At 43.6% G+C, this 144,179-nt stretch overlaps 4 protein-coding genes across 10 annotated transcripts in view; 2 read left to right on the top strand and 2 right to left on the bottom strand.

Annotated features, from left to right (window-relative positions):
• Positions 1 to 12,825, bottom strand: part of LOC115104872 (piezo-type mechanosensitive ion channel component 2-like) — a gene marked incomplete at its 3' end in the record, with an annotated part of 132,502 nt that extends 119,677 nt beyond the window's left edge. The window contains exon 1 of the mRNA XM_065006788.1: positions 11,954 to 12,825. Within this exon, the coding sequence (XP_064862860.1) occupies positions 11,954 to 12,017 (64 nt within the window). The remainder of the gene's footprint in view (positions 1 to 11,953) is intronic.
• Positions 12,826 to 40,456: 27,631 nt separating this feature from the next.
• Positions 40,457 to 53,361, top strand: mppe1 (metallophosphoesterase 1). 2 transcript variants are annotated; one of them, XM_029626229.2, is made up of 9 exons: positions 40,457 to 41,338; positions 42,091 to 42,199; positions 42,637 to 42,740; positions 43,339 to 43,419; positions 43,586 to 43,694; positions 44,066 to 44,146; positions 49,781 to 49,939; positions 51,362 to 51,502; positions 52,476 to 53,361. In XM_029626229.2, the coding sequence occupies exons 1-9, from the start codon at positions 41,103 to 41,105 to the stop codon at positions 52,656 to 52,658; spliced, it is 1,203 nt and encodes a 400-aa protein (XP_029482089.1). In that variant the 5' UTR covers positions 40,457 to 41,102; the 3' UTR covers positions 52,659 to 53,361. The 2 variants fall into 2 exon arrangements, with proteins under 2 accessions (XP_029482089.1, XP_029482090.1); XM_029626230.2 differs by having other exon boundaries at positions 40,461 to 41,338; positions 49,817 to 49,939.
• A 474-nt stretch (positions 53,362 to 53,835) lies between these two features.
• Positions 53,836 to 118,757, bottom strand: LOC115104869 (guanine nucleotide-binding protein G(olf) subunit alpha-like). 6 transcript variants are annotated; one of them, XM_029626228.2, is made up of 13 exons: positions 118,024 to 118,755; positions 108,107 to 108,179; positions 107,004 to 107,058; positions 106,701 to 106,820; positions 96,272 to 96,369; positions 63,510 to 63,564; positions 62,086 to 62,159; positions 61,403 to 61,461; positions 59,529 to 59,649; positions 56,036 to 56,166; positions 55,828 to 55,911; positions 55,442 to 55,509; positions 53,836 to 55,287 (listed from the first exon to the last, which is right to left on the bottom strand). In XM_029626228.2, the coding sequence occupies exons 1-13, from the start codon at positions 118,451 to 118,453 to the stop codon at positions 55,141 to 55,143; spliced, it is 1,515 nt and encodes a 504-aa protein (XP_029482088.2). In that variant the 5' UTR covers positions 118,454 to 118,755; the 3' UTR covers positions 53,836 to 55,140. The 6 variants fall into 6 exon arrangements, with proteins under 6 accessions (XP_029482088.2, XP_064863023.1, XP_029482085.1 ...); XM_065006951.1 differs by having other exon boundaries at positions 55,828 to 55,896; XM_029626225.2 differs by lacking the exon at positions 118,024 to 118,755 and adding an exon at positions 108,416 to 110,101.
• Positions 118,758 to 140,405: 21,648 nt separating this feature from the next.
• The window catches only part of elovl2 (ELOVL fatty acid elongase 2), a 30,651-nt gene continuing 26,877 nt past the window's right edge, over positions 140,406 to 144,179 (top strand). Inside the window, exon 1 of the mRNA XM_029626224.2 lies at positions 140,406 to 140,625. Coding sequence (XP_029482084.1) covers positions 140,623 to 140,625 — 3 coding nt within the window. The 5' untranslated portion in view covers positions 140,406 to 140,622. The remainder of the gene's footprint in view (positions 140,626 to 144,179) is intronic.

Raw genomic sequence — 144,179 nt, 5'->3', positions numbered from 1 at the left:
ACAGAGTCAATGTGGAGGCTATATACAGGGGGTACCGGTACAGAGTCAATGTGGAGGCTATATACAGGGGGTACCGGTACAGAGTCAATGTGGAGGCTATATACAGGGGGTACCGGTACAGAGTCAATGTGGAGGCTATATACAGGGGGTACCGGTACAGAGTCAATGTGGAGGCTATATACAGGGGGTACCGGTACAGAGTCAATGTGGAGGCTATATACAGGGGGTACCGGTACAGAGTCAATGTGGAGGCTATATACAGGGGGTACCGGTACAGAGTCAATGTGTGGGGGGCACCGGTTAGTCAAGGCAATTTAGGTTATATAATAGATAATAAATAGAGAGTAGCAGCTGCTAATTCGTTGATAGGTGAGGAATTTAGACTTTCACAGTAAATCGTGCATTGATGCCATTCCACTTTCTGTGTTTTTCAGGATTAATAATCAGATCTGGCCAAAAGATTTATGAATAGTTGTTGTTTTAATATTGACTGTTCATTTCTGCCGGTTTTGTTTATTCAGTGTGAGTATTTTGTGTTCGAGTGTTTTGGCTAAGAACAATCTCCAGGTCCCTGGCACAGTCATTGTCTACACTGAATAATATTGATGTTGACATAAAAAATAATAGCAAGTGTTGACGAATATATATCCAAAACATATTTAAAAAATACCCCCAAAATTTCCTTTTTTTATATATCAGAGCTAAATATGAATATTAAGCGTAAATATGTCAGTTCATTGATGCTGCTGGAATTGATGGGAGGAGGAGAAGACAGAGACCGTAGGCGGGAAGAGTGTGCACAGACACCCAAGATCCATTCTGCCACCGGCCCCATCCCAAATATTTCCGTTTTCACAGGTAACTCAATATGTTATTTTACTGAGTTCTGTTTACACTAGAACTTCCAAACCTGAAGATGCCTGAACCTCATGAATGAGCCTGAACTAACTCTGGTGTGCCTTGTTGCTCAAAAAACGACTAAAACTAGCTACACCCTGCTTGTAACTTCACATACCCCATCCTGCACCACTGCTGCCATACCACCACACTGCAGGTTCCACCACCGCTTGTCCTCAGGAATGTACCGGTATGTAACTACTGACAGGTAATCAGATGGTACAACTGCACATGACAGTTTTCAGTACAGATGAGACATTAATATGCATTTTGCACTCTTTTTCAAAGCAAGCTCGCACGTAAAATGCACATATACAATGTACGTTGAGAATACTTGTTCATAACCCAAAGGTGGGTCAATTCACAAACTACCAGCCCAAATCAACCCTCCACCAGCAAGTTAATCTCTAAGAACCATATAGGGGGACAGATGCCTTGCAAGAATCAACATGAGAGGTTTACTATATTAGATGGTCCCTTACAACAACACAAAAAAAACATACAAAAATAATGCTTTTCAGACACAATGTATGGTATGAACAGGGAGATTTAAAAATAAATAATTAAATGATTGATTTTCACAAGTCAGAAACACGTTTGTTGTACACGTGTGAAGTTTCACATGGATTTTTCATATGTACATTTTTCACATTGTGTCACATTGTGTTTTTACATCGGCTGTCTCCTAGTTGAAGCTATTTAAACAGAAATAACTCAACATTGTAATGATGAGAGACCAGAATGAGAGAGATGGGAGGCTAATTTTGAGGTTATTAGTGGGAAAATCCAGTCATTGTTGCATTAAGGTTAAATCTCATGAGTACATCACCAATGCAACAGTTCAAAAATAATTAAATCCCCCTCTACTACAGAGACATCAGATACTTTGACGACAACAAGTTGTGTTACTAGAATATTAAATTGTGTTCATTTCTATCATAGGCAGAACTGAGGTAAAAGATAGAAAGCACACACAAATGTCTGTCTGCAAGGAGGAGCTTTTGGACTAAAGGACTAGGACATCGTTCAGTGCTACCATGGCTATTTTTTTTACCCTCTTTTCCTCTCCAATTTCATCATATCCAATTGGTAGTTACAGTCTTGTCCCATCGCTGCAACTCCCGTACAAGCTCGAGAGAGACGAAAGTTGAGAGCCGTGCATCCTCCAAAACACAACCCTGCCAAGTCGCACTGCTTCTTTACACAATGCACGCTTAACCCGGAAGCCAGGTGCACCAATGTGTCGGAGGAAACACTGTACACCTGGTGACAGTGTCAGCGTGCATGTTCCTGGCCCGCCACAGGAGTCACTAGAGCGCAATGGGACAAGGACATACCGGCCAGCCAAACCCTACCCTAACGGTGCTGGGCCAATTGTGCGTCGCCTCATGGGTCTCCCGGTCACGGCTGGCTGTGACACCGCCCGGTATCGAACCAGGATCTGTAGTAACGCAGCTAGCACTGCGGTGCAGTGCCTTAGACCGCTGCGCCACTCAGGAGACCCCACAGGTCTGTATTGTCAAGCACATCTTTCAGTGTGACCGTTGCTAACACAGGTCTGTATTGTCAAGCGTCGGTGTCTGCTTGCTCATCAATTTGCAAGTTGGTCGGACAAACAAAACAAGCTGCCTGTATTTCAGTAACTTTAATCAATGATTGGTTTACACCAAAGGCTATCTAATTCAACTATCACTGTAAGATTACCAAACCTTCTAAACTGGGCAGTGGACACCTATGAATGTGTCTATTTTACTTTTAGCCAATTATTTTACACATGTTCTCAAAACCAGACACTTTGAGTTGTGATATACAACTGTCTTGTTTCTAGTAGTCTCCCTGAGCTCTGAGTTCTGTGTGGTTGGGAGAGTCCGCACAAAAGGTCCTTTCAGGTGGCTCAGTATAGTTCAGTGGCACTGTTGTCAGATTATAGAAAGGAAACCGTTCAGATAAAACTGTATGAATAGTCTGACTATAAAGCCAAAGGGGGAGAGAGAGAGAGAGAGAGAGAGAGAGAGATTGAGACTGAAGAGAGAGAGAGAGAGAGTGAGCGATAGAGAGAAGATAAAGAGAAAGAGCGAGAGAGAGAGAGAGAGAGAGAGAGAGAGAGAGAGACTGAAAGAAAGAGAGAGAGAGAGAGAGAGACTGAAAGAAAGAGAGAGAGAGAGAGACCGAAAAAGAAGAGAGAGAGAGAGAGAGAGAGAGAGAGAGAGAGAGAGAGAGACTGAAAGAAAGAGAGAGAGAGAGAAAGGTAGAGAGAGATTGAGACAGAGAGAGAGAGAGATAAAGAGAAAGAATTGAAGAGAGAGAGAGGGGGGGAGACTGAAAGAGAAAGAGAGAGAGAGAAAGAGAGAGAGAGAGAGAGAGAGAGAGAGAGAGAAAGAGTGAGAGAGACAGGGAGAGTGAGAGAAAGAGAGAGAGAGTGAGAGAGAGAGAGAGAGTGAGAGAGAGAGAGAGAGAGAGCGAGAGAGAGAGAGAAAGAGTGAGAGAGACAGGGAGAGTGAGAGAAAGAGAGAGAGATACTGAGGGAGAGTACTCATCCAGTGGGGCAAAGGCTGTTTTACTGATAACTGCTTTTGAGACATGTTGACTTTTAGTCAAATGAAACCAACTGACTAGTGATGGAAAAATAATCACACATTTATACAAATATATGTTTTGGTGATATATTTCTCACCAGGTATTTCAAACCATGTCTATACTGCTAATACTGTTGTTTCCATACAGCACAAGTTGGACTCCTAAACTATAGGCTACAGATACATTTTTGTTTCTTATTGGGCCATGATGTAGTTGCACTGTGGAATTGATAATTGCTTTAGATAAGGGAAAACTGGCATCCGAGAGAAAGAGAGAGAACGACAAAGGTGCCTATGAGCACTAAGTCTTGAAGTGGAAAGGCCACCACTTAAACTGCCTATGAGCACTGAGCAGTTTAAGTGATGGCCTTTCCACTTCAAGACTCAGTGCTCATAGGCAGTTTAAGTGATGGCCTTTCCACTTCAAGACTCAGTGATCATAGGCAGTTTAAGTGGTGGCCTTTCCACTTCAAGCCTCAGAGCTCATAGACAGTTTAAGTGATGGCCTTTCCATTTCAAGACTCAGTGCTCATTGGTAGTTTAAGTGATGGCCTTTCCACTTCAAGACTCCACCGATAAATCCACGATTATCGAAAGCTTCAATAAGCACTTCTCAACGGCTGGCCATGCCTTCCGCCTGGCTACTCCAACCTCGGCCAACAGCTCCGCCCCCCCCGCAGCTCCTCGCCCAAGCCTCTCCAGGTTCTCCTTTACCCAAATCCAGATAGCAGATGTTCTGAAAGAGCTGCAAAACCTAGACCCGTACAAATCAGCTGGGCTTGACAATCTGGACCCTCTATTTCTGAAACTATCTGCCGCCATTGTCGCAACCCCTATTACCAGCCTGTTCAACCTCTCTTTCATATCGTCTGAGATCCCCAAGGATTGGAAAGCTGCCGCAGTCATCCCCCTCTTCAAAGGGGGAGACACCCTGGACCCAAACTGCTATAGACCTATATCCATCCTGCCCTGCCTATCTAAGGTCTTCGAAAGCCAAGTCAACAAACAGGTCACTGACCATCTCGAATCCCACCGTACCTTCTCCGCTGTGAAATCTGGTTTCCGAGCCGGTCACGGGTGCACCTCAGCCACGCTCAAGGTACTAAACGATATCATAACCGCCATCGATAAAAGACAGTACTGTGCAACCGTCTTCATCGACCTCGCCAAGGCTTTCGACTCTGTCAATAATCATATTCTTATCGGCAGACTCAATAGCCTCGGTTTCTCGGATGACTGCCTTGCCTGGTTCACCAATTACTTTGCAGACAGAGTTCAGTGTGTCAAATCGGAGGGCATGCTGTCCGGTCCTCTGGCAGTCTCTATGGGGGTGCCACAGGGTTCAATTCTCGGGCCGACTCTTTTCTCTGTATATATCAATGATGTTGCTCTTGCTGCGGGCGATTCCCTGATCCACCTCTACGCAGACGACACCATTCTATATACTTTCGGCCCGTCATTGGACACTGTGCTATCTAACCTCCAAACGAGCTTCAATGCCATACAGCACTCCTTCCGTGGCCTCCAACTGCTCTTAAACGCGAGTAAAACCAAATGCATGCTTTTCAACCGATCGCTGCCTGCACCCGCATGCCCGACTAGCATCACCACCCTGGATGGTTCCGACCTTGAATATGTGGACATCTATAAGTACCTAGGTGTCTGGCTAGACTGCAAACTCTCCTTCCAGACTCACATCAAACATCTCCAATCGAAAATCAAATCAAGAGTCGGCTTTCTATTCCGCAACAAAGCCTCCTTCACTCACGCCGCCAAGCTTACCCTAGTAAAACTGACTATCCTACCGATCCTCGATTTCGGCGATGTCATCTACAAAATGGCTTCCAACACTCTACTCAGCAAACTGGATGCAGTCTATCATAGTGCCATCCGTTTTGTCACCAAAGCACCTTATACCACCCACCACTGCGACTTGTATGCTCTAGTCGGCTGGCCTCGCTACATATTCGTCGCCAGACCCACTGGCTCCAGGTCATCTACAAGTCCATGCTAGGTAAAGCTCCGCCTTATCTCAGTTCACTGGTCACGATGGCAACACCCATCCGTAGCACACGCTCCAGCAGGTGTATCTCACTGATCATCCCTAAAGCCAACACCTCATTTGGCCGCCTTTCGTTCCAGTACTCTGCTGCCTGTGACTGGAACGAACTGCAAAAATCGCTGAAGTTGAGACTTTTATCTCCTCACCAACTTCAAACATCAGCTATCCGAGCAGCTAACCGATCGCTGCAGCTGTACATAGTCTATTGGTAAATAGCCCACCCATTTTCACCTACCTCATTCCCATACTGTTTTTTAAAATTTATTTATTTACTTTTCTGCTCTTTTGCACACCAATATCTCTACCTGTACATGACCATCTGATCATTTATCACCCCAGTGTTAATCTGCAAAATTGTATTATTCGCCTACCTCCTCATGCCTTTTGCACACATTGTATATAGACTGCCCATTTTTTTTTTCTACTGTGTTATTGACTTGTTAATTGTTTACTCCATGTGTAACTCTGTGTTGTCTGTTCACACTGCTATGCTTTATCTTGGCCAGGTCGCAGTTGCAAATGAGAACTTGTTCTCAACTAGCCTACCTGGTTAAATAAAGGTGAAATAAAAAAAATAAAAATAAAACTCAGTGCTCATAGGCAGTTTAAGTGGTGGCCTTTCCACTTCAAGACTCAGTGCTCATAGGCAGTTTAAGTGGTGGCCTTTCCACTTCAAGACTCAGTGCTCATAGGCAGTTTAAGTGGTGGCCTGTCCACTTGAAGACTCCCAGTTGAAAGCTTTGAGGCACCACATGTAGGGCTCTCGAGTGGAGCAGCTCTCTAAGACACTGCATCTCAGTGCTAGAGGCCACAGACCCTGTTATGATTCCAGGCTGTATTACAACCAGCTGTGATTGGCAGTCCCATAAGGCGGCGCACAATTGGCCCAACGTGGACCGGGTTAGGTTTTGGCCTGGGTAGGCCTTCATTGTAAATAAGAATTTGTTCTTAACTGACTTGCCTAGTTAAATAAAGGTTAAATAGATAATAAAAACATTTACAAACACTGGTCCCCTTCTTTCCAGCCATGCACGGCTTCATTTAGCCCATTTACTGGCCCGGCTCTGTAGAAACTCTACTGTCTCTGTATACATCCTGGGGACCCATACAAACAAAACGTGTTTCTCCGAAAATAAAACAGAAATAAAGTAACGCCTAGGTAAAAGCTCAACATAAACGGTTGTGGGTCACCAGTGCACTGTGAGGGGACACTGAGGGGGCAGTAGGCTGTGACATCAAATAGCCATCAGGTAGAATGGCTTCTTTTGTTCCAAATACTGTAACTCTCCCTGGTTGAGATTCATAGTTAGAAACAGTCATCACTCTAGTTGGTCTGAATGTTAACAGGTTTAATATCTTATCATTTGTTAAGAGGCAGATACAGTCGCTCTCATTTCAAGTGAGACAGATATGATCCAAACTACCCTTCAAGAAGCTATTTCATCAGAAGACAGAGACTGCGGCTCTCTCCATCTCCCTCTCTCCCTCTCCCTCCCCCTGCCCCTCCAGCTCTCTTCCTCTCCCTCCAGCTCTCTCCTTCTCCCTCCCACTCTCTCCGCTCCCATCCATTTCTCTCTCCCTCCTGCTATCTCTTGCTCTCTCTCTCTGTTTCTCTCCCCCTCGCCCTCCTGCTATCTCCTGCTCTCTCTCTCTGTTTCTCTCCCCCTAGCCCTCCTGCTATCTCCTACTCTCTCTCTCTGTTTCTCTCCCCCTCACCCTCCTGCTATCTCCTGCTCTCTCTCTCTGTTTCTCTCCCCCTCGCCCTCCTGCTATCTCCTGCTCTCTCTCTCTGTTTCTCTCCCCCTCGCCCTCCTGCTATCTCTTGCTCTCTCTCTCTGTTTCTCTCCCCCTCGCCCTCCTGCTATCTCCTGCTCTCTCTCTGTTTCTCTCCCCTAGCCCTCCTGCTATCTCCTGCTCTCTCTCTCTGTTTCTCTCCCCCTCACCCTCCTGCTATCTCCTGCTCTCTCTCTCTGTTTCTCTCCCCGCCCCTCCTGCTATCTCCTGCTCTCTCTCTCTGTTTCTCTCCCCCTCGCCCTCCTGCTATCTCCTGCTCTCTCTTTCTGTTTCTCTCCCCCTCGCCCTCCTGCTATCTCCTGCTCTCTCTCTCTGTTTCTATCCCCCTCGCCCTCCTGCTATCTCCTGCTCTCTCTCTCTGTTTCTCTCCCCCTCGCCCTCCTGCTATCTCCTGCTCTCTCTCTCTGTTTCTCTCCCCCTCGCCCTCCTGCTATCTCTTGCTCTCTCTCTCTGTTTCTCTCCCCTCGCCCTCCTGCTATCTCCTGCTCTCTCTCTCTGTTTCTCTCCCCTCGCCCTCCTGCTATCTCCTGCTCTCTCTCTCTGTTTCTCTCCCCCTCGCCCTCCTGCTATCTCCTGCTCTCTCTCTCTGTTTCTCTCCCCTCGCCCTCCCTATCTCTCTCTCTCTCTGTTCTCTCCCCCTCGCCCTCCTGCTATCTCCTGCTCTCTCTCTGTTTCTCTCCCCCTCGCCCTCCTGCTATCTCCTGCTCTCTCTCTCTGTTTCTCTCCCCCTCGCCCTCCTGCTATCTCCTGCTCTCTCTTTCTGTTTATCTCTCCCTCTTCCTCAAACTGCACTTTGAAAAACACCCTTCAAAATGAGTAATCCAATGTAATCATACTCTACATCAACAGAATTAACTAAATAGTTTGGTTAACCTCTTGTAGGTTTCCGACCCAATTTCCTCTTTCAGTGAATGCCAATGCAGCTGAATTTCTCTCACCATGCCAAATTGGGCTCTTGTGTGTGATTTAGTTAAGAGGATTTAATTTACCATGGAAGTCTCACAACTTCACAAAAGCCCATCTAGAGAATAACTGATACAACATAATTTGTGACAGAAAACTTAAAGCACACATGGTGACACTTGCAGAAATATAGACATCTGCATGTTCATCATCTGGCCAATGGAGAGTAATGGGCATGGGGAGTTTCAAAACGACTGAACTCCTCCAAAACAAGAGATCTCAATCAGCATCGCCCAAATTTGATAGGTCTGTATAAACAAGTGAGATAAACCACAAATCATGGAATAGACATGTCGCTGGACAATCACATTACCAGGGGACACTGAAACTCTATATGCCTGCTCGTCTTGTGGGCGTCTCATGAAACTGATGTGCACAGAGTCAAATAAAAGGCCACTGTATCTCAGGACTGAAAAAGGAGGGGAAACAAGCATGAAGAGGGAGGACTAGTGATATATAATCTTTCATGAAGAGGGAGGACTAGTGATATATAATCTTTCAGGAAGAGGGAGGACTAGTTATATATAATCTTTCAGGAAGAGGGAGGACTAGTGATATAACATCTTTCAGGAAGAGGGAGAACTAGTGATATATAATCTTTCAGGAAGAGGGAGGACTAGTGATATAACATCTTTCATCTGGTTTGGGAGATGCTGAAACATGACTGCCACTGCTAAACTGACTACACCACTGCTAAACTGACTACACCACTGCCAAACTGACTACACCACTGCCAAACTGACTACACCACTGCTAAACTGACTACACCACTGCCACACTAACCACAGTTTAAGGAATGAGTTGGTGGCATAGCATAAACCAATACACTCATTCTCCTTTGAGGTGAAGCCATTTAGCCATTCAATAAACAGTAGAACGTATACACTCATTGGATAAAACATTAAGAACACCCTCCTAATATTGAGTTGCACCCCCTTTTGCCCTCAAAACAGCCTCAATTCGTCGGGGCATGGACTCTGGCCCAGGGATGCTGGCCCATGTTGACTCCAATGCTTCCCACAGTTGTGTCAAGCTGGCTGGAAGTCCTTTGAGTGGTGGACCATTCTTGGTACACACGGAAAACCGTTGAGTGTGAAAAACCCAGCAGAGTTGCAGTTCTTGACTCAAACTGGTGCGCCTGGCACCTACTTCCTTACCCCGTTCAACGGCACTTCCATATTTTGCCATTCACCCTCTGAATGGCACAGCTACACAATCCATGTCTCTATTGTCTCAAGGCTTAAAAATCCTTTGTTAGCCTGTCTCCTCCCCTTCATCTACACTGATTGAAGTGGATTTAACAGACGACATCAATAAGGGATCATATCTTTCACCTGGATTCACCTGGTCAGTCTGTCATGGAAAGGAGGAATACCAACCAACCATATAGTCTTTATAAAGGAGGAATACCAACCAACCATATAGTCTTTATAAAGGAGGAATACCAACCAACCATATAGTCTTTATAAAGGAGGAATACCAACCAACCATATAGTCTTTATAAAGGAGGAATACCAACCAACCATATAGTCTTTATAAAGGAGGAATACCAACCAACCATATAGTCTTTATAAAGGAGGAATACCAACCAACCATATAGTCTTTATAAAGGAGGAATACCAACCAACCATATAGTCTTTATAAAGGAGGAATACCAACCATATAGTCTTTATAAAGGAGGAATACCAACCAACCATATAGTCTTTATAAAGGAGGAATACCAACCAACCATATAGTCTTTATAAAGGAGGAATACCAACCAACCATATAGTCTTTATAAAGGAGGAATACCAACCAACCATACAGTCTTTATTTTTTTTACACTTTCATTTAACTAGGCAAGTCAGTTAAGAACAAATTCTTATTTACAATGACGGCCTACACCAGCCAAACCCGGACAATGCTGGGCCAATTGTGCACCACCCTATGGGATTCCCAATCACTGCTGTTTGTGACACAGCCTGGATTCGAAGCAGGGTGTCTGTAGTGACACCTCTAGCACTGAAATGCAGTGTCTTAGACCGCTGCACCACTCAGGACCCTTATATAAAGAAGGAATACCATTACAGGCTTTAGTACATAAATAGAAGATGTTGATGCTGAATAAATATGTTGAATGATATCAAACACAACTCTGAGACTGATTCCCTAGGCAGTGTGCGGTAAGGTTGATCCAATCATTTACAGTAAAGGGTGTATGGTCCAATATCTCACCAATCTGATCCTTAGAAATTGATTTATTTTGTATATATGAATTTTCACCACACATCCTTAACATCACATTGTGTTATAAAACATACATAGAATTTGACTAGTGATTTGAGGCATGAAAACAGACATTTGCTTGCTCCCTGTGGTTTGTTTGTAAAGCCAGATGATTCCTCATACTTCAAGAACAGGAGTAATTTTTGTGTTGTGTAATTGGGGAGTTTCTGATTCTGATATCGACAGTGGCGACCGTAGGAAGTGGAACACAGACCAGGACAACGGTATCCTGCTACTACTGGACACACCATTCAAAGTAACATCGAACCCTAAACCCAACCCATCCACAGCTGCCAAGAGAACCTTCCAAGTTTGAATCAGTCAAAGGGGTGGCCTAGTGGTTACAGCATTGGATCAGTAACCGAAAAGTTGCTAGATCGACTCCCTGAGCTGACAAGGTAAAAATCTGTTGTTCTTCCCCTAAACAAGGCAGTTGCTCATTGCTCCTAGGCTGTCATTGTAAATAAGAATTGGTTCTTAACTGACTTAGTCAAATAAAATAACAGTTAGGAGCTATTTTGAAAAAATGACTTATTTTTTTACCTTAATTTAACTAGGCAAGTCAGTTAAGAACAAATTATTATACCAAACTAACTTTGTCAGTCAACATCCATTAAAAATATATATATTTAAATTTTTTAACACAATTCTTTCATTGTCTGAGCATAAAACCTGTTCTAATAAACTGCAAATAAAACCTGTTCTAATAAACTGCAAAAAACTGTTTAACGCTCAGGTGTTCAGAAATGACATATTATATACATATTATATACGACAATAAGAGCTTTTCTATCTCTGAAGTGATTAGAACATCTCTGTTACAATGGCTTTTTAGCTCTTCGTTTGGCTTCTTAACACCCTATTAGGCTTCCAACATGTTATTTCAGAATGCAAAAAAAGTATATTTAATCCATTTGAATGATGACGTTAATCTTAACAATTACACAGGTTTATCCGCATCAATGTATGTACTTTTATTACTTCAAATCGGTTTGGTATTGGCACATTTTATTGGTCAGAGTAATCCAAAGTTACGATTTTGTTTTATGACTTGAATAAATTGTAGGTTATTATTCTGTAAGTGGTTTGTTAGTTTTAGCAACATTGCATAACAGTATCTGATGAAGGACAAAGTGTTAAATCAATAATAATAATAACAATAATAATTATCATAGCTATTATATTATTTTGTAAGTGGTTATGCTATTATCAAACATAGCCTACTATGTCTGTACTGAAGTTTGCAATTCAATAGGCCTAGTCAATTCCAAATAAACAAACCAAAAACGTTTTGATATTTAGTATTTTTTGTTGTTATTGAATATCAATGCAGCTGCAATTTTTAGCAACAGTTTACAGGCTATAAAATGTGCATTGCGCAACCCCTTGAACTTACCTGCAGCGAGACAAACTGGCAGCAGCAGCCTGAAGACCAGTCCGCACACCACCTGGGAAGCCATTCCTTAGGATTTATGAAATATAAACAGAAAAGCTTTTTAATGATGATACGCTGCTATCTGGCACAAGGGAATCTCAATGCACCCGTCCAGCTCTCTCCAACGTCCAGGTGAGAAGGCATTGTCCCGTTGGTGTCTCCGACATTATTTTTAGAAGTCCAAGTCCAAAACAGCGCTTTTGATAAACCATAGCCAACAGCCGAGTAAAGTTTAGGCACGGCAGCGTCCTCTATCCTAGTTTCAACACCCCACATCCAATATCCCAAACATCTGGACCAGTAGGATAACACTCGTCACGCGGAGCAGCCTACAATTTCTTGCAGAAAAAAAGTGTGGTTGTAACAGCAAATCAACAACATTGCAATTTATCCACATTAGACTACCTGCTGATAACGGTTGTCTTGATTATGGATCGCGCATAGGCCTAATAGTAAATAAATAACTCCAGCACCGCGCTTAAAATAGAAAACAATTATGAAAAACAATCAACAAGTTGCAAATTCATAATCCCGGCCTTGGATAGTGAGCACAGTTTGTCAAGCGTCAGGTTTCTTTATTCACTTTTAGTTTGGTAAGAGAAGACACCTGGAAGTGCGTAAAAGCGTGACTATGCTTTCCTATGGAGAAGCCTATATAACAGTCTTCGCTCACGCCCCAGCTCCCGTACAGCATGAATGTTTTACCATCTCGTATGATTACACTTTTCTCATCCTTCAATGAAAACTTCACAAGACCACCCTGTAACTGATAACTGACTCCACCATTGAGAAGTCAGGAAAGAATTAGGGAACGATGCCTGGTCCCGAATGAGAAGCGGGAGGTAAGGCGCAGGGCAGGGCTGTGAGCGTGTAGCCCAGTCTAATGTTGCTCCTCCCCTGAGAGCTGTGAGAGCCGCAGGCGTGGCGGCCGCATTCCAATCCCTCCTCTGGGTCAGGTAACTCCAACCCTCGCAGATTCCAAGCTGGGACGATTTTACGCGACTAACGGGAAACGGGGAATAAGGTTTGGGCCTTGCACAGGGACAGGTTATGGACGAGTAGGCTAGTTCGCTATTGTTCTATTATTTGTTTATGAGCTACATCATCTCATATAATAGTTAAAACCATAGAGATAGACCATGTTATATTATATATGGTTGTAACATAGTAATTGTATTTTCTCATGAATTAACTGTTAAGCCTACACTAATTGCGTAAAAATAGTTGAGGATTATATTATGAATAACTGAATATGAATATGGTTATGATTTTGTAGGCTCCTTGATTTATTGTACACAAATAAATAAAACATGTAGGCCGTGTGTAGGCTACACCTACAAGCAATACATCATCATAACGTAATGCTGCTTAGCATCAGAAACCTGTGCCATATTCATAGGCTACAAAACAGTTCGTGCAACGATTTGTTTGAGGGAGAGTGTGGATATAGGTTGTTATAACGCATTAGCTTTGTTGTTACACAAACTAAAACAACTAGTGCAGCAGCAGGCCCGAGTTGCTTTTATAGAAGAATAGGATACAATGAAGATCATGTATACAACAGCGACATCTGTCGGCCTTTGAGTGGGGCAACATGAAAGGCTTGGTTGAATAGGGTTGAAAAAGAGAAGGTATATACTGGAAAAGTTTACCAGTAAACTACCAGAATTTGTGTAATCTATCACAAGACATATAGTCCCTCTGTGTGGCCTTATCACATAAAAAAATATATGAAATAATTAAACAAGATGATTTTTAAATTAATAGAATGCCAAAGCTAAAAACTTTAACCGAAATATAAACCATCAACTTATTGAATACCATCTTTTCAGCAGGCCAATATAGGATAATCCAGTTGTACGTAGTGTGTATTGGTTCCTGACTTCAGGAAAAGTTGCATATCGCAGGGTCTAGTCGACGCTAATGCTGAATGCCACAGGATGTTTTTGTGCTGGTCAAGGGCAGTGTAACGGGTTTCTTCCGCTGAAGGAGAGGGGGACCAAAATGCAGCGTGGTTAGAGTTCAACATGTTTAATCAAGACCATACATGAGAACACTAAGACAGAAGACAATCACCGACAAAATACCCACAGAATATGGCTGCCTAAATATGGTTCCCAATCAGAGACAACGATAGACAGCTGCCTCTAATTGAGAACCAATCTAGGCAACCATAGACCTACAAACTACCTAGAAAGGACACAGCCCCATAAACGTACAAAAACCCCTAGACCAGACAAACACATAAATCCCCCATGTCACACCCTGACCTAACCAAAATAATAAAGAAAACAAAGATAACTAAGACCAGGGCGTGACAGGCAGTTTGGCATCTTGACCTCATCCCGTCAGTATAGGTACTGACGGGATGAGGTCAATATCCTTCCAAGATACCGGGGCCAGGTCGATTAGAAAGGCCTGCTCAATGAAGTGTTTTAGAGAGCGTTTGACAGTGACGTGGGGTGGTCTTTTGACCGCTGACCCATTACGGACACAGGCAATGAGGGAGTGATCGCTGAGATCCTGGTTGAAGACAGCAGAGGTGTATTTAGAGGGCAAGTTGGTCAGGATGATATCTAAGAGGGTGCCCATGGTTACAGATTTATGGTTGTACCTGGTAGGTCCCTCCAATAGAGTTTCAGATACTTGTAGAATCTGGCCCAACGCCCTATTAACACACTTTATAGTTCTGGTTCCTTTATTTTGGCTGTTACTTGTATAGCCATAAAATACTTCTGGAAAAACCACTAACAAATGAAAAGGTGTAGTCCAACAACAACAGGGGGATACAGCTGGCAAGAACAAAAAGAAAATAAGATTTTACTGGGATTGTTTTATTTCTTTCATATAATATAGTGAATAACGGTGTTGAAAATAATTTTGGCAGTGATTTAAGTCTTAGCATCCACAACCATCACTACAAACCAAACTTCTAGCTCCATACAAACCTAGTCCAACTATTTTCATTACGTCATTGAAAACACATCTACATTCAATTTTCCTTTGTTGGTATGAGGATCCATTATTTAGAAAAGTTTTTTCAAAAACAAGTTAAAGGTGACAAACTTCAGTCAGTGTTTCAACTGTAAGTGATAAGGAGTGTCTATGTGATTACTACTGTCAATGTAGTCACAAATGATTATCTGGCCATGTATATTATTGCATAATTACAATAAACTGTAAAAATATTTCCATATTACAGTTTTTTTCCAACTGCTTACACACAAAATCTTTACATGTCAAATGATTTTTGAAACCTCTCACTCAAAGTGCAAAACTACACACCAAATATCCAAAACCATAAGCTATTTCTCAGCCTTTGACTCAGTTGTCAATTGCATAAAACACTTTTTTTCAAAACACTACACACAATTCTCTACCTAAAACAAAAAAATCTAACAGGAAGTGACTTGCTTTCCTTTTCCAAACACAACCAATCAAAATGCTACACTTATTCACCAGGTCACACACACTCCTCACGTGCGCAAACACAAATAGCTTAACTGATCACTAACCAATCACTGCTTTACTGTAGTATAGGCCTATAAATAGGTCAAATGTCACATGACCTGTTTTGAACAATGGATTCCAACAATGGACAGAGAGCAAGAGGAGTAGGAGGGAGAGGAAGAAGAGGATGAGGGCAAAGAAGAGAAGGAAGGAGAGCCATCTCTGATGAGATTAGGGCAACACTTGTTGATCATGTGATCAACCACGGTTTGACCATGAGAGAGGCTGGACTGAGTCCAGCCCAACTTGAGTCGATTTACAGTGGCATCCATAATTCGAACCTTCAGACATGAACAGGTATGCAAATATCTAATGACAATTTTAGCATTACAGTAATGTACTGTAAAATACGTATGACTGCATAATATTGCATAAACATTTAACTCTAAGCCATCCATTTACTGCACTGCATTGAAGGAATGAGGTTGGTTATCATGCTGTGCTACATTTTTTTGTACATTGTTTACAGTTCCTATGCTGAACACATACTGTGTTTGAATTCTGTGGAAAGGCAAAGACATCATGGAGGACGAGGACGCTTGTTTACAGATGTACAAGAGATTGCAATTATCAATATGGTTTTGGCCAACAATGCAATAAGGATTCGAGAGATAAGAGAGCATATCTTGAATAATGACACCATATTTAACAACATCAATGCTGTCAGCCTGTCGACCATACAACGCATCCTCCAACGGCACCGAGTGACGATGAAACAACTTTACAAGGTGCCATTTGAGAGAAACTCTGACAGTCAAGAATATGCGACATGACTTTGTAGAGGTATGTATGCAACACTACTTCCAGTACTTCAGACATACAATATTTACTCATCTGTATATCCTTTTGTCTGCTACAGAGAGTATTGGAGCTGGATGCCCATGTAATTCGCCATTAATTTATTTATGTGGATGAGGTTGGCTTCAACCTCTGGATGAGGTTGGCTTCAACCTCACCAAAACCAGGCGCCGCGGAAGAAATGTAATAGAGGGCAATTACCAATGTCCCTGGACAGCGTGGGGGTAATATAACTATGTGTGCTGCCATCACTCAAAACGGGGTCCTCCATCACAATGCCACACTGGGTCCGTACAACACCGGCCATATGCTCACTTTTCTGGATGCAATTTACACAATGCTTGTCTCTGATCCAGATCAGGAGCCTGCTAGATTTGTGGTTTTATGGGACGTTAGTTTTCACCGGCTGTTCTGGTCCAAAACTAGTTTGCCAACCATCCACAATGTGTAGTTTTGTACCTACCCCCATTTTCACCTTTTCTAAATCCCATAAAGGAATTGTTCTCAGCCTGGCGCTGGAAAGTGTATGATCACCAACCCTATGCCCGCATGCCGCTTCTCCAGGCAATGGAGGACGCATGTGGGGACATAGAGGTTGCCTCTGTCCAAGGTTGGATACGCCATGCTAGGAGATACTTCCCTCGATGTTTGGCAAGAGAAAACGTGATGTGATGTGGACGAAGTATTGTGGCCAGACCCAGGCCGGAGAAGAGATGAAGCGTAGCTTAGCACTGGTGATCCCCCGCCCCCCCCTACCAATTCCTGGACTGCCCCCCCGGGAACCCACACACACAATTGTGTTCTTTACTCTATTCTAAAGAATATACTTTTGGTTTACGGTTTTGTTGTATGCTACTGTATACAACAGTAATGTTTGGCCTAATAAATATGTTCTGTTTCTACATTGCATTGGTGTTTACAGTGTACTTGTTACCCCTCTCAGCAGATTACTTTCACTGTAGAACATTATATTGAAATGTAGATTTTAGCCTATGAAAGACCAAAGAGCTTTAGATTTACAACAACAGGGTTTATATGGTATATCTAAAAATATACTATTATGAAAGCAGTGTTTGCCATTTGATGCAAATGCTTCAAATGCTAACATGTGTTTATGGCACTTTGAAGGAGATGTGAGGCATTTTACATTTTATGTGTGCAGTGTTTTGAAAACGTGTGTAAGCAGTTGGAAAAAAACTGTAAAAGGAGGAACATTACGTTTTAGCTAAATCTCCTTTTAAAAAAAGAGCAGGCTTGCATACTCTGCAGCAGTATTTCATGATTTGAGGTGAAAGGCGGAGGAGAATCCACTGGATAGATGGAGGTCGACTTTTACTTTTGCAAACCAGGGTCACTGTCATCCCACTCGTAGCCGATTGGCTGCAGTTGCTGGACGATGTAACTGGCCATGTTGTGGGTTCCTACAGCAACCACTTCAGGACATGAGGTCGAGAGGACCCCCTGGAACATAAACACACATTTTATGTAACTCCCACATCCATCAAAACACACTTATAACCACATATTCTATAAAGAAACTATAAATAAACACATGAATCAGTTCTAAACCTCACCACCAAAAGCCTCCCTACTAACAAAACAAATCTAAATCTAATTTCCATTCAGGCACCACTGCGGCCCACTACCAGAGACTTTTGGAACTGGTTGAAAGGTTGAATAGAGTCTTCTCCTACATTTCAGGGAAGGAGCTGATAACTGAGCTTCTGCCCTGCCAGAGACTGAACGGCAGCTGACCACATGATCCCGACCTCACGCCCAGTCCCTCCGTCTCTCAACAGTGGTCCTTTTGTGCAACACCCCAGGCCTGGAGAAGAAGAGATGAACAACGCGGGCAGCCAGCCACTTCTTCAGACAGATATCAAGCTCAGCCTCACAAAGGCTTCGGAAGGGCACAGTCCACACGTCATCCCTCAAGAGATAGCAACTATACTATGAAATAACAAATTGTACATTCTCTTTTTAAAAGTTACCATGTCTATCACAAAAAAAGTGAAAGCCAATAAGAACTGATTTAATGAAACCCTAGGGACTTTTCCATAATAACAGCATGAGTTCTTTGCATTCTGTGGGACCTCATTAGTTATTTGCTCAAGTGAAAGCTCTAGCTAATATACCCATCTCATTGCTGCCTCCTCCAGGACAACCGCTCAGATGAGAGCTCAGTTTGAGACCAGAATACAGGGGGACATACAAGTACAAATTAGAAGCCTGATGGAAATAAACATGAACTGTTTGTAAAAACCAATCCCTATCACCCATCATTGACAGGGAGTCAAATAATCTATTGTATTCTATTCTAGAACCCCCACCTGTGGTGCCTATGATGACAACAGTAGCAGCGGCGATGTCCTAGCAGTGCAGCCCATACTGGTAGTAGGCCTCAGCCGCCCCCGTGGCTATCAGTCACAGGGCCAGGGTTGAGCTGCCGATTATCCTCACCCTGGAACACAAGGAGTAGCCTAGAGCCGTGTGTATCAAGCGTTGTCTCAGAGTAAGTGCTGATCTAGGGTCAGGTCCCCCCTGTCCATGTTTTTTATTTTATTACCCCTTTTTCTCCCCAATTTCATGGTATCCAATTGTTTAGTAGCTACCATCTTGTCTCATCGCTACAACTCCCGTACGGGCTCGGGAGAGACGAAGGTTGAAAGTCATGCGTCCTCCGATACACAACCCAACCAAGCCGCATTGCTTCTTAACACAGCGCCATCCAACCCGGAAGCCAGCCGCCCCAATGTGTCGGAGGAAACACAGTGCACCTGGCACCCTTGGTTAGCGCGCACTGCGCCTGGCCCGCCACAGGAGTCGCTGGTGCGCGATGAGACAAGGATTTCCCTACCGGCCAAACCCTCCCTAACCCGGACGACGCTAGGACAATTGTGCGTCGCCCCACGGACCTCCCGGTCGCGGCCGGTTACGACAGAGCCTGGGCGCGAACCCAGAGTCTTTGGTGGCACAGCAGTACAGCGCCCTTAACCACTGTGCCACCCGGGAGGCCCTGCCACCCCCATGTCCATGTAATTGGTTTAACATATGGCATTCCAATAACAGGCTTGCCAACCCCTGGTTTAACATATGGCATTACAATAACAGGCTTGCCAACCCCTGGTTTAACATATGGCATTACAATAACAGGCTTGCCAACCCCTGGTTTAACATATGGCATTACAATTACAGGCTTGCCAACCCCTGGTTTAACATATGGCATTACAATAACAGGCTTGCCAACCCCTGGTTTAACATATGGCATTACAATAACAGGCTTGCCAACCCCTGGTTTAACATATGGCATTACAATAACAGGCTTGCCAACCCCTGGTTTAACATATGGCATTACAATTACAGGCTTGCCAACCCCTGGTTTAACATATGGCATTACAATAACAGGCTTGCCAACCCCTGGTTTAACATATGGCATTACAATTACAGGCTTGCCAACCCCTGGTTTAACATATGGCATTACAATTACAGGCTTGCCAACCCCCTGGTTTAACATATGGCATTACAATAACAGGTTTGCCAACCCCCTGGTTTAACATATGGCATTACAATTACAGGCTTGCCAACCCCTGGTTTAACATATGGCATTACAATTACAGGCTTGCCAACCCCTGGTTTAACATATGGCATTCCAATAACAGGCTTGCCAACCCCTGGTTTAACATATGGCATTCCAATTACAGGCTTGCCAACCCCTGGTTTAACATATGGCATTACAATTACAGGCTTGCCAACCCCCTGGTTTAACATATGGCATTACAATAACAGGTTTGCCAACCCCCTGGTTTAACATATGGCATTACAATTACAGGCTTGCCAACCCCTGGTTTAACATATGGCATTACAATTACAGGCTTGCCAACCCCTGGTTTAACATATGGCATTCCAATAACAGGCTTGCCAACCCCTGGTTTAACATATGGCATTCCAATTACAGGCTTGCCAACCCCTGGTTTAACATATGGCATTCCAATAACAGGCTTGCCAACCCCTGGTTTAACATATGGCATTACAATTACAGGCTTGCCAACCCCCTGGTTTAACATATGGCATTACAATTACAGGCTTGCCAACCCCTGGTTTAACATATGGCATTACAATTACAGGCTTGCCAACCCCCTGGTTTAACATATGGCATTACAATTACAGTCTTGCCAACCCCCTGGTTTAACATATGGCATTACAATAACAGGTTTGCCAACCCCCTGGTTTAACATATGGCATTCCAATTACAGGCTTGCCAACCCCTGGTTTAACATATGGCATTACAATTACAGGCTTGCCAACCCCTGGTTTAACATATGGCATTCCAATAACAGGCTTGCCAACCCCTGGTTTAACATATGGCATTCCAATTACAGGCTTGCCAACCCCTGGTTTAACATATGGCATTCCAATAACAGGCTTGCCAACCCCTGGTTTAACATATGGCATTCCAATAACAGGCTTGCCAACCCCTGGTTTAACATATGGCATTACAATTACAGGCTTGCCAACCCCCTGGTTTAACATATGGCATTACAATTACAGGCTTGCCAACCCCTGGTTTAACATATGGCATTCCAATTACAGGCTTGCCAACCCCTGGTTTAACATATGGCATTACAATTACAGGCTTGCCAACCCCTGGTTTAACATATGGCATTACAATAACATGCTTGCCAACCCCTGGTTTAACATATGGCATTACAATAACATGCTTGCCAACCCCTGGTTTAACATATGGCAATTAGGCATTACAATTAAGGCTTGCCAACCCCTGGTTTAACATATGGCATTACAATTACAGGCTTGCCAACCCCTGGTTTAACATATGGCATTACAATTACAGGCTTGCCAACCCCTGGTTTAACATATGGCATTCCAATAACAGGCTTGCCAACCCCTGGTTTAACATATGGCATTCCAATTACAGGCTTGCCAACCCCTGGTTTAACATATGGCATTCCAATAACAGGCTTGCCAACCCTGGTTTAACATATGGCATTACAATTACAGGCTTGCCAACCCCTGGTTTAACATATGGCATTACAATTACAGGCTTGCCAACCCCTGGTTTAACATATGGCATTACAATTACAGGCTTGCCAACCCCTGGTTTAACATATGGCATTACAATTACAGGCTTGCCAACCCCTGGTTTAACATATGGCATTACAATAACAGGCTTGCCAACCCCTGGTTTAACATATGGCATTACAATTACAGGCTTGCCAACCCCCTGGTTTAACATATGGCATTACAATTACAGGCTTGCCAACCCCTGGTTTAACATATGGCATTACAATAACAGGCTTGCCAACCCCTGGTTTAACATATGGCATTCCAATTACAGGCTTGCCAACCCCTGGTTTAACATATGGCATTCCAATTAACAGGCTTGCCAACCCCTGGTTTAACATATGGCATTCCAATAACAGGCTTGCCAACCCCTGGTTTAACATATGGCATTACAATTACAGGCTTGCCAACCCCTGGTTTAACATGGCATTACAATTACAGGCTTGCCAACCCTGGTTTAACATATGGCATTCCAATTACAGGCTTGCCAACCCCTGGTTTAACATATGGCATTACAATTACAGGCTTGCCAACCCTGGTTTAACATATGGCATTACAATAACAGGCTTGCCATCCCCTGGTTTAACATATGGCATTACAATTACAGGCTTGCCAACCCCTGGTTTAACATATGGCATTACAATTACAGGCTTGCCAACCCCTGGTTTAACATATGGCATTACAATTACAGGCTTGCCAACCCCTGGTGGCATTTAAACAACCCCTGGTTTAACATATGGCATTCCAATTACAGGCTTGCCAACCCCTGGTTTAACATATGGCATTCCAATACAGGCTTGCCAACCCCTGGTTTAAACATTACAATTGGCATTACAATAACAGGCTTGCCAACCCCTGGTTTAACATATGGCATTACAATTACAGGCTTGCCAACCCCTGGTTTAACATATGGCATTACAATACAGGCTTGCCAACCCCTGGTTTAACATATGGCATTACAATAACAGGCTTGCCAACCCCTGGTTTAACATATGGCATTCCAATACACACCCCTGGTTTAACATATGGCATTACAACAGGCCCTGGTTTAACATATGGCATTACAATTACAGGCTTGCCAACCCCTGGTTTAACATATGGCATTACAATTACAGGCTTGCCAACCCCCTGGTTTAACATATGGCATTACAATAAAACATGCTTGCCAACCCCTGGTTTAACATATGGCATTACAATTACAGGCTTGCCAACCCCTGGTTTAACATATGGCACAATAACAGGCTTGCCAACCCCTGGTTTAACATATGGCATTCCAATTACAGGCTTGCCAACCCCTGGTTTAACATATGGCATTCCAATAACAGGCTTGCCAACCCCTGGTTTAACATATGGCATTCCAATAACAGGCTTAACATATGGCATTCCAACCCCTGGTTTAACATATGGCATTACAATAACAGGCTTGCCAACCCCTGGTTTAACATATGGCATTACAATTACAGGCTTGCCAACCCCTGGTTTAACATATGGCATTCCAATTACAGGCTTGCCAACCCCTGGTTTAACATATGGCATTACAATTACAGGCTTGCCAACCCCTGGTTTAACATATGGCATTACAATTACAGGCTTGCCAACCCCTGGTTTAACATATGGCATTACTAACATGCTTGCCATCCCCTGGTTTAACATATGGCATTACAATAACATGCTTGCCAACCCCTGGTTTAACATATGGCATTACAATTACAGGCTTGCCAACCCCTGGTTTAACATATGGCATTCCAATAACAGGCTTGCCAACCCCTGGCTTGCCAAGCCCCTGGTTTAACATATGGCATTCCAATTACAGGCTTGCCAACCCCTGGTTTAACATATGGCATTCCAATAACAGGCTTGCCAACCCCTGGTTTAACATATGGCATTACAATTACAGGCTTGCCAACCCTGGTTTAACATATGGCATTACAATTACAGGCTTGCCAACCCCTGGTTTAACATATGGCATTACAATTACAGGCTTGCCAACCCCTGGTTTAACATATGGCATTGGCATTCCAATTACAGGCTTGCCAACCCCTGGTTTAACATATGGCATTCCAATTACAGGCTTGCCAACCCCTGGTTTAACATATGGCATTTAACAGGCAACCCCTGGTTTAACATGGCATTACAATAACAGGCTTGCCAACCCCTGGTTTAACATATGGCATTACAATTACAGGCTTGCCAACCCCTGGTTTAACATATGGCATTACAATTACAGGCTTGCCAACCCTGGTTTAACATATGGCATTTTACAGGCTTGCCAGCCCCTGGTTTAACATATGGCATTACAATAACAGGTCTGCCAACCCCCTGGTTTAACATATGGCATTCCAATTACAGGCTTGCCAACCCCTGGTTTAACATATGGCATTACAATTACAGGCTTGCCAACCCCTGGTTTAACATATGGCATTCCAATAACAGGCTTGCCAACCCCTGGTTTAACATATGGCATTCCAATTACAGGCTTGCCAACCCCTGGTTTAACATATGGCATTCCAATAACAGGCTTGCCAACCCCTGGTTTAACATATGGCATTCCAATAACAGGCTTGCCAACCCCTGGTTTAACATATGGCATTACAATTACAGGCTTGCCAACCCCCTGGTTTAACATATGGCATTCCAATTACAGGCTTGCCAACCCCTGGTTTAACATATGGCATTCCAATTACAGGCTTGCCAACCCCTGGTTTAACATATGGCATTACAATTACAGGCTTGCCAACCCCTGGTTTAACATATGGCATTACAATAACATGCTTGCCATCCCCTGGTTTAAGATATGGCATTACAATTACAGGCTTGCCAACCCCCTGGTTTAACATATGGCATTACAATTACAGGCTTGCCAACCCCTGGTTTAACATATGGCATTACAATTACAGGCTTGCCAACCCCTGGTTTAACATATGGCATTCCAATAACAGGCTTGCCAACCCCTGGTTTAACATATGGCATTCCAATTACAGGCTTGCCAACCCTGGTTTAACATATGGCATTCCAATAACAGGCGCCAACCCCTGGTTTAACATATGGCATTACAATTACAGGCTTGCCAACCCCTGGTTTAACATATGGCATTACAATTACAGGCTTGCCAACCCCTGGTTTAACATATGGCATTCCAATTACAGGCTTGCCAACCCCTGGTTTAACATATGGCATTCCAATTACAGGCTTGCCAACCCCTGGTTTAACATATGGCATTCCAATAACAGGCTTGCCAACCCCTGGTTTAACATATGGCATTACAATAACAGGCTTGCCAACCCCTGGTTTAACATATGGCATTACAATTACAGGCTTGCCAACCCCCTGGTTTAACATATGGCATTACAATTACAGGCTTGCCAACCCCTGGTTTAACATATGGCATTACAATTACAGGCTTGCCAACCCCCTGGTTTAACATATGGCATTACAATTACAGGCTTGCCAACCCCTGGTTTAACATATGGCATTACAATAACATGCTTGCCAACCCCTGGTTTAACATATGGCATTACAATAACATGCTTGCCAACCCCTGGTTTAACATATGGCATTACAATTACAGGCTTGCCAACCCCTGGTTTAACATATGGCATTCCAATAACAGGCTTGCCAACCCCTGGTTTAACATATGGCATTCCAATTACAGGCTTGCCAACCCCTGGTTTAACATATGGCATTCCAATAACAGGCTTGCCAACCCCTGGTTTAACATATGGCATTCCAATAACAGGCTTGCCAACCCTGGTTTTGGCATTACAATTACAGGCTTGCCAACCCCCTGGTTTAACATATGGCATTACAATTACAGGCTTGCCAACCCCTGGTTTAACATATGGCATTCCAATTACAGGCTTGCCAACCCCTGGTTTAACATATGGCATTACAATTACAGGCTTGCCAACCCCTGGTTTAACATATGGCATTACAATAACATGCTTGCCATCCCCTGGTTTAAGATATGGCATTACAATTACAGGCTTGCCAACCCCCTGGTTTAACATATGGCATTACAATTACAGGCTTGCCAACCCCTGGTTTAACATATGGCATTACAATTACAGGCTTGCCAACCCCTGGTTTAACATATGGCATTCCAATAACAGGCTTGCCAACCCCTGGTTTAACATATGGCATTCCAATTACAGGCTTGCCAACCCCTGGTTTAACATATGGCATTCCAATAACAGGCTTGCCAACCCCTGGTTTAACATATGGCATTACAATTACAGGCTTGCCAACCCCCTGGTTTAACATATGGCATTACAATTACAGGCTTGCCAACCCCTGGTTTAACATATGGCATTCCAATTACAGGCTTGCCAACCCCTGGTTTAACATATGGCATTCCAATTACAGGCTTGCCAACCCCTGGTTTAACATATGGCATTCCAATAACAGGCTTGCCAACCCCTGGTTTAACATATGGCATTACAATAACAGGCTTGCCAACCCCTGGTTTAACATATGGCATTACAATTACAGGCTTGCCAACCCCCTGGTTTAACATATGGCATTACAATTACAGGCTTGCCAACCCCTGGTTTAACATATGGCATTACAATTACAGGCTTGCCAACCCCCTGGTTTAACATATGGCATTACAATTACAGGCTTGCCAACCCCTGGTTTAACATATGGCATTACAATAACATGCTTGCCAACCCCTGGTTTAACATATGGCATTACAATAACATGCTTGCCAACCCCTGGTTTAACATATGGCATTACAATTACAGGCTTGCCAACCCCTGGTTTAACATATGGCATTCCAATAACAGGCTTGCCAACCCCTGGTTTAACATATGGCATTCCAATTACAGGCTTGCCAACCCCTGGTTTAACATATGGCATTCCAATAACAGGCTTGCCAACCCCTGGTTTAACATATGGCATTACAATGGCCCCCAAACCAACCTCTCCACTCCCTGGACCCTTTTGATCACTCGACTAAGGATGCCTCTCCTTAATGTCAATATGTCTTGTCCATTGCTGTTCTGGTTAGTGTTTATTGGCTTATTTCACTGTAGAGCCTCTAGTCCTGCTCACTATACCTTATCCAACTTATTAGTTCCACCACCCACACATGCAATGACATCTCCTGGTTTCAATGATGTTTCTAGAGACAATATCTCTCTCTTCATACTCAATACCTAGGTTTTCCACTGTATTCACATCCTACCATACCTTTGTCTGTACATTATACCTTGATGCTATTTTATCGCCCCCAGAAACCTCCTTTTACTCTCTGTTCCAGACGTTCTAGACGACCAATTCTTATTGCTTTTAGCCGTACCCTTATTCTTCTCCTCCTATGTTCCTCTGGCGATGTAGAGGTGAATCCAGGCCCTGCAGTGCCTAGCTCCACTCCTATTCCCCAGGCGCTCTCTTTTGATGACTTCTGTAACCGTAATAGCCTTGGTTTCATGCATGTTAACATTAGAAGCCTCCTCCTAAGTTTGTTCTTTTCACTGCTTTAGCACACTCTGCCAACCCGGATGTTCTATCTGTGTCTGAATCCTGGCTTAGGAAGACCACCAAAAATTCAGAAATTTTAATTCCAAACTACAACATTTTCAGACAAGATAGAACTGCCAAAGGGGCGGTGTTGCAATCTACTGCAAAGATAGCCTGCAGAGTTCTGTCCTACTATCCAGGTCTGTACCCAAACAATTTGAACTTCTACTTTTAAAAATCCACCTCTCTAAAAACAAGTCTCTCACCGTTGCCGCCTGCTATAGACCACCCTCTGCCCCCAGCTGTGCTCTGGACACCATATGTGAACTGATTGCCCCCATCTATCTTCAGAGCTCGTGCTGCTAGGCGACCTAAACTGGAACATGCTTAACACCCCAGCCATCCTACAATCTAAACTTGATGCCCTCAATCTCACACAAATGATCAATGAACCTACCAGGTACCCCCCCAAAGCCTTAAACACGGGCACCCTCATAGATATCATCCTAACCAACTTCCCCTCTAAATACACCTCTGCTGTCTTCAACCAAGATCTCAGCGATCACTGCCTCATTGCCTGCATCCGTAATGGGTCAGCGGTCAAACGACCTCCACTCATCACTGTAAAACGCTCCCTGAAACACTTCAGCGAGCAGGCCTTTCTAATCGACCTGGCCGGGGTGTCCTGGAAGGATATTGATCTCATCCCGTCAGTAGAGGATGCCTGGATATTTTTTTAAAATGCCTTCCTAACAATCTTAAATAAACATGCCCCATTCAAGAAAATTAGAACCAGGAACAGATATAGCCCTTGGTTCTCCCCAGACCTGACTGCCCTTAACCAACACAAAAACATCCTATGGCGTTCTGCATTAGCATCGAACAGCCCCGTGATATGCAGCTGTTCAGGGAAGCTAGAAACCGTTATACACAGGCAGTTAGAAAAGCCAAGGCTAGCTTTTTCAAGCAGAAATTTGCTTCCTGCAACACTAACTCTAAAAAGTTCTGGGACACTGTAAAGTCCATGGAGAATAAGAACACCTCCTCCCAGCTGCCCACTGCACTGAAGATAGGAAACACTGTCACCACTGATAAATCCACCATAATTGAGAATTTCAATAAGCATTTTTCTACGGCTGGCCATGCTTTCCACCTGGCAACTCCTACCCCGGTCAACAGCACTGCACCCCCAACAGCAACTCGCCCAAGCCTTCCCCATTTCTCCTTCTCCCAAATCCATTCAGCTGAAGTTCTGAAAGAGCTGAAAATCTGGACCCCTACAAATCAGCCGGGCTAGACAATCTGGACCCTTTCTTTCTAAAATTATCTGCCGAAATTGTTGCCACCCCTATTACTAGCCTGTTCAACCTCTCTTTCGTGTCATCTGAGATTCCCAAAGATTGGAAAGCAGCTGCGGTCATCCCCCTCTTCAAAGGGGGACACTCTTGACCCAAACTGCTACAGACCTATATCTATCCTACCATGCCTTTCTAAGGTCTTGAAAGCCAAGTCAACAAACAGATTACCGACCATTTCGAATCTCACCATACCTTCTCTGCTATGCAATCTGGTTTCAGAGCTGGTCATGGGTGCACCTCAGCCACGCTCAAGGTCCTAAACGATATCTTAACCGCCATCGATAAGAAACATTACTGTGCAGCCGTATTCATTGATCTGGCCAAGGCTTTCGACTCTGTCAACCACCACATCCTCATCGGCAGACTCGACAGCCTTGGTTTCTCAAATGATTGCCTCGCCTGGTTCACCAACTACTTCTCTGATAGAGTTCAGTGTGTCAAATCGGAGGGTCTGCTGTCCGGACCTCTGGCAGTCTCTATGGGGGTGCCACAGGGTTCAATTCTTGGACCGACTCTCTTCTCTGTATACATCAATGAGGTCGCTCTTGCTGCTGGTGAGTCTCTGATCCACCTCTACGCAGACGACACCATTCTGTATACTTCCGGCCCTTCTTTGGACACTGTGTTAACAACCCTCCAGGCATGCTTCAATGCCATACAACTCTCCTTCCGTGGCCTCCAATTGCTCTTAAATACAAGTAAAACTAAATGCATGCTCTTCAACCGATCGCTACCTGCACCTACCCGCCTGTCCAACATCACTACTCTGGACGGCTCTGACTTAGAATACGTGGACAACTACAAATACTTAGGTGTCTGGTTAGACTGTAAACTCTCCTTCCAGACCCATATCAAACATCTCCAATCCAAAGTTAAATCTAGAATTGGCTTCCTATTTCGCAACAAAGCATCCTTCACTCATGCTGCCAAACATACCCTTGTAAAATTGACCATCCTACCAATCCTCGACTTTGGCGATGTCATTTACAAAATAGCCTCCAATACCCTACTCAACAAATTGGATGCAGTCTATCACAGTGCAATCCGTTTTGTCACCAAAGCCCCATATACTACCCACCATTGCGACCTGTACGCTCTCGTTGGCTGGCCCTCGCTTCATACTCGTCGCCAAACCCACTGGCTCCATGTCATCTACAAGACCCTGCTAGGTAAAGTCCCCCTTATCTCAGCTCGCTGGTCACCATAGCATCTCCCACCTGTAGCACACGCTCCAGCAGGTATATCTCTCTAGTCACCCCCAAAACCAATTCTTTCTTTGGCCGCCTCTCCTTCCAGTTCTCTGCTGCCAATGACTGGAACGAACTACAAAAATCTCTTAAATTGGAAACACTTATCTCCCTCACTATCTTTAAGCACCAACTGTCAGAGCATCTTACAGATTACTGCACCTGTACATAGCCCACCTATAATTTAGCCCAAACAACTACCTCTTTCCCAACTGTATTTAATTTATTTATTTATTTTGCTCCTTTGCACCCCATTATTTTTATTTCTACTTTGCACATTCTTCCATTGCAAAACTACCATTCCAGTGTTTTACTTGCTATATTGTATTTACTTTGCCACCATGGCCTTTTTTGCCTTTACCTCCCTTCTCACCTAATTTGCTCACATTGTATATAGACTTGTTTTTTTTACTGTATTATTGACTGTATGTTTGTTTTACTCCATGTGTAATTCTGTGTCGTTGTATGTGTCGAACTGCTTTGCTTTATCTTGGCCAGGTCGCAATTGTAAATGAGAACTTGTTCTCAACTTGCTTACCTGGTTAAATAAAGGTGAAATAAAAATAAATAAATAAATATGGCATTCCAATAACAGGCTTGCCAACCCCTGGTTTAACATATGGCATTACAATTACAGGCTTGCCAACCCCTGGTTTAACATATGGCATTACAATTACAGGCTTGCCAACCCCTGGTTTAACATATGGCATTACAATTACAGGCTTGCCAACCCCTGGTTTAACATATGGCATTACAATTACAGGCTTGCCAACCCCTGGTTTAACATATGGCATTACAATTACAGGCTTGCCAACCCCTGGTTTAACATATGGCATTACAATAACATGCTTGCCAACCCCTGGTTTAACATATGGCATTACAATTACAGGCTTGCCAACCCCCTGGTTTAACATATGGCATTACAATCCACTATGAAAATGTGGGTGCATCACACAAAGCGATAAGAAGTGGACTGACCTTTTTTCCTTTGAAACGTTGATCCTTACACCAATGCAAAATGCCCTTTTGGCCTTTTCTTGCTGTGTATAACATTCCATCGAAGCAATGGTAGATCACTCCAAACTCAAACTACATTAGAATACAAATGAATAACCTTTTAATTATGTTTTTTTAACTTGGTAAATTCTGTTCCCCCATTACTTCTCATGCTTAAGTCTTTCTTCACAGCGAAACCAATGCTAACTGCAACCATGTAGAAACTGAGAAAATCAGGTACATCATCAATAGCCTAAATATTTGGTGATACTATTCCATCAATGACAGAGTATAACTACTTGCTTTATTAGATGTGTTGTAGTATCATCTTTATTTCAACATGTATGGTTCCAAATCCCTAATCTGAGGAAATGGCTGTTGTAGATATTGCTGTCGGAAACTGTCATTGTACCTGTGAACAAAGTTACAGGTGCCATCGATAGGGTCTATGTTCCAGGAGGGGCTGTCTGTGAGGATGCATTTCTCCCTGGCTGTAGACGACTCCTCTCCAATGAACCTGTCACAAGTTCACAACATACAGTGTGTGAGTGCCTTGCGTGCACCATTCCCTAACACTCAGCAGTGTCATGATGAGATCCCTAAAGAGCTCTTTTAGATATGTAAACACAGAGGGCCTAGCGCTGAGGGGTCAACCTCATTACATGGAAGGCCTAGTGCAGGGTTTCCCATGCTCTGTCCATGGGACCCCAGCTGGTGCACGTTTTGGTTTTTGCCCTAACCAAAACATGAACCCCTTGGGGTACACAGACCAGAGTTGGGAAACGCTGGCATAATGTCTGCAGGTTTTTGTTTTTTCCTTTCAATTAAGCCCTAGACAACCAAGTGAGAGGAGTTCCTTACTAATTAGTGACCTTAATTCATCAGGCAAGTACAAGGGAGGAGTGAAAACCTGCAGACAGTTGGCCCTCCGTGGAATGAGTTTGACACCTGTGGCATAGGGCAGGGGATAGCTGGGGGCCAAAATGTAACCACTCCTAGCACGCACTCCAGCAGGTATATTTCACTGGTCACCCCCAAAGCCAACTCTTCCTTTGGCTGCCTTTCCTTCCAGTTCTCTGCTGCCAATGACTGGAACGACTTGCAAACATCACTGAAGCTGGAGACTCATAACTCCCTCACTAACTTTAAGCATCAGCTGTCAGAGCAGTTTACAGATCATTGCACCTGTACATAGCCCATCTGTAAATACCCCACCCACCTACCTCATCCCCATATTGTTATTTTATTTTTTTGCTCCTTTTCACCCCAGTATCTCTACTTGCACATTCCTCTTCTGCACATCTATCACCCCAGTGTTTAATTGCTATATTTGAATTATTTTGCCACTATGGCCTATTTATTGCTTCATTAGGCCACAATGGCCTAATCTTACTTAATTTGCACCCATTGTATATAGACTGTTCTATTGTATTATTGACTGTATGTTTATTCCATGTGTAACTCTGTGTTGTTGTTTGTGTCACACTGCTTTGCTTTATCTTGGCCAGGTCACAGTTGTAAATGAGAACTTGTTTTCAACTGGCTTACAAGGTTAAATAATGGTGAAATATATAAATAAAAATATATGGCTGGCTAGTAATAAAGATTTAAGAAAGGACTGGATGATTACAATGTGTGGTAAAGAGAGAGATTTAGAGAGTGATATCAGACATGATAGGCTAGATATTCCCCCTAGGGTTAGAATTAGGTGAAAACACATGTAGCTGGGTTAACTCTATTGAAATGCATTCTACCAGATACTTTTGAGGTGGTGAGCCTCAATCGACTGATCCTCCCATTGTGCACCCAGTGCATAACTGGTTTCACTGGATCTGAGACGATACAGATGGGTTTGTGCTGGAGATTACATAATACGACACATGGTCTTGGCATTTCCAAAATGAAATGACATTAAATAACATACAAATAATTGGCCTACACAATCTCTAACAACTTGGATTTCCGAAAACATAAATAATGAGAAATCTTGCTACGTCACTAAGTGTGTCAGAAATGTATATATATATATATTTTAAGGGTATGTTAAAAAGCAGTGTTGGAATGCTGTGGTCTTACACCTGTCATAAAAATATTCACACAAGTAGACTGTTGATTGGCCAGCACATCCTCCTTAGGAGGATGACATCATCCTCTATGAGGAAATAAAAAGCATTTTTGAAACTAAAATACAAGTTTGAGGTGGTGTTTTTTAAGTGTTTTTCAGTTGTTTTTTTGTCATGGGTAACTGCATGCATACAATGGAGTGTGTCTGAAAGTAGCCGTGCCAAAAAAGGTGTGAGGATCAACAGAAGTGGGTGTATGGAAAGCCAATCAGCTAAGTGAGAGAGCCATAAGTCCTCCGAAACACGACCCTGCCAAGCCGCACTGCTTCTTGATACACTGCTCGCTTAACCTGGAAGCCAGCCGCACCAATGTGTAGGAGGAAGCACTGTCCAGCTGGCGACCGAGGTCAGCTTGCAGGCGCCTGGCCTGCCACAAGGAGTCGCTAGAGTGCGATGGGACAAGGAAATCCTGGCCGGCCAAACCCTCCCCTAACACGGACAACGCTGGGCCAATTGTGTGCCGCCTCATGGATGTCACGGCTAGCTGTGACACAGCCTGGGATCGAACCCGGGTGTGTAGTGACGCCTCAAGCACTGCGATGCAGTGCCCGAGTGACACAGCAGGCCTATTGGGCAGATTTGTATCCACTCAAGACCGTTTTGTGTGGCTGATTGGGCTGGGCTACTCGAAGAGTCGATTGTTGACAACTGTAGCATTTTAGCTAAGCCACCTAATCCTAACCCCTTTCCTAACCTTAACCCCATTCTCCTAACCTGCCACGTTAATTATCCAAACCTGCTACGTTAGTTATCTTAACCTGCTATGTAAACATTAAGCTGACCCACCGTAGACCTGGCTATGGACAGTCTAACCAATAATGGAGCACTGATGTTGCAGCCATCGCTGTGGATCCACCCACTGATGTTACACCTATCGCTGTTGATCCACCCACTGATGTTACACCTATCGCTGTTGATCCACCCACTGATGTTACACCTATCGCTGTTGATCCACCCACTGATGTTACACCCATCGCTGTGGATCCACCCACTGATGTTACACCTATCGCTGTTGATCCACCCACTGATGTTACACCTATCGCTGTGGATCCACCCACTGATGTTACACCCATCGCTGTGGATCCACCCACTGATGTTACACCTATCGCTGTGGATCCACCCACTGATGTTACACCCATCGCTGTGGATCCACCCACTGATGTTACACCTATCGCTGTGGATCCACCCACTGATGTTACACCTATCGCTGTGGATCCACCCACTGATGTTACACCTATCGCTGTGGATCCACCCACTGATGTTACACCTATCGCTGTGGATCCACCCACTGATGTTACACCTATCGCTGTGGATCCACCCACTGATGTTACACCTATCGCTGTGGATCCACCCATCGCTGTGGATCCACCCACTGATGTTACACCTATCGCTGTGGATCCACCCACTGATGTTACACCTATCGCTGTGGATCCACCCACTGATGTTACACCTATCGCTGTGGATCCACCCACTGATGTTACACCTATCGCTGTGGATCCACCCACTGATGTTACACCTATCGCTGTGGATCCACCCACTGATGTTACACCTATCGCTGTGGATCCACCCACTGATGTTACACCTATCGCTGTGGATCCACCCACTGATGTTACACCTATCGCTGTGGATCCACCCACTGATGTTACACCAATCGCTGTTGATCCACCCACTGATGTTACACCCATCGCTGTGGATCCACCCACTGATGTTACACCCATCGCTGTGGATCCACCCACTGATGTTACACCCATCGCTGTGGATCCACCCACTGATGTTACACCCATCGCTGTGGATCCACCCACTGATGTTACACCCATCGCTGTGGATCCACCCACTGATGTTACACCTATCGCTGTGGATCCACCCACTGATGTTACACCTATCGCTGTTGATCCACCCACTGATGTTACACCCACTGATGTTACACCTATCGCTGTGGATCCACCCACTGATGTTACACCTATCGCTGTGGATCCACCCACTGATGTTACACCTATCGCTGTGGATCCACCCACTGATGTTACACCTATCGCTGTGGATCCACCCACTGATGTTACACCTATCGCTGTGGATCCACCCACTGATGTTACACCTATCGCTGTTGATCCACCCACTGATGTTACACCCATCGCTGTGGATCCACCCACTGATGTTACACCCATCGCTGTGGATCCACCCACTGATGTTACACCCATCGCTGTGGATCCACCCACTGATGTTACACCCATCGCTGTGGATCCACCCACTGATGTTACACCTGATGTTATCGCTGTGGATCCACCCACTGATGTTACACCTATCGCTGTGGATCCACCCACTGATGTTACACCTATCGCTGTGGATCCACCCACTGATGTTACACCTATCGCTGTGGATCCACCCACTGATGTTACACCTATCGCTGTGGATCCACCCACTGATGTTACACCTATCGCTGTGGATCCACCCACTGATGTTACACCTATCGCTGTGGATCCACCCACTGATGTTACACCTATCGCTGTGGATCCACCCACTGATGTTACACCCATCGCTGTGGATCCACCCACTGATGTTACACCCATCGCTGTGGATCCACCCACTGATGTTACACCCATCGCTGTGGATCCACCCACTGATGTTACACCCATCGCTGTGGATCCACCCACTGATGTTACACCCATCGCTGTGGATCCACCCACTGATGTTACACCCATCGCTGTGGATCCACCCACTGATGTTACACCCATCGCTGTGGATCCACCCACTGATGTTACACCCATCGCTGTGGATCCACCCACTGATGTTACACCCATCGCTGTGGATCCACCCACTGATGTTACACCTATCGCTGTGGATCCACCCACTGATGTTACACCTATCGCTGTGGATCCACCCACTGATGTTACACCTATCGCTGTGGATCCACCCACTGATGTTACACCTATCGCTGTGGATCCACCCACTGATGTTACACCTATCGCTGTGGATCCACCCACTGATGTTACACCTATCGCTGTGGATCCACCCACTGATGTTACACCTATCGCTGTGGATCCACCCACTGATGTTACACCTATCGCTGTGGATCCACCCACTGATGTTACACCTATCGCTGTGGATCCACCCACTGATGTTACACCTATCGCTGTGGATCCACCCACTGATGTTACACCTATCGCTGTGGATCCACCCACTGATGTTACACCCATCGCTGTGGATCCACCCACTGATGTTACACCCATCGCTGTGGATCCACCCACTGATGTTACACCCATCGCTGTGGATCCACCCACTGATGTTACACCCTATCGCTGTGGATCCACCCACTGATGTTACACCTATCGCTGTGGATCCACCCACTGATGTTACACCTATCGCTGTGGATCCACCCACTGATGTTACACCTATCGCTGTGGATCCACCCACTGATGTTACACCTATCGCTGTGGATCCACCCACTGATGTTACACCTATCGCTGTGGATCCACCCACTGATGTTACACCTATCGCTGTGGATCCACCCACTGTGGATGTTACACCTATCGCTGTGGATCCACCCACTGATGTTACACCTATCGCTGTGGATCCACCCACTGATGTTACACCTATCGCTGTGGATCCACCCACTGATGTTACACCTATCGCTGTGGATCCACCCACTGATGTTACACCTATCGCTGTGGATCCACCCACTGATGTTACACCTATCGCTGTGATCCACCCACTGATGTTACACCTATCGCTGTGGATCCACCCACTGATGTTACACCCATCGCTGTGGATCCACCCACTGATGTTACACCCATCGCTGTGGATCCACCCACTGATGTTACACCCATCGCTGTGGATCCACCCACTGATGTTACACCCATCGCTGTGGATCCACCCACTGATGTTACACCCATCGCTGTGGATCCACCCACTGATGTTACACCCATCGCTGTGGATCCACCCACTGATGTTACACCCATCGCTGTGGATCCACCCACTGATGTTACACCTATCGCTGTGGATCCACCCACTGATGTTACACCTATCGCTGTGGATCCACCCACTGATGTTACACCTATCGCTGTGGATCCACCCACTGATGTTACACCTATCGCTGTGGATCCACCCAATGATGTTACACCTATCGCTGTGGATCCACCCACTGATGTTACACCTATCGCTGTGGATCCACCCACTGATGTTACACCTATCGCTGTGGATCCACCCACTGATGTTACACCTATCGCTGTGGATCCACCCACTGATGTTACACCTATCGCTGTGGATCCACCCACTGATGTTACACCTATCGCTGTGGATCCACCCACTGATGTTACACCTATCGCTGTGGATCCACCCACTGATGTTACACCTATCGCTGTGGATCCACCCACTGATGTTACACCTATCGCTGTGGATCCACCCACTGATGTTACACCTATCGCTGTGGATCCACCCACTGATGTTACACCTATCGCTGTGGATCCACCCACTGATGTTACACCCACTGATGTTACACCTATCGCTGTGGATCCACCCACTGATGTTATCCACCTGATGTTCGCTGTGGATCCACCCACTGATGTTACACCTATCGCTGTGGATCCACCCACTGATGTTACACCTATCGCTGTGGATCCACCCACTGAAAGTGGGCGTCGCTGTGGAAACTGATGGTAGGTGGATCCACCCACTGATGTTACACCTATCGCTGTGTCACCCCACAGTGGGCTGTGGATCCACCCACTGATGTTACACCCATCAGCTGTGGATCCACAGCGATAGGTGTAACATCAGTGGGTGGATCCACCCACTGATGTTACACCTATCGCTGTGGATCCACCCACTGATGTTACACCTATCGCTGTTGATCCACCTACCTCTTTTACAACGCCCACTTTCAGACACACTCCAAGTATGCAGTTACCCATACAGTTTTTAAAATGTATGCTTTTGCCACAAATATGAGTATAGGATGTGTCAACAGCATTATTTGGTATCAGTTAATAGAATACTAACTTTTAAAAGTCCGATTTTCACTGTACCGTTACTTTAAAATTGCAACATTTTCTTTCATCCTCATGGCAAAATGTGACGAATAGCAGGAAATTAGCTTTAAATCTGCTAAATGTTCTCTGACTAACGACTAAATGTGTAAAATAGCATTATAAAACTGCACATTTTTCTCTTGTGTGTTGTGTTGAAATGCAGGAAGTTAGCTAATTTCCCAAAATATGTTTTCCAAAAAATATATTACATTTTTTTCCTTCCACTTATACTGTGCTTTCAAAATGACCCTTCATATACCCCTCATGGGTATGATAAGTAATGTCAGACTGTGTGGAATTGCATGAAATAGTTTTTAAAATGTAAAAGAAATGTGCGATGGCGGACCCTTTATCTACTTTTTATCCCACCCCAATATCTACACCACAATTTTGCCTTTGGCTTAGACCTTACTTTACATCTGAGGTTTTTGTGTTGTGTCTGCCATCAGTTGACACAACATACTTTTGAATACAGGGTGGGTGTAATTTCAATCATAGAAATATAATTCATAGAATGGACTTATTTCTTCAGACCACTACAATTTAGCTGCTACACCATTTACATTTTTATTGAATTGACATTTTTACTTCTAATTACTACCACAAAGAAGACTGCTGGTCCACCCACCATCGAATATCAAGTTAAATTGTTATGTATGTTCTATGATCTATATTTCTATGATTTCAATAGGTTTCATATAGAGGATTGACATTATAATTTAAAACAGATATTCCCATTCAAGTCAACCTTCTCTGATGTGTGGCCCTCCAACCATCTGTTTTAACCGATGGTGGGCACAACGCATATACATGATGTAAAATAGTGTCTAAGCAAATCAAATCAAATTGTATTTGTCACATGCGCCAATACAACAATGAAATGCTTACTCACAAGCCCTTAACCAACAATGTGGTTAAGAAACAATGCGGTTAAGAAAAAAATAAGAAATAAAAGTAACAAATAATTAAAGCGCATCAGTAAAATAACAATAGTGAGGCTATTATATACAGGGGGTACCGGTAGAGAGTCAGTGTGAGGGGGCACCGGTTAGTTGAGGTAATTGAGGTAATATGTACATGTAGGGAGAGTTATGAAAGTGACTATGCATATATAATAACAGAGAATAGCAGCAGCGTAAAAGGGGGGGGTCAATGCATATAGTCTGGGTAGCCATTTGATTAGCTGTTCAGAAGTCTTATGGCTTGGGGGTAGAAGCTATTTAGGAGCCTCTTGGACCTAGACTTGGTGCTACGGTACCGCTTGCCGTGCGGTAGCAGAGAGAACAGTCTATGGTTAGGGTGGCTGGAGTCTTTGACAATTTTTAAGGCCTTCCTCTGACACCGCCTGGTATAGAGGTCCTAGATGGCTGAAAGTTTAGCCCCGGTGATGTACTGGGCCGTACGCACTACCCTCTGTAGTGCCTTGCGGTCAGTGGTCAAGCAGTTGCCATACCAGGCAGTGATGCAAACCGTCAGGATGCTCTCGATGGTGCAGCTGTAGAACCTTTTGAGGATCTGAGGACCCATGGCAAATTTGTTCAGTCTTCTGAGGGGGAATAGGTTTTATCGTGCCCTCTTCATGACTGTCTTGGTGTGCTTGGACCATGTCAATTTGTTGGTGATGTGTACACCAAGGAACTTGAAGCTCTCAACCTGCTCCACTACAGCCCCGTCGATGAGAATGGGGGCGTGCTCGGTCCTCCTTTTCCTGTAGTCCACAATCATCTCCTTTGTCTTGATCACGTTGATGGAGAGGTTGTTGTCCTGGTACCACATGGCCAGGTCTCTGACCTCCTCCCTATAGGCTGTCTCGTCGTTGTCAGTGATCAGGTTGTGTCATCGGCAAACTTAATGATGGTGTTGGAGTCGTGAACGGCTGTGCAGTCATGAGTGACCAGGGAGTACAGGAGGGGACTGAGCATGCACCCCCAAGGGACCCCCGTGTCGAGGATCAGCATGACGGTTGTGTTGTTACCAACCCTTACCACCTGGGGGGGGGGGGGGCCCGTCAGGAAGTCCAGGATCCAGTTGCAGAGGGAGGTGTTTAGTCCCAGGGTCCTTAGCTTAGTGATGAGCTTTGAGGGCACTATGGTGTTGAACGCGGTGCTGTAGTCAATGAATAGCATTCTCACATAGGTGTTCCTTTTGTACAGGTTTGAAAGGGCAGTGTGGAGTACAAAAGAGGTTGCATCATCTGTGGATCTGTTCAACCGGTTTGCAAATTGGCGTGGGTCTAAGGTTTCAGGGATAATGGTGTTGATGTGAGACATGACCAGCTATTCAAGCACTTCATGGCTACAGACATGAGTGCTACGGGTCGGTAGTCTTGTAGGCAGGTTACCTTAGTGTCGTTAAAGGTTGATGTGAAAGGTTAAACATGACATAATAATACAAAATAAATTATAATCTTCAATTATAAATTAATTTCACAACCCTGTTTGTAAGCTTTTAAATGATATCAATCTGAACCTTTTATATTTTTTTATCACCAAAAAAGTCACTTTCTGAACACTTCTGCAATGGGTAAATATGTATCAAAAGGAGTACTCTCAAAAACATATTGAATTCAACTGGATTTAGTTACCCGTTCAGTACATTTCATCACACGGTTAGATATTCAAATTTAGATGTGTGGATGGTTGACAAATACAAACGTTATACTGTTGCCATCAAAACAATGTATCTAGTCACAAGTCAATTAAAATGCACGTGAAAAAGTGACACATACAGTACCAGTCAAGCTTGTATAATTACGAATCTGATCCATCTCTGATGAATATTGTGGTTCGTCCTGCCCAGTAGTTTAACAAGTCAAACGGGGTTGCGTTCAGTACGACAGGACGGTATGCAACGTTGAATTCAACGAAAACGGTAGACCTACTGAATTGAACGACCAGTTGAAAAACGTTGAAATTGTGGTGGATCAGAGTGCAGTTATCATATGGTGTGCTGCACGAGTTTTGCGATTTCAGATGGTCACACCTATGTTTACCAGGCCACACACACACACCAAACGGGCGCAGAAGTATGCTACCCCAAAGGCTTTCGAAGAAAGGTCCGCACCGTTTTTTTGAGGACCGTTTTGTGGAAACGTGTGGTTCAGTGTAAACGTTAACGCGAACTGAACGCACTCCAGCACACACACGCTCTCTCTCTCACATGCTCAAACTGCCATAAACTAGTTTTGAGGACTTTGTAGCCAAATTAATCAATAATTGCAGTCAAATATTGATATATACAAAGTACTTTGCTACCAACAACTATTCAGCCTCCGCATTCTCTTGACTAGACATCCCACGCGAGTCACATTTGGAAGATTGCTGTCGCATGACAATCCTAAAGGACCAAAAACTATTGATACAGACGAATATGCGTATTTTTTTAGGCAGGGCATTGGTCCTCTGTACAATTCTTAAGCCGTTACGTTTATCTAGGGCAAGTTATTTTCAATGATTTAGCAGGATTTAGTTCGCCTTGTCCAGCAGTGACTGGAACAGATTGCTATTTCGTTTTTAGACATGCACGGACTGAGTTGCAAATGTAAATGGGGCCTTACTTTCACTCTGTTCTTATCTGTCATTTGCGTGTTTATCTTCTGTGAATATTTGATATATTACCCTGCAATTTTGCGTTGTTCGTGGCCGAAGTTGAATAGAGACAGCGGCAAGGGAGTCCCCCCGCTTCGCGCTTTGTTTCTGTCGGATACCCACCTCCTTGGCGCAATACAGGGACACTGGTTCGACAAACTGCGAAGGTAGGCTTTAAACTCTTATTCCAATTTCATTGCTTGTGCGTATTTGATAAGTTATCATATGAATAAAAAAGAAATGTTTATTTTTGTGTGTTTTACATCCCTGTAGGACTGTCATTTGTTGAATGTGTGTGCATTTCAAACCTCTCTTTGGTCAAAACTAATTTGCATCTCATATCAGAAAAATACAAAAGTACAAAAAAATAAAATCTGAAAACAATGAACAGAAACAGACAGTACAAGTCCCTCCAAACACGTCCATAAATCATGGAAAGTGGGAGCTTTTTTTTTAGGACAGGAATAGAATTAATCCTCTTAGATGGCTCAAATTAATATCAGATCATATGAAATCACCATGGCACCCAACTTCACCAGCTAGGGCACTAAACCGGATCACATCTTTGACTGCAATGCTTCATGTTCACATGGTTCACAAAATGAGTTCTAGTGGTCAGTCTCAATAGTTTTTTTCATTGGGAGGATGCTACCAGGATTTGTTAAATACATTATATAGCATGATGGACATGAACACTTTCAATCAAAGGGGGTTGTATCTTGGTAGAGTTGGGTAGTCATGACCAACAGATTATTATCAGGGCCAGGAGTATTTTCTTCTGAGGCCTCATCAGGACAACTCTGGACTGTAATAGGCTATCACTATAGTCAGGGCCCAGAGTTTTTCCTTGTGGTCTTTCCACATGGTCAGGAAAACTCCCTGCCCTAATCAAAATGTACTGTACATTCCTCCCTGATAGAGAATGGCAGATGGAGAGAGCTTTCCAGACAGCACTGGGGGTCCTACAGCCAGAGGTGGTCTTCATTTTGGGAGACATATTCGACGAGGGGAAATGGAGCTCCCCAAAGGTTAGTTGATGGACACTGTCGGTTATCAGAAAGGATAGACCACACACACCGCCAACAGCTAGACTACTCAGGATATGTGATAATAACATCATCTGTTGGCACACAAGGGGATGTGTGTGTGCGTGGATTTGAGCATTGGCCGTTCCAATTTCATTTTCCTTGATTTGATTGAGTTGTGACTAACCTCCACCAGTTGTGCTTTAGTAGAAACACAGACAATGAATGGGAGTAGGTGTTTGGGAGTTCATTACATTTATTATGAGGTAATGGTATGATTTAACCTAAATGTAACTGAGAGAGGAATTAAATAACAGTAGTACACATCCTACTGTAACACCCTACTGTGTCGAGTGCTAGGAGGGGTTGAGGCAGATGTTGATACCCCAGCTCAAACTGTTCCTCTGTGACCATCTGAATATGCACCTTGTGTTCTTCAGGACTGGGAGGACGACGTCCGACGCTTTACGCAGATCTTCCGACATCCCAGAGACGTGGAGCTTATAGCCCTCATTGGTAACCATGACATCGGCTTCCATCATGAGTAAGTTAAGTTCAGAAGTCTCACTGTTAAATGGACGCTACCAAGAACATGTGGACAATGTTGTTCTCTCTATTCTCAACTAGTTCTGCTAACAATAGGGAGTTATGTTGTCTGTAGTTGGTGTGCGTTAGTAGGCCCTAGGCCTGTGGTTGTTCTCTCTATTCTCAACTAGTTCCGCTAACAATAGGGAGTTATGTTGTCTGTAGTTGGTGTGCGTTAGTAGGCCCTAGCCCTGTGGTTGTTCTCTCTATTCTCAACTAACAATAGGGAGTTAGTTCCGTTAGTAGGCCCCTAATTCTCAAGTTCCCTAACAATGGGGAGTTATGTTGTCTGTAGTTGGTGTGCGTTAGTAGGCCCTAGGCCTGTGGTTGTTCTCTCTATTCTCAACTAGTTCCGCTAACAATAGGGAGTTATGTTGTCTGTAGTTGGTGTGCGTTAGTAGGCCCTAGGCCTGTGGTTGTTCTCTCTATTCTCAACTAGTTCCGCTAACAATAGGGAGTTATGTTGTCTGTAGTTGGTGTGCGTTAGTAGGCCCTAGCCCTGTGGTTGTGCTCACTTTCTCTTGACATAACATAATTATTTTTAAATCTTTGAACAGAATGAGCTGGTACAAACTTGAACGCTTCGAGAGGGTGTTCAATGTCACCTCTGCCCGGATCGTAACCAACAAGGGAGTCAAGTAGGTCACTTTACTGTAAATAGCGTCATCTAACCTTGTCTCAAAATTATGCATGTAAACAGTTTAACAATGTGTTGTTTGTGGTTAGTCACGTTGATGTGTAGCTTAGCTCCAGTCCTTGTACCATCATTAATGTGTGTGTGTGTGTGTGTGTGTTCCCACAAAGTTTTGTACTGGTGAACAGTATGGCCATGCATGGAGACCGCTGCCCCATCTGCGAGCATGTGGAAAACGAGCTGTACAGCCTCTCTCAGGCTCTCAACTGTTCAGTGCTGGTGATCTTAATCGCAACCATCATCCTCAACGATGACACACACACACACACACACAAACACACAAACAAAATGGGGGTTATTGGGATTTGGAAAGAAGCAAGAGATTTGAGCATTGACAAAAAAATAAGTATTTCTTTCCCGAGTGCAATCAAGAGTCACCATATGGCTTTTGCATGTTACTCAGCGCCAACAATATGTTTTGAGTTTAATCCCAGACTTTATTCAGTAACATCCCCAGAAATGTATTTTTGAAACGTGGTAAGCATTATGTTGTCACGAAAGAGGAAGGATTGTCCCTACACATTGTCAACATTATGTTACTCCCATTGCTAATGTGAAAGTAGATTGTAATGATATTGTGGATTTCACAGAGCCACCGGTCAAGCAGCATGAGAACATACTGTCAGGAGGACATGCAGAAGTTTCCCCGCTCATCACCTATCATCCTGCAGGTACGGTTTAGTGTGTGTGCGCGTGCTTGCGAAGTGACTGAGACTACTTTAGTTAATTATAGGTCATTGCGGTGTCATTGTACACTGAGTGTACAACATATAGGAACACCTTCCTAATATTGAGTTCAATTTGTTGTGGGCATGGACTACAAGGTGTTGAAAGCATCCAACAGGGATGCTGGCCAATGTTGACTCCAATGCTTCCAATAGTTGTGTCAAGTTGGCTGGATGTCCTTAGGGTAGTGGAGCATTCTTGATACACACAAGAAACTGTTGAGGGTTGAAGCGAGCAGTGTTGCAGTTCTTTACACACACAAACGGGTGCGCTTGGCACCTACTACCATACCCCATTCAAAGGCACTGACATCTTTTGTCTTGCCTATTCACCCTCTGAATGGCACACATACACAGTCCATTTATTAATTGTCTCAAGGCTTAAAAAGCCTTGTTTAACCTGTCTCCTCTCCTTCATCTAGGGGCGGCAGGGTAGCCTAGTGGTTAGAGCGTTGGACTAGTAACCAGAAGGTTACAACCGAGCTGACAAGGTACAAATCTGTCGTTCTGCCCCTGAACAGGCAATTAACCCACTGTTCCTAGGCCGTCATTGAAAATAAGAATTTGTTGTTAACTGACTTGCCTAGTTAAATAAAGGTAAAATAAATCTATACTGATTGAAGTAGACTTAACAAGTAAGGGATCATAGCTTTGGTATTTGGTATTTTATTAATATCCTCATTAGCTGTTGCAAAAGCAGCAGCTACTCTTCCTGGGGTCAACACAAAACATGACATAATACAGAACATTAATAGACAAGAACAGCTCAAGGACAGAACTACATACATTTATTTTTAAAGTCACACACAGCCTATATATCAATGCATACACACACTATCTAGGTCAAATAGGGGAGAGGCGTTGTGAGGTGTTGCTTTATCTGTTTTTTTTTAAAACCAGGTTTGCTGTTTATTTGAGCAATATGAGATGGAAGGAAGTTCCATGCAATAAGGACTCTATATAATACTGTGCGCTTTCTTGAATTTGTTCTGGATTTGGGGACTGTGGGGACTGCATGTCTGGTGGGGTGTGTGTGTCAGAGTTATGAGTAAGTTGACTATGCAAACAATTTAGGGATTTTCAACACAATGTTTCTAATAAAAAGGAGTGATGCAGTCAGTCTCTCCTCAACACTTAGCCAAGAGAGACTGGCAGCATAGTATTTATATCAGCCCTCTGATTACAATGAAGAGCAAGACGTGCCGCTCTGTTCTGGTCCAGCTACAGCTTAACTAGGTCTTTCCTTGCAGCACTGGACCACACAATTCAACAATAATCAAGATTGGACAAAACTAGAGCCTGGAGGGCTTGCTTTTTGGAGTGTGGTGTCAAAAAAGCAGAGCATCTCTTGATTACAAACAGACCTGTCCTCATCTTTACAACAATTGAATCTATATGTTTTGACCATGACAGTTTACAATCGAAGGTAACACCAAGTAATTTACTCTCCCCAACTTGTTCAACAGCCACAACATTCATTACCAGATTCAGCTGAGATCTAGAACTTATTGAATGATTTGTACCAAATACAATGCTCTAGTTTTAGAGATGTTCAGGACCAGTTTATTACTGGCCACCCATTCCAAAACAGGTTGCAACTCTTTAAGTGTTTCTGTGACTTCATTAGCTGTGGTTGCTGATGGGTATATGGTTGAATCATCAGCATACATGGACACAAATTCTTTGTTTAATGCCAGTGGCTGGTCATTGGTAAAAATAGAAAAGAGGGCCTAGAGAGCTGCCCTGCGGTACACCACACTTGACATTTTTTACATTAGAGAAGCTTCCATTAAAGAAAACCATTTGAGTTATATTAGATAGACAGCTCTGAATCCAAGATATGGCAGAAGTTGAAAAGCCATAACACATGTTTTTTCAACAACAGGTTATGGTCAATAATATCAAACTGAAATCTAACAGTACAGCTCCCACAATCTTCTTATCAATTTCTTTCAACCAATCATCAGTCATTTGTGTCAGTGCAGTACATGTTGAGTGCCCTTCTCTATAAGCATGCTGAAAGCCTGTTGTGAATTTGTTTACAGAGAAATAGCATTGTATTTGGTCATACACAATTTCTTCCAACAGTTTGCTAAGAGCTGGCAGCAAGCTGATAGGTTGGCTGTTTGAACCAGTAAAGGCAGCTTTACCACTCTTGGGTTGCGAAATGACTTTGCTTCCACCCAGGCCTGAGGACAAAGACTTGCCTCAAGGCTCAGATTAAAGATATGACAGATAGGCGTGGCTACAGAGTCAGCTACCATCCTCAGTAGCTTTCCCTCTAAGTTGTCAATGCCAGGAGATTTGTAATTTATTGATCGAAAACAATTATTTTTCCACCTCTCCCATAATAACTTTACAGAACTTGCAATGCTTTTCTTTCATTATTAGTTTTTTTTAATGCATGAATACGGCTCACTGTTCGTTGTTGGCATTTCCTGCCTAAGTTTGCCCACTTTGCCAATTAAGTAATCATTGAAATAATTGGCAACATCAAGTGATTCGATGAAAGATGGAGTTGAATATGTCTTTCTGCCCATAATTTCATATAAAGTACTCAATTGATCTTAGCTTCATAATGCAGTTTCTTCTTCTTTTTGTTGAGTTTAGTCACATAATTTCTCAATTTGCAGTAAATCAGCCAGTCAGATGTGCAGCCAGACTTATTAGCCACTCCTTTTGCCCCATCTCTTTCAACCATACAGTTTTCCAATTAGTTATCAATCCATGGAGCCTTAACAGTTCTAACAGTCAGTTTCTTAACAGGTGCATGTTTATCAATAATTGGAAGAAGCAATTTCATAAATTCATCAAGTGCAGCGTCTGGATGCTTCTCATTAATCGCATCAGACCAACAAATATTTGGAACATGAGTCACAGAAAAATATTTTGTATGATCTCTTATACACTATTTTAGTTCCAGCTGTTGGAACTTTGGCTTTCCTGGATATAGCCACTATATTGTGATCACTGCATCCAATGGGAACGGATTCAGCTTTAGAACAAAGTTCTACAGAATTAGTAAAAATGTGATTGATACATGTAGATGCTCTTGTTCCTGTAGTGTTTGTAAACACCTTAGTAGGTTGATTAATAATCTGAACAAGATTACAGGCACCGGTTACAGTAAGAAGCTTCCTCTTGAGCGGACAACTTGATGAAAACCAGTTAATATTCAGGTCCCCAAGAAAGTAGACCTCTTTGTTTACATCACATACACTATCAAGCATTTCACACATATTATTTAGTTACTGAATTAATTATCTAAGTGAGTCTCATAAATGGCTAATATATGAATGTTATCTGATGTTAGCAAGTTATTGATTTTATGAACCTTATTTCTAAGGCTACATATATTAATATGGGCTATTTTCAACACTTTCCTGGGTAGCTTAGCACTTAGACATAATACTGAAAAGAGCAAGCAAAGCAAGAGAACAAAATATACATTCAGCAGTCCATTAATCAATTGTTGTGTGTGCTGCAGGGTTGAAGCTACGAACCCATAGGCTTGGCTCTCATCCCCTCCAGGCTTCTGGGAGGGAGGGTGGACAATGCGCCTCTCATAGCAGATGTAAGCAATGTCCCCACACGCTCTGGCAGCTTCTATGGCTGGGATCAGTTCTTTCCTCTTCTGGCGCACAGCTTCAGGATAATCCTCATTGAGGAAGATATATGTTCCTCTCAAGTTCTTGGCTCTTTCCAGAACAGCTACCTTGTCCTTGAACCTCATGAACTTGAACACTATCGGTCAGGGCCTGTCACATGGGCCGGTTGTGGGCTTTCCAGTCCTGTGGGCACGTTCCAACTCAATCTTCCTGTGGTCCATCTTCAATTTCTCAAAGATCATTTCCCTCACTTTGTCTTCAGACTCCATCCATGTCTCATGTGGAGATTCTGCAATTCCATCCACAACCATGTTGTTCCACCTTGACTGTCCCCCGATGTATCTGTCATTGTTATCATGGCCTCACACACAGATCTGATGTCCTCTCTCAATGACTTACAGATTGCTGTCATCTTGCCGTTCTCCTGTTTCAACTCATTGAGCTGACCCTGGGAGAACTGCAAACTGTTCTTCAGGTCCTGGACCTCTCTGGTCAGGTCATCCATTCTTTTATTAGTAGAATCCACCAATATTTGGACAAAACACTTGAAGCTATTTTCTTGTTGTTGTAACAACTGCTTGTAGAACTATTTTTGTTTGTTTAAAAGATCCTTCACGTGTGAGAGAGACACCACTGTCCCGCAAGGTGTGGTCTTTGTCATGGTAGCTAGTAAAGTAGTTTACGTTGTTACTCCTCACAGTTCCAGACAGGGCAGGTCACAGGGAAGATTGAAAACATCTAGACAGCCACAAACCCGGGACAATCTGCGGTCCCAGCCACAATGACTAATCAAGCCCTCAAGAAAACACCGCTACCTTGATATGCAGCTAGCTAGCAGCTAGGCTAGTTGAGGACTTGGATTAGCTAACACAACGTGCCATTGGAACACAGGAGTGATGGTTGCTGATAGTGGGCCTCTACACCTATGTAGATATTACATAAAAAATCAGCCATTTCCAGCTCCAATAGTCATTTACAACATTAACAATGTCTACACTGTATTTCGGATCAATTTGATGTTATTTTAAGTGACAAATTTGCTTTTCTTTCAAAAACAAGGACATTTCTAAGTGACCCCAAACTTTTGAATGGTAGTGTATGTCTAGTATATAATTCTGTGAAGTTATAATAGTCTAAACCTGTTCCAGTTCACATCATCTCATGATGCTCAGCACTTCAAGCCATGCGCCATCAATGTGTACCCCTCTCTCTTGCTCTCTCCCCACTGGTGAAATTTCTCACGCCTGCACTTATCTGACCAATCAAACATGTAAACAACTAGGGTTCCAAAGCAAGCTTCTCTATCCGTGCTAATGAGTCGAGTAAATATAATAATAATTTTTTAAATAGCGATGTTGATTTCACAGGTATTTTTAGTACAAAACATTAATAACACCTGCTCTTTCCATGACATAGACTGACCAGGTGAAAATGATGATCCTTTATTGATGTCACTTGAAGATAGATTTTTTTTTAAAGCCTCTCTCCTGTAACTATTCCCCAGGTTGTTGCTGTAAATAAGAATGTGTTCTCAGTCAACTAACCTGGTAAAATAATAGTTCAAATAAATTTGAGACATGGATTGTGTATGTGTGCCATCCCGAGGGTGAATGAGCAGGACAAAAGATTTAAGTGCCTTTTGAATGGGGTATGGTAGTAGGTGCCAGCCACACCGGTTAGTGTCAAGAACAGCAATGCTGCTGGGTTTCACGCTCAACAGTTTCATGTGTGTATCAAGAATGGTCCACCACCCACAGGACATCCAGCCAACTTGATACAACTGTGGGAAGCATTGGCATCAACATGAGCCAGCATCCCCGTGGAACGCTTTCAACACCATGTACAGTCCATGCCCTGATGAATAGAAGCTGTTCTGGGGGGGAGGATGGGGTTATTGGTTAGTTGCAAATGAAATCCATATTGTGTGTAGCCTACCTATTATACAAAAACACCTAGCATTGTTCACTTACAGTGTGTTGTGTACTGTGTATTGACCTTCTGTCGGAAGCACTACCCTTTGTACCGACCTAACGATGCAGAGTGCACTGGGCAGGACGCCGCCTCTCCTGAAGAGCGACACCAGGTGTTCCATGAGCGCTATGACGTGCTATCCCAGGAGGCTTCTCAAAGGGTGAGCTTACACACACACTCAGTCATATAACTAACACCTGGGGTGCATCTCATTGTCTAAAGTGGCATCCTCTCCTTGCTTGCACCTGTTTTATTTTATTCAGATCGTGCAGATGAAGGAAAGGAGACAAGGAGAGGAAGCCACTTTAGACTATTGAGATACAGCCCTAGGGCTCATTCTGAAGAGTGCATCTTTCTGACTGAAAACTATAACAAATGTTGGGTCTTCTTCAGCCTTGTTCACACTGCATGCCTTAATGCTCATTTCAGTTTATTTTGGACAACTAACTGTACAAACAGCAAGTTACAAGTGACCAAATGGTGTGTGTTCAGACAGCAGTCATGTGATGACAAGGCTACAATAGTTGTCATAGTAACGAGGGGGGTGAGTGCAGTGGTCTAGACTGATTGGTGGTGGTACTTGTGCTTCCTATTACTCAGTTCTGTAGCAAGCTAAGGTGACAATAATGCCTGTCATGGACATTTCCCAGTTGTTTTGAATGTTCAAAATCATAGTGGTAAGAACACTTTTAAAGCCTCAAAGGATAAGATGATCCAACTTTCAAAACAAGTTATTTTTGGCTAGCTACAGCAGTCCACTAGCCAGCCAGCCACAGCAGTCCACTAGCCAGCCAGCCACAGCAGTCCACTAGCTAGCCAGCCACAGCAGTCCACTAGCTAGCCAGCCACAGCAGTCCACTAGCTAGCCAGTCAAAGCAGTCCACTAGCCAACCAGCCACAGCAGTCCACTAGCTAGCCAGTCACAGCAGTCCACTAGCTAGCCAGTCACAGCAGTCCACTAGCTAGCCAGTCACAGCAGTCCACTAGCTAGCCAGTCACAGCAGTCCACTAGCTAGCCAGTCAAAGCAGTCCACTAGCCAACCAGCCACAGCAGTCCACTAGCTAGCCAGTCACAGCAGTCCACTAGCTAGCCAGTCACAGCAGTCCACTAGCTAGCCAGTCACAGCAGTCCACTAGCTAGCCAGTCACAGCAGTCCACTAGCTAGCTGGCTAGGTAGCTTTCTAGCACATTCACTCATTTGTTTTTAAACAAGCTAGTTGGCTATCACGTCAACAGTTGACTACAGGTTCAATTTAAAAAACAACAACATTAAAAACAGAGTAGCTAGCAAGCAACAAGATACCAACTAAACAGTCTAAAACCACTCGATGACAAATAAATCAGATTTGACCGTTCAGACACAAGTCGCATGGCCAGGAATCAAATGTGTATATGACTTCAAACCACTTAGGACGCTGTGGCTAGAAATATCTGATTCCATGTGTTTTTTTGGCTGTTCATACCGCAGGAAAAATAAATAAATAAATACGATTTGAGTCAGTTCAAACGGCCAATGTGAACACGGCTTTAGAGGCATGTGATTACAGAAATATGATGGATTCTTTTGGTCCCACTTTGCAGTTACTTTGGTGGTTCCAGCCCCGTCTTATCCTGAGTGGCCACACCCACAGTGCCTGTAAGGTGGTCCATGACAACAAGCATCCAGAGATCAGCGTTCCTTCCTTCAGCTGGAGAAACCGCAACAACCCCAGCTTCATCCTGGTAACTAATTAACTACACTGAATGAAAATATAAACACAACATGTAAAGTCCCATGTTTCATAAGCTGAAATAAAACATCTCAGAAATTGTCCATATGCACACAAAAAAAAACATATTTCTCTCAAATTTTGTGAACATCCCTATTAGTGAGCATTTATCCTAATCGGTGGGGGTATAGGCAGGCATAACCTACAGACAATGAACACAATTGCATTTTATCAATGGATATTTGAATACACAGATACGTGACGAGAACCTGATGCCTGTTGTCGTGCCATTCATCCACCGCCATCATTGTTCTTTTTTTTAAACCTTTATTTAACTAGGCAAGTCAGTTAAGAACAAATTCTTATTTACAATGACGGCCTAGGAACAGTGGGTTAACTGCCTGTTCAGGGGCAGAATGACAGATTTTTACCTTGTCAGCTCGGGGATTCGATCCACCAACCTTTAGGTTACTGGCCCAACACTCCAACCACTAGGCTACCTGCTGCCCCCATGTCACAAGGATCTGTACACAATTCCTGGAAGCTGAAAATGTCCCAATTCTTCCATGGCCTGCATATTCACCAGGCATGCCGCCCATTGAGCAAGTTTGGGATGCTCTGGATTGACGTGTACAACAGCGCGTTCCAGTTCCCACCAATATCCAGCAACTTCGCACAGCCATTGTAGAGTGGGAAAAAAATTCAGTCAACAATCAACAGCCTGATCAACTCTATGCAAAGGAATGTGTCGTGCTGCATGAGGCAAATGGTGGTCACACCAGATACTGACCGGTTTTCTGATCCACACCCCTAGCTTTTTGTTTAAGTGATCAGATGCCTCTCTGTATTCCCCAGTCACATTTTCTCATATGAACTGTAACTCTTCTTTGAAATTGTTGCATGTTACATTTATATTTTTGTTCAGTCTCAGGGTTGGGGTCAATTCCATTTTAAATTCAAGTTTACCTCTCTCCCGCTCTCTCCAGGGCACCTTCTCTCCCACGGACTTCCAGTTGGCCAAGTGCTTCCTGCCAGAGGAGAGCAGCGTGGTGGCCATCTACTGTTCCACAGCCATGGTCGTCTTCCTCCTGCTCTTGGCCCACCTACATCTCACCAAGACCTCCATGCTCCTGGCCACCAATCTAATGGGCAAGCACAAGGGCTTCTGACAGTTTCCCCTAGATCGTACCGTTTGCTTGGCGGGCCGCTTTAAAAAAAAAGTCCCCTGAAGTAAAGTGTGACTGAAACCAATAGAGGGTGAAATGTTCTAGGTGAATGGCAAGAGATAGGCCCTATGATTACCTGTCAAAGTAACTGTATGAGGACATCTGTGTGACCTGTCACCTTTGATGCCCTCAGGCCCCATGTTCCAAAGACTCCTGTGTAGACACTCCTGACATAGAACCCAACATCACCTTTTACAGGGAGGGCCTGGGTCCTGACATAGAACCCAAAAGCACCTTTTACAGGTAGGGCCTGGGTCCTGACATAGAACCCAACAGCACCTTTTACAGGGAAGGCCTGGGTCACTCTGGGATAGTTTTTACTGATCAATTACGTGCCCTGAGATTTTATCCCTCGTTTCCCTTTTTAAATGATTGGCAACTTGAATGTTTTTCTATTTGATCTCTGATCTACTGGTGAATAAGCTATGGCAGGGCCATCTTTGAGCTTTTTAAACATGACCTGGACAAAAACAGTCAAGGGAAGATGGTGACACTGGGTTTCTTGTAACTGTAATTTATGCATATACAAAGTGTACATAATCTGTCATATTTTCCCGCATATTCAGTTTAGACCCCCCCCCCCCCAAAAAAAGTATTCTGATGTGTCTCTTTATTAAAATAAAAATATTTTTCCGTATTCCATAAAGGCCTGACACAAACGTATCACTCCTGCCTCCTCGCTCTCAGAATAGACTTGTACATTGAAAGCTGTTCGGTGTAAAGAACAGCCCATCTAACTGGGTTCACACCTGTGGCAATGTGAAGGGCTCTCCATGTCCATGACCGACTTGATCACTACTTTCTCCTCTCATTCTATATAAGTTGATGCCTATGCATGTGTATGCATACATACGTTCTAGACATTCATAAATATGTATACACATAGGCACACACATTACTATGTATAATTGTACATATAGATTTATAGAATATATGTATATCTTTATAAATATATATGTACATATATATAAGTGCATGTGTGTATATGTTTTACAGTACATGCATGCTTCGAAGCACACACAGACACACATACACACATTTACTGGCACGCGTATGTATACATCTCATACACACTTCATATCTAAAAAGTTGCTTCCTACTGTAGTAAAACAACACCAGGTTGCGATTTGGACACGTCAATTGATCTTGTAATGTATTAAAGCTGAGAATCAGAAACAAAAATTGAAATGTTCACCGTCAAAACGAAGGAGGATGAAGGCAATGTCTCTGGCTGCGACCTGGTCACTGCGGTAGGTAAGTGGTTCATTTGCATAATGTATACAGGATTTCCGTTTTTTTTTTTTTTACCCCTCGCAAATTTTTCCTCCTTTTTTCTACTAAAGAACATTTTCCTTTTTTATAAACCAGAAAAATGTACCTCTACAGAGAGAGAGAGAGAGACGCCCTACCTGCAGTCTCTACTGTCAGATAGAGTTTGACATCAAGCTGTACAGCGCAGTCAACAACATACATCAGAGCTCAATTTACAGGTACAGCCATTATCAAGGCACAAAGATCTTCTACAAGTAGTTTTTTTCTCAATAAAGTTGTACAAAATAACATTACATTTTGCAGTCTGTACAAGATAATCAACAAAAACAAATCTCTATATATATATAGATAGAACTCTTGCCCAAGAGGATCTAAGTAAAAAGGACCGTCTGTGGGCAAATCAAAGTGAGTGTGGTATTTCTCTTTCCATCTAGACACGTGGCAGAAAGCTGCTACTGCTCCTACGGCCAGAGGTGCATAGGACTCAAACTCCCAGCATCCTCCTATTCTCCCACAAGCCCCACCCCCTCTATGCTAAATCTACAGCCTGAAAGCCTCACACTCCATCATCCTGCAATAAAATGATACAAAATAAACAAAAAGTGACAGAGTAATAAATATCACGGTGCTACATCATGTGTATACTTCCTTGACGGCATTAAGTTACCTGATACTTCTGCTGCCCACCCCTTCATCAAGTACGAGAGAGAGAGAGGTGTTGGGAGGTACCAGCATTCACAGGAGTCCATCAGATCCCTCAACTCTCACACACCCTCATAACAACTTCAGCTGGTCCAGATCAAAACAACAGAAATGACAGAAGAAGAAGACTAGTTTCAAACAAAAACTACAAAAAAAAAAGGTCTAAAAAGGCTTAGTGGAATGAACAGAATAAAGGCATTGGAAATAAAAGATGAGGCACACACACAATGTCCCATCCCTGCTTCGACCTACAAAATAAAGTCAAGATGGGCCATAGATCAAAGAACAAAGGAAGGAGAAAAGTAAATAGAAAACAACAACAATGGCAAACAAAATGACAGCATTGTGATGCTTCAGTAGTTCTCCTGGTAACAGGGCCTTGTGTTTTGGGAGTGGAATCAAACTGCGCCGGGATTGGCAGAGTGCTGACTGGATGGTGGGCTGCAACCAATCACAAGAGTTCGTATTGACGCAGGTGCATCCTCTGGATGATGTCTCGGCAGTCGTTGAAGACGCGGCGGATGTTCTCCGTGTCCACGGCGCAGGTGAAGTGGGGGTAGCAGTAGTGTTTGCCGTCGCCGCTCGCCGTGCTGATCCTCTGTGGGGCGGTGGAGAGACACATCCACATTTCACTTTATTTTGTGAATTGACTGAACTGAAATGGAAATGACTCAAACCTTGAAATGGTTGACTCTTAAGTTAACACTAAAACAAGGGTCTACAGTCAGTACAGAATGCAAAACGGTACGTACAAGGAACTCATCTCGGATGAAAAATTTGGCCCGGGTCACTTTAGGGTCCTCTCCAGGGTCTGGAACGGCTGACCACAAAGAGACAAATGTCATCAGAAGAAGGATATCATTAGGACTGGATGTAATCAGTGTAGTGCCTGATGGCAGTGCCTGCAATCAAATGTTTATATCTCTAACTACTGTTCTCCATGCTCCAAACCATTCTCATTTGACAATGGGAAGAAAGGCATGTTAATGCTATTGTTCACATACTGCAATAGAGTCCCTGGAATATCTATAAGTAATAGTGTCATAAGAGGTCTAAATTAGGTTGATTCCAGGGCCAGCGGAAATGATTCCATTTGATTCACATTTTCAAAAAGTGTGAGTTGCCAAAATGGGTTAACCTTTGAATACATCTTGAGGATCGGTTTGGGAGTCCTTCACTGTGAAGCAACAACAACGATGCTTCGTTTCTGGAGTGTGTGAACCTTAGGTTAGTACATTTGTATAATTTAAATAATGAACAATTATAAATGCTTATGAATATTGAATATGAGTCAAATCAACAATGATTTAAACAATGGGGTGTTTTCCGTCCATCTTAGTACCCACCTTCAGCCGGTACTGTATAGCGAACATACTCAGGGAAGTAGTCTTCAAGTTTAGATTTCCCTGCTAAGATCTTGTCAGCCAACATGTCCTGCTTGTTCAAGAACAGGATGACTGAAATGGTCCGTAGAAACCTGAAAACAAAGAATGGCGTGACTAGACAGGTATTTAAACAATCACATTTCGTCAGAGTTCGTGGAATGTGAACCGGTGGGTTTAAAAATAAAACCTCTCCATCCAACTCTCATGTTTCTGTTTAACACTGATTTCACCACCTTGACTGATGAACACTGATATCACAACATTGTCCGATGAACACTGATATCACAACATTGTCCGATGAACACTGATATCACAACATTGTCCGATGAACACTGATATCACAACATTGTCCGATGAACACTGATATCACAACATTGTCCGATTAACACTGATATCACTACATTGTCCGATGAACACTGATATCACAACATTGACTGATTAACACTGATATCACAACATTGTCCGATGAACACTGATATCACAACATTGTCCGATTAACACTGATATCACTACATTGTCCGATGAACACTGATATCACAACATTGACTGATTAACACTGATATCACAACATTGTCCGATTAACACTGATATCACAACATTGTCCGATGAACACTGATATCACAACATTGTCCGATGAACACTGATATCACAACATTGTCCGATTAACACTGATATCACAACATTGTCCGATGAACACTGATATCACAACATTGTCCGATGAACACTGATATCACAACATTGTCCGATTAACACTGATATCACAACATTGTCCGATGAACACTGATATCACAACATTGTCCGATTAACACTGATATCACAACATTGTCCGATGAACACTGATATCACACCATTGTCCGATTAACACTGATATCACAACATTGTCCGATTAACACTGATATCACAACATTGTCCGATTAACACTGATATCACAACATTGTCCGATTAACACTGATATCACAACATTGTCCGATTAACACTGATATCACAACATTGTCCGATGAACACTGATATCACAACATTGTCCGATGAACACTGATATCACAACATTGTCCGATTAACACTGATATCACAACATTGTCCGATGAACACTGATATCACAACATTGTCCGATTAACACTGATATCACAACATTGAACCGATGAACACTGATATCACAACATTGTCCGATTAACACTGATATCACAACATTGTCCAACACTGATATCACAACATTGTCCGATGAACACTGATATCACAACATTGTCCGATGAACACTGATATCACAACATTGTCCGATGAACACTGATATCACAACATTGTCCGATGAACACTGATATCACAACATTGTCCGATGAACACTGATATCACAACATTGTCCGATGAACACTGATATCACAACATTGTCCGATTAACACTGATATCACAACATTGTCCGATGAACACTGATATCACAACATTGTCCGATGAACACTGATATCACAACATTGTCCGATTAACACTGATATCACAACATTGTCCGATGAACACTGATATCACACCATTTGTGAACACGATCCGATTAACACTGATATCACAACATTGTCCGATGAACACTGATATCACAACATTGTCCGATTAACACTGATATCACAACATTGTCCGATGAACACTGATATCACAACATTGTCCGATTAACACTGATAACACTGACTGATATCACAACATTGTCCGATGAACACTGATATCACAACATTGTCCGATGAACACTGATATCACAACACGATAACACTGATATCACAACATTGTCCGATGAACACTGATATCACAAACGATTAACTGATATCACAACATTGTCCGATGAACACTGATATCACAACATTGTCCGATTAACACTGATATCACAACATTGTCCGATTGATATCACAACCGATGAACACTGATATCACAACATTGTCCGATTAACACTGATATCACAACATTGTCCGATGAACACTGATATCACAACATTGTCCGATTAACACTGATATCACAACATTGTCCGATTAACACTGATATCACAACATTGTCCGATATCACAACATTGATATCCGATGAACACTGATATCACAACATTGTCCGATTAACACTGATATCACAACATTGTCCGATGAACACTGATATCACAACATTGTCCGATGAACACTGATATCACAACATTGTCCGATTAACACTGATATCACAACATTGTCCGATGAACACTGATATCACAACATTGTCCGATTAACACTGATATCACAACATTGTCCGATGAACACTGATATCACAACATTGTCCGATTAATACTGATTTTAGCACCTTGACCGATTAACACTAGATGGGAAGCACATTTATATAGTGTTGCAATGTGAAAAAAAAAATATATTGAAATCATAACACAATAGAATATATTATTAAATCTGGTGCAAAATGTTCAGTAGGGCAAAATTGGGTTGGGAGAGGGCAGCGAAAGCCAGACGAGGTGACTGTGGACCAGAGGGCAGCGAGAGCCAGACGAGGTGACTGTGGACCAGAGGGCAGCGAAAGCCAGACGAGGTGACTGTGGACCAGAGGGCAGCGAGAGCCAGACGAGGTGACTGTGGACCAGAGGGCAGCGAGAGCCAGACGAGGTGACTGTGGACCAGAGGGCAGCGAGAGCCAGACGAGGTGACTGTGGACCAGAGGGCAGCGAGAGCCAGACGAGGTGACTGTGGATCAGGGGGCAGCGAGAGCCAGACGAGGTGACTGTGGACCAGAGGGCAGCGAGAGCCAGACGAGGTGACTGTGGACCAGAGGGCAGAGAACCAGACGAGGTGACTGTGGACCAGAGGGCAGCGAGAGCCAGACGAGGTGACTGTGGACCAGAGGGCAGCGAGAGCCAGACGAGGTGATTGTGGACCAGAGGGCAGCGAGAGCCAGACGAGGTGATTGTGGACCAGAGGGCAGCGAGAGCCAGACGAGGTGACTGTGGACCAGAGGGCAGCGAGAGCCAGACGAGGTGATTGTGGACCAGAGGGCAGCGAGAGCCAGACGAGGTGACTGTGGACCAGAGGGCAGCGAAAGCCAGACGAGGTGACTGTGGACCAGAGGGCAGCGAGCCAGACGAGGTGACTGTGGACCAGAGGGCAGCGAGAGCCAGACGAGGTGACTGTGGACCAGAGGGCAGCGAGAGCCAGACGAGGTAACTGTGGACCAGAGGGCAGCGAGAGCCAGACGAGGTGACTGTGGACCAGAGGGCAGCGAGAGCCAGACGAGGTGACTGTGGACCAGAGGGCAGCGAGCCAGACGAGGTAATTGTGGACCAGAGGGCAGAGAGCCAGACAAGGTGACTGTAGACCAGAGGGCAGAGAGCCAGACGAGGTGACTGTGGACCAGAGGACAGAGAGCCAGACGAGGTGACTGTAGACCAGAGGGCAGAGAGCCAGATGAGGTAATTGTGGACCAGAGGGCAGAGAGCCAGACAAGGTGACTGTGGACCAACCTGTTATTCCAGATGCTCTTGAAGAGATCCAGTGATTCCCGGAGTCTGTTGGTGCTGTTGTCTTCCCTTATGACCATATTATAACTGCTGCTTGCTGCCACAAAGATGATGGCCGTCACGTCTGAAAGAAATAGGAGCACAGTGAAATGAGTTGTTTCAGTACTCATTTATAAAAAAATAAAAAAGGAAAAAATGTAACCTTTATTTAACCAGACAAGTCAGTTAAGAACAAATTCTTATTTACAATGATGGCCAACCCCAGCCAAAACCTAACCAGGACCACGCTGGGCCAGTTGTGCGCCGCCATATGAGACTCCCAATCACAGTTAGTTGTGACACAGCCTGGAATCGAACCAGGGTCTGTAGTGACGCCTCTAGCATGGAGATGCAGTGCCTTAGAACGCTGTGCCACTCGGGGTGAGTACCAGACGCTGAGACCTTGCAAACCACATCATATAGCATGTAATACTAATGAATCCTTCCGTATAAAATGTGGATCCAGATATGGTATACAATGCAGAGCTACTGAAACACCGTCGTCTGTCCCACCTCAAGACTGTGCTAGCCTGTAAAGCTAAAGCCTGGGCATTATCATATTAGCTAACATGAGTCTTCCAGCTTCAGAAAAGTTTACTTGAAAAGGTTACTCGTTGACCATCATTCACCGAACCACCATAGTTACACTCACAGCACAACATTGTGGGCAGAGGAACAACACTGTGAGGAGCAGAACAGCACAGTGGGGAGCAGAACAGCACAGTAGGGAGCAGAACAGCACAGTGGGGAGCAGAACAGCACAGTGGGGAGCAGAACAGCACAGTGGGGAGCAGAACAGCACAGTGGGGAGCAGAACAGCACAGTAGGAGCAGAACAGCACAGTGGGGAGCAGAACAGCACAGTGGGGAGCAGAACAGCACAGTGGGGAGCAGAACAGCACTGTGGGGAGCAGAACAGCACTGTGGGGAGCAGAACAGCACAGTGGGGAGCAGAACAGCACAGTGGGGAGCAGAACAGCACAGTGGGGAGCAGAACAGCACAGTGGGGAGCAGAACAGCACAGTAGGGAGCAGAACAGCACAGTGGGGAGCAGAACAGCACAGTGGGGAGCAGAACAGCACAGTGGGGAGCAGAACTGTGGGGAGCAGAACAGCACAGTGGGGAGCAGAACAGCACTGTGGGGAACAGCACAGTGGGGAGCAGAACAGCACTGTGGGGAACAGCACTGTGGGGAGCAGAATAGCACAATAGGGAGCAGAACAGCACAGTGGGGAGCAGAACAGCACAGTGGGGAGCAGAACTGCACAGTGGGGAGCAGAACAGCACAGTAGGGAGCAGAACTGCACAGTGGGGAGCAGAACAGCACAGTAGGGAGCAGAACAGCACAGTGGGGAGCAGAACAGCACTGTGGAGAACAGCACTGTGGGGAGCAGAATAGCACAATAGGGAGCAGAACAGCACAATAGGGAGCAGAACAGCACAGTAGGGAGCAGAACAGCACAGTGGGGAGCAGAACAGCACAGTGGGGAGCAGAACAGCACAGTGGGGAGCAGAACAGCACAGTAGGGAGCAGAACAGCACAGTAGGGAGCAGAACAGCACAGTGGGGAGCAGAACAGCACAGTGGGGAGCAGAACAGCACAGTGGGGAGCAGAACAGCACAGTGGGGAGCAGAACAGCACTGTGGGGACCAGAACAGCACTGTGGGGAACAGCACTGTGGGGAGCAGAACAGCACAGTGGGGAGCAGAACTGTGGGGAGCAGAACAGCACAGTGGGGAGCAGAACAGCACTGTGGGGAACAGCACTGTGGGGAGCAGAACAGCACTGTGGGGAACAGCACTGTGGGGAGCAGAACTGTACACAGAATCCAAACTCACCGTTAAAGCACTGGATCCATTTTCTCCTCTCGTCTCTCTGGCCGCCTACATCAAACATACTGAGAGAGAGGGACAAACCTGTTAACTTCTGTATGGGCCAATGTGTGGAAGAAGCACATTTAACTCAACCATGTCTTGATCTCAAACCTTGAGAGACAGTCTATTGGACTAGTTTTCTACATGGAGTGATGGTGCTGGAAACAGAGCCCCCTTGTGGGTAAAGTTAACCACAACACTAAACCACTTGGCAGTATGTTGATTTGCCGCGTCATGGTGTTTCAGTGCAGATACTTTCCATTTAGTGTGCATTTGTTAGACAACCAAAATGTTAATTAGCAAAAGGAAAAGACAAAAGACTCTTCCAAAGAAATGTTGGTGGTTGACTGTAAATGGTATGATACTAATCACATTTGACTTAGCTACATTTGTATTTTAACAAACTATGTCCATATAACAAACAAAAACCTAACACAAACAGAAGCAAAGCTTTATGCTTTTCATGACAGCCATTTAGAGACACATTTTTTTTTTTTTAACTACCCTAGACGACCACAAGGTGGGGACATTTCCATGATAACAGGAAACCACCATAGCCATGTACATACAGTACATTGTTCATACAGTTAAGACAACAGACAATGCTGTGTAACATTACATCACAATGAAGGAAAGGGAACACTTACTGAAAGTTCACTTTGTCGACTTGAAATCTTGTTTCAAAAATACCTGAAGTCAAAACTCGGCAGCGAAGCAAGTCCTGGGGTTCAAAAACAAGAGGGGCACAGAGATGAAGAGATGCACAAAAAGAATAAGCAAAATAGAAAGGAAGAAAGAGAGAATTTGAAAACAAATCAAACATGGATAAACTCCCATAACTGTGAGGTGAAATACCGCAGTGTGCAGTCATGTTGCCATGAGAAAAGGGTAGCCAGTGGAGCACAAACAACATCGTAAATACAACCAATATTTATGTTGATTTTCCCTTTCATACTTCAACTACAATCACATTGTTAAAACACTGTACATTGCCAACAATATAACATTTGAAATTAAATGTACTAATGTTTCCCTTGTTTATTTCCCTTTTGTTTATTGTGAATTCCATTTGCTTTGGCAATGTAAACATATGTTTCCCATGCCAATAAAGCCCTTTGAATTCAAATGAATTGAGAGGAAGTGAAAAAGAGAGTGACGGAGAGAGAAATAAAGAGAGAGAAATAAAGAAGAGAGAGAGAGAAAGATTAATGTTTTCCTACACAGTGGTTCAGATGATACAGCTAAACAACATTTAACATGTCATTCATCAGTACATTAGAGCTGTCATTCATCAGTACATTAGAGCTATGTCATTCATCAGTACATTAGAGCTGTCATTCATCAGTACATTAGAGCTATGTCATTCATCAGTACATTAGAGCTGTCATTCATCAGTACATTAGAGCTATGTCATTCATCAGTACATTAGAGCTATGTCATTCATCAGTACATTAGAGCTGTCATTCATCAGTACATTAGAGCTATGTCATTCATCAGTACATTAGAGCTATGTCATTCATCAGTACATTAGAGCTATGTCATTCATCAGTACATTAGAGCTATGTCATTCATCAGTACTTTAGAGCTGTCATTCATCAGTACATTAGAGCTATGTCATTCATCAGTACATTAGAGCTATGTCATTCATCAGTACATTAGAGCTGTCATTCATCAGTACATTAGAGCTGTCATTCATCAGTACATTAGAGCTATGTCATTCATCAGTACATTAGAGCTGTCATTCATCAGTACATTAGAGCTATGTCATTCATCAGTACATTAGAGCTATGTCATTCATCAGTACATTAGAGCTGTCATTCATCAGTACATTAGAGCTATGTCATTCATCAGTACATTAGAGCTATGTCATTCATCAGTACATTAGAGCTGTCATTCATCAGTACATTAGAGCTATGTCATTCATCAGTACATTAGAGCTATGTCATTCATCAGTACATTAGAGCTATGTCATTCATCAGTACATTAGAGCTATGTCATTCATCAGTACATTAGAGCTGTCATTCATCAGTACATTAGAGCTATGCTCTAGAATGTTAAAAAGCCTGCTAACCTGATCTGTTGGTGTGTAGTCATTCGACCTCACAGACTCAATTTTGTTCAAGAAGCTGCAAAACAAGAAACAAAAGACATAATTATGTGACACTGGCCTGGATCTAAGGAACAGTACATATCACTGACATTACAGTAGAATAGATAAAGATCTGACTCTACACATTTTAACTAAGGAAAAGCATTAAGAAGAAATAAAGTCTGTTGCCATGGTGTCTTTAAACCACTCCCATACCGCACACACGCACGCACGCGCTCCAGTGTGTTCCTGGATAGATGCAGCATATGGCTGGACATGGCGGCTGGTTTTGGAGCTGGGGCTCTGAGACAGTCAGTGGTTAGGGACCGGAGAAGAGGGAGGGACAGTGATCAGAGTTCTAGCCAAGCACGGAACAATCATTTCATTACATAACTATATCTGTTCTAACTGACTAAATAAAAGGAAAAACAAGAGGAAACGAGGGAAGCAAAGTATATTGAAAGCAGGTGCGACCACACAGGTGTGGTTCCTGGGTCAATTAAGCAATTAACATCCCATCATGCTTAGGGTCATGTATAAAACGCCCAGTAGCCTATTATTTTGGCTACCATGGCTCGAAGAAGAGATCTCAATGACTTTGAAAGAGGGGTCTCAAAAGAGCTTAGGGGTTTAAAGGGTGTGTGTCTGTGTGTGTGTGTGTGTGTGTCTCCCAGTCTCCAGATCTCAACCCATTTGAACACTTACGGGAGATTCTGGTGTGGTGCCTGAGACAGCGTTTTCCAGCACCATCAACACCAAATAATAGAAATTCTCGTGGAATAATTGTGTCACATCCCTCCAGTAGAGTTCCAGACACTTGTAGAATCTATGCCAAGGTCCATTGAAGCTGTTCTGGTTCGTGGTGCCCAACGCCCTATTAAGACACTTTATGTTGGTGATTCCTTTATTTCATGTTTCATGTAAATATTTATATATATAAAAAAATGGGGTCTGCTCTATTCACTGTATTTATTTATTTATCTACTGCATTCTGAACATGTCACTTCACTACATAGCTAAACTCAGCAAAAAAGAAATGTCCTCTCACTGTCAACTGTGTTTATTTTCAGCAAATTTAACGTGTACATATTTGTATGAACATAAGATTCAACAACTGAGACATAAACTGAACAAGTTCCACAGACATGTGATGAACAGAAATGGAATAATGTGTCCCTGAACAAAGGGGGAGGGGGATCAAAATCAAAAGTAACAGTCCGTATCTGGTGTGGCCACCAGCTGCATTAAGTACTGCAGTGCATCTCCTCCTCATAGACTGCACCAGATTTGCCAGATCTTGCTGTGAGATGTTACCCCATTCTTCCACCAAGGCACCTGCAAGTTCCCGAACATTTCTGTGGGGAATGGCCCTAGCCCTTATCCTCCGATCCCACAGGTCCCAGACGTGCTCAATGGGATTGAGTTCCGGGCTCTTCACTGGCCATGGCAGAACACTGACATTCTTGTCTTGCAGGAAATCAGCCATACTGCTCGTTCTGTGCGTGGTGGCATTGTCATGCTGGAGGGTCATGTCAGGACGAGCCTGCAGGAAGGGTACCACATGAGGGAGGAAGATGTCTTCCCTGTAACGCACATCATTGAGATTGCCAACAATGACAAGCTCAGTCCGATGATGCTGTGACACACCACCCCAGACCATGACGGACCCTCCACCTCCAAATTGATCCTGCTCCAGAGTACAGGCCTCGGCATAACACTCATTCCTTCGACGATAAACGTGAATCCGACCATCACCCCTGGTGAGACAAAACATATGGTTTGTGCCCATATGCGTTGTTGCCGGTGATGTTTGGTGAGGACCTGCCTTACAACAGGTCTACAAGTCCTCAGTCCAGCCTCTCTCAACCGATTGCGGACAGTCTGAGCACTGATGGAGGGTTTGCTTATTCTTGATTTAACTCGGGCAGTTGTAGTTGTCATCCTGTACCTGTCCCGCAGGTGTGATGTTCGGATGTACCGATCCTGTGCAGGTGTCGTTACACATGGTCTGCCACTGCGAGGACGATCAGCTGTCCGTCCTGTCTCTCTGTAGCACTGTCTTAGGCGTCTCACAGTACAGACATAGAAATGTATTGCAGTCCTCATGCCTCCTTGCAGCATGAGGCACGTTCACGCAGATGAGCAGGGACCCTGGGCATCTTTCTTTTGGTGTTTTTCAGAGTCAGTAGAAATGCCTCTTTAGTGTCTTAAGTTTTCATAACTGTGACCTTAATTGCCTACCGTCTGTAAGATGTTAGTGTCTTAACGACCGTTCCACAGGTGCATGTTCATTAATTGTTTATGGTTCATTGAACAAGCATGGGATAGTGTTTAAACCCTCTACAATGAATATCTGTGAAGTTATTTGGAATTTTATTTTTTATGAAAGACAGGGTCCTGAAAAGGGGACATTTCTTTTTTTTGCTGAGTTTATATCGCTAGGAGACATCGTTATGCTGAATGACTAACACTACTGCAGATCTCATCCCCAGGCTGTACCATCCCTACCCAGCAGAGGGCGGCCTCCTCTTCCTGTTCCATTATTAAAGACAGCAGTTAGTTCCTGCCATAGAGCTAGATCAGACCATCTTGCTCTGGTGTGCACGAGCTGTATGTTCCCTGGGTGTATGTCTGTGTGTCCCTGCGGTCCCCAGGCACGCACGCGCACATTTGTAACCGCTGAACCACCACCCGAAACATCCCAATTCTATTTTACTCTATTCTGCTGTCTTCTATTCTGCTGTCTTCTATTCTGCTGTCTTCTATTCTACACTGAGGAGGGAACAACCACAAAAGTCAGTTCTGTAAAGTTTTACTTGAGGTTATGTTCTAACTTAAGAATTGACTTATAGGAACTGACGAATATATAGGCCTGCGTGTGACTACAATGATCAAACGTTGAGCATTAGGGAGGTCCGTTATCAAGTCTATTTAAACAGGTCCATTATAAAGATGGATTGGCAACTGCCTGGTACCAACTGGTCCATTATAAAGAACTAACCAAGTAGTTACATCAGAATGTATTTAACCAGGTTCATTATAAAGAACTAACCAGGTAGTTACCTAGTTAAATACATTATGATGTAACTACTTGGTTAGTTCTTTATAATGGACCAGTTGGTACCAGGCAGTTGCCAATGGAATTATTTCGTAAGAACCATAGTTAATAAGATGTTACCAACCCTTTTATACAAGTTACACAGAAACCCCAAAACAAAAAAAGTATCCTGTAGAGTTTGGGCCTGTAAACACGACCAAACACAGCCACATTTCATAATTCCCTCTCCCTGACTGAGTGATCCCCATCCCTTGCTACCAACACTCAGCTCTTAAAACGCAAGGTTGAACTGTTACTCCACTAAACTCAGGCCAGTGCTGCCCTGTTTTAATTTGACCCATGGACTTGTCCACAGCCTAAATCTACTGGCTGATGCTATTAATTGGTCGAATGGAAAGATGGGATCAATAGTTTCCACATTTTGAGTGTCTGTGGTGGTCAGTGTGGAAATCGGGTCACTCAACAAAACGATCACTCACGATACAACACACAGAGAATGGCTTTACCAGAAGAAGCAGACGCTTTCAAAACTGCAGGGAGAGAAATATGGATGATTGGGACGGCCTATACTGTAGTCCCTCCTAATGACAGATAATCAGACAAAGAAGAGAATGGAAACATTTTAGACCACAAGTTATGACCTAAAGGCACATCTGTAAGCTTGATGGAGTATGAAGCCATTTCACAATAGGATGCTGTATACATGACACACACACACACTTTGTAACACCAAAGCAGGGCCCTAAAATACACTGAAAAATATAAAACGCAACATGTAAAATGTTGGTCCCATGTTTCATGAGCTGAAATAAAAGACCCCAGAAATTCTCCATATGCACAAAAAGCTGATTTCTCTCGAATTCTGTTAGTGAGCAGTTCTCCTTGGCCAAGACAATCCATCCACCTGACCGTTGTGGCATATCAGCATATCAGCAGATACACCTTGTGCTGGGGGCAATAAAAGGTCATTCTAAAATGTGCAGTTGTGTCACACAACCCAATGTTATAGATGTTTAAAGTTTTGAAGGATTGTGCAATTGGCATGCTGACTGCTGGAATTGACATTAGGAGTGTTCTTACTACTACATGTCAGGGAGTGTTCTTACTACTACATGTCAGGGAGTGTTCTTACTACTACATGTCAGGGAGTGTTCTTACTACTACATGTCAGGGAGTGTTCTTACTACTACATGTCAGGGAGTGTTCTTACTACTACATGTCAGGGAGTGTTCTTACTACTACATGTCAGGGAGTGTTCTTACTACTACATGTCAGGGAGTGTTCTTACTACTACATGTCAGGGAGTGTTCTTACTACTACATGTCAGGGAGTGTTCTTACTACTACATGTCAGGGAGTGTTCTTACTACTACATGTCAGGGAGTGTTCTTACTACTACATGTCAGCGAGTGTTGTTAGTACTACATGTCAGGGAGTGTTGTTAGTACTACATGTCAGGGAGTGTTGTTAGTACTACATGTCAGGGAGTGTTGTTAGTACTACATGTCAGGGAGTGTTGTTAGTACTACATGTCAGGGAGTGTTGTTAGTACTACATGTCAGGGAGTGTTGTTAGTACTACATGTCAGGGAGTGTTGTTAGTACTCCATGTCAGGGAGTGTTGTTAGTACTACATGTCAGGGAGTGTTGTTAGTACTACATGTCAGGGAGTGTTGTTAGTACTACATGTCAGGGAGTGTTGTTAGTACTACATGTCAGGGAGTGTTGTTAGTAGTACATGTCAGGGAGTGTTCTTAGTACTACATGTCAGGGAGTGTTCTTAGTACTACATGTCAGGGAGTGTTCTTAGTACTACATGTCAGGGAGTGTTCTTAGTACTACATGTCAGGGAGTGTTCTTAGTACTACATGTCAGGGAGTGTTCTTAGTACTACATGTCAGGGAGTGTTCTTAGTACTACATGTCAGGGAGTGTTCTTAGTACTACATGTCAGGGAGTGTTCTTAGTACTACATGTCAGGGAGTGTTCTTAGTACTACATGTTAGGGGGTGTTCTTAGTACTACATGTCAGGGAGTGTTCTTAGTACTACATGTTAGGGGGTGTTCTTAGTACTACATGTTAGGGGGTGTTCTTAGTACTACTACTACATGTTAGGGGGTGTTCTTAGTACTACTACTACATGTTAGGGAGTGTTCTTAGTACTACTAGCTTGATGTTAGGAGTGTTGTAAATACTACTAGAGCCTATGATAGGAGCTCTTCTGCCTGACAATGGAGAGTTTATATGAGGAAAGACGGGGCCATTTTGCATCCTGACAGATACATTAAACAGATTAAGACTTGCACCAGTGTTTCTGCTGCACTTATTTAGCTGTGGTGGCACGCCACAGCAAAATCAAAAATATGTAACATGAAAGAAATATTAATGCGGAGGCGCACTTCGAAGACTCCATAACATATCCTTTTTCACTGCAAAGAAAACAGGTAATAAATAGACAAGTCAGACAACACCATAGTAGAATAGTTGATTTATTTAGCTAGTCGGCTTGTTCTTGTGTATTCTATACTAGAGACATTTTCCTTGAGGCACATTCAAGTTACGAGTGCCACAGAGAGGAAACCATGCATTCTGACAAGCAGTCAAGGCAATCGTGGGGAAAACAGACATTTTAATGGTCTTTATTAAACACAGGGGGATCCTAGCTTTCCATTCTAACTTTATTTATCTCTTAAATATGCGAGAACCGCACCATTTTAAATCTGGAGTTTATAGCAGCATCATTGTTAAGCAGGTTACTGCTCTGCAGCAATTGGAAGCGAGCGCATAAATGTACCAGGGGTTAAATGTAACACGGGTCAATAGGGTAACACGCCACCCTACCTCAAAATATATTGTTTTTCAGTGACTTAAATTGTGATGAGACAAGACAACATTTTTAGATGAGCGAGAGAAGTGGCAACCAGGGACAGTTGGGAGGGAAAAAAAGGTGACGTGAAGTGGTTTCAGTGAGTACTGAAGTTACCCTAACAGGCAGACACAGTAAATATAATGTAGGCCTATGTATAAAAAAAAATGTTGGGTGATAAAATTTATCAATAGGATGCTAACTAGGTTAAAGATCACATTTGGGATCTGACTAATAATTAGCCCAATAGGGTAAATGCAGATAGGAAACTCCTTGCTTCAGCCTATATATTTTCAGCCACTATGCTGCATCAGTTGGGCTGCTGGTGATAATGTTAATTGCTAGTACTATGCGGACCATGCATAGGCTAAATGTTACAAAGAACCGTCCTCTCACTGTCAACCGCGTTTATTTTCAGGAAACTTAACATGTCTAAATATTTGTATTTGAGCCCTTCGCTGGCCATGGCAGAACACTGACATTCCTGTCTTGCAGGAAATCACGGACAGACCGAGCAGTATGGCTGGTGGCATTGTCATGCTGGAGGGTCATGTCAGGATAAGCCTGCAGGAAGGGTACCACATGAGGAAGGAGGATATCTTCCCTGTAACGCACAGCGTTGAGATTGCCTGCAATGACAACAAGCTCAGTCCGATGATGCTGTGACACACTGCCTCAGACCATAATGGACCCTCCACCTCCAAATCGATCCTGCTCCAGAGTACAGGCCTCTGTGTAACGCTCATTCCTTCAACAATAAACGCGACCATCAACCCTGGTGAGATAAAACCGCGACTCATCAGTGAAGAGCACTTTTTGCCAGTCCTGTCTGGTCCAGCAACGGTGGGTTTGTGCCCATAGGTGACGTTGTTGCCGGTGATGCCTGGTGAGGACCTGCCTTACAAAAGGCCTACAAGCCCTCAGTCCAGCCTCTCAGCCTATTGCAGACAGTCTGAGCACTGATGGAGAGATTGTTCGTTCCTGGTGTAACTTGGGCAGTTGTTGTTGCCATCCTGTACCTGTCCTGCAGGTGTGATGTTCGGATGTACCGATCCTGTGCAGGTGTTGTTACACGTGGTCTGCCACTGCGAGGACGATCAGCTGTCTGTCCTGTCTTCCTGTAGCGCTGTCTTAGTCGTCTCACAGTACGAACATTGCAATTTATTGCCCTGGCCACATCTGCAGTCCTCATGCCTCCTTGCAGCATGCCTAAGGCACGATCACGCAGATGAGCAGGCACCCTGGGCATCTTTCTTTTGGTGTTTTTCAGAGTCAGTAGAATGTCTCGTTAGTGTCCTAAGTTTTCATAACTGGGAAATTAATTGCATACCCTCTGTAAGCTGTTAGTGTCTTAACGACCGTTCCACAGGTGCATGTTCATTAATTGTTTATGGTTCATTGAACAAGCATGGGATAGTGTTTAAACCCTTTACAATGAGGATCTGTGAAGTAATTTGGATTTTTACAAATTATCTTTGAAAGACAGGGTCCTGAAAAGGGACATTTCTTTTCTTGCTGAGTTTACATTTACCAATATATTATTGGGCTCATTTCTGGAGGCGGAAATTATATTTTATATGATGTCAGCGTAATTTTATTGTCATTTATTTTGGAGTAGAATGTCCTTTTAAAAAGTCACCAGAACTGAGCTACTCAGTACTTCCACATAATAAAAAAAAATCCAGGGGGGGAACCCCAGACTCCCAGAACAACCCCCCCCCCACACTGCTACACATTTTTCCACAGGAAACACTTATGTGCAAATACCCCCCCCCCCACACAGAGACACACCCAGAAATACACAGAGACACACCCAGAAATACACAGAGACACACACAGAGACACACACAGAGACACACACAGAGACACACACAGAGACACACCCAGCTGCAGGGGAGCTGGTGCTAAAAATAACCCTGGGAATGGATCTTCAGATTATACAAGCCTCGAGCGGGCAGATAAACACACACACTGTACCTGCCCCACTAAGATTGTGCACAGAGTGGGGGGGGTAGCTAAGCACATACACTCAGCAGGACCTAGCAGTGTGACACACATATACACACACACACACACACACACACACAGGGGAGTAGATTTATGTGCAAACTTTTGAGGAACTGCTCACAACGAGAGAGGTCTGTCCAATCGTTAACTTCCTTAAATAAAACGGGGACAAATATAAAATAGCAGAGCTCTGATAGGATGTTTTATTCCTCCAAAAGGAACGGGGCCAAGCCCATGCAGCTTCTTGACTCTATACTGACTGAACACGAGCAGACAGGGTGAGGCTCCATTTGTGTTATTCCTCTAGTGGCCTCTGGGTGGCGCCCCCTCTGAGATGGGCGAAGTGAGAACACCTCCTTTGGTGACCGACTGTGCCTGCATTGGGCTGCAGCTGGGTTGCCATGGCAACCCCTGTCAGCGGGGTCGATAGAGAGCGCTCCTCCTCTTCCTTAGCTGGCTTATGCTCGCTCGCACACACACACACACACACACACAACATTTACAGAGATGTGTGTATGCGCCTATAGGCCTCTTTCCGTAACAGCTGGACCTAACTGACTGGGGAGAGAAGTCACTACAGCTGGATCTAACTGACTGACGAGGGAAGTCACTACAGCTGGATCTAACTGACTGACGAGGGAAGTCACTACAGCTGGATCTAACTGACTGACGAGGGAAGTCACTACAGCTGGATCTAACTGACTGACGAGGGAAGTCACTACAGCTGGATCTAACTGACTGACGAGAGAAGTCACTACAGCTGGACCTAACTGACTGACGAGGGAAGTCACTAACTGACTGACGAGCTGGACCTACAGACTGGACTAACTGACTGGGGAGAGAAGTCACTACAGCTGGATCTGACTGACGAGAGAAGTCACTACATAGCTGGATCTAACTGACTGACGAGGGAAGTCACTACAGCTGGATCTAACTGACTGACGAGGGAAGTCACTACAGCTGGATCTAACTGACTGACGAGGGAAGTCACTACAGCTGGATCTAACTGACTGGGAGGAAGTCACTACAGCTGGATCTAACTGACTGACGAGGGAAGTCACTACAGCTGGATCTAACTGACTGACGAGGGAAGTCACTACAGCTGGATCTAACTGACTGACGAGAGAAGTCACTACAGCTGGACCTAACTGACTGACGAGGGAAGTCACTACAGCTGGACCTAACTGACTGGGGAGAGAAGTCACTACAGCTGGATCTGACTGACGAGAGAAGTCACTACAGCTGGATCTAACTGACTGACGAGGGAAGTCACTACAGCTGGATCTAACTGACTGACGAGGGAAGTCACTACAGCTGGATCTGACTGACGAGGGAAGTCACTACAGCTGGATCTAACTGACTGACGAGGGAAGTCACTACAGCTGGATCTAACTGACTGACGAGGGAAGTCACTACAGCTGGATCTAACTGACTGGGGAGAGAAGTCACTACAGCTGGATCTAACTGACTGGGGAGAGAAGTCACTACAGCTGGATCTAACTGACTGGGGAGAGAAGTCACTACAGCTGGATCTAACTGACTGACGAGGGAAGTCACTACAGCTGGATCTAACTGACGAGAGAAGTCATAAACTACCTAAAGAACGAGAGTACATCACACACATCAAATTTGATCTGTCTAGAAACCTCTGCACATGGACAAACAATGACCAAAGGATGTGTGGTGAGTAATGAAGGTGACAAACTAGAGAAGGAATCAAAATGTCTGACGAGGACCAAGTGGTGAAGGCAGTCAGAGGAGGAGGATGGGCCTTCAACTCTCCTCCATTTTTGATGCATTACCACCAGTATTGGAGCTATTTAGTATAGTTGCCATACAGGCATATATACAGAAGTTGCCATATACATTGTTTATTGATTCATTTCACCTTTATTTAACCAGGTAGGCTAGTTGAGAACAAGTTCTCATTTATAACTGTGACCTGGCCAAGATAAAGCAAAGCAGTGCGACAAAGACAACACAGAGTCACACATAAACAAACATACAGTCAATAATACAATAGAAAGAGTCTATATACAATGTGTGTAACAATCGTCTGTTGAAGAAGGTGAGGACCAAGGTGCAGCGTGGTAGGTGTTCATACTTATATTTCAACTGAACACTAAATAACAAAACTCACACAGAGAATGAACGAAAACCGAAACAGTCCTGTCAGGTGCAGAAACACAAAACAGAAAAGAACTACCCACAAAACCCCTGTGGGGAAAAGCTACATAAGTATGGTTCCCAATCAGAGACAACGATAGACAGCTGTCCCTGATGGAGAACCATACCCGGCCAAAACAAAGAAATACAAAAAATGCCCACCCAAATCACACCCTGACTAAACCAAAATAGAGACGTAAAAAGCTCTACGGTCCGGGCGTGACAGTGTGTGCATATGAGGTAGGATAAGAGAGGTAAGGCAATAAATAGGCCATGGTGGCGAAGTCATTACAATATAGCAATTAAACACTGGAATGGTAGATGTGCAGAAGAGGAGTGCGCAAGTAGAGATACTGGGGTGCAAAGGAGCAAAATAAATAACAGTATGGGGATGAGGTAGTTGGATGGGCTATTCACAGATGGGCTACGTACAGGTGCTGTGATCTGTGAGCTGCTCTGACAGCTGATGATTAAAGTTAGTGAGAGAGATATGGGTCTCTAGCTTCAGTGATTTTTGCAGTTCTTTCCAGTCATTGGCAGCAGAGCACGCATAGGAAAGGCGGCCAAAGGAGGAATTGGCTTTGGGGATGACCAGTGAAATATACCTGCTGGAGTGCGTGCTGCTATGGTGACCAGTGAGCTGAGATAAGGCGGGGCTTTACCTAGCAAAGATTTATAGATGACCTGGAGCCAGTGGGTTTGGCGAGGAATATCAAGCGAGGGCCAGCCAACGAGAGCATACAGGTTGCAGTGGTGGGTAGTATATGGGGCTTTGGTGACAAAACGGATGGCACTGTGATAGACTGCATCCAATTTGCTGAGTAGAGTATTGGATGCTATTTATTAAATGACATCGTCGAAGTCAAGGATCGGTAGGATAGTCAGTTTTACGAGGGTATGTTTGGCAGCATGAGTGATGGATGCTGTGTTGCGAAATAGGAAGCTGATTCTAGATGTCATTTTGGATTGGAGATGCTTCTGGAAGGAGAGTTTACAGTCTAACCAGACACCTAGGTATTTGTAGTTGTCCACATTTTCTAAGTCAGAACTGTCCAGAGTAGTGATGGTGGATGGGCGGGCAGGTGTGGGCAGCGATCGGGTGAAGAGCATGCATTTATTTTTATTTGCATTTAAAGAGCAGTTGGAGGCCACGGAAGGAGAGTTGTAATGGCATTGAAGCTCGTCTGGAGGTTAGTTAACACAGTGTCCAAAGAAGGGCCAGAAGTATACAGAATGGTGTCGTCTGCGTAGAGGTGGATCAGACATGATATCATGTATACAGTCGTGGACAAAAATATTGGTACCCTTGCACTTCTTTCAAGTAACACACAATTTTCCCTAAAAATAAGTTGAAATTGACCAAAGTATTTGGTCTCCACAGGTCATTATTTCCCTGTTAATAAAACAGAACCTTTGTTTTTTATTCAGAACTTAATATATCCATTTAAATTGACATCCTAGACTTAATATCTGGTAGCACAAACTTTGGTCAAAATAACTGCGATCAAGTCCAGCGTGTTGTCTTGAATCATTCCTGGGTACCTTTTAAAGTGTGTTTGGGGTCATTGTCCTGCTGGAAGACCCAGGACCTTTGACGGAGACCCAACTTTCTGATATTGCACTCCAAAGTGCCTTGGTATTCTTCTGATTTCATGATGCCATACACACGTTCAAGCCACTCAGTGCCAGAGGCAGAAAGCAACCCCAAAATATCACTGAACCTCCTCCATGTTTGACTATAGGGAAGGTTTTATTTTCTTTGAAAACTTTATTTTGCTTTCTGTAAACACAGAGATGGTGTACTTTACCAAAAAGCTCTAATTTGGTCACATCTGTCCACAGTACGTCTTGATAACATTACGTACGGTGGAAACAGGAACATCAAGGTCTCTCTTTAGGCCACGTCCAGTGTGGTTGGCTACAGTGGCATGGGCCTTAAACGTCTTGATAACATTACGTACGGTGGAAACAGGAACATCAAGGTCTCTCTTTAGGCCACGTCCAGTGTGGTTGGCTACAGTGGCATGGGCCTTAAACGTCTTGATAACATTACGTACGGTGGAAACAGGAACATCAAGGTCTCTCTTTAGGCCACGTCCAGTGTGGTTGGCTACAGTGGCATGGGCCTTAAACGTCTTGATAACATTACGTACGGTGGAAACAGGAACATCAAGGTCTCTCTTTAGGCCACGTCCAGTGTGGTTGGCTACAGTGGCATGGGCCTTAAACGTCTTGATAACATTACGTACGGTGGAAACAGGAAACAGGAACATCAGTGGCAGGTCTCTCTTTAGGCCACGTCCAGTGTGGTTGGCTACAGTGGCATGGGCCTTAAACGTCTTGATAACATTACGTACGGTGGAAACAGGAACATCAAGGTCTCTCTTTAGGCCACGTCCAGTGTGGTTGGCTACAGTGGCATGGGGCGTCTTGATAACATTACGTACGGTGGAAACAGGAACATCAAGGTCTCTCTTTGTCCAGTGTGGTTGGCTACAGTGGCATTAAACGTCTTGATAACATTACGTACGGTGGAAACAGGAACATCAAGGTCTCTCTTTAGGCCACGTCCAGTGTGGTTGGCTACAGTGGCATGGGCCTTAAACGTCTTGATAACATTACGTACGGTGGAAACAGGAACATCAAGGTCTCTCTTTAGGCCACGTCCAGTGTGGTTGGCTACAGTGGCATGGGCCTTAAACGTCTTGATAACATTACGTACGGTGGAAACAGGAACATCAAGGTCTCTGGAGATGGACTTGTAGCCTTGAGATTGTCCAGGCTTGGCTACAATCTTGTGTCTGACCTCTTCAGATAATTCTCTGGTTGCGTTTGTTTTCTCCATCATGCTCATTTACGGTACACACAGTGACACAAAATAGAAGAATGAGTCCATTTCTATATTCAAACTGGTTGAATTAGCGATATTTCTAACTTCTAGAAGGTGCAAATAATATTGTCCGGGCCATTTTAGGATTTCTTTGTGGAATAAACTAACATTTAGTAAATTATTCAGATATTTTGGTTTTGTTGCACTGCAAACCAAAGACATACATACGTGGATATCAAAAGACATTTTAATTTCAACCGTTTTCTGGAAGAAATGGTGCCAATATTTTTGGCCACGACTATATCATTCTAAGAAGCAGAATATCTTCAGAGCATTGGTGTGTGACTGTGTATTAGTGCGTGAGTTACATGCATATGACAAATGCTCTGTTCTGTGTGTCTAGTCTGTGTGGTGCCATCCCCTCCACTTTCCTAAGACGGCTACCACACACACACACACACACACACACACACACACACACACACACACACACACACGCCTGAGTGATAGAGGAGGGGGTGGAAGGCACTGGGGGCTTCACACAAGGATGAGTTGTCTGCAAGCACACACACACACATTCCTCTAGGGGCCACCTATCCCTATCCAGTGGCACCACAAATGTGTGTGTGTGTGTGGTGTGTGTTTTGCTATAATCAGAGCTGGTGTCACAATGATATCCTCTCCTAAGGCCTTCAGCCCGTGTGGCTTGATTGAGTTGAATGTTTGGCAGGACTGTGTGAGTGCACAAGCAAAGCAATCTATATGTGCACTGTCTCACCTTCTCAGTAAGGGTGGGTGTGTGTTTATGCTAGTGTGTGCACTAAAGACCAGAGAAGATTTTATATGTGTATGTAAGTAGTACAGTCTATGAGTGTGTGTGTACAGTATGCATGTATGTACGCATGTATGTGTGTGTGTGCTCAAAGACCCATGTACTACTACAGTACCTAGTATGTGTGTTAAATGTGTATGTGTGCAGACCACCTCTCTCTGTGTGTGTGTGTGTGCCTGACCTTCCTTTGTCTACACTACAGCCTATTGGTGGGTTCCTCCCTTTGATTTGGCCACACAGCCACGTGACCCTGCAGCCAGCCTGTGCTCTGCAACTCCGCACTGCTAAAAATAGCTCCAGCTCGCCCCAGCTCCACAGCTCGTTTACATAAGCTCTGAGGAGCTGGGGGGGGGAGAGACCCCGAGGAGAGGGGATGAGAAAGAGGAGGAGTAGTGGACAGAACTCCACAGGCGCTGGCTGGGGCCTAAAATACAGGGCTGCTGCCAGCTGTTCTGCTCTCCAGCTGTTCCTGCATATTCTCTCTCCCTCTCCTGATGCACGCATGCGCACAGACGGAAACAGAAACACGTACACAAACACACTCAGAGAAGCAGACAGGCACAGATACGCATGTACACACATAGATACTGAATGAGTCACAGAGTAGTCATCTCCAAGTCTGTCTTCATGGTGTTATGGTCCTAATCTGTCCTATGCTACGGTCCTAATCTGTCCTATGATACAGTCCTAATCTGTCCTATGATATGGTCCTAATCTGTATGTATGGTGCTATGCTATGCTCCTAATCTGTCTTTATGGTGCTATGCTCCTAATCTGTATTTATGGTGCTATGCTCCTAATCTGTTTTATGGTGCTATGCTCCTAATCTGTATTTATGGTGCTATGCTCCTAATCTGTCTTTATGGTGCTATGCTCCTAATCTGTATTTATGGTGCTATGGTCCTAATCTGTCTTTATGGTGCTATGCTCCTAATCTGTCTTTACGGTCATATGCTATGCTCCTAATCTGTCTTTATGGTGCTATACTCCTAATCTGTATTTATGGTGCTATGCTCCTAATCTGTATTTATGGTGCTATGCTCCTAATCTGTCTTTATGGTGCTATGCTCCTAATCTGTTGTTATGGTGCTATGCTCCTAATCTGTCTTTATGGTGCTATGCTCCTAATCTGTATTTATGGTGCTATGCTCCTAATCTGTCTTTATGGTGCTATGCTCCTAATCTGTCTTTACGGTCATATGCTATACTCCTAATCTGTCTTTGCGGTCATATGCTATACTCCTAATCTGTTGTTATGGTGCTATGATCCTAATCTGTATTTATGGTGCTATGCTCCTAATCTGTCGTTATGGTGCTATGTTCCTAATCTGTTGTTATGGTGCTATGCTCCTAATCTGTCTTTATGGTGCTATGCTCCTAATCTGTCTTTACGGTCATATGCTATGCTCCTAATCTGTTGTTATGGTGCTATGGTCCTAATCTGTCTTTATGGTGCTATGCTCCTAATCTGTCTTTGCGGTCATATGCTATGCTCCTAATCTGTCTTTATGGTGCTATGCTCCTAATCTGTATTTATGGTGCTATGCTCCTAATCTGTCTTTGCGGTCATATGCTATGCTCCTAATCTGTATTTATGGTGCTATGCTCCTAATCTGTTGTTATGGTGCTATGCTCCTAATCTGTCTTTGCGGTCATATGCTATGCTCCTAATCTGTATTTATGGTGCTATGCTCCTAATCTGTATTTATGGTGCTATGCTCCTAATCTGTATTTATGGTGCTATGATCCTAATCTGTATTTATGGTGCTATGCTCCTAATCTGTCGTTATGGTGCTATGCTCCTAATCTGTCGTTATGGTGCTATGCTCCTAATCTGTCTTTATGGTGCTATGCTCCTAATCTGTTTTTGCGGTCATATGCTATGCTCCTAATCTGTCTTTATGGTGCTATGCTCCTAATCTGTATTTATGGTGCTATGCTCCTAATCTGTCGTTATGGTGCTATGCTCCTAATCTGTATTTATGGTGCTATGCTCCTAATCTGTCTTTATGGTGCTATGCTATGCTCCTAATCTGTATTTATGGTGCTATGCTATGCTCCTAATCTGTATTTATGGTGCTATGCTATGCTCCTAATCTGTATTTATGGTGCTATGCTCCTAATATGTTGTTATGGTGCTATGCTATGCTCCTAATCTGTCGTTATGGTGCTATGCTCCTAATCTGTCTTTATGGTGCTATGCTATGCTCCTAATCTGTTTTTATGGTTCTATGCTATGCTCCTAATCTGTATTTATGGTGCTATGCTCCTAATCTGTCGTTATGGTGCTATGCTATGCTCCTAATCTGTCGTTATGGTGCTATGCTCCTAATCTGTCTTTATGGTGCTATGCTATGCTCCTAATCTGTCTTCATGGTGCTATGCTCCTAATCGGTCTTTATGGTGCTATGCTCCTAATCTGTCTTTATGGTGCTATGCTCCTAATCTGTCTTTACGGTCATATGCTATGCTCCTAATCTGTCTTTATGGTGCTATGATCCTAATCTGTCTTTATGGTGCTATACTATGCTCCTAATCTGTCTTCATGGTGCTATGCTCCTAATCTGTTGTTATGGTGCTATGATCCTAATCTGTATTTATGGTGCTATGATCCTAATCTGTATTTATGGTGCTATGCTCCTAATCTGTCTTTACGGTCATATGCTATACTCCTAATCTGTCTTTGCGGTCATATGCTATACTCCTAATCTGTTGTTATGGTGCTATGATCCTAATCTGTATTTATGGTGCTATGCTCCTAATCTGTGTTATGGTGCTTGCTCCTAATTGTTATGGTGCTATGCTCCTAATCTGTCTTTATGGTGCTATGCTCCTAATCTGTCTTTACGGTAATCTATGCTCCTAATCTGTTTTATGGTGCTATGGTCCTAATCTGTCTTTATGGTGCTATGCTCCTAATCTGTCTTTGCGGTCATATGCTATGCTCCTAATCTGTCTTTATGGTGCTATGCTCCTAATCTGTATTTATGGTGCTATGCTCCTAATCTGTCTTTGCGGTCATATGCTATGCTCCTAATCTGTATTTATGGTGCTATGCTCCTAATCTGTTGTTATGGTGCTATGCTCCTAATCTGTCTTTGCGGTCATATGCTATGCTCCTAATCTGTCTTTATGGTGCTATGCTCCTAATCTGTATTTATGGTGCTATGCTCCTAATCTGTATTTATGGTGCTATGATCCTAATCTGTATTTATGGTGCTATGCTCCTAATCTGTCGTTATGGTGCTATGCTCCTAATCTGTCGTTATGGTGCTATGCTCCTAATCTGTCTTTATGGTGCTATGCTCCTAATCTGTTTTTGCGGTCATATGCTATGCTCCTAATCTGTCTTTATGGTGCTATGCTCCTAATCTGTATTTATGGTGCTATGCTCCTAATCTGTCGTTATGGTGCTATGCTCCTAATCTGTATTTATGGTGCTATGCTCCTAATCTGTCTTTATGGTGCTATGCTATGCTCCTAATCTGTATTTATGGTGCTATGCTCCTAATCTGTATTTATGGTGCTATGCTATGCTCCTAATCTGTATTTATGGTGCTATGCTCCTAATATGTTGTTATGGTGCTATGCTATGCTCCTAATCTGTCGTTATGGTGCTATGCTCCTAATCTGTCTTTATGGTGCTATGCTATGCTCCTAATCTGTTTTTATGGTTCTATGCTATGCTCCTAATCTGTATTTATGGTGCTATGCTCCTAATCTGTCGTTATGGTGCTATGCTATGCTCCTAATCTGTCGTTATGGTGCTATGCTCCTAATCTGTCTTTATGGTGCTATGCTATGCTCCTAATCTGTTTTTATGGTTCTATGCTATGCTCCTAATGTGTATTTATGGTACTATGCTATGCTCCTAATCTGTATTTATGGTACTATGCTCCTAATCTGTCTTTACGGTCATATGCTATGCTCATAATCTGTTTTTACGGTCATATACTATGCTCCTAATCTGTCTTTACGGTCATATGCTATGCTCCTAATCTGTCTTTATGGTGCTATGATCCTAATCTGTCTTTATGGTGCTATACTATGCTCCTAATCTGTCTTCATGGTGCTATGCTCCTAATCGGTCTTTATGGTGCTATGCTCCTAATCTGTCTTTATGGTGCTATGCTCCTAATCTGTCTTTATGGTGCTATGCTCCTAATCTGTCTTTAAGTTCAATGCTAGCTAATTTACCTTGGCTTACTGCATTCGCGTAACGGGCAGATTCCTCGTGGAGTGCAATGTAATCAGGTGGTTAGAGCGTTGGACTAGTTAACTGTAAGGTTGCAAGATTGAATCCCCCGAGCTGACACGGTGAAAATCTGTCGTTCTGCCCCTGAACGAGGTAGTTAACCCACCGTTCCTAGGCAGTCATTGAAAATAAGAATGTGTTCTTAACTGACTTGCCTAGTTAAATAAAGATTAAATAAAGGTGTAAAAAAAAATAATAATAATCCAAATCGGTGTCCAAAATACCGATTGTTATGAAAACTTGAAATCGGCCATTCCGATTCATCGGTCGACCTCTAATCGTGTTTGTGAGAGTTTCATCTTGTCATAGAGGGGTCAGATTATTTTGTAGCCCAAATGGACGCGAAATATGTTTTTGTGAGAAGACCGATTTCCGGGACGTCTCCTAGTCTGAGCTGTAGCTCTGCCACCTTCCACTGCAGATGCGGAAGGCCGACATCGGCAGATTGAGATGCAGCCCATGCAAAAAAAATAGATATCTCTAACTTAAAACAGACAGATATGCTAAATCTAAAATCTACTTTATATGCATCTTACCTCTATATTGTTTTATGTCCTCTGGATTCGAGAAGAAAGAGGAGTTCAACGGTGAGCCTGTCAGTTAGCATCAACTCTCGCACAGCATCCAGCCTAGCTGACTCAATGCTATTTTTCCAGATTTGTTACCACTTTTTTTCCTCTGGCCTCCATTGATTTAGTCACCCTAATTCTAGCCATCCTACAAGGGGAAAAACTCTTTTGAACGGATTATGAGAGAGATATGAGGTTTAGAACATTAGTTTTTCATAGAGTCGTATCTACATAATTACCTACATTTTACCCATTGGTCAGAATGTGTGTGTTTGATTGGACCCCCTACAGATTGTACTATTTATACTGGGTCATAGAATACTTCATTATCATGATATTGTCATTTTTATGTATTTAACTGTATGCCCAGTATATTTGGCTCATGCAGGAGTCAGAACCACCCTAGTGTTGCAAGCACCAGGGTCCAACCACAGAATTAAATAGAACTAACAACTGCAATGGTCATCAAAACAAGACAGGCCATATAAGGGCAATAAGACATTATGCAGTATATGCCGTTTAGCAAGATGCTTTTATCCAAAGCTATTTACAGTCACGCGTGCACACAGTTTCTATGTATGGGTGGTCCTGGGAAACGAACCAACTATCCTGGCATTGGAAGCGTCACGCTCTACAAACTGATCTACAGAGGACCTCCGGTGGCCAGGCTACACACTTGACCCTGGGTGCTCCTCGTTGTATAATCTGGAAGAAATCCAGCACAATGGCAGAACCACATGAATACTACATATTTAAGATCTTAATTTGAGCGAGCTTTCTGCAACAACAGGATGATCAAATTAAGATAAGGCATCTGTGTCATAGAACAATGACACAGTGTGTGGTTGAATTCAACTGTACCGAGTAATTTGGCTGCATTGCACAATCTTCTAGGAAGCCCTTGTATGGCAAATGTACATAGGAAGTCTGATATTCCTGAATTTATTGACATAACTGGTGAACGCCACACCTCAATCAGAACATTAATCGATCTCAAATTGAAATCTCAATACTCGTTTTTCAGGGTGTACGCGTTCAGCCAAAGCTAATTCCAAAAGCACTAGATCACCAGAGTTGGCAACATGCTCCGGTACTTTGGCGACTAGTACGTTTTTTTTTTTTTAAACCTCCCGTTTTGGGCTGGATGTCTAAATGTGTAGTTCATATAATCTATAAGCAGAATAACCTTTTTACAGATCTAAGATCTTAATTTAAGCCAGTTTGATGCTGCAGGAATATTTTCCTGCTGTAACAGGAATTATTATGTAGATTATAATAATGGACATTTTTGTAGGGTTGATACATTTTTTCAAGTCTGAAATGCCAAAAGTGCCATTTCCCTTACATTTTCCCCATGTTGGCCAGCCCTCGAGTAGGCCAGCCCTCGAGTAGGCCAGCCCTCGAGTAGGCCAGCCCTCGAGTAGGCCAGCCCTCGAGTAGGCCAGCCCTCGAGTAGGCCAGCCCTCGAGTAGGCCAGCCCTCGAGTAGGCCAGCCCTCGAGTAGGCCAGCCCTCGAGTAGGCCAGCCCTCGAGTTGGCCAGCCCTCGAGTTTCAGCCAATGGGCTTCAGCCCCTTGCCATTTGAGTCACAGCTAGCAAGACCCACACAGCAGAGTAAGAGAGCAATGACGTGGTGCACATACAGTGGGGCAAAAAAGTATTTAGTCAGCCACCAATTGTGCAAGTTCTCCCACTTAAAAAGATGAGGCCTGTAATTTTCATCATAGGTACACTTCAACTATGACAAACAAAATGAGGGGAAAATCACATTGTAGGATTTTTAATGAATTTATTTGCAAATTATGGTGGAAAATAACTGCCTAAATACTTTTTTGCCCCACTGTATGTGATGTAGTACACAATTTTAGGGGACCACTTCTGGCTCGTGAGCACCACTTTTAGAACTACTGGCTAAAAGGTATACAAGAGTACCGGAGAATAACTTTAAAGCTGGAACCCTTAATGGTCACATCCGTTTGCAATATTACAAGGTTACTGCAAACAACAGTGCTTTTCCCCCATGACATCACTGATAGAACAACAGAATATGTACTGCTTCGTCAACAAAACAAAAACAATAACGTTCATTGGGCGGACAGTGGCGCAGTTTGAAATACGGTTGAGACAGAAACGTAAACTCAACTAAAAGGCTGCTTACAATCTAGTTTGGGCAGCGGGGAGAAAAAAAAAACTGTACACATAGGACCATCTAGATTAACTAGGGCTGGCCTGGAGAGGGAGTGCAGGGTTTGTGTACGCACAATGCTCTCGCCGAGCTAGAAACAGAACAGGCCAGCCAGAACAGGGCACCTATTGTGCTCCCACAGGACTATATTAAGGCCTTATCAGCCTGCAACATCAACAGTGTCCTCTGCTTCCTACTGCCTACTGAGCAAACAACCAGGATCTGCAGCTAGCGCACACAGATTTAGCATGCTAATGAGCACACACACCAGGATCTACAGCTTTAGCATGCTAATGCTAATGAGCACACACACCACTGTGCTAATCTAATGATGACATCTATCGTGCTAACACTTACCATGCTAGCGCTAATGTTTTGGAGGTGGTAGATATCAAATACATGACCACATGAGTAGGGAAAGTGGGACACCTAGTCAGTTGTACAACTGAATGCCTTCAACTGAAATGTGTCTTCCTCATTTAACCCCTCTGAATCAGAGAGGTTCGGGGAGCTGCCTTAATCAACATCCACGTCTTCGGGGCCCAGGGAACAGTGGGTTAACTGCATTGCTCAGGAGCAGAACAACAGATTTTTACCTTGTCAGTTCGGGGATTCGATCCAGCAACCTTTCGGTTACTGGCCCAACGTTTTAACCACTAAGCTACAAGTATCAGTGACACAGCCGACAGGAGTTACCGTGTAGCTTTGAGAGTACAACATACAGTTATTATGTGTATACAGGGGCGCAACTTTGGTTTTAGAAGTGGGAGGGCGGCATTATTCTTATCTCCCCCCCCCCCCCCTCAAGTCAGATAAACACTCCAAACAGCCTACCCGACCGCTCAGAGGCGTTAGCTAGTTCCTAAATCACATCGTTGCCTCGTTGTGTATCGCATTCCAATGATAAAACTGGGGGGAGAAAATGCAATTTCTGAATAAAAAAAATTCAAACGTTAAGTCACAGGTTGAAGGCATCCATTTTGACCGGCTTAAATCTTTGGAGTTTTTGTATATCAGGATGAAGTAGCCTGAAGCCGAGATTACCTGTCGAGGGAGGAATTCTGGAGTACTAGTATGATATCAGTTACTGAAACGTACAGCAAGCTAGGGGATAAACTCCATGGTACACAAAGGGAAGTGCCTCTATATGCTAGCTCTCAAGCTACGGCACAGTATTGTATAGAAAACTAGACGAATGTCAGAATCTTTGGTATGGTTGTTGTTGGCAAGTTAAAATGTTGGACTGCATCCCTATATCAGGTTGTTATCTAATATATATATATATAGTTTTGTAAATAGCAATTTGTTCACTGCTGTTTTAATAGTGTAATATACCCACAACTGGCTGTGTTTTGTATTGATACAGGATGCTACAAGTACAAAGTAAAGTTGACACTTTACTTTAGAACAAGTTGAGTCAAACTCTGGACAAAACACTAATGAGTAAACAAAGTGGAATGAAACAAACGAGCCATTCCATGACATTTATGGGCTTTTCCAAACAACGATGCTTCATTGCATGGCCCAAAGGCTCCAACGGACTAGGCAATGGAACAGAACATTGAAATCAATTCAAATGCTGAAAATGGATCTACCCCTCCTCCCAAAACAGCCCTACATGTACAATATACAGTCGGTATTGACTGGCTTATAGGATTGTGGAACGTCAATATGGGCCTCCTCTTTGACACAAGCACTTGGATCGGCCTGTAATCATTTTGCGTTTCAATTGGGGCATGGAGAGATGGCAGCAGCTAACTGAACAAGGGGGTGCTAGCGAGCACTGATTGCTCAGCAGTTTCCATTGGGGCATGGAGAGATGGCAGCAGCTAACTGAACAAGGGGGTGCTAGCGAGCACTGATTGCTCAGCAGTTTCCATTGGGGCATGGAGAGATGGCAGCAGCTAACTGAACAAGGGGGTGCTAGCGAGCACTGATTGCTCAGCAGTTTCCATTGCTTTACATGTTCATTGGAGGACCTAAGAATAGCACCACGTAGATGCTGGTTCTGATGATGGCTCTGAACCAGCCACCAATGGACAATCACGACTTAAAGACACAGCAATATGACATCATCAAAACAGAGGGGCGACTTCCTGCTTACCGACATCAACAGATTTTAAGCAGCCAATAGTGGTAGCCTTGGCAGAGTTGACGTTTGTCTACCAGCTGTGTACAATGACATCATATCGCGGAATCTACCTTTAAGGCGAAACAAAGTGAGCAGACTAGAAAGAACACGTTATCATGCTAGCTACGGCTAAATTGACAGGAACAGAGGTTGAAATGCGCTGTCATGCTAACTTAGAGCTAAGCGTCAGTTATGGGCCCTGACAGATAACAGTTTCCTCCTCCTAGCCCCAACGGGTGTCACTGTTTCAGTATACAGAAGGCAGAGATATTGTCAATGGAAACGAGATAGAGCTGTTAAACATGGATACAGTGGAGCTACTGTGCGTCATGGCATTGAGCGATGTGTGAATGCGCGCACACACACACACACACACAGAACAAACACTAGACGGGTGTGTGTCTGCCTTCTGTAAGCCTCAGCATAATGTGTGTCTTCCTAGGAGAGGAACAACAAGGGAGTCTGACGTCACACATTTCATGCCACTCCAATCCAAACACCTCACAGCCACGTTCTGACTGACTGGAGATTAGAAAAGGGACAACTTGTGTGTATTTCATGGTCACAGAACTTGCCGGTGGTATAAAACACTGCTTCACACCGAAGAGGAGAGCACAATCAGAGACTAGAACTCGGCCAGCAAGCCAAGTGGTGTCTGGAGTGCTCCTCTTAAACAAAAGCTATGGAAATCATAACCTTGAGTCACATATTGTCTACTCTCATTCAAGCACATCGTCGACAACAACATGTTGCACTGTATGTTACATAATAGGCGTTACCGTCGCCTATGGAAATGGCACGGTTATTAATGAGGGTCAAATAATCATCTAATAAGGGCTCGGGTTCTGCAGACGCACAAAAAACAAACAAAAATACTACAGTAATTACTCTAGAATAATACAGTAAATACAGTATACTACATTCCGCAAAGACACTACCGTAAATAGTACAGTATACTACAGTCCACAGAAACCCTACAGTAAACACTACAGTGCTATACAGTAAATACTACAGTCCGCAAAGACCCTACAGTAAATACTATAGTATACAGTTGAAGTTGGAAGTTTACATACACCTTAGCCAAATACATTTCAACTCAGTTGATCACAATTCCTAACATTTATTCCAAGTAAAAATTCCCTGTTTTAGGTCAGTTAGGATCACCACTTTATTTTAAGAATGTGAAATGTCAGAATAATTGTAGAGAGAATGATTCATTTCATATTTGATTTATTCCATCACATTCCCACTGGGTCAGAAGTTTACATACACTCAATTAGTATTTGGTAGCATTGCTTTTAAATGTTTTAACCTGGGTCAAATGTTTTGGGTAGCCTTCCACAAGCTTCCCACAATAAATTTGATGAATTTTGGCCCATTCCTCCTGACAGAGCTGATGTAACCTCCTTGTTCGCGCACACTTTTTCAGTTCTGCCCTCAAATTTTCTATAGGATTGACGTCAGGGCTTCGAGATGGCCACTCCAATACCTTGACTTTGTTGTCCTTAAGCCATTTTGCCTATGGAAATATGCTTGGGGTCAATGTCCATTTGGAAGACCCATTTGCAACCAAACTTAAACTTCCTGACTGATATCTTGAGATGTTGCTTCAACATCGCCACATAATTTCCCCCCCCTCATGATGCCATCTATTTTGTGAAGTGCACCAGTCCCTCCTGCAGCAAAGCATACCCACAACATGATGCTGCCACCCCCGTGTTTCACGGTTGGGATGGTGTTCTTCGGATTGCAAGCGTACCCCTTTTTCCGCCAAACAAAACGATGGTCATTATGGTTATTACAATGGTCCTCACTATTTTTGTTTCATCAGACCAGAGGACATTTCTCCAAAAAGTATGATCTTTGTCCCCACGTGCAGTTGCAAACTGTAGTCTGTCTTTTTTTAGTGGCGGTTTTGGAGCAGTGACTTCTTCGTTGCTGAGCGGCCTTTCAGGTTATGTCGATATAGGATTAGTTTTACTGTGGATATACCCGTTTCCTCCAGCATCTTCGCAAGATCCTTTGCTGTTGTTCTGGGATTGTCAGAAGTTTACATAGGTTGGAATCATTCAAACACATTTTTCAACCACTTGACAAATTTCTTGTTAACAAACTATAGCTTTGGCAAGTCGGTTAGGACATCTACTTTGTGCATGACAAGTAACTTTTCCAACAATTGTTTACAGACAGATTATTTCGCTTATAATTCACTGTATCCCAATTCCAGTGGGGCAGAAGTTTACATACACTAAGTTGACTGTGCCTTTAAACAGCTGGGAAAATTACAGAAAATGATGTCATGGCTTTAGAAGCTTCTGATTGGCCAATTGACATAATTTGAGTCAATTGGAGGTGTACCTGTGGATGTATTTCAAGGCCTAACTTCAAACCCAGTGCCTCTTTGCTTGACATCATGGGGAAATCAAAAGATATCAGCCAACACCTCAGAAAAAAAATGATAGACCTCCACAAGTCTGGTTCAGCATCATGTTGTGGGTGGCAGCATCATGTTGTGGGGTGCTTTGCTGCAGGAGGGACTGGTGCACTTCATAAAATAGATGTAATCATGAAGAAGGAAAATTATGTTGGATATATTGAAGCAACATCTCAAGAAATCAGTCAGGAAGTTAAGGCTTGGTCGCAAATGGGTCTTCCAAATGGACAATGACTCCAAGCAAACTTCCAAAGTTGTGGCAAAATGGCATAAGGACAACAAAGTCAAGATATTGGAGTGGCCATCACAAAGCCCTGACCCCAATCCTACAGAAAATGTGAGGCCAGGGCCAAAATTCACCCAACATATTGTGGGAAGCTTGTGGAAGGCTACCCAAAACATTTGACCCAAGTTAAACAATTTAAAAGGCAATGCTACCAAATACTAATTGAGTATATGTAAACTTCTGACCAACTGGGAATGTGATGAATAAATAAAAGCTGAAATAAATCATTATCTCTACTATTATTCTGACATTTCACATTCTTAAAATAAAGTGGTGATCCTAACTGACCTAAGACAGGGAATACTTACTAGGATAAAATGTCAGGAATTGTGAAAAACTGAGTTTAAATGTATTTGGCTAAGGTGTATGTAAACTTCCCACTTCAACTGTATGTGTTATTTCATCATTTTGATGACTTTTGACTGGTGCTGTGTACATTCATACACACACAAATAGCCAAAACATTATGTGCCATTAAACTCCCTGAAGAGCACCTCTGAGGACTTGGAAGACTTTGTCAGAGCTCCTATGGGTGATTATATGAGGTCTAAAAGGCCAATCAGAATGCCCAGGACACATGAGGAGAGTCAACGGAGACGCACCATTGGTTGAGAGCAACCAGGGCTGTGATGGGATGGAAATTGCCTCTCAGAGGGGATCCACCTTTCATTAACGAGGAACACACAATGAATATCCTTACACGTAAAACAACCAGACTGGCTTAATGAAGGTACTTTCAACAACCTCTCCACTGGATTCTTCCAACAGGGGTCGTCACCTGTTACTTGGGGATGAGTAGTTATGCAGAACAATACATGTGTGCCTGTGTGTGTTTTCTTCACGCACCGCTAACCAGGAAAATTATATTGGGGTGGTATGAATTTCAGTCGGTAATTGCCAGCAGCCTGAGATGGAACACAAACATTGTTATTTGGACCAAGCCTCCAAGGGATCCACATGTTAAACCCCAGGTAGCGCTACCTTACTGGGGGACATCAATGTGACTGGGTGAAATAGCCTGAAAGCACAGTTACCTCAGTGGAGGGTAAAAGACACCTGTTGTGAACAACGCTAAAAGCCCTCTCCTCTCTTCACCGGGAGCGAGCGTCTCAACATACAGTCTTAAGGGTACTATCTGAACGCAACTGTGCGTGTCTTTTGGTCGTCACAACAGGGCACCTGGCACATGGGCTTCGGGTTAGCAGACTGCGAGACACGCAACGTCAGTGGAGAGATGGAGAGTCCACAGGGATGGGGGGAGAGAGGTATAGAGGAGGAAAGAGGGATGGGGGGAGAGAGGTATAGAGGAGGAAAGAGGGATGGGGGGAGAGAGGTATAGGAATGGAAAGAGGGATGGGGGAGAGAGGTATAGGAATGGAAAGAGGGATGGGAGAGAGAGGTATAGGAATGGAAAGAGGGATGGGGAGAGAGGTATAGGAATGGAAAGAGGGATGGGGAGAGAGGTATAGGAATGGAAAGAGGGATGGGGAGAGAGGTATAGGAATGGAAAGAGGGATGGGGAGAGAGGTATAGGAATGGAAAGAGGGATGGGGAGAGGTATAGGAATGGAAAGAGGGATGGGGAGAGAGGTATAGGAATGGAAAGAGGGATGGGGAGAGAGGTATAGGAATGGAAAGAGGGATGGGGAGGGAGGTATAGGAATGGAAAGAGGGATGGGGAGAGAGGTATAGAGGAGGAAAGAGGGATAGGAATGGAAAGAGGGGGGAGATAGAGGATGGGGAGAGTATAGGAATGGAAAGAGGGATGGGGAGAGAGGTATAGGAATGGAAAGAGGGATGGGGAGAGAGGTATAGGAATGGAAAGAGGGATGGGAGAGAGGTATAGGAATGGAAAGAGGGATGGGGAGTATAGGAATGGAAAGAGGGAATGGAGGAATGGAAAGAGGGATGGGGGAGAGGTATAGGAATGGAAAGAGGGATGGGGAGGAGGTATAGGAATGGAAGGAATGGAGGGATGGGAGGGAGGTATAGGAATGGAAAGAGGGATAGGAATGGAAAGAGGGATGGGGAGGGAGGTATAGGAATGGAAAGAGGATGGGGAGGGAGGTATATAGGGGGAATGGAAAGAGGGATGGGGAGGGAGGTATAGGAATGGAAAGAGGGATGGGAGGGAGGTATAGGAGGAAAGAGGGATGGGGAGGGAGGTATAGGAATGGAAAGAGGGATGGGGAGGGAAAGGCGGAAAGGCGGAGGTGTTGCTAACATTTACGATAGCAAATTTCAATTTACAAAAAAAAAAATGACGTTTTCGTCTTTTGAGCTTCTAGTCATGAAATCTATGCAGCCTACTCAATCACTTTTTATAGCTACTGTTTACAGGCCTCCTGGGCCATATACAGCGTTTCTCACTGAGTTCCCTGAATTCCTATCGGACCTTGTAGTCATTGCAGATAATATTCTAATCTTTGGTGACTTTAATATTCACATGGAAAAGTCCACAGACCCACTCCAAAAGGCTTTCGGAGCCATCATCGACTCAGTGGGTTTTGTCCAACATGTCTCTGGACCCACTCACTGTCACAGTCATACGCTGGACCTAGTTTTGTCCCATGGAATAAATGTTGTGGATCTTAATGTTTTTCCTCATAATCCTGGACTATCGGACCACCATTTTATTACGTTTGCAATTGCAACAAATAATCTGCTCAGACCCCAACCAAGGAACATCAAAAGTCGTGCTATAAATTCACAGACAACACAAAGATTCCTTGATGCCCTTCCAGACTCCCTCTGCCTACCCAAGGACGCCAGAGGACAAAAATCCGTTAACCACCTAACTGAGTATCTCAATTTAACCTTGCGCAATACCCTAGATGCAGTTGCACCCTAAAAACTAAAAAAATGTCTCATAAGAAACTAGCTCCCTGGTACACAGAAAATACCCGAGCTCTGAAGCAAGCTTCCAGAAAATTGGAACGGAAATGGCGCCACACCAAACTGGAAGTCTTCCGACTAGCTTGGAAGGACGGTACCGTGCAGTACCGAAGAGCCCTTACTGCTGCTCGATCATCCTATTTTTCTAACTTAATTGAGGAAAATAAGAACAATCCGAAATTCCTTTTTGATACTGTCGCAAAGCTAACTAAAAAGCAGCATTCCCCAAGAGAGGATGACTTTCACTTTAGCAGTGATAAATTCATGAACTTCTTTGAGGAAAAGATTATGATTATTAGAAAGCAAATTACGGACTCCTCTTTAAACCTGCGTATTCCTCCAAACCTCAGTTGTCCTGAGTCTGCACAACTCTGCCAGGACCTAGGATCAAGAGAGACGCTCAAGTCTTTTAGTACTATATCTCTTGACACAATGATGAAAATAATCATGGCCTCTAAACCTTCAAGCTGCATACTGGACCCTATTCCAACTAAACTACTGAAAGAGCTGCTTCCTGTGCTTGGCCCTCCTATGTTGAACATAATAAACGGCTCTCTATCCACTGGATGTGTACCAAACTCACTAAAAGTGGCAGTAATAAAGCCTCTCTTGAAAAAGCCAAACCTTGACCCAGAAAATATAAAAAACTATCGGCCTATATCGAATCTTCCATTCCTCTCAAAAATTTTAGAGAAGGCTGTTGCGCAGCAACTCACTGCCTTCCTGAAGACAAACAATGTATACGAAATGCTTCAGTCTGGTTTTAGACCCCATCATAGCACTGAGACGGCACTTGTGAAGGTGGTAAATGACATTTTAATGGCAACGGACCGAGGCTCTGCATCTGTCCTCGTGCTCCTAGACCTTAGTGCTGCTTTTGATACCATCGATCACCACATTCTTTTGGAGAGATTGGAAACCCAAATTGGTCTACACGGACATGTTCTGGCCTGGTTTAGATCTTATCTGTCGGAAAGATATCAGTTTGTCTCTGTGAATGGTTTGTCCTCTGACAAATCAACTGTAAATTTCGGTGTTCCTCAAGGTTCTGTTTTAGGACCACTATTGTTTTCACTATATATTTTACCTCTTGGGGATGTTATTCGAAAACATAATGTAAACTTTCACTGCTATGCGGATGACACACAGCTGTACATTTCAATGAAACATGGTGAAGCCCCAAAATTGCCCTCGCTAGAAGCATGTGTTTCAGACATAAGGAAGTGGATGGCTGCAAACTTTCTACTATTAAACTCGGACAAAACAGAGATGCTTGTTCTAGGTCCCAAGAAACAAAGAGATCTTCTGTTGAATCTGACAATTAATCTTAATGGTTGTACAGTCGTCTCAAATAAAACTGTGAAGGACCTCGGCGTTACTCTGGACCCTGATCTCTCTTTTGAAGAACATATCAAGACCATTTCGAGGACAGCTTTTTTCCATCTACGTAACATTGCAAAAATCAGAAACTTTCTGTCCAAAAATGATGCAGAAAAATTAATCCATGCTTTTGTCACTTCTAGGTTAGACTACTGCAATGCTCTATTTTCCGGCTACCCGGATAAAGCACTAAATAAACTTCAGTTAGTGCTGAATACGGCTGCTAGAATCCTGACTAGAACCAAAAAATTTGATCATATTACTCCAGTGCTAGCCTCTCTACACTGGCTTCCTGTCAAAGCAAGGGCTGATTTCAAGGTTTTACTGCTAACCTACAAAGCATTACATGGGCTTGCTCCTACCTATCTCTCTGATTTGGTCCTGCCGTACATACCTACACGTACGCTACGGTCACAAGACGCAGGCCTCCTAATTGTCCCTAGAATTTCTAAGCAAACAGCTGGAGGCAGGGCTTTCTCCTATAGAGCTCCATTTTATGGAACGGTCTGCCTACCCATGTCAGAGACGCAAACTCGGTCTCAACCTTTAAGTCTTTACTGAAGACTCATCTCTTCAGTGGGTCATATGATTGAGTGTAGTCTGGCCCAGGAGTGGGAAGGTGAACGGAAAGGCTCTGGAGCAACGAACCGCCCTTGCTGTCTCTGCCTGGCCGATTCCCCTCTTTCCACTGGGATTCTCTGCCTCTACCCTGTTACGGGGCTGAGTCACTGGCTTACTGGGGCTCTCTCATGCCGTCCCTGGGGGGGTGCGTCACCTGGGTGGGTTGATTCACTGTTGTGGTCGGCCTGTCTGGGTTGGCGCCCCCCTTGGGTTGAGCTGTGGCGGAGATCTTTGTGGGCTATACTCGGCCTTGTCTCAGGATGGTAAGTTGGTGGTTGAAGATATCCCTCTAGTGGTGTGGGGGCTGTGCTTTGGCAAAGTGGGTGGGGTTATATCCTTCCTGTTTGGCCCTGTCCGGGGTGTCCTCGGATGGGGCCACAGTGTCTCCTGACCCCTCCTGTCTCAGCCTCCAGTATTTATGCTGCATTAGTTTATGTGTCGGGGGCTAGGGTCAGTTTGTTATATCTGGAGTACTTCTCCTGTCCTATTCGGTGTCCTGTGTGAATCTAAGTGTGCGTTCTCTAATTCTCTCCTTCTCTCTTTCTTTCTCTCTCTCGGAGGACCTGAGCCCTAGGACCATGCCCCAGGACTACCTGACATGATGACTCCTTGCTGTCCCCAGTCCACCTGGCCATGCTGCTGCTCCAGTTTCAACTGGCCTGGGCCCTAGGACCATGTCCCAGGACTACCTGACATGATGACTCCTTGCTGTCCCCAGTCCACCTGGCCATGCTGCTGCTCCAGTTTCAACTGTTCTGCCTTACTATTATTCAACCATGCTGGTCATTTATGAAGATTTGAACATCTTGGCCACGTTCTGTTATAATCTCCACCCGGCACAGCCAGAAGAGGACTGGCCACCCCACATATTCTCTCTAATTTCTCTTTCTCTCTCTCGGAGGACCTGAGCCCTAGGACCGTGCCCCAGGACTACCTGACATGATGACTCCTTGCTGTCCCCAGTCCACCTGACTGTGCTGCTGCTCCAGTTTCAACTGTTCTGCCTTATTATTATTCGACCATGCTGGTCATTTATGAACATTTGAACATCTTGGTCATGTTCTGTTATAATCTCTACCCGGCACAGCCAGAAGAGGACTGGCCACCCCACATAGCCTGGTTCCTCTCTAGGTTTCTTCCTAGGTTTTGGCCTTTCTAGGGAGTTTTTCCTAGCCACCGTGCTTTTACACCTGCATTGTTTGCTGTTTGGGGTTTTAGGCTGGGTTTCTGTACAGCACTTTGAGATATCAGCTGATGTACGAAGGGCTATATAAATAAATTTGATTTGATTTGATTTTGATTTGAAAGAGGGATGGGGAGGGAGGTATAGGAATGGAAAGAGGGATGGGGAGGGAGGTATAGGAATGGAAAGAGGGATGGGGAGGGAGGTATAGGAATGGAAAGAGGGATGGGAGGGAGGTATAGGAATGGAAAGAGGTATGGGAGGGAGGTATAGGAATGGAAAGAGGTATGGGAGGGAGGTATAGGAATGGAAAGAGGTATGGGAGGGAGGTATAGGAATGGAAAGAGGGATGGGAGGGAGGTATAGGAATGGAAAGAGGGATGGGGAGGGAGGTATAGGAATGGAAAGAGGGATGGGGAGGGAGGTATAGGAATGGAAAGAGGGATGGGGAGGGAGGTATAGGAATGGAAAGAGGTATGGGGAGGGAGGTATAGGAATGGAAAGAGGGATGGGAGGGAGGTATAGGAATGGAAAGAGGGATGGGGAGGGAGGTATAGGAATGGAAAGAGGTATGGGAGGGAGGTATAGGAATGGAAAGAGGGATGGGAGGGAGGTATAGGAATGGAAAGGGGATGGGGAGGGAGGTATGAATGGAAAGAGGGATGGGGAGGGAGGTATAGGAATGGAAAGAGGGATGGGAGGGAGGTATAGGAAAAGAAGGGATGGGGAGGGATGGGGAGGGAGGTATAGGAATGGAAAGAGGGATGAGGGAGGGAGGTATAGGAGGAAAGAGGGATGGGGAGGGAGGTATAGGAGGAAAGAGGGATGGGGAGGGAGGTATAGGAATGGAAAGAGAAAGGGGAATGGAGAGCGATAAAGGAATAGGACTGAGGGAGAAAATGGACAGGGAGGAAGAGAGAAGGGTGGAGAGGGGCGTTGGGGAGAGAAGGGTAGAGAGGAGAAAGGGGAATGGGAAAAGAATGGCGAGAGTGGAAGAGAGAGATGGGGAGGAAGGGAGGGCACGAGGGTTGGGGCCCAGGGGGTACTCACTACTGTGCGCAGTCGATGAGCTGGTACTCGTTGGAGCGCTCGAAGCAAGCCTTCACGCCTTCATCGTCCCACAGCTGCTTGGCATGCTCAAAGAACTCCTGTTGTTCGAGAGAGAGAGAGAGAGAGAGAGAGAGAGAGAGAGAGAGAGACTGGGTTATAGGAGAAGGAGAGACACGTGACAGCTCAGGGAGCACGGCGTCTTCAACAGGAGCTTTGGTTTCAGACAAGAGAGAGACAACTTGTCATCACGTTGGCTTTGCTGTACAATTGCATGATAGATGAAAGTACATTTGATGTGAGTGTCCTCTGTAGCAGCATGGTAGATAATCATTGTACATTACTCAGGTGGTGCAGCGGGTGAACTGACGGGTCCTATAGGATGAGAAGTACAACTACAGTGGAAAATGTCGGTTTCATTCACGACGTCAACACAAAAAAACAAGAATAAGGGGAAAGGGAATTATACCCTTCCCTGAGAATGAACATCCCCATAAATACCTATTCAATGATAGACTGCTCTTTTACTCACTTGCCTGTGTAGTGGAGGAGGGTGGGAAGGGGACTTGTTTCATATGAGGTCCGGGCTAATCTAACATCTAACCGTGTTGTCTTCTAGACAGTCACAGACACACCAATATAAAGGCTAACTTTAAAAAGCCCAACTGAGAAAGACATGACAATATAAAGCTGAACGTTTAGGGACCAACCAGCACTAAAATCAAAAATACTTTTTTTGATGCAACACAAAAACACACTGTTTGCCGTCTTCTGCCTCAGAAGTATACCAATGGGAAAGAGAGAGGGAGGGAGGGACGAGTGGAGGCAGGAAGGCGAAGAGAGAAGAGAAGGAGTGAGGTTCTGAGAAAGAGAAGACTTGTTTTCCCACCCGCTTGTTCCTTAGAGAGAGCCGAGAGCTGGGTTTACAATAATTAGTCCCCCGGTGGGGTCATCGCATAATAACCACAATACAGGCAAACAAATGGCAACAGAGATGCAAAACAAACTCAGATGCTAAAGTCGCTAACGCCGATGCAACAAGGCCTTGAGTGAAGTTTGAACAACCCTGTAAATGGCAGCTTGTTCACGATTCAGCTAAACAGTCTGCGCTGAACTATTGTGCAGTATCGACCGTGTATCCATTGTCAAAAAACGTGTCAACCATTTTCTGGAAACAAAAACACAGTAGGAGGCCATTTACTCATTTTGACAGTTTACTTTTTTACTTTCACACCTCAATACTACCATCAGAAAAACAATTCCTCCACACACTGTAATGTGCAAAATATGCAAGATAGTTCATGGTAATAACCTACACCTCGAAACGACATCTTAATAAGCTTCACTTAACAGGTTTACTGTGAATGTCTCCCTTCACACACTGAAATCCAGCTGTGTATATAAGCACAACCGCATCTCTCAGACTTCCTCTTTGCTCCCATTAGTTACAGGTGACATTTTGATGCACCGAGTCAGGATCTCTCTCTCCACATGCAAAGCAGAGTGCGTCTGCATGCCAGGGCAGTGTCCTGGCCAAGGCTGATGATCTCACCGCGAGAACAGGAAGTCGCTAAGCGGAGAGGAGGACACAGAGACAGTTCATCTGCCCGTATCAGCCCAGACGCTGCTGTACTGTGTGTTTACAGGGAGAATGGAGAAGATATGGGGATGTTGCTTTAACGTGTGCCATGTTACTACGTTACAATAACACTGAGCCAGGTCCTGTCGGTCTCATGACTGAGGAAAATCGGATGTTTTTCCCCCTTATGAGTCATTACTTGCACTGTTGTCGACTCAACCTAAGACTGTCAGTATCACAGGGATTGCAATGAGGGTGCTCTAGAACGTTCTATAACGACTGACAAGCACACAGCCTAGAATTTTCTATAATTTTGTCCCCCAAAAATTGGCTAAGAAAGTTAATTAATTGTGGAGTGCAAAAAGTCGAGGTACCCAGTCTACTGAAATCCACAATAATAAAGTGAAATTCACAACTATGAACCATTTTCAATTCCTGAAGAGAAAAAAAAACCCACTTGAGCAAAAAAAAAACTAGGTTCTGTAGAGAATTTATGTACCCTATTTGACAGGCAGCCTATCACAGGGATGGGGAATACTAAAGCAGCCCTGTGAGTCCCCACAGTCAAAACTCACAGGGCCCAACATTGAGCCCTGGGGAGCACCTGGTGACACAAAAACACATAAACAAAACACTGAAGCCCATTAGGAGCCCTTCCATTTAACCAGCACGTCCTTTACTGAACCTAAGCCTTCATTAGTGATGCGGCGAAGAGAAAAAAAAGAGTCATTAGCAGTTGGGTTAGAAACAACTAGCCCATGGGCCTGTGGCTAATGACGTCCCTGGCTGCTTTTCGGGCATCCTCCAGTCCCTCCACACCGCTACCAGTGCGATCACCTCAGATTCCCTGGGCACACTCACCCACCCCTGGGTATCAACACTATCCCTTGTATACCCACCATTGGACCAGAGAGGGAGATTGTGCTAGGATACTGCTGTCTTTAGTGCCACAACACAGGGTCAATCTATGGCGGATGTGACTGCTAGTCGTTAGGGCCACAGTTATGTCCAGGTGATGGGTGACATCACAGTCATTTAAAGGCCATGTTCTGTATGGTCTGATACCTGACCTAGAACACAAGGAGGTTGTGGACGTTCAGCTCAAAACAACTGTGTGTGTGTGTGTGTGTGTGTGTGTGTGTGTGTGTGTGTGTGTGTGTGTGTGTGTGTGTGTGTGTGTGTGTGTGTAGGGAGGGAGGGAATTCTTCCTGTGTCTTCTGCAACACTGTTGTGTTATGGTAACCACAGACAAAATGAAAAGACAAAGTTCTGGTGAGACGACATACTCAGTCACGTGTAAAGAGTAATCAACTCACTCAATGAAGCCCTTTGGGTAGCCTGCCTGTCAGCTATGGTTTGCTGTCACTAAATGCTCCAGTGTTTCAGTTTGTGCATGTGGATACATATTCCATAAACCGTGAATGCAGCAATATCCACATTGTTATTCATGGTCATACCTTTTTGAATACAATGGTTCATCAAGTTTATGAAAACAACATCAAACATGAAGTCCCATGAATGATCCCCTTGAAAGTATTTCGGCTTAGAAACCAAGTTGGCGAATACAATGAGACAAAGGATTCTTAGATATATTTTCCAATGCACAGCTATGCACTAAGTAATTTTACAGAGCCTGCGTTTCTGGCCCAGGTATAGCTTTACTGTCATACATAAGGCTAGGATGAGTCATCAACAAAACTAATAGTTCTCGAACACACACACACACCATCAGACAAGATCGTCAAGGGAGACACAGCGCTGGTCACAACGCCAGTGAAGCGTGATCCTGCGTCTCTCAGCTACATCCTGTTACACTTCAAAACCTCCCTTCCTGTCAAACACACACAACCACACACACACAACCACACACAACCACAACCACAACCACACACACATCCACACACACACAACCACACACATCCACACACATCCACAACCACACACACACACTTTCTGGTCGAAAAACATAAGCAAATCTCAACTGTCTGACTGCCTGCCTGTCTGCCTGACTCCCTGCAAGTCTGTTTGTCTGTGTCTGTCTGTCTGACTGACTGACTGTCTGTGCCATGCTGTAGAGTCGACTAATCTGGTCTAAATCTCTGCTGTTAGGAAATGGTGATGCAGCCCAGAGCAAATGAGCCCCAGACAAAGGATTCACAGAAAGAGATTGAGAAAGAGACAGAGAGAGATAGTGAAAGAACAAGTGAGACGAGAGAGTAAGAAAGAAAAAGAAAGAAAATCTGATCCTGTTACCAATTCTGCTGTATTATTTTGTCACTGGCTAACAAAGAGAAGAATGGATCTGAATGTATTGAAATCCCAGCCTGACAATAAACAGACCAAAAAAGTTCACAAACATGTCACATGGCATTTCAGGGAACCTTCTTAGAACTAAAACAGATAAATATCGGATTCATCTGCAATTATCAATGGTCTATTTTGGTTTAAGGATGTTTGGGTGGGGGAGACAGTTACACAGTAGTATTCAGTGTCTTCAGCAAGCATTACAAAACATCATTGCGGAGGTCTGTCTGAAGGGCGGGCTTATCCAGACAAGACTGGAGGTCTGCGACTCAAATTATAATTTGTAAATGTTTTATTTTATTTAACTAGGCAAGTCAGTTAAGAACTAATTCTTATTTACAATGACGGCCTAGGAACAGTGAGAACGACAGATTTTTACCTTGTCAGCTCGGGGATTCGATCCTTTCGGTTACTGGCCCAACGCTCTAACCACTAGGCTCCCTGCTTCCCCATTTAATTTGGATTAAAAAGCCTAATCGGTCTTCATCTTGCTATCAATAGCCTACTAACTAAAACATATGACTGATCTCACTTTGTTTACAAATGCTATGCCGGCCAAATGAAGTCACAGAGAGCCAGACTACTCCATACTGCAGTGTATGGTGTTAATCCCGTCCACTATCCAACCCTGTCCCCTACACTCTGGTGGGTTCGTCCATTATTCAACCCTGTCCCCTACACTCTGGCGTTCGTCCATTATTCAACCCTGTCCCCTCTACACTCTGGCGTTCGTCCATTATTCAACCCTGTCCCCTCTACACTCTGGCGTTCGTCCATTATTCAACCCTGTCCCCTACACTCTGGTGGGTTCGTCCATTATTCAACCCTGTCCCCTACATTCTGGTGGGTTCGTCCATTATTCAACCCTGTCCCCTACACTCTGGTGGGTTCGTCCATTATTCAACCCTGTCCCCTACATTCTGGTGGGTTCGTCCATTATTCAACCCTGTCCCCTACACTCTGGTGGGTTCGTCCATTATTCAACCCTGTCCCCTACATTCTGGTGGGTTCGTCCATTATTCAACCCTGTCCCCTACACTCTGGCGTTCGTCCATTATTCAACCCTGTCCCCTACACTCTGGTGGGTTCGTCCATTATTCAACCCTGTCCCCTACACTCTGGTGGGTTCGTCCATTATTCAACCCTGTCCCCTACACTCTGGCGGGTTCATACACCATTCAACCCTGTCGGGTTCGTCCACCCTTCAACCCTGTCCCCTACACTCTGGCGGGTTTTTCCATTATTCAACCCTGTCCCCTACATTCTGGCGGGTTCGTCCACCCTTCAACCCTGTCCCCTACATTCTGATGGGTTCGTCCACCCTTCAACCCTGTTCCCTACACTGGCGGGTTTTTCCATTTTCAACCCTGTCCCCTACACGCTGGTGGGTTCATACACCATTCAACCCTGTCGGGTTCGTCCATTATTCAACCCTGTCCCCTACACTCTGGCGTTCGTCCATTATTCAACCCGGGGCGGCAGGGTAGCCTAGTGGTCAGAGCATTGGACTAGTAACCGGAAGGTTGCAAGTTCAAACCCCTGAGCTGACAAGGTACAAATCTATCGTTCTGCCCCTGAACAGGCAGTTAACACACTGTTGTGTCATTGTCATTGAAAATAAGAATTTGTTCTTAACTGACTTGCCTAGTTAAATAAAGGTTAAAAAATTTAAAAACCTGTCCCCTACGCAGGTTCGTCCACCCTTCAACCCTGTCCCCTACACTCTGGCGGGTTCGTCCACCCTTCAACCCTGTCCCCTACACTCTGGCGGGTTCGTCCATTATTCAACCCGGTTCCCTACACACTGGCGGGTTCGTCCATTATTCAACCCTGTTCCCTACACACTGGCGGGTTCGTCCATTATTCAACCCTGTCCCCTACATTCTGGCGGGTTCCAGCCGTCAAGGTGAAAAAGACTTAAGCGCCAATGGCTTAACAAAGGAGGCCTACTATGATCAAACTGTGTGTGTGTGTATATATATATATATATATATATATATATAAAAAAGCAGGAGACACTCCTCAGGGCTCAGTTTCAGGGAGGCTCATGACACAGTGTGAATAAAGGCAGTTTACTGCCTCTAACGGAGGGGCCCATGAAAGAGAGCAACTGGGATGTTGTGCACATAACTTACGGTTCCTTAACCGTTTCATACCAATGGCCTTACACCGCGCTCTCACCATATTGGCCAAACCTTATTAATCCAATGTACTGACATTTCTGTAGTTGTCTCAGATAAATGTCTGCATTGGTAACTGCCGTCATTTACATGAGATATTAACAGGAGTGTGTTTTATAGAATTGATTGTTACAGCTTAATACCGGCATCTGGCATCAATAGTTTACATAGACACAAGTAGATAAAATGTTTGAAGGAATAGTTGTGATGTTGCACATTGAAGTGTCAAACGTCAGCTTTAGGCAGATGAAAAAAAGGCCTAGTAAAACGGAACACATGAGAATGTACTGGAGCCAAGTGGCAGGCCCCAAAACAATCTAAGATTATTCTAGTCTAGCCGCTACTGGCACCATGTCAAGAAATCCTGGAATGGATGAAAAAAAAAAAAAAAATGTATGCTCTTCAATTATGTAACCACAATCAACTGCCGATGCATTGTTTTAAAGCCCAGTGTTTTAAAGACCAAGGGTATGTCATCTACTGCCAATATAAGCATTGAGCCAAGGCAGCAGCAACACGAGCCATATATTTTGCCATATTTATTTTAGCCTAAATAATGGCCAAGCAATCTCTGAAAAACGAGATAGACCCTAAAGACACTTTCACTCTGTTTTGTCATGCTGCATGATAAACTGGTTGTGATTATCAATTACCAACGAGTGCAGGTGGGTAGTGATTAAAGCATATGGTTTGCTTGTTATTGTTTTAATAATCTGAAGGGAACCATTTTGTGTGTGTGTGTGTGTGTGTGTGTGTGTCTCTCTCTCACTCGTTCTCTCTCGTGGGCATGGTGCATGAAGTTGAGGGCATAATTTCATTCATTCAAGTGAAATTCAACAAAACGTGAGGTTAAACAAACCCATTTGCTAAACAACTTAAAACACTGTACAAGTGCTCTTAGAAATTCCCTTTTTTTTTTTTTTTTTGCAACGTTAACAAGTTACACATGCAGGCGGCAATTGGATGATACGAATCTACATTTGCCTCCAGGTAGCATAGCATGGCAGCAAAGGCATCACATCAAATGTCAAATCGTCAGCGGAGGCCAAGGCTAAAAGTTATTCTTTGTCATTTTTTCTATACGGTTTGTGGGGAAGTTACATTTTGAAATCTCCGCTGTGGTAGACAAACGGTGTTGTGAGTCCCGGCAGAAACAGGGCCTTACATGTGACACAGGAGGCCATACATGAAACACGGACCTGCTTTAGAGGAAAATATTCATTTGTTTGAATGCTGTGAGGGCCTCTCTTTGTCCACATGTCTGAGCCACTAGCCAGCTGGTTTACTAACAGAAATCGATGTGCCTTTACATAATAGGCCTAATTAAATGAAACCTATGTTGCAGCCAAAACATCTACTGCTTCTACTGTCCATCTTTGACCGACTGGTATACAGTGTGGACCGCCACTAGTATGAATACACAGACGGACGGATACGGGACAGATACCGCCCACAACTGGGCAAAACCAGAGAGAATCGGACTAATTCAACTAATTAAAGAAAGACAAAAAAATAAGTAATTCATTAAATTTATATCTAATTAGTTTGAACATTAAAGCAAAAGCACCAGATCTAACTCAAAACAACATTAAGGGAGGATCCTTAACGCAATAAACTTATCAAAAGCTCATTTAAAAACATTATGCACAGCGGAAACGGAGGCTCGTACGTCACAGATACTTTCATCTCGGGGTCAAATAAAGTTTTGAAAGTCCCATATTCCATGTTTGTGGTCCACTCACAAATCAGTGTTTACTATTAGCAATCCACTGTCAACATCACAACAACCTTCATCAGCGCTTGCAGAGTACACAGTTAAAAGCATTAGATAACAGAGTGTCAACAAACCCTGGAGCAGACCCTTATTCTCATCATCGTTTCATGTCGTCTGCAGTGTCGCTGACCCAACACAGAGAATCTGAGACACTAAAAGAATCAACTGTTTGGAATCTTTCGTAACACCTCGGCACAAACAGACCAACGCTTTGTCTGCCTTGCCTTGACCCACTGCACTCAGAAAAGGCATCAAACAATTCCTTTAAAGGGAGAAGGGACGGCTTTGATTTAAATTGCTAACGATGCGCTCCCCCAAACTCCGCCCTCCCCCCAAAAAAGAAAATGAGGTTACTAAAAGCTTTTTTTAGCAAGCCGACTAATCATGTAACAGTTGATTAGTATTTATCTAGTCCAACAGATGTGTCCAGATTGTGCACTGGGCCAGCTTACCCTTATTCACTGTCTGAAAAAACAAGGTTCCTGATTGGGGCAAAGTTTTGGACCTATGTCCGATTTTGAGGACATTCCAATGGGAGAAAAAAAAAGAACAAAGACCAACAGCCAATAGGAATTCTTACAGGGTATATACTGTGTAGATACACTATATATACACAAAAGTATGTGGACACCCCTTCAAATTAGTGGTTTCGGCTATTTCAGCCACACCCGTTGCTGACAGGAGTATAACATCGACCACACAGCCATGCAATCTCCGTAGACAAACATTGGCAATTGAATGGCCTTACTGAAGAGCTCAGTGACTTTCAATGTATCACCGTCATAGGATGCCATTTTTCCAACAACATTTTGTCAAATTTCTGCCCCTCTAGAGCTGTCCCGGTCAACTGTAAGTGCTGTTAGTGTGAAGTGGAAACGTCTAGGAGCAACAACGGCTCAGACGCGAAGTGGTGGACCACACAAGTTCAAAGGACGGGATCACTGATTGCCGAACTGTGGAGTGTAAATATCGTCTGTCCTCGGTTGTAACACTCACTACCGAGTTCCAAACTGCCTCAGGAAGCAACGTCAGCGCAAGACTTCGTCGCGAACTGCATGAAATGGATTTCCATGGCAGATGCCAAATGTGGGCTGGAGTGGTGTAAACCTTGCCGCCATAGGACGCAGCAGCAGTGAAAACGCGTTCTCTGGAGTGATGAATCACGTTTTACCAACTGGCTGTCTAACGGACGAATCTGGGTTTGGCAGAGGCCAGGAGAATGCTACCTGCCATAGTGCCAACTGTAAAGTTTGGTGGGAGGAGGAATAATAGTCTCAGTCTGTTTTTCATGTTTTTCATGGTTTGGGCTACGCCCCTTAGTTCCAGTGCAGGAAAATCTTAACACTATAGCATACGGCAATTCTGTGCTTCTAACTTTGTGGCAACAGTTTGGAGAAGGCCCTTTCCTGTTTCAGCATGACAATGCCCCCATGCACAAAGCAAGGTCCATACAGAAATGGTTTGTCAAGATCGCTGTGGAAGAACTTTACTGGCCTTCACAGAGCCCTGATCTCAACCCCATCGAACACCTTTGGGAAGGATTGGAACGCCGACTGTGAGCCAGGCCTAATCGCCCAACACCAGTGCAGACCTCACTAATGCTCGTGGCTGAATGGACGCAAGTCCCCTCAGCAATGTTTCAACATCTAGTGGAAAGCCTTCCCAGAAGAGTGGAGGCTGTTATAACAGCAAAGGGGGGACCAACTCCATATTAATGCCCATTATTTTGGAATCAATCTTTGACGAGCAGGCGTCTACATCATTTTGGTCATGTAGTGTATATTTTCAGGCAGTCAAATATAGCAAAGCATATGTTTTATTGTGTACTCATAAAATTCTATTCATAGCTGGGAGATATCACTGGAAGCAAACACCAGAAGTAATGACATCTATTTGCCCACGTCAGGCCCTTTCAATCAAATCCAAAGTAAAGAAATCATCTAAGGTAATTCCACCGTGGCTTACTACTGGGTGTTTGCAGAACGTGTTGCAGAGCTCAGGTAATCATACATATTTCACAATTTAATAAAGCATTTACAACTTTAAAAAATATACCCTGCCATGGTTCATTCATTTCTAAATTGCCTAATCATATAGCTTATGTCCCAGTAGGTGATGGTTTTGAATGGACTCTTATCCTTTGTATGTAGGATCTGAACATTTCTCAGAACAAATGTAAAATCCCTCGCTTCTCGTCGTTTCCTCCAAGAAGAAATTGCAAATGGAGCTAGTGGACACTAGTGAATGTGGCTATTTTTTAAATATTTTTTTTAGATAACTGCTATTTCAGTATAAGCTTACATAACTTTTTTCATAGTCACCGTATGTTTGGCATCAGCATTTAAACAGACTCCACTTTGAACAACCTGACTACAAATAGACTTAGACAGCATTGGTATTTGATTGTCCACTGAATGTATAAATTCAATCAGAGTTGGATACACTATGAATCTATGAATAGCAAAGACCTGATCAATGCATTGAGGTTGCTTCTCAGGGCATAACTAACAAGCTGTAAAGATCTCTCTATGTATGTATGTATGCATGTATGTATGTATGTATGAACAGATCAGTCAGAGTTTGACAGCCCCTTACCTCTGTGTAGTCGAAGTCCGAGAGAGGTGCTATACTTTTGATGTAGTCAATTCTGGACTCGTTCGCTGGGTTACCTATTGGAACTGGGGGTATTAACGTGCTCATCGCCGAAACTACCGTCTACAAAGCAGATAAAAACAAAAACACAGACATCAAGCCGGATACATGGGGAAAAGCCAGTCTATCAGTAAAATGGGATTGCAGGAAACAAACCTCAGAGGGTGTGACCATGTACATTATATCATACAAATCTCAGCACATCACCTTTTTATTTGAGTAGGCTACATACAGCCTACAACTCACCACAATGGCATCCTTCACATTTTTCCGGATGTCCAGGACCTTCTGTTTTTTTTCTCTGGGTGGAGAAACAACATACAAAATTAGGATTGTTGGGCATTAATGAATAGTGGAAAAGTGATCACTGGATTCATGAAAGGAACCTTTATGCTGTCCTGTAGAAAGAAGAGGAGGTCTCATAGACCACTAATGCAAACCATCAGAAGCCTTGATAGGTTGTTTGGTCATACTTACCATTTGTAAATTAACAGTAATTATGTAATGTGCTAAAATATTATTTGAAAGTTTACTTTTTGATACTATTACAATAGCCTCCCACTGGAAACAGACAATATTTAAACGTCTATTCCACGTTGGTTCAACGTCATTTTGAAACAAGTTGATTCAGTGGGCTGTTAGCACTGGACCAATATTCAGAGAGATTTGTCCCATTCAGCAACAAAAGTGGATGGACATTACGCATTGACTGTATGTATCTTGGTCCATTTGCGGAAATAATATCAAAGATTTTATTACATATATAAATAGGAGACAGATTTTCAAAAAACGTATTAATTAGACCTCTACAGAATACTATACTACAATGTAACCAAATCAAACGATAATGTAACCAAGTCTTGATGGGATATTATAGGCCATTGAAAGGCTTACAGATACATTGTTTCAGCATCGTTGTAAAATACCACTGCACACGTTACTTTTGTATAACCGTTTTTTCAGCCAATGAATTCAGTTTTTAGATGTTTTTTTTGTTGGCTTGCGCATTATAATGTAATAGCAACTAACATTTATCTGGCAGTGTTTTGGCACACAGAATATGACGTCTTTATCTCTGTGACAGCTATTAGAAATCAGTTGGACATAGCAGGCTGGTCGCCATGCTGTTGTTATAATCATTGGGCCCGATGACTCCCGATGGACACTGCAGTGCTACGGCGCAAAGAAACGTCTACCCAACACTCGGTCATTTTCTTCTCTCGCATGGAACAAATTGAAATGACCACAATAAAACATATTCTAATACACAACAGTATCCACATAGAATAGGAATACGTCAACATTTGGCACGTAAATGCGGTCAAATATATGAAATAACGTGTACTTACTCTGCGTTAAAGCCATTGACGTGCAGAATCCGCATCTGCTTGACAATCGTGCTTTTCCCAGACTCTCCAGCCCCTTCGACATAAAACACAGATCTAGCATAAGGACCTGGAGCTATCACTAAAATATAAAAATATACTTGGGTGCCGCATATGCTGGTGTTTAAAATCCATGAGAATTAGGCTACAATCCATCTGAAGATTCAGTCAGCGCTCGCTTGCGAGACCTGTCAACGTATGTGGGCTGGGGTGCGAATCTCTGAAAACATACATGATACATATCATTTATCAAATCCACCTTCTGGACCTTACCCAATAAAAGCAGTCGATGTGTGGCTTTATATGCTTGTCTTTCCTTTTGTAATTGTTTCTCGATTTTTTTATTCGCTTCTCTTTGTGCCTTTTCATCGATGCGTTGATCTTCAGTCTTGCTGTTGCCCAAACAACCCATCTTCCGCTGACCTCTTCTCGTAAACAGAAAGTATAAAATAACAGCTAATGTAAATCCTTCTTTCAATATAAAATGAGAACAAATGGGGCGATAAATCCGTGCGCCACTTCTCCGTCGCTCAGAGAAAAACCTTCCCGTTACAATTTCGTTTTAACCCCTTGTCAAACCCAATCCAGTAGATTCAGTCGATTCTAATAAATATGTGCATCATAAATATAATAAAAATATACATTAATTTCATAAATATGCAAAGAGTGGAGCGGGGCTGAATCTGGAAGCCAGCCAACTGCTCCTCTCTCTCGCTCCTGCTTCCCACTCTCTATTTTTCCTTTCTAAAATGCTGTTTGTGTTTCTGTCTTTTTAACTCAGCACTGCCTCTCTCTGTAGCACCAGGAAGTCACACAGAACCGAAAAAGAAACACCTCAAAGCGCGCGCCACCATACCAGTGTTTGAATATCCAGTTTAACAACAAACAAAACAAAAAAATCATCGACGATCTTATCTTGATTTTTACCGGTAGAACAAACAAAAAGAACAGGCTACGTTAATCTAGTAAATGTGCGTCAAAAGCTTTCTCTTCAAAAGGATGGGGGCCCCAGGGAAAGTGAAGACTACCCGTTGATATGATTTCTAGATGTGCCTTCCTCTCTCTGTTATAGAGGGGCATTGGCTTCACTTTAGTTCTTTAATGGGCGGGTCTATATATTATGTTAATGATATCATGTATTTACATATAGCCTACATATTTACACTATTAAAAACATTGGCTACAATAACACGAGAATAATTCAAAGCCTTGTTGAATGTATTGAAAGCGCTCTAATGGCCCATCTGACAGCCTAATGAATGTTCAGCATTTTTTTTAAAGGTAATTGATATAGTTAAATATAGTTTCCAAAAACGTGTTTATATTAGTCTTATTATTGAATAGGCTACCTAGAATAGAAGATGCACCAGACAGACACTTGGCGTTTTCCACAAATAGTTTCCCTTATACACTTCACGCGCGTAAATCATTTCACTTGTGCCCGCAAATACCGGTAAATGGAGCTAAACTAGAGCGCGCGACCAGACAGGTCTGCACACTATACAGAATCCCTACCCTATTGGAATCCCTACCCTATTGCAGTCGTAATTTCAAATGGTTAAATTAACTCACGTGGAAAACTGATTGGATTTGGAAAAAGTCAACAACATAAGGTTATTTCGTCTATTTTTTACCCAACTTTTAACCTAAATCCAATGGCATGGCGCATTTTTTGTTTGTTGATTTCACTTTAAATTCAAGTTAGTTGACAACTCAACCAAATGTCAATCACAACTATACCTTGACATTTATGCCCAGCGGGAAGGGTTATGGAACGGGTATAGGTAGGGGATAAGGTTAGCGATTAGGGTAGGGACGTCCCAAGGATCCTTGATATCACTAAGCCGCACACCACACAAACCATATTGAAATTACGAGACCAAATGACAACACATACAAAATCTGAACAAATAACAAAACAACAAAAAGTATAGTAGGCTGCTACTCAAAGTTCTCTGAAGTATTAACTTGGCATAGGCCTCCTATATCCTACTACTGTATATGATCTTCAATCTGTAGCAAAACAAAATGTCAAACTATAATAAATAGTAAAGAAAGTAAAAGGTTGACTATAACAGAAAAGCACCTCAACCTTTGAGGAAAAAAAATACATAATGCAAATATATCCAAACAAGTTGGAGTTTGCATATCAGTGTCTATGTCCTAGCAGATATCCATGTAGCGAGTGAGAGCCCAAGACAACCTCCCAATATGATAGGATGGAGGAGCTTTCTGGGTCATTTTAAGGGTAGGTTGGATGAACAGACACATGTTCTGACAACCAATAAAAGCCATCCTCAAAGGAAAGGAATTGTTGGGGAAATGAATCACTAATGAAGTCCTTTCAAACCCCAATCAAATGTAGTGAACTAATTGAAAAGACAACAGGTACACTGCTTAAAGTAGTACTTTGTGATCTGAAGTAAGTGGGGTAGATGTGTTTGACCGTTTCAGTGGCAAACTAGACTCAGAAGGACTCGAATTAATTACATTGATTGAACGATTGATTGATTTCCAAAACGTCAGACCTCGTATTAAAACATGGATTAAACCAAAAGTAGTGTGAGGAAAACGGTCAACCGTGAGACCAGATGGTTATCTGTAGTGACGTGTCACTGGAGAGAACATTACAGCCTCCAGAACAATTGAAAGATTTTCCAGTACCCAAAAAAATAAATAATATGAAAACAAGATGCAAATGTGATCTTATAGGGTGAGTTGACCAGTGTCCGGCTCCTCTGGATGCAAATGTAGTCCGCTGAGCTTCCTAACTGTTAATGTGTGTTGGTTGAGTGCACTGTTGAGAGATGTATTCAGAAGTGAGTCATGTCTCCCTACAGTGGCCATGGGGAGTAAAGACAATCTTAGCTGTCTCTCATTTTGTTTTTTTGTCACCTTTTTCAATACAACTATGTGAGCTACGGTGCCCAAGTTCTTTTCCTGTTTGACACAAGAAGGTAAGTAACAAAACACATCTATTTAATGCCAGTGTCGATGTAAATCAGCACATTGCATGTTGTCTTACACTGGCCTTTGTCTCCCTCTTGTGGTTTTCATGAATACTACACTTCAATGTGTGTGCATGCATGATGACAATGTGCATTTACAAGGGAATGGTCAAGAAAAACAGGGGTCCTTTACTAGAGAGCCATGACTGTATGACTTCCCCCCCCCCCTCATTGTTCACTGGATAAAAAAATGTATTGGGTATGAGGTTGATATATCTTCAGGTCATAGCCTACCTTAGACTGGAAAGCTGTTTTCTAGTCTATCTTTAGTCAGGTGCATTCATTCTGTTTCCAGTGAGTACACAGAGAAGGTTAGAGATTAAGAAGATGTCTGGAATGCTAACCAATTCTAAAAGTTATCCATATGAGATTCCCAACAGGCCCAGTACAGGGTCATATTCTTTAGGCACCAAATGGAAGAAAACGTCTTGAAACCTAGACTTAACCAAAATTTGCGTTACTTATTGGACTTCTTTTCCCAAAACACTTCGCTACGGTGTGCCCTACTGAACTCGACCCAGGATATCTGCAGGTTACTATTGATCAGGTAGTTGAGTGCATCTACGAGAAGAGCAGTCTGTCACCAGGCTAAGAACAGGGCTGTCTGTCACCAGGCTAAGAACAGGGCTGTCTGTCAGCAGGCTAAGAACAGGGCTGTCTGTCACCAGGCTAAGAACAGGGCGGTCTGTCAGCATGCTAAGAACAGGGCGGTCTGTCAGCAGGCTAAGAACAGGGCGGCCTGTCAGCATGCTAAGAACAGGGCGGTCTGTCAGCATGCTAAGAACAGGGCGGTCTGTCAGCATGCTAAGAACAGGGCGGTCTGTCAGCATGCTAAGAACAGGGCGGTCTGTCAGCATGCTAAGAACAGGGCGGTCTGTCAGTATGCTAAGAACAGGGCGGTCTGTCAGCATGCTAAGAACAGGGCGGTCTGTCAGCATGCTAAGAACAGGGCGGTCTGTCAGCATGCTAAGAACAGGGCGGTCTGTCAGCATGCTAAGAACAGGGCGGTCTGTCAGCAGGCTAAGAACAGGGCGGTCTGTCAGCAGGCTAAGAACAGGGCGGTCTGTCAGCAGGCTAAGAACAGGGCGGTCTGTCAGCAGGCTAAGAACAGGGAGGTCTGTCAGCAGGCTAAGAACAGGGCGGTCTGTCAGCATGCTAAGAACAGGGCGGTCTGTCAGCAGGCTAAAAGCAGTGCGGTCTGTCAGCAGGCTAAAAACAGTGCTGTCTGTCAGCAGGCTAAAAACAGTGCAGTCTGTCAGCAGGCTAAAAACAGTGCAGTCTGTCAGTAGGCTAAAAACAGTGCAGTCTGTCAGTAGGCTAAAAACAGTGCAGTCTGTCAGTAGGCTAAAAACAGTGCAGTCTGTCAGTAGGCTAAAAACAGTGCAGTCTGTCAGTAGGCTAAAAACAGTGCAGTCTGTCAGTAGGCTAAAAACAGTGCAGTCTGTCAGTAGGCTAAAAACAGTGCAGTCTGTCAGTAGGCTAAAAACAGTGCAGTCTGTCAGTAGGCTAAAAACAGTGCAGTCTGTCAGTAGGCTAGTGGCCAAAATGAGTGAGTTTGGGATATTACTGTCCTTTGTCACACATTCCTGGTGTGTGATCTTTTGTTTTGTTTTTTTGTTCGAGATGAACTTTCAAATCCCACTGGACAGCCCCGGGCTAGTATCCGCAGGACGGTGGGGCCCAATTTAGAAAGCGAGAGTAAAAATATGGCCAGAAAACAGGACGCACATTTTCTCCCCAGATAATGGTAGGTGTAAGAGAGGTCTGATGAGGTCATCACCACCACTGTCTGGCCAGAGTTGGACACAGGACTGAGCAAGTGAAACCATTCCCAGGAATGACATATCTTTACAAACGGCACACCATAATTAAGTCACCTTGAGTTGAACCCTTTGTAGAAAGAGCTACATGTCGTGGTAATTATGTAACGGATGTCATAAATATATCTGGATGCTGGACTGGTATCAGCTTTTAAACAGTTGGGAATAAGCCAAGGTTTAACGATAACCAATTTGCTGACCTTGTGACATTTTATCTGATGAGTCAGTTGACAAACACAAAAATGCCCCTCCAAAATGAAATCTGTTACATCACTATTGTAAAAGCAATATGTAACCCTCATAACTTATGTCTCCAGTTAAGTGTAACCAGCAGACGTTTGGCTACTGAGTTTGGCACTCTATATAGTTAACCATATTCTCCGGTTGAGGAAACTCCCAGGTCAGATCTACTGGTCTAGTGACTGAGGGAGAAAACGGATTAGGGACGTTGCCGTCAAGGAACATTAAAGGATGTTTGAAGAGATCAGTAGTTAGGGTTTTGTCCCAATAACCTGACCAGTGTCTGCTGACCAAAATGTAAATAGAATGATAGTCCTATTTTTCCTATTACCAAACAGAGAAATGCAACCAAGGCTTGAACGATGTACAAAAAAATGTAACTACATTTTCCCGGATTGACTGACCTTCATGTCTTGAAATAATGATGGACTGTTCTGTTTCTCTTTGCTTACTTGAGCTGTTCTTGCCATAATATGGATTTGGTCTTTTACCAAATAGGGCTATCTTCTGTATAACAACCCTACCTTACCACAACACAACTTATTGGCTCAAACACATTAAGAAGGAAATTCCACAAATTAACTTTTAACAAGGCACACCTGTTAATTGAAATGCATTCCAGGTGACTACCTCATGAAGCTGGTTGAGAGAATGTCAAGAGTGTGCAAAGCTATCATCATCAAGGGGTGGCTACTTTTAAGAATGTCAAATATATAACACTTTTTTGGTTAATACATGATTCCATATGTGTTACTTTATAGTTTTGATGTATTCACTATTATTCTACAATGTAGAAAATAGTACAAACAAAGAAAAACCCTTGAATGAGTAGATGTGTCCAAACTTTTGACTGGTACTTTAGATAAAAACCTTTTGGGGACATGTTTGGTCTTTTCACACGGCATGTTCTTACCTCAGAATGATCCTTAATGAATATGACACTTGGGAGTCAGAGGAACATAACTGATTGGCTACCCTAACCCTGAAGATATCACGTTTTTAAGAGCTCTCTATTGTAGATTTCTTACTCACTTAGAAGGTTAAATGCAATGTATATGACTTTAGTGTTACATTTTCAAAAGATGGCCGCTATATCCATTCAGGTGAATCACAGCTACTTGAGGGCGTAGGATATTTTCCCACTGACCTCAGAACATTTGCATATTTGGATAGAACCTCAACCTCCTTCAGAGCATCTCTGTTCCATTTCTTGAAATTCCGTAACCCAGATTCTATCTGAATATGGGCTAAAAATAGCCTCCTGGAGAGTGTCTCCCTCGCTCTGTGCCCCTCACTGCTGCTCTGATATGGAATGATAACAGAGCCAACCTGCCACTTAGCATGCAGAAACCACACAAACTAACATGCACACAGAGACATGTAACACTGTACACATATGTGCGCACTTCCCTTTACTGCCTCACAAACTTGCTCCACCACACTCACAGGTATACACACACGTGTATGTACACACACACCACTTGAACTCAAACTTCCATCTTCATAACTAAGGGATATGTGCTGTATGAATAATCAATGAACATATGGTGCTCTAAGGTAAAGCCTTTATCATTGGCCATCCCAGAAATTAAACATCCCAATACCTGAAAACGTGGCTGCCATAATCAGGCCATGAGATGGTGAAGGGTTTATGGGACGGACCGGCTGCAAAAATAGCACAGACTTTGGACTATTCCCACTTGCTTCTATATATGGCAACTTGACACAAGGATGGACCTCACTCTCAATAAACAGGATATCATAAGATTGGATGAGACGTGCATACAGTAGAAGAATTAGGAGTTGTTGGTCAGGGAGAGAATAGAACTAATCCTAATCATCTCAGCCCTTATTTGGTTATAGACAGCAGTAGCAAAATATAGTATTCATATTTGTAGAATTGTGATACTACCTGCCAGGGCAAGTGAATGCTGTGATCTGGACACGCCTCTCTCTCTCTCTGTGTGGTGTGTGTGTGTGTGTGTGTGTCCAAGGTTCTGTCTGTTTTCCCCAGAGGCTGCTTTGGAGGCCTTGGTCCCCCACCTGAAATGACATGTGGGGGTTGAACATTGGTTCAGATGCACATAGGGTAGCCCAGAGATTGGATAGCAGCAAACTAACTACCAACAGGTCACGTACCATTTTCACACTTTTATGCCGACACAAACCATACTGTGATGTTTTCTTTTCACATTGTCCAGTTCCAGCAACTATGGCGAATACATAACCAGGCCTGCACAGTCCAGCTTGGTTTGGCTCAGCTTGGTTTGGCTCAGCTTGGTTTGGCTCAGCTTGGCTTGGCTCAGCTTGGCTTGGCTCAGCTTGGCTTGGCTCAGCTTGGCTTGGCTCAGCTTGGCTCAGCTTGGTTTGGCTCAGCTTGGTTTGGCTGAGCTTGGCTCAGCTTGGTTTGGCTGAGCTTGGCTCAGTAGTGTGGAAAGGGTTATGTAGCAGATGAGTGTTGGGCATATGATGCCTGCCTGTGCTCCCAATGATGATTAGCTTCCATCAAGAATGCTGAAATACTTCAGGATGATTGAAGGTTACGCAAGAAGATGCTGATTGTCTTTTATGTAATCATTCAAAGAAATTGCCATTGGTAGGAAGAAATTGCCATTGGTAGGTCTAAAACTTCGATTGCCTTTTAATAAAACTAAACTACTGTGGCAAACTGACTGACATTCTAAATAGGATGCCTCAGTGTGACTGTGAATAACGCACTCACTTTTGATTAGAATCAGTGCTGATGCTGTTCTGAATCTGACATGGTCAAAACATTACCTGACTGTTAGCTCCGATCACCTCCGACCTACCTAAACGTTAAATTCCTTAGACTAACACACACCCTGATACCTCTGGTTGCTAAGCACCAGTCATATAACCCTAAGTGAAATTGTCACCTTCCTTCGACTTCCCTTCCAAATAAAAGGCAGAGGAATGGTGTGTCAAATCTAGTGTCATTTCAGCAGTAAACTGCTACAGCTTACACTGTATAATAACATGAACTATCATGTGATAGTTGTGAGTGTTGTGGTCAGCAAGTATGTTCTGATCTTTACTGCCTGCTGTCAATAAAAAGATAATTCTGTCATTGGACAAACAAATTACTTTTTGACTCAAAAACAGCAAATACAGATTGCTACCCTCATTTGAAATCTAGACTCCATCTGAGGTTATAAGGGGAACTGACTGACTGATGTTCCAGGACACTTGCTGGTTACATTCACTGGGCCTACTACCACTGCTAGTTACCATTGCTAGTTAAGCAGTATTTGATGTGTGCCTCTTGGTCTTTAATAAACTAGATTTTGGAATGCTGAGATACTACCACTGTGACAGTTACACATAATCTGGTCCCAGATCTGTTAGTGCAGTCTTGCCAACTCCTATATGATCATTGTCACATTGAGGCAAGACTTCACAAACAGATCTGGGACCAGGCTAGGTTACACAAGGGGCTGTCATAGTGACATTGTTAGAAAGCACTGATTTCATGCTTAATTTGGAATACATGCGACTGGATGAAAGTATCTGTGTGGATGCATGTGGTAGGCTACAGTAGTCTTGTGTTCAACTTTGGTTTTAAATTAAGTTTGAAATACTTTAAAAGTGGCACGCATGTTGTAATCTAGGGCTGGGCAATATATTTAATTAATTTGAATGTATATGTTTTAGCGCAATGTTCCAAATGCCTGTATCGCAAGAATCTAAGTTGTTATTTTTGCAATTCTACAAACAATTATCATATTTTTGGGAGTGGCGGCCCGTCGCTGCTAAATGAATATAGGGGAAACCCTGAGCCTTATATTTAAAAAATAATAATTTTACTAGGCTTAAGAACAAATTATTATTTACAATGACAGGTAGCCTAGTGGTTCAAGCATTGGGCCAGTAACCAAGAGGTTGCTAGATTGAATCCCAGAGCTGACAAGGTAAAAATCTGTCATTCTGCCCCTGAACAAGGCAGTTAACCCACTGTTCCTAGCCTGTCATAGTAAATAAGAATTTTTTCTTAACAGACTTGCGTAGTTAAATATTTTTTTAAAGAAAGATTTTTACCTTGTCAGCTTGGGAATTCGATCCAGCAACTTTTCAGTTACTGGCCCAATGCTCTAACCACTAGGCTAAACCACATGCATGGTCAATATACCTCTCTGCTACCTCTTCAGGGTATAATTATGATCTTTATGGGCTTTAGGGAATAAAAATATTATTTGAAGTTGCTGGGTGAAGTGTTTCTTTATGTTCTGTTGTCTCTTGTACAGCATTGGTGCACTGATAACGATGACCCCCTTTGCATTATGTAGGCTTGTTACATTTAACTCCAAGTACATCACTGGTAGGCTACATACTTTGAATATAACACTCATTATTTGGTAGAGGAAAACTAGTAACCATAAGCCTGGTGACCATCAAGACACCACGTGTTAGAAAGGGCCCGTGCATTAATTGCCCCAGACGTTTACCATATCTTGATTGCGCGCGAATTGTGTACAGGGTTGAGAGGTTATCAATATGCGGATACGACAGGCAGAAGCTACTCACACGTCTATTCTGTTCCATTTGATATAACTAATATAGTCAAATCATAGATCTCATTGGTTTGACTTTGTGGCACGTTGATTGCAGAAGGATAAGATAGCATACCTCATAAGCCTACCCTGCATATACAGCCTTCCGTTCGCACCGGACTTAAGTCTTGACACCCGAAATGAAATGTTAAATGCGGGAAAAGTTATTTCAGGGCTGAAATGGGATACACAAGAGCACTTGGCTGGTCAATTTATTGGCCCCAACCTTACCATCTCCCACCTACCAAGTAAAAGCAGACGATGAATCTGCTCGTATTCCCGATGTTGTTCCTTCAGAGTTAGATCGATATGTTTACTGACTTTCTTCGCCTGTTTTTTGACCTCCTCCGATAACTTTTTGTCCCTGTTTTTCTGTTTGCTGAGCGTTTTCTGCAGCAATTGCTGTCGCTGGCTGCGGTCTGCTCCCCCACCGCCCCCATTCTGTATGGGCACGCCGTCAGTCGTGTCCCCTCGACGGGCATCTCCCGCAAATGGTTTGCCTTTGCCAGGGCCCCTGCGGTGGCACAAACAACGACGGCAAGGTGACATGTCATTATATGCCTCTGTATCCTCGTGATCAAGGTCCTTGGAGCGTAACGGTATAGAGGTGTCCGCCGGCTGCTCGGTATCACCGGGTTCGTCAAGACTAGGACGCAGGCTATAGCACAGTCCCATTGTCGTGTTTGTTCCTTAGTAAAATGGAAACGAATAATTCAGATGAAAATAATAAAATTCCTCAAGAGATGATACCTGTCCTCCTGTACTCATTGCGGTATTTCCCCTGTCCTGTGATGTGTGTGGAATTCCAAATGGAGGAGATGTTATCTAATCACGGTTCTGGACAATTTAGCATTTTGTCCCGTCTGTTAATGACAGCCAGCCCGTAATTGGATCCGCTGAGCTATAATAAGAACTAGAGACAGCCTCCAAGATGGCCGACCATTGTTTTCAAGTACTCTACTCTTGGTCGCATACGGCGATTCGTGGGGGCTGACATCTTGCTAGTTCCGGTTTCAGGAGCCAATTAGTACATGCGCACTAGCACTGGAGCCAAGCCCAGCTAGAATTTAACGCCTGCAGGAGCAGGGACTGCATACTGCGGGGTAGTGGATCCAGTGGTGTAGTGCTACATTTTTTAAAATGTAAATGATGCCATCATTCCCTCAATCAAAGTTTGTACCTACAGATGCAGCCTATTGAACAACATGTCGTCATAGAACAGGGCTATCCAACCTTGTTCCTGGAGAGCTACCCCACTCAGTACATGACATTCATGGACATCGAATTATGGGCGTTATCAGATCCGTCCGTCGTGGCCGCTATTTCCCAAATTGGCCTATGTTTAGTTCATCCGCTAACTTGCTGTGCTCATTGAAAACACGAGATCCATGAAATAACCATTTATTGCATTGCCTATATTGATTACATTATGGTGGCTTAATGGAAATATCCACAGTAAAATAATATTAAAATAGTATTGTAATGACCTGACTAGATCATAAATGAACAATTGTCCAGACAGAGGCTTGAGTTTGCGAATTGACGGTTTATTGAACCAACTTTACACAGGCTACTGTTTGGGCCGTAGCACACGCCAAATAGATGACAGATAACCCACAAGCCAATCGTGACCTTCTCTTGTGAAGCCCAGACGTAAGAGAGAGAGAACAAAGGCTGAACCTGGTCTTAACTTTCAATGCCCAACCCCCCTCCACGCCACTCCGCCAACCACCAGGATGCCCGGCATCAGAACATTCCAGGCATTCCCGTGATTGGCAGATAGCAGGTTGATTGACATGTCGGACCCCGCGAACACCGGGTACTGGTCAGTACAACACAACCACCTCCTAGCCTAGCACATAACACACAGCTGTCTGTGCGGGTCGCTACACAGCCCCCCCACCACAAAGTCCCTCGTCCCCGAGGGAACAAACAAAGTCTCTGAAGCGACCCGGAGGTCTCCTTTGCCTGCGTGGCCGTGATGGTCGCAGAGTGCCCCTCTGGGAACCAGGGGATGAAGGCAGGGATATGGGGGACAAGGAAGCGGGAACGGGTAATACAGTCCGTGGTTCTGGGGAACCACGCAGTGACACAGGGGGGGAGACAGGGGGAGTGGGCTGTCTGGAGCCTTGTCTGCGGCACCTGAGGGTGGGTGCCTGAAGAATGTCATTGCCAGAGAGGGGAATTGTGGGGGTTCCTGGGGTTTGGGGAGAAGAGGCCCCTCTGTATGGGGCTAACCTGTCCCGGTGCAGTGCCACCTTTCTCCCCCTGGGAGGAAGCTGCACCCGGTACACAACCTCCCCTACCCTCTCCAGGACACTGCAGGGTCCCACCCAGTGACTGTCCAACTTGGGGCATCTGCCTTTTTTCCTTAGGGGCTGTAGACCCAGACCAGCTCCCCAGCCACAAAGTGCCTTCCCGGGTGTGCACGTCATAGTTCCTTTTCTGCCTCACACCTGCATTCACCAGCTGCTCTCTGGCGAAGGTGTGGGCTGTCTCCAGGCGGTCCTGGAGTCTCCGGGCATACTCCGGCCCCGGAGGAACATGAGGGCTATCCAGGGGCCGACCAAACGCCATCTCCGCAGGGGTGCGGATCTCTCTCCCCAGCATGAGGAGGGCAGGCGTGCAGGAGGTGGAGTCTTGGACAGCGGAGCGGCATGCCATGAGGACCATAGGCAGGTGCTTGTCCCAGTCACGCTGGTGTTTGGAAGAGACGATGGCCAGCTGCTGTCCAAGCGTTTTGTTGAAGCGCTCCACAAGGCCATCACTTTGAGGATGGAGAGGAGTAGTGCGGGTCTTGTGCATACCCAGCCTCTCACACATGGTGGCGAACACACGGGACTCAAAGTTTCTGCCTTGGTCGCTGTGGATGGACTCTGCAGCTCCAAACCTGCTGAACATCCCCGCTGTCAGGGCGTCGACGATGGTCTCTGCCTCCTGGTCAGGCAGAGCATAGGCCTCGGGCCATTTTGTGAAATAGTCCATGGCCGTGAGCACCCAGCGGTTTCCACTGTCTGTGGTGGGGAACGGCCCAACTACATCCACTCCCACCCTCTCCATGGGAGCCCCCACTGGGAACTGTTGGAGCTGAGCATGAGAGCGGCCTGGGGGCCCTTTCTCGCTGTGCAGTTGTCACAGCGGCGACAAAAGTCCTCCACATCCCTCTTGTGCTGCCCCCAGTAGAAGCCCTGACGGAGACGGCGCAGTGTTTTGTGACCCCAAAGTGTCCAGTCCCCACCCCCCATGAGTACTCTGGAGCACAGCCTCCCGCAATGCTTTTGGGACCACCACCTGCCACCTCTCCTCTCCCGTAGCTGACTCCTTCCATGCCCGCTGTAGCACGCCATCAGCCAGCCGCAGTCTCTCAAACTTCGACCACAACCCTTTGGTCGCGAGTGAGAGCGCTGTCACCTCTTCCCATGGTGGCCTCACCTGCGCCTCTACCCACTGTAGCACTGGCTGTAGGTCTGTGTCCCGTCCCTGCTGCTGCCGCCATTCAGCCACGTCGACAGTCTGCAGCTCACAGCAGACAGGCCCGCTCGCCCGACACACTGTGGCACAGACACCCTCCTCTGCCCGCAGCTCTCTCTCCCGTCCCTCTCTCCGTTCACAGTGGCGGCAGCCGTCTGCAGTACAGGGCCGACGGGACATGGCGTCGGCGTTGGAGTGGCGTGCCCCTGCCCTGTGCACCACCGTGAAGTCATACGGCTGAAGCTCCTCCAACCAGCGTGCCACCTGCCCCTCTGGCTCTCTGAAAGACATGAGCCACTGGAGAGCAGAGTGGTCAGTCCTTACAGTAAAGGGCAGACCACCCAGGTAGTACTTGAAGTGTTTGACGGAAGCCACAACAGCCAAGAGCTCCCGCCGGGTGACACAGTAGCGGCGCTCATGTTTGTCAAATGTTTTGCTGAAGTACGCCACCACTCTCTCCCCTCTGGCCCCACCTGGGCCAGCACCCCACCCATGCCCACATTGCTCGCGTCTGTGTCCAGGATAAAGGGCAAGGTGAGGTCAGGGGGCGAGCACGGGGCCTCGATCAGTGCACGTTTGAGGGTGTTGAACGCCTCCTCACACTCCACTGTCCAAGTGAAAGCCTTGTCCTTCGGCAGCAGGCGGTTCAGTGGAGCAGCAACGCTTGAGAAGCCCCGTACAAACCTCCTGTAGTACGAGGCCAGGCCCAGGAAGCTCTTCAGCTGACGCTGGTCGGTGGGGGTGGGCCAGTCTCTGACAGCCCCTACCTTGTCCTCCATGGTGCTGATCCCCTCCTTCCCCACTCGGTGGCCCAAGAAGGACACCTCTCTCCTCATGAAGTGGCACTTCTCGAGGGTGGAGCTTCAGACCTGCGGCAGCCACCCTCTCCAGCACACGCCGTAGCGCCCCCAGGGCTGACTGGAAGGAGCTGCCATGGGCCAGGATGTCATCGAGGTATACCAGACACTGCTGTCGGGGGATGCCATCCAGCACCCTGTCCATCAAACGCTCAAAAGTAGCTGGAGCGTTGCACAGGCCAAAGCACAGGACCTTGAACTGCCAGTGTCCTCTGTTAGTGGAGAACGCAGTTTTGGCTCTGGCCTCTGGGGAGAGGGGCACCTGCCAGTAGCCACTGCGGAGGTCTAGTGAGGAGAACCAGGAGGACCCCCTAACCAGGTCCAGCGACTCATCGATACGTGGTATGGGGTATGAGTCCTTCCTGGTTACCTCATTCAGCCGCCTGTAGTCCGCACAGAACCTCAGCTTGCCCCCCTTCTTCAGAACCATGACGACTGGCGCCGCCCAGGGGCTGTCTGAGGGCTCAATGAAGTCTGCCCGCTGCATCTCCAACACAGCCTTGTCTACAATACTGTAGCGACCCGCACAGACAGCTGTGTGTTATGTGCTAGGCTAGGAGGTGGTTGTGTTGTACTGACCAGTACCCGGTGTTCGCGGGGTCCGACATGTCAATCAACCTGCTATCTGCCAATCACGGGAATGCCTGGAATGTTCTGATGCCGGGCATCCTGGTGGTTGGCGGAGTGGCGTGGAGGGGGGTTGGGCATTGAAAGTTAAGACCAGGTTCAGCCTTTGTTCTCTCTCTCTTACGTCTGGGCTTCACAAGAGAAGGTCACGATTGGCTTGTGGGTTATCTGTCATCTATTTGGCGTGTGCTACGGCCCAAACAGTAGCCTGTGTAAAGTTGGTTCAATAAACCGTCAATTCGCAAACTCAAGCCTCTGTCTGGACAATTGTTCATTTATGATCTAGTCAGGTCATTACAGTATTTATCTTGTTAAATTGTCAGATGTTCTGACAGGCAGAATATGACTGAAAACAACCTGTAATCTTGTGAGTGCACAATTTAAGAACTGAATTTATAACAATTTGAATTGGATATTTTAAACGCCATTTCTTCTTTGACAACGTTACTGCACAAGTTCTAGAAGGACACGCGACGTTGAGCCATTAGCACCATTTACTCTTACGATCCCAAATTAGCCATGCAGCACAGCAACAACTTTAAAAAAACATTGAGGACAAGCGAGTGTGGGGACTATAAGTACACATTTTTGTCCGAATATTTTTCTAAACATTTTGTAATCTGTTCAGGTCTTCTCTCTCGAATGCAGATGCTAAGCTAGCTTTCTGGCTAGCTAATGTTACAACACAGACAGAAGTGGATAGCTAAATATCTAGACTAGAGTACAAGGCGTGAAAACAGAGCTAGCTGATTTGCTAACTATCTAACGTGCTGTATGGATTAACTAGCTTTCTAAATAGCTAGATACCATAGTTTGTCAGGGGCATTAATAAGCCACTAAGAAGGGAGATGAGGACAATGAGTTGCAAATGTATTTACCTAGATAGCCACAGTTGAAAGCGGAAGTTTACATACACTTGAGCGAAATACATTTAAACTCAATTTTTCACAATTCCTGACATTTAATCCAAGTAAAAAATTCCCTGTTTTAGGTCAGTTAGGATCACCACTTTATTTTAAGAATGTGAAATGTCAGAAATAATAGAGTGATTTAGGCTTTTATTTCTTTCATCACATTCCTAGTGGGTCAGAAGTTCACATACATTAAATTAGTATTTGGTAGCATTGCCTTTAAATTGTTTAACTTGGGTCAAACGTTTCAGGAAGCCTTCCATAAACTTCCCACAATAATTTGGATGAATTTTGGCCCATCATCCTGACAGAGCTGCTGTAACAGAGTCAGGTTTGTAGGCCTCCTTGCTCGCACACGCTTTTTCAGTTCTGCCCACAAATCTTCTATAGGGTTGAGGTCAGGGCTTTGATGGCCACTCCAATAGCTTGAGTTTGTCGTCCTTAAGCCATTTTGCCACAACTTTGGATGTATGCTTGGGGTCATTGTCCATTTGGACAATTTTCCCATAATGTCAAGCAAAGAGGTACTGAGTTTGTAGGTAGGCCTTGAAATACATCTACAGCTCCAATTGACACATTATGTCAATTAGCCTATCAGAAGTTTCTAAAGCCATGACATCATTTTCTGGAATTTTCTCTTCTGGAATTTTCTTGTCTGGAGTTCAAATTGGAGATTTCTGGATCCATCCGCTATGTCTTTGTGAGACGCAGTGTGGGTGAACAGAGGATCTCTGCAGGTGTTTTTCCCACCGTAAAGCATGGAGGAGAAGCTGTTATGGTGTGGGGGTGCTTTGCTGGAGATACGGTCAGTGATGTATTTATAATTCAACCAGCATGGCTACCACAGCATTCTGCAGCGATACGTCTTCCCATCTGGTTTGCGCTTAGAACTATCATTTGTTTTTCAACAGGACAATGACCCAACACATCCCCCGACCTCAACCAAATTGAGATGGCTTGGTGTAACTATCTTCATCTGAGGAACAGCTAAGATCGGACCAAAACGCAGCGTGGTAAGTGTCCGTGTTAATTTAATATAACTGAACACTAAATACAAAATAACAAAGTGAAACAACGAAAATCGAAACGGTCCTGAAAGGTGACACAAAACAGGAAACAACTACCCACAAAACCCATGTGGGCAAGAGCTACCTAAGTATGGTTCTCAATCAGAGACAACGACAGACAGCTGTCCCTGATTGAGAACCATACCCGGCCAAAAACAACGACATACAAAAACATAGAAAAAAGAACATAGAATACTTATTCTCTATTTTGGTTAGGCCAGGGTGTAACTAGGGTGGGCATTCTGTTCTTTTTTCTATGTCGTTGATTTTGGCCGGGTATGGTCGCTGTGTCTTTAGATATTTTTGTCAGATGTCTCTATGGAATACTGAAGTATAATTACAAGCATTTCATAAGTGTCAAAGGATTTTATTGACAATTACATTAAGTTGATGCAAAGAGTTAATATTTGCAGTGTTGACCCTTCTTTTTCAAGACCTCTGCAATCCGCCCTGGCATGCTGTCAATTAACCCAAAATATCGATGTTTTGTTCCCCGAGCCACTTAGTTGTCACTTTTGCCTTATGGCAAGGTGCTCCATCATGCTGGAAAAGGCATTGTTCGTCACCAAACTGTTCCTGGATGGTTGGGAGCGGTTGCTCTCTGAGGATGTGTTGGTACCATTCTTTATTCATGGCTGTTTGACATAGAAACATCAGATTCATGTGTTCTTAGGTAAAATTGTGAGTGAGCCCACTCCCTTGGCTTAGAAGCAACTCCACACATGCATGGTCTCAGGATGCTTTACTGTTGACATGACACAGGACTGATGGTAGCGCTCACCTTGTCTTCTCCGGACAAGCTTTTTTCCGGATGCCCCAAACAATCGGAAAGGGGATTCATCAGAGAAAATGTCTTTACCCCTGTCCTCAGCAGTCCAATCCCTATACCTTTTGCAGAATATCAGTTTGTCCCTGATGTTTTTCCTGGAGAGAAGTTGCTTCTTTGCTGCCCTTCTTGACACCAGGCCATCCTCCAAAAGTCTTCACCTCACTGTGCGTGCAGGTGCACTCACACCTGCCAGCTGCCATTCCTGAGCAAGCTCTGTACTGGTGGTGCCCCGGTCCCAGAGCTGAATCAACTTTAGGAGAGGGTCCTGGCTCTTGCTGGACTTTCTTGGAGCCCTGAAGCCTTCTTCACAACAATTGAACCGCTCTCCTTGAAGTTCTTGATGATCCGATAAATGGTTGATTTAGGTGCAATCTTACTGGCAGCAATATCCTTGCCTGCGAAGCCCTTTTGTGCAAAGCAATGATGACGGCACGTGTTTCTTTGAGGGTAACCATGGTTGACAGAGGAAGAACAATGATTCCAAGCACCACCCTCTTTTTGAAGCTTCCAGTCTGTTATTCAAACTCAATCAGCATGACAGAGTGATCTCCAGCCTTGTCCTCGTCAACACTCACACCTGTGTTAACGAGAGAATCACTGACATGTCAGCTGGTCCTTTTGTGGCAGGGCTGAAATGCAGTGGGATTCAAAGTCCCTCTTTGCATGGCAAAGAGGGACTTTGCTATTAATTGCAATTCATCTGATCACTCTTCATAACATTCTGGAGTATATGCAAATTGACATCATACAAACTGAGGCAGCAGACTTTGTGAAAATTTATATTTGTGTCATTCTCAACTTTTGGCCACGACTTTACAACATCAAATACAACACCGAATGGAATCCCCTCTGTTACTATCTATTAGCAATAATTCACTTAATGGTGAGGCATGGAATAATACATATGTATATTTTTTCACACTGGTTGTTTGAAATATGAGTAGGTGATTTGAGTCATGCTTCTTCAGTAGTGGAATAAAAACAATTAGCACTCGTATGTTGTAAATAAATACTGTTTGTAAATACTGGAACATATGATTCCTAATAAAGTAGTTCATATACCCATTTTTTTATACTGTGTCCATGTGTTTGGAAATTCCTTGAAATTACGTTTTTGAAACAACGACCTGATTTTTTTTTTTTTTTTTTTTAAACGAACGTAGGCGGAAATCTTTGTATATTTGTCTTTTCAACGACATAAAAAAACATGTCTTTTCAAGGACATGACATGTACCTATTTCAATTACATTAATAATATGCATTTTCGACTTTCTACCAAAATCAAACATCGATAGGATGTCGGGCATAGTCATCTTTTCAACATCTTTTTAATGACATTTTGCTAGGTGAGAACCTCCTGTAGGTTTTCACTCCAACCCCAGTTGTAACTAACCTGATTCATCTAATAAACCAGCCAATTATTAGAATCAGTTGCACTATAGATTAGGGTTGGACTTGGAATGAAAACCTACAGGATGGTAGCTTTGAAGCCAATTTATGCTTGATCCGAAAATGTGGTCAGAGGCATCGTCTGGATGGTGTGACGCGACGCCAAATTGAGCTACGTAACACCACTGAAAACTTCAGATTGACCATGCAGCGCCTTTTGATCATCCAGCACCTTTAATCTGACATCTGCATTGGCTGTGCAGCATTTATAGTGATATGGCCTCTGCAGAACTCGGGGCATTCATACTTCTTGTGCTTCGTGGAGCAGAGCTGTTGTCAAGGAAGTGAGTTTGTGTTAATTCAGAACCTCCTGCCCTCACCTACAGTCAACCAGTCATGTCAATACGGAGCTATATGGAGCCCTCCACATTGTTACAACATTTGAGAGGCACACGGCCATGCAGTACAGAGCTTGATTTGGCCTCTGCGTGCCTCCAAAGGCTCCGAAATTGCGTCATATGCGTCATTGCGTCATATGAAGCCTCCGACCACATTTCCAGATGAAGCATAAATTGGCTTTGAGTTGAAAACCGCTGCTGTAAAGGGCTCTACAGAAACAGCGTTGGACAGCCCTGCTTTAGAATTTGCATTAAATGCATCCTCCAATTGCAACGTCTGCCTGTGCCCACACATATTGTCTCAACAAGAAAATGGTCTATTTGTAATAACCCCAAACACCTAATTTACGTACCTCATTTCAAAATAGACCTTAATCACTCTGTAAATCGTTTTACCGGGGAACTTCATCTGCATGCCAATCATTTGATTGATCTCGATTAGTTTCATGGGAACAGCCTATGAATTTCCATCTTCATGAATTACTGTTTCGTGAGCCAATTAGAGCAGATGATGTTAACAAACTTTTAGCCTTGTATTTTTGTTTTAAATCAAAGCAGACATCATCGTAGTGGCAACAATCTGTTTTGGCGCATTATCTTTATTTTTCTACTATTCAGCTCCCGCTAAAGATCCTAAAATCTAATTCAAAATGAGGTGTTTTTTGTTGTTTAACAATACGCTATAGGCCTACTAACTATGCTATTATATTCAGTTATGTAAAATACTCTTTTTTTCGTTGTGTGACCTTGTGAGACATTGATTCAGCTTTGATCTAACTTTAGTAAACGAGCAGCATTGTGAGAAGTGATCATCTTCTATTTGTAGTAATAATAATAGGTGATGAGTAGGACTGTTAGGCGTAGGCAGCAGGTCTTGATGAGTTGTTATAAAAACTGTTGGAGCACCCTTCGGGGGTTCTGAAAGGACAATGTCAGGATTGCGCAATATAGATCCCTTTCCAGCAGTCATTGACCAAAAGCGCCCTCTTTAGCCTCATGGGTGGAATGTTATTCATATTTTTCCTGAATTTCATCATTAATAATGATTATAAAAAATAAAACTGATGCAAATCTGGTGTTTCTATGTCAAACAGTTTTGTTATATTTCTGTCTTCTGTGATGTATATAAAGTGTAATATTGGGATGCAAACTCACCATTTGATCAATTTCAACTCTATCTGACATGGTACAGGTGTCTTATTTTTTAAAGTAGATTTGCTTAAGAATACCAAGAGTCACCGTTTGTGACCCTGATTTAGCCCACTGCAATAAAAGGTTATTAAAGAAGTTGAACCAACTTGTGGTGCTGAATGACAGCTCTGACATTCGACCAGTTCAGGAACAAACAATCATTTGCAGTGAAGTCTAATAGGTCTGTGTCTACATTGTACAGCTGTTTGTACACTAAAGACTATTGGAAATACATATAGCTTAATATCATTGCACTGTTTATGAGGAGAGCTTTATTTGCAAGTCGATATTTCTTTGTATTGTGTAGCTTACACAATGTATCATAAATAAACGTTGATTTGATTAGCTGGAACACATGGTTACAATACTACAAGCTCATAAAAAACAGAGGTGAACTATCAATTCATAGAATGTATTTGCATCGATTAAACATGCTATCAAATCAATTGACAAAGTAGTAGTGAACAGAAATCAATGTAGAATTGGAGGAAATTTGTTTTGAAACAGCCGTCAAAGCAACCTTTTGGTGTGGTGTATTCATGTACCTCAGTAAACTAGAACCTAAAGGCATTATGACCTCCCAATACACATTTCCACTTGCCCACCCTGACATGCCCTGACATGCCATGTTCTAGCTTGGCATGTCAGGGTGGGCAAGTGGAAATGTGTATTGGGAGGTCATAATGCCTTTAGGTTCTAGTTTACTGAGGTACATGAATACACCACACCAAAAGGTTGCTTTGACGGCTGTTTCAAAACAAACCAATAGCCAATGTAGACAAACTATCCCAAGCAGGGCTACAGCAACTTCCACAGAGGGTCAGGCTCCCTCTGGTTTGGCTGTCCTTGGCAGAAACGTGTCGTCATTACCAAGTCACATGGAAATTGTCTTTCTGGGCTCAGCGTCTGTTAAAGTGCAGTACTGTCAGTCTCCTCTAGGTACATGGGATGGTGTGCTTCCTAACCAGAATCTTGGCCACTTGGTTGGATCACCTGATTGTAGTTGCCGACGTTGTTGCCACTGTAAATAAATATATAGCACAACCCAAAGAATACACAAGGGAGAGTGTGGGCGGATCACTTTGGTCAAATCGGTGACCAAGGGTGTTGCATTATGGGGATAAAGATTGTCAGACTTGCTCCTATATGTGGACCAGTGGAAGCTGCTGAGGGGAGAACGGCTCATAATAATGGCTGGAATCGAGTAAATGGAATGGTATCAAAAACATGGTTTTCATGGGCTTGAGACCATTCTGTCCATTGTATTCCATTCTAGCCATTATACTCCATTCCAGTCATTATTATGAGCCGTTCTCCTCTCAGCAGCCTCCACTGATGTGAACTGCATGCACTTTACAACAACCATGTGACCAAAGGTCATGAAGTTTCGTCTGCAGTTTACTTAGATTTTCTGCAGTTGCTCCTCACCTGCTGCAACTTGCAGCCATAGCCTGCATTGAGCGAGGCACTATTTGTTAACTAATCATTTGAATGTTTGTTTGACCCACGCGAACGGGAAGACGTGAATGAAATAGGAAGCAACTTTGCCGCGATCAAAGATTATCTATTATATTGACATTATAACCGAGTGACCGCTCTAAAAATGGAAAGACATGTCATCAATGATTGAAGGCAGGTGGGCGGAGGAGAGATCAGGAGGAACCGCTCTAGCCAATGAGAGGGCACATAAGCATGTGAACAACAAGCACAGCTAACATGTTTTTCTCAAAGTTGCCGGAAAGCCATGTGCATCCAGTTATATCAGTACATGTGTGCCAGCCTAAACATTACGAAACTTCTATTCGATCAAATAAGCCTCACGTAATTCAACACTCTCTCATAGACCTCCATACAATACAGAGCTTATCTCACGTGGACAGATAATGGGTGGAGTAAATCCTCTCGCTTCAACTCTTCCTCTCTGCAGCGATTCATATGTATAAAGTGGATATGTACAAATGAATGTGATATTTGAGTCTCTCTCTCTCTCCCCAACAGAAATATTTACAGTTTGTGTGATATGGGGATTGAAGGAATGTTTTTTTTTACATTAAAAATAACTTTTATTAACAATGGCAACACTGCCATGTTGCACTGAGCCTTACTGTTGGAAAACCACATCAGTGTCCGACTTTCGTCTGTAGCAGATGCACCTCCCCCGACTTCCCTTCTCAGCTTATGTCTACAGTCGATTGCTTCAGCCTTACCACTCAAACGCAGCGTGTGTGTGCCTCCCCCTCATGTGTGAGGTGTCAGTGTTAAAAGAAAGATGGTCTATTATAGTGACAAGATAGTGAAGTGACAATGGAAATACATGTCCTCAAAGATGGGAGGAGACGAGATCAGGTGGGACCATTCTAGCCAACGAGAGGGCAGAGACGTGTGTCAACAGGCCATAGAGCTAGGTAGAAGACTCATCTTTGTATCTGTGCCATGGTTTCCGTTAGCCAGTAATTGCCGGCTTCTGGCCAATAACAAAATTGCAAAGCCGATAAATAGAATTGTCCGGGCAAAGGAAAAAATACCGTTGCGAAATAATGCTTTTTATCCTATTCATTGATGTAAATACCAGTCGATGTAAATACCTTTGAACGGTCATGCATCGTTTTGTGAAATTAAATTGGCGGTGTGTATATTCGTTATGTATCTTATTTACCACACACGTACAACATACATATACAGAGCCTTGGAGAGAGAATCTGTCTGTCAGCTCAATAGCAGCTGCTTCAGCTCCTCAAATAGCTGTTTCTTTGCACCTGGAATGAAAAGTGATTTTATAAGCCCAATCTTTGTGCAAAAATTATACATGTAATTGCTTGTTTTGATGGCCATAAAAAGAGCTACTATTTTTATTTCTCAACTGGTAATTGAAGCATGCTTCCCCATTTGCCATTCAAATGCATAGGCAACGGAAGGCAGGCTTCATCAGCGCGTCACACACCACTTTGCAATAAGCTGGAGGCAGTATGCATTTGGAAAACATGTACTTAATTGTTTGAAACCTTAACTTTTTTACTACATATTATGAGGCATGTTTTTCATTGCTTCAAAGTATTCTTGGCAAAATCCAACCATATTCTTAGAAGCAATTCTTTTTGGAAAATACAGTGCCTTGCAAAAGCATTCAACCCCCCATTTTTTTCCTATTTTGTTGCCTTACAACCTGTAATTTAAATGGATTTATATTTGGATTTCATGTCATGGACATACACAAAATAGTAAAAATTTCTGAAGTGAAATGTTTAAAAAATCACTACATTTTTTTTGTTCAAGTGGTGCGTGCATATGTATTCACACCCTTTGCTATGAACCCCCTAAATAAGATCTGGTGCAACCAATTTCCTTCAGAAGTCAAATAATTAGTTAAACAAAGTCCACCTGTGTGCAATCTAAGTGTCACATGATCTGTCACATGATCTCAGTATATATACACCTGTTCTGAAAGGCTCCAGAGTCTGCAACACCACTAAGCAAGGGGCAGCACCAAGCAAGCTGCACCATGAAGACCAAGGAGCTCTCCAAACAGGTCAGGGACAAAGTTGTGGAGAAGTACAGATCAGGGTTGGGTTATAAAAAAATGGGTTGGGTTATAAAAAAATATTCAAAACTTTGAACAACCCACGAAGCACCATTAAATCCATTGTTAAAAAATTGAAAGAATATGGCACCACAACAAACCTGCCAAGAGAGGGCCGCCCACCAAAACTCACAGACCAGGCAAGGAGGGTATTAATCAGAGAGGCAACAAAGAGACCAAAGATAACCTGATTGGAGTATCTGTCCATAGGACAACCACTTAAGCCGTACACTCCACAGAGCTGGGCTTTACGGAAGTGACCAATACATTGCTTAAAGAAAAAAATTAGCAAGCACGTTTGGTGTTCACCAAAAGGCATGTGGGAGACTCCCCAAACGTATGGAAGAAAGTACTCTGGTCAGATGAGACTAAAATTGAGCTTTTTGGCCATCAATGAAAACTTTGTCTGGCGCAAACCCAACACCTCTCATCACCCCAAGAACACCATGTTTTTATCAGCAGGGACTGGGAAACTGGTCAGAATTGAAGGAACGATGGATGGCGCTAAATACAGGGACATTCTTGAGGGAAACCTGTTTCAGTCTTCCAGAGATTAGAGACTGGGACGGACGTTCAACTTCCAGCAGGACAATGACCCTAAGCATACTGCTAAAGCAACACTCCAGTGCTTTAAGGGGAAACATTTCAATGTCTTTGAATTGTCCCAGACCTCAATCCAATTGAGAATCTGTGGTTTGACTTAAAGATTGCTGCACACCAGCAGAACCCATCCAACTTGAAGGAGATGGAGCAGTTTTGCCATGAAGAATGGGCAAAAATCCCAGTGGCTAGATGTGCCAAGCTTATAGAGACATACCCCAAGAGACTTGCAAAAGGTGGTTCTACAAAGTATTTACTTGGGGGGGGGTGAATAGTTATGCACACTCAAGTTTTGCCTTATTTCTTGTTTGTTTCACAATAAAACATGTTTTTCATCTTCAAAGTGGTAGGCATGTTGTGTAAATAAAATGATACAAACCCCCCCCACCCCAAAAAAATATATTTTAATTCCAGGTTATAAGGCAACAAAAATGCCAAGGGGGGTGAATACTTACGTACACCTCTGTACTTCCATATGAAACCAGTAGCCTATTTATCTCCTGTTCTATTGTTCTTTCTTTCATTGTTCAGTAGCCAAAGGCACAATCCTAGTCATATTAGCAACCCATGCTAGTTGTTGCATCTTTAAATCTCCCCTCTTTTGATATTTTTTATCTCTGTCACATGAAACCGCTCGCATTATTGGTGCACTTTTGACAATGGTGCTTTCCCACTAATTGCGTAATGGAATGAACATTCATGAGTAGCCTACTGTCTTCTCTGCATTGCTACGTTTATAATGTAAAGTAATAATAGTTTATCTTAAGCTAAACATTCTGATCTGTTGCATCAGACTCATTGCTTTTAACTTGTTTTTTTTGTGTCGCCTAGGCCTTCTGGTGGTATGAATTTGGGATCTATCATCCCACAACTGTCCCATAGTCTGTTTAGAATAGGCTATTTCTTTCTTGACAAGCTGACCAAGAGAATATGATCATTTTTCTACTATAGGGGGATAGTAGATTGACATAGGCTAGTGATTTTGCGGTTCGTCACTTGTCTTGTTGGCTGAGGAAAAGCACACGTGGACAGTTATTCTAGCATCTTCAAAGTGTGCATCGGAATTCAGTAAGAGGGATGCAGGACGTTGCATCCTCGACTTGCATGTTCTGTTAAGAGGAATTACCATAAAATACATGTCATTTCTGTCATTCTGAGCGCCATTGGTGGAAGCCCTAATCAGGTCAATGCATATGGGTTGTACATTTCTAAAATATCCAGTAAATAAAACTGTTCTTCTTCTTCATTGACTGATTGCTTCCAACTCATAGGAATCTCCACCCAGTTCACTAATTTAACATGTTTGAAGCCCTCAATGGCAATGCTAAAATGGGTTATATCTGAGTCCTCTATCTATCTCTATGACAACAGGGTTGCCACGTGCTTCCATGTATATCAGTGCATGCGTAACAACCTAACCATTACGAAACTTCTATTCGATCAAATTAACTACATTTAACACTCCCTCGTTGACCTCCAAACAAAAATACAATTATTGATAACTTGTTATTTGTATGAGCCCATATGACCTTTTTCTAAACCTAGTCATAGGTCCATATAATAGAACAGACTAGATACTTTACTGCCCATTTTTCAATGGGAATGAATCATTTTGCTGCCACAATACTCAACTTCACACACACAGCAATAAGGCAGTAGAAATTGTAGAGCCTAGGTAATTTGTTTAAGGGCACAATGGCAGTGATTGGTGGGCTATCTTGGATGAAAGATCATCAGCTTTCCTGTTGCCTGTTTAGTTTCCATTTTTACCTGTCCCAGAGGTGAAAATCTGAAAAAAAAGCTGTTTAACACGTTATGAGATGATATAAAGACAGTATGGCTGTCATACATGGTTATGACAAATCACACAATATATACAGTACCAACCAAAAGCTTGGACACATCTACTCATTCAAGGGTTTTTCTTTATCTTTACTATTTTCTACATTGTAGAATAATAGTGAAGACATCAAAACTATGAAATAACACATGGAATCACGTAGTAACCAAGGAAAGTGTTAAACAAATCAAAACATATTTTATATTTGATATTCTTCAAAGCCTTGATGACAGCTTTGCACATTCTTGGCATTCTCTCAATCAACTTCACCTGGAATGCTTTTCCAACAGTCTTGAAGGAGTTCCCACATATGCTGAGCACTTGTTGGCTGCTTTTCCTTCACTCTGCGGTCCAACTCATCCTAAACCATCTCAATTGAGTTGGGGTTGAGTGATTGTGGAGGCCAGGTCATCTGATGCAGCAATCCATCACTCTCCTTCTTGGTCAAATAGCCCTTACACAGCATGGAGGTGTGTTGGGTCATTGTCCTGTTAAAAAAACAAATGATAGTTCTACTAAGTGCAAACCAGATGGGAAGATGTACCGCTGCAGAATGCTGTGGTAGCCATGCTGGTTAAGTTTGCCTTGAATTCTAAATAAATCACTGACGTTGTCACCAGCAAAGCACCATCACACCTACTTCTCCATGCTACACGGTGGGAACCACACATGCGGAGATCATATGTTCACCTACTCGGTGTCTCACAAAGACACGGCAGTTGGAACTAAAAATCTCACATGTCCATTGCTCATGTTTCTTGGCCCAAGCAAGACTCTTCTTATTATTGGTGTCATTTAGTAGTGGTTTTTGCATCAGCAATTTGACCATGAAGGCCTGATTCACACAGTCTCCTGAATGGTTGATGTCTGTTACTTGAACTCTGAAGCATTTATTTGGGCTACAATTTCTGAGGCTGGTAACTCTAATGAACTTATCCTCTGCAGCAGAGGTAACTCTGGGCCTTCCATTTCTGTGGTGATCCTAATGAGAGCCAGTTTCAACATAGCGCTTGATGGTTTTGCGACTCCACTTGAAGAAACCTTCAGATTTCTTGACATTTTCTGGATTGACTGACTTTCATGGACTGTCGTTTCTCTTTGCTCATTTGAGCTGTTCTTGCCATAATATGGACTTGGTATTTTACCAAATAGGGCTACCTTCTGTGTACCACCCCTACCTTGTCACAACACAACTGATTGGCTCAACCCCATTAAGAATGAAAGAAATTCCACAAATTAACATTCAACAAATCTGTTAATTGAAATGCATTCCAGGTGAATACATCATCAAGCTGGTTGAGAGAATGTCAAGAGTGTGCGAAGCTGTCATCAAGGTAAAGGTTGGCTACTTTGAAGAATCTAAAATATATTTGGATTAGTTTAACACTTGGTTGTAACGGCGTTCGTCTGTCTCCTCCTCTGATGAAGAGGTAGAACAAGGATCGGACCAAAATGCAGCGTGGTGGTTACTCATGTTCTTTAATGAAGAATAGCGATACTTGAAATAACTATATATAAACAAAACAACAAAGGGAACGCGAAAACTTATTACAGCCTATCTGGTGAACACTACACAGAGACAGGAACAATCACCCACAAAATACACAGTGAAACCCAGGCTACCTAAATATGGTTCCCAATCAGAGACAACGAGAATCACCTGACTCTGATTGAGAACCGCCTCAGGCAGCCAAGCCTATGCTAGACACACCCCTAATCAGCCACAATCCCAATGCCTACAAAAACCCCAATACGACAACACAATAAACCCATGTCACACCCTGGCCTGAACAAATAATTAAAGAAAACACAAAATACTAAGACCAAGGCGTGACATTGGTTACTATATGATTCCATATGTGTTATTTCATAGTATTGATGTCTTCACTATTATTTTACAATGTAGAAAATAGTCAAATAAAGAAAAACCCTGGAATGAGTAGGTGTGTCCAAACTTTTGACTGATACTTTATTACAGCATCATAATGCATTATACAGTAAAATGTTGCCAGAAAACTAAAATGGCACTACAAATAAGAGTCTAGATTCCTGTGTAGACCTGCAACAACCCTACAGCAGCAAATGACCAAATGTTCACCCCCAGCCCAGCATGGGCTGTCAGCCTTGAATGGTGATCTAAACGTTTATTGGGCAGTTCATAAATGAAGCCTATTTGATACCACAGGGCTGAAGTAGGCTGACTGGTCATTGTAGTGGTAATAACATTGTGTCAGCAACTAACTAATGATAGGTGTTGAATGCATGACCTGGCTATGAACTTTACTCGGAAGAGATATCGATAACGTTATGGCTAGTCGACTACCTTGACTTTTTAGTGTGTGCAGCGTGGCTGGTTGTGTAACGCAGGGCAGGCTTTGTGCAGGTGGAGATTGTCTGACAAGTAGAGAAACTTGAACTCGCAAATATTGGCTTTGTCCAGAAGAGGTGTGACACCCACAGCTCTGAGAATACATGAAGTACTACTCAGCCTGTCTGTGTAGAAATGGGGAAAGTATACTGCCTCTACCTCACAGTTCAACCAAGGTGTATGAATTGAAGAATAAACGGAAGGTTCAAAAGATTATGAAAATTGAAGTTTAATATGAAGTGAACAAAAAACGTTTTGGTATAAAGACTTAATCATTGATGTCTTTGGATATAACATTTCTAAGCACTCAAAACTGAGTCAGTGGTTGGAACCAATGAATATTGGTATATTCCACATAAGACGAGGGATGTTATGCACCCCAAAATCAGAGGGGGACCAAAGCACGTGAGGATGGCTGGGGGGTGGTCCACAGGGGGGCTATGCCTCCCCTCCATAAATTGGAGAACTTAGCTTTTTTCAAACACCTGAAACAGATTTGTCCTGCAATCTAGAGCCATAATTATTCTGCTTAATTCCATGTAAAAACAATTAGATATATATGTAATTCTGCATATCTCTTGATCTCTCTATATCCTCCTGATTGGTGGTTCTTTTGTTAATGAAACTAAATGTGCTTCTCTGCATCGTCACAAAAATCTGGGTAAAAGATTGAAAGGAATGTGAGTCTTATTCAGTATTTAATTATTGCTTGCTTTTCTAAAGTCTACCAACCTTAGCATGCTAAGATACTTAGACAAGCTAGCTACTCTAACTTTATCGCCTGAAATGGCTTCTAAGTAGCTAGTTATGAGGTTGGGAGACTGTGAACCTATATGGAACCTATCTAAAGCCAACTTCATAAAACTGCGAAGTGGCTAGTAGCATTACAGAGTCCTTTTATTTTTCCCCCTGTTTTTTTACAGGACAAATCTAAGGGAGCAAGGCACGCCTCTGCATAAGACCGTGCATTTATTGGGGGTGTTTTACCAGAACATTATGGTATGACATGATATACTGTCTTTGGATATCTTGAGTTCTCAGAAAGAGTCCATGGGGCCATAGCTTCCTTATCAAGACAGTACCATGAATATACATTATTGAGTCCCGTTGATTGGTAACCATGAATCATATCTTGGAAAAGGAACACTGTTTTATGGATGGGCCAGTGCAGAGAGCGTGGTGTGTCACAAAAGTACAAAGTTCCCCTGGAATGGCTATTCTGTGTCTGTGGTGAAGCAATCACTGGTGCATGTTCTAATCTAAACGATGTCTTGTGGAGACATTTCATAAATGCAAGAGTTCTGAAAGTCAAAGAATACTTATTTTTGTTCAAATGAAAACAAAGCGTGAGCATTGAATTGAATGTAATGGAGGACAAATAAATATAAACTAATGTGAACAAATATGAATAATTATTTAGGTGAGTTTACCCTAGCCTGGTTGCCAGTCTGTTACTGCTCTCTTGCCAACTCTGGGACCAGGCTACAGACAGATCTGGGACCAGGCTACAGACAGATCTGGGACCAGGCTACAGACAGATCTGGGACCAGGCTACAGACAGATCTGGGACCAGACTACAGACCGATCTGGGACCAGGCTACTGACAGATCTGGGACCAGGCTACAGACAGATCTGGGACCAGGCTACAGACAGATCTGGGACCAGGCTACAGACAGATCTGGGACCAGGCTACAGACAGATCTGGGACAATGCTACGTTCAATACCAAACAGTTCATTTAGCCTCACTTCCAACGCATGTATCAACTGGTAACCACCACAATACCTTCAGCTACATATCCACATGGCGGCAGCACCACCACAACACCTTCATCTACATATCCACATGGCGGCAGCACCACCACAGCTACAGATCATGCACTGAGTGGACAAAACATTAGGAACACCTCCCTAATCTCTAGTTGCACCCCCGTTTGCCCTCAGAACAACCTCAATTCGTCCGGGCATAGACTCTACAAGGTGTGGAAAGCGTTCCACAGGGATGCTGGCCCATGTTTTCTCCAATGCTTTGTGTCCAGTTGGCTGGATGTCCTTTGGGTGGTGGACCATTCTTGATTCACACGGGAAACTGTTGAGTGTGAAAAACTCAGCAGCCCTGCAGTTCTTGACTCAAACCGGTGCGCCTGGCACCTGGTACCATACCCCGTTCAAAGCGACTTCAATATTTTTTCTTGCCCATTCACCCTCTGAATGACACACATACACAATCCATGTCTCAGTTGTCTCAAGGCTTAAAACTCCTTATTTAACCGGTCTCCTCCCCTTCATCTACTCTGATTGATGGGGATTTAACAAGTGACATCAATAAAGGATCAAAGCATTCACCTGGTCAGTCTATGTCATGAAAAGAGAATTTTTGTACACTCAGTGTAGATTACCTCCGGGCATTATCATCAACTCACACACAATTCAGCCCAGCATGCACTGCAGCATTTACGTAGACCTAGTGGTAGGCCCACACATACTTTATTAATAAAAAATACAACTAATAATAGAGTAAATGTTTTCTCACACACTTTCCATCATGTTAAATATTTTATTTGATAAATAAATCATAAATTATTAACATGATATAATAATAGCAATCATATTAGGCTAATATATTATACAGCACTGTAATTGACTTGTGGAGCTGGAACTGTGCTGACTGACACCATTGAGAATGTGTTTATGGTAACACTTGGCACTATGCAAAGTGTTGTCAAATCAACAACCACAGCTTGAAGCTGGATGCATTGGTTAATGAACATTTTGTATGTGACAGGTGGAAGTTTGCCTATTCAAATGAAGCCCATATGAAGTCATTTAACTATGCAATGGTGTTGACATAGAGCATGTTGGCAGGTGTTCTCTTGAAGAGTGCAAGGTGTTGTAATGGTCACATAGGAAATTGCTGGTTTAAACAAAAAGAGAAGGCAAAGGGTTTGCATACAACCTAGGTCTTTAGAGACCTGTTTCAGTTCATTTATGTGTGTGTGTGTGTGTCTCTCTCTGTGTGTGTGTGTGTGTGTGTGTGTGTGTGTGTGTGTGTGTGTGTGTGTGTGTGTGTGTGTGTGTGTGTGTGTGTGTGTGAATGGAATAGTTGCGTTAGAAGGGAGATACATCCCTTTAAGCCATATCCCATTGCAGATAAGGAGCGCTGTAGGTTTACCCTGTAAAGCGTCCTGCCTTGATCGGGTCAATAATGTTGCATTTTCCCTACCCACAGCCTATGTTCATGTGTCATCCAGTGGTTCTCTCAGTCTCACGCGTGATTACCCGATTTAGTAGCATCATCATCTAAACAGACAATGCCGGCCCACCCATCCCATCCATCCAGTCATGTTCAACCCCGGCAGCGTCCATGGTATGGTTCGATTGCCTCACCACCGCTGCTAGAAGCGCGCCCACGCTGGCGTGCGCCATGATTGGCCGCAGTCCCTGTCGATCATTTTAGCATCCCCCTACCGCCCCTCTGCCCTGCACGTCTGTGGTGGCATCACAGAGCACAGACCGGCATATATGACATACCATAATTCGTGGGGTTTGTAGATGCATGCCAGAGCGAGCTAAAAGCAGATTCTGAGATACCCTGGACAGCGCACATTCTGTCTCCTCGAGCCCACCTCTCTCTCTCTCCAGGGTAACGTGCATCACAATCTCAACGCTATTTGACCTTCGCGGTACAAATTACAGGGCTTTCTACATCCAGCAAAAAGAGATGGTAAGCACACTACACATATCGGCTATACTGTCGGCATTTTGTATGGGCGTCAACTGATGTTTGACACAGGTGACAACACGATCGAAGGGAGATAGACTACCTCTTGGGGAAATAGCTCTGATTCGTGTGATTGTCTGAATGTTCATTGCATTATTGGAAGTCTCGTGTCAGACTTGAATTAGAGGCACTATCAGTGTTTTTATACTTGGGAAAGTTAAGTAACAGCAAGGAATGTGCAACTGATGATGGTGAGGCGATGGGAAAGTGCAAATTGCAAACTCAATAGTTATTGAATTGTTACGGAATTGATTTTGTTCACTGCAGAAGGCTAAACATAGAAATATATATTATCCTATATTGTAGCATGTTATTGCATGGTGCATAGATCATATGCATTTGAATAATACATGTATTACTATGTGCAGTGTGCACACTATGATAAAACCTAGTGCTGCGCTATTAACCCGGTTATTTTTCGTTTTTAAACATCTAATTGACCAATGTAGGTTAAATTATTTGAATCTCATGTCTTTCTTTTTTTCTGTGCACTCATTGCACAGTTTCTCTAGATCAAGCAAGAACTTTGCGATGTTGTAGGGAGTTGTAGTTTCTAACAGGCTAATATTCTACATAGTTTATTGCAGAAAACGTGGTAATTAACTACAATGATCATAATCCATTGTGTGCCTACTTATCTGGTCTGTGTTTCTTTTAGCCTGCTACATAAAAGAAACAAGAATGAGCCATCAAGAGGGATAGAGAGCAGTTGCATCGCAAGGTATCTCTACCTGAAAATACATGATCTAAGTGACTGATAGTTGGTATTCAGCAGTCATAAAAGTATGCCTTATTTACTATGAAGAACTACTAAAATAGTGATTTTGTCAGACAGCATAGGCAGCAGTGGTATAGGAGATGAGATGATGAATATACACAACAACTGAAATATTTTATTAAATAAAGTAATAAATTATGTCTAATAAGTGATAAGCAGTAATGGACAGTCACTACCCTCATGGGACTTTTATTAATTGTTTTATTCTGTGTTGTTACAGCATTCAACTCAGATAATGCATAGTGCATTTATTTAAAAAATGTATAACCGAAATCGAAACTGTCATTATTTTTTAAATAATTGAACCGAAACCGAACCGACCTCAAAAAGCACTAATCGCTCAGCACCATTTAATACCTACAGTATTCAACCCTTTATTTTTTTATAGAGACGTTGTCTTTTTTTACTTCGTCAATACCTTGCAATGTCTGGCTTGTTGGTCCCTTTTAGTAGAAGGCTTGTGTCAGCAAGAACCAATTCTGTTCTTTAAAGAGGAAATCTGCAGTTGAAACAATAAAAAAACAAGCTCCCCGCTACTGTTTCAGTAAAAAGCTGAGGGATGGGGCTGGAGAAATGTAACCTGTTAACAAACCCTGTTCAAACACAACAATACTTCCAAATCCATCTGAATTATTTATTGAACTTTGATTGTTAACAAGAGTCAGAGTTGCTTGAAAGATGCTGTCAACCAGGAGCTGGGAAATCAGGAATTACAAAGCTGCTCTGGGCTATTAAGATGCACATAAACCCCACACAAAAATGAATCATTTTCCTCCAATCCCAGTTAATCCTAAACTGGCCCTTCTGGTTTGACCACAAATCCAGGTTTTTACCAATACCCTTCCCCATTTCATTTCTTGATTGTAAATATGAACTAACAAATGGGGCTAACGATAACCTTGTCAATGCCAATAGGGAAAATCTTAGAGTAATACTTTACTTAGTGTAGGGAGGGATATGGTACTTAGTGTAGGGAGGGATATGGTACTTAGTGTAGGGAGGAATACTGTACTTAGTGTAGGGAGGAATACTGTACTTAGTGTAGGGAGGAATACTGTACTTAGTGTAGGGAGGAATACTGTACTTAGTGTAGGGAGGAATACTGTACTTAGTGTAGGGAGGGATACTGTACTTAGTGTAGGGAGGAATACTGTACTTAGTGTAGGGAGGAATACTGTACTTAGTGTAGGGAGGAATACTGTACTTAGTGTAGGGAGGAATACTGTACTTAGTGTAGGGAGGAATACTGTACTTAGTGTAGGGAGGAATACTGTACTTAGTGTAGGGAGGAATACTGTACTTAGTGTAGGGAGGAATACTGTACTTAGTGTAGGGAGGAATACTGTACTTAGTGTAGGGAGGGATACTGTACTTAGTGTAGGGAGGAATACTGTACTTAGTGTAGGGAGGGATACTGTACTTAGTGTAGGGAGGAATACTGTACTTAGTGTAGGGAGGAATACTGTACTTAGTGTAGGGAGGAATACTGTACTTAGTGTAGGGAGGGATACTGTACTTAGTGTACGGAGGAATACTGTACTTAGTGTAGGGAGGAATACTGTACTTAGTGTAGGGAGGAATACTGTACTTAGTGTAGGGAGGATACTGTACTTAGTGTAGGGAGGAATACTGTACTTAGTGTAGGGAGGAATACTGTACTTAGTGTAGGGAGGAATACTGTACTTAGTGTAGGGAGGGATATGGTACTTAGTGTAGGGAGGAATACTGTACTTAGTGTAGGGAGGAATACTGTACTTAGTGTAGGGAGGAATACTGTACTTAGTGTAGGGAGAATATACTTAGTGTACTTAGTGTACTTAGTGGGAGGAATACTGTACTTAGTGTAGGGAGGAATACTGTACTTAGTGTAGGGAGGAATACTGTACTTAGTTAGGGAGTGTACTTAGTGGGAGGAATACTGTAGGGAGGAATACTGTACTTAGTGTAGGGAGGAATACTGTACTTAGTGTAGGGAGGAATACTGTACTTAGTGTAGGGAGGAATACTGTACTTAGTGTAGGGAGGAATACTGTACTTAGTGTAGGGAGGTAGGAGAATACTGTACTTAGTGTAGGGAGGAATACTGTACTTAGTGTAGGGAGGAATACTGTACTTAGTGTAGGAGGAATACTGTACTTAGTGTAGGAGTGTAGTGGGAGGAATACTGTACTTAGTGTAGGGAGGGATACTGTACTTAGTGTAGGGAGGAATACTGTACTTAGTGTAGGGAGGAATACTGTACTTAGTGTAGGGAGGAATACTGTACTTAGTGTAGGGAGGAATACTGTACTTAGTGTAGGGAGGAATACTGTACTTAGTGTAGGAGGGAGGAATACTGTACTTAGTGTAGGGAGGAATACTGTACTTAGTGTAGGGAGGAATACTGTACTTAGTGTAGGGAGGAATACTGTACTTAGTGTAGGGAGGAATACTGTACTTAGTGTAGGGAGGAATACTGTACTTAGTGTAGGGAGGAATACTGTACTTAGTGTAGGGAGGAATACTGTACTTAGTGTAGGGAGGAATACTGTACTTAGTGTAGGGAGGAATACTGTACTTAGTAGTGTAGGGAGGAATACTGTACTTAGTGTAGGGAGGAATACTGTACTTAGTGTAGGGAGGGATACTGTACTTAGTGTAGGGAGGAATACTGTACTTAGTGTAGGGAGGAATACTGTACTTAGTGTAGGGAGGAATACTGTACTTAGTGTAGGGAGGG

Source organism: Oncorhynchus nerka, linkage group LG22 (genome assembly GCF_034236695.1).
Source record: "Oncorhynchus nerka isolate Pitt River linkage group LG22, Oner_Uvic_2.0, whole genome shotgun sequence".
NCBI lineage: Eukaryota > Metazoa > Chordata > Actinopteri > Salmoniformes > Salmonidae > Oncorhynchus > Oncorhynchus nerka.
Note: the sequence above shows the minus strand (reverse complement) of the source record. Positions and strands in the feature narration are given on the sequence as shown.

What these genes read in the sequence shown, in the direction of transcription:
- mppe1 (XM_029626229.2), top strand. Translation starts at nt 41,103, where the DNA reads ATGCACGGACTGAGTTGCAAATGTAAATGGGGCCTTACTTTCACTCTG. An exon ending in TGGTTCGACAAACTGCGAAG is followed by an intron (nt 41,339 to 42,090) that starts GTAGGCTTTAAA and finishes CCTCCCTGATAG; the next exon opens with AGAATGGCAGATGGAGAGAG. An exon ending in CTCTCAACTGTTCAGTGCTG is followed by an intron (nt 43,695 to 44,065) that starts GTGATCTTAATC and finishes TGGATTTCACAG; the next exon opens with AGCCACCGGTCAAGCAGCAT.
- LOC115104869 (XM_029626228.2), bottom strand. Translation starts at nt 118,453, where the DNA reads ATGGGACTGTGCTATAGCCTGCGTCCTAGTCTTGACGAACCCGGTGAT. An exon ending in GTCGACAAAGTGAACTTTCA is followed by an intron (nt 61,462 to 62,085) that starts GTAAGTGTTCCC and finishes CCTCTCTCTCAG; the next exon opens with TATGTTTGATGTAGGCGGCC. An exon ending in TCATCCGAGATGAGTTCCTT is followed by an intron (nt 55,288 to 55,441) that starts GTACGTACCGTT and finishes ACCGCCCCACAG; the next exon opens with AGGATCAGCACGGCGAGCGG.